Source organism: Coregonus clupeaformis, chromosome 28 (genome assembly GCF_020615455.1).
Source record: "Coregonus clupeaformis isolate EN_2021a chromosome 28, ASM2061545v1, whole genome shotgun sequence".
In the NCBI taxonomy this organism is placed as follows: domain Eukaryota; kingdom Metazoa; phylum Chordata; class Actinopteri; order Salmoniformes; family Salmonidae; genus Coregonus; species Coregonus clupeaformis.
The window spans coordinates 4,648,885-4,791,888 of record NC_059219.1 but is presented as its reverse complement, the minus strand read 5'-3'; the positions used below and the strand labels follow the sequence as shown (position 1 = coordinate 4,791,888).

At 44.5% G+C, this 143,004-nt stretch overlaps 4 protein-coding genes across 10 annotated transcripts in view; 3 read left to right on the top strand and 1 right to left on the bottom strand.

Moving 5' to 3' along the window:
• Positions 1–15,745, top strand: part of LOC121542539 (potassium voltage-gated channel subfamily D member 2-like) — a 155,598-nt gene extending 139,853 nt beyond the window's left edge. The window contains exons 3-7 of one of the 2 annotated variants that reach the window (XM_045208513.1): positions 10,513–10,675; positions 12,220–12,318; positions 13,538–13,633; positions 13,911–14,152; positions 15,400–15,745. In XM_045208513.1, the coding sequence (XP_045064448.1) occupies positions 10,513–10,675; positions 12,220–12,318; positions 13,538–13,633; positions 13,911–14,152; positions 15,400–15,577 (778 nt within the window). In that variant the 3' untranslated portion in view covers positions 15,578–15,745. The remainder of the gene's footprint in view (positions 1–10,512; positions 10,676–12,219; positions 12,319–13,537; positions 13,634–13,910; positions 14,153–15,399) is intronic. The other variant, XM_041851929.2, reaches the window with a different exon arrangement.
• Positions 15,746–27,538: 11,793 nt separating this feature from the next.
• On the bottom strand, positions 27,539–49,492 carry LOC121542540 (tetraspanin-12). Of its 4 annotated transcripts, XM_041851930.2 has the most exons (9): positions 49,389–49,492; positions 48,913–49,116; positions 48,684–48,824; positions 46,461–46,543; positions 45,640–45,775; positions 42,043–42,108; positions 31,661–31,768; positions 31,327–31,470; positions 27,539–28,690 (listed from the first exon to the last, which is right to left on the bottom strand). In XM_041851930.2, exons 3-9 carry the CDS (start codon positions 48,747–48,749, stop codon positions 28,358–28,360), a joined length of 936 nt encoding a protein of 311 aa, XP_041707864.2. In that variant the 5' UTR covers positions 48,750–48,824; positions 48,913–49,116; positions 49,389–49,492; the 3' UTR covers positions 27,539–28,357. The 4 variants fall into 4 exon arrangements, with proteins under 4 accessions (XP_041707864.2, XP_045064446.1, XP_041707865.2 ...); XM_045208511.1 differs by having other exon boundaries at positions 48,913–49,484; XM_041851931.2 differs by lacking the exon at positions 48,684–48,824 and having other exon boundaries at positions 48,913–49,483.
• Positions 49,493–53,398: 3,906 nt separating this feature from the next.
• LOC121542541 (inhibitor of growth protein 3) lies at positions 53,399–60,658 on the top strand. The gene is made up of 11 exons (XM_041851932.2): positions 53,399–53,509; positions 53,653–53,724; positions 54,677–54,777; positions 55,160–55,225; positions 55,884–55,980; positions 56,236–56,307; positions 58,066–58,349; positions 58,672–58,880; positions 59,216–59,408; positions 59,503–59,541; positions 59,677–60,658. Exons 1-11 carry the CDS (start codon positions 53,482–53,484, stop codon positions 59,791–59,793), a joined length of 1,278 nt encoding a protein of 425 aa, XP_041707866.2. The 5' UTR covers positions 53,399–53,481; the 3' UTR covers positions 59,794–60,658.
• A 2,301-nt stretch (positions 60,659–62,959) lies between these two features.
• LOC121542542 (cadherin-like and PC-esterase domain-containing protein 1) lies at positions 62,960–141,797 on the top strand. 3 transcript variants are annotated; one of them, XM_041851934.2, is made up of 21 exons: positions 62,962–64,191; positions 74,511–74,688; positions 87,004–87,101; positions 88,322–88,403; positions 90,280–90,364; positions 90,509–90,665; positions 99,390–99,520; positions 99,616–99,691; positions 101,558–101,722; positions 101,876–101,980; positions 103,766–103,920; positions 105,085–105,155; positions 108,220–108,406; positions 109,018–109,195; positions 131,804–131,921; positions 132,522–132,658; positions 136,489–136,709; positions 137,342–137,443; positions 137,585–137,672; positions 138,299–138,445; positions 140,121–141,797. In XM_041851934.2, exons 1-21 carry the CDS (start codon positions 63,895–63,897, stop codon positions 140,361–140,363), a joined length of 3,021 nt encoding a protein of 1,006 aa, XP_041707868.1. In that variant the 5' UTR covers positions 62,962–63,894; the 3' UTR covers positions 140,364–141,797. The 3 variants fall into 3 exon arrangements, with proteins under 3 accessions (XP_041707870.1, XP_041707868.1, XP_041707869.1); XM_041851935.2 differs by lacking the exon at positions 62,962–64,191 and adding an exon at positions 65,535–65,898; XM_041851936.2 differs by lacking the exon at positions 140,121–141,797 and having other exon boundaries at positions 62,960–64,191; positions 137,563–137,672; positions 138,299–138,441.
• The last annotated feature ends 1,207 nt before the right edge of the window (positions 141,798–143,004 follow it).

The following is a 143,004-nucleotide window of genomic DNA, read 5'->3' as shown; positions in this document are numbered from 1 at the left end:
TCTGCTGCATAGGTAATGTCTCTGTGTTACGACTCCCTCTGGCTTCCCAAACACAATGACTAGGCCTACTATCATCTCTGTATATTATGGAGACACAGTACTGTTATTATGTAGAGACACTGCAGTACTAGAGAGCATATCTGATAGAGCAGCAAATGAAGGGGAATGGACATTTGTGGTGTATGTGCATTTTAGCACCTCCTCGGCAGGGTGTGTGTGTGTGTGTGTGTGTGTGTGTGTGTGTGTGTGTGTGTGCCGTGTCACACGGAGCTGATTCTTTGTTCTTTCTAACTGAGCGGATAGTAACTGCCATTGTGCTGTCACTGTGAACTAAGACTAACATTCTACTCACTGACTTCTATTCTAGTGTTTATTGGCTTTGTAAGGCATTTGTCCTCCATAGAATTCTGTGGGGGATGCGGAGAGTTTTAATACATGGACTGATATGGTCGTCATTTACAGCCCTGTCTTTGGTTCAGAGAGAAAGGTTATGTTGACTTTTAGATCGGCAAGGACACTGAGGTTCCTTTCTGAATACATCTAAGGGAGATCTTAATGTTTGACCACACGCACGCGCACACACACACACACACACACACACTGTATTGACCGGCCAGGTCTCCAGAGACAGGTGTGCGTAAGTGTGTGTGTGCTCTGTCAGCGCAAACAGGAGAGTAGGGGCAGTGACAGGGGCAGTGACACTGACAGATACCGGTCAGCACTTTACCTCATAGCCCAGGGACCCACCATGTCTCCTTGTCTGTCCATAGGTTGTCTGTCTGTCTGTCTCTTTATCCTTCTGCTTTTCTTTTTACCCGTCACCATAGTTGGCCTACCTCCGTTTTACTCAGTGTTGGGGAGTAGTTGCACTGCATGTAATTCAACTAGTAATTTAACTACATTTTGCAGTAGCTTGGTTGCCCAATAAAACCTACCAGATTTTGTGCAAAAAGACGACCCCCCAATTTTTTTTTCTCTCCCTGACCACTGGGTTAAGCCGACGCACTCTCTCTGGCTGTCACAGATCTCACTACACTGTTAACATCTGACTCCCGGGTGAGTTGTTCTTGCAGTCATGTTTCTTAACTTTTCTCTCTCCTTTGTATTAAGTAAGCCCATCACCCACTTCCGTAAAAACAGCAAGAGAAAGCAGAGAGAGAAAGACTGAGAGGGAGAAAAAGAGAGAGACTGAGTGCCAGTGTATCTAAGTGTAATTATTTAAATGCAACGGTCATTTTTCTGGGCCTGAACTCTTTCTGACTGAGCATGCTTTGAATAGGGCTATCATCGTTAGGGCTCTCATCGTTAGGGCTATAATCGTTAGCGGGCTATCATCGTTAAGGCCATTCCATCTCTCCCTCTCTCTCTCTCTCTCTCTCAATACAGCTTCATCTTCAAACACTCCAACACCACTCCTATTACCTGACTGTAGACTCTTAACTGTACGACGATCAGTGGGAAAAGATGGAGCTGAAAACGTGTGGGTCAGCCAAGGTTCTGCACTGGTCAGACGTAAAATAAAAACAGCTATAAGAGATTCAAACAGCGTGCAGCTGCATTAAACAGTGGAAGGATTAGATTAGCCTTTCACACAAAATAGAGTAGAATAATCCTCCCACTGTTACATGCCCCCAAATCTCCTGCTATCGTTTTGTACAAAGTAGAGAGGGGAAAAGTAGAGGGAGGAGAGGAGTGACCATGAAACATACAAGTGGAGAGGAGAGGGGAAGAGAGTGATTGGGGAGATGAGAGGAGATGAAGAGAGAGGTTGGGGAGAGGAGAGGATGAGAGTTGTGGGTAGTGTTGTGGAGGCGTTGATGTGGTAGGTATTAGACTTGAGCTCTAGGATTAGTCCATGCAGGAAGTGTTTTTGTCTTCCTCTCTTGACTTCAGCTTTCGACTGTTCCCTCTCTCTCTTTCTCTCTCTCTCTCACTCCATACTTGTAGAGACAAGGAGCTAACCTTTGAGTCGCTATCTAGTCTTAGTTCAGAGAGCTCTTAGGGGCGTTATTGGGCATATTTTGATGATCTGTCTCCTCTCCTGATTGGTGGGTAATGGGGGTGCGGTCGTCAAGGTGACAGGCAAATTTAGTGTCAGTGAGCGATCTGCGTCGTCTCCGCCCTGAACCTTGAGCTGCACCCTCTACCCACCATTCAGGGAAATGGAATGAGATTACTCTTGACCTTGCCTCTGTGTATGTGTGTGTGTGTGTGTGTGTGTGTGTGTGTGTGTGTGTGTGTGTGTGTGTGTGTGTGTGTGTGTGTGTGTGTGCGTGCGTGTGCGTGCGTGCATAGGTGCTCATTAGTCCACCTCTTCTAATTCCATACACTTTACCTCTATCTTCTCTGAGTCATACTCAATGTGACAGTGGCCTTCACTAGAGTGTGGTCACCTTTCTCTGTTTTCCTGTGTGTTTCCCTCATTAAAGCACCACCACGTACACAGCCCATCCAGTCCCCTCCCCCTTGTCAACCCTTTTTCCTTTCCTCTAATCCTCTCTCCTCTGTCCTCTAAGTCAGTAAACAGCTTTTGTTGGTTGAAAACGGTAAAGGGCTAGAGCCTGTCCTCTCTGGCGCGGCGAGCAGAGCAGCGCTGATCCGTCGCCCCTGTGTTAGCGTGGCCGTCTGTCCGCCCATCTGCCTGTCCACTTGTCACCGCGCTGTCGTTAAAATCGCCGGGGTCACAGGGTTAATTGGCACACTGTCATATTGAATTGCGGCGGACACAGAGCAGAGAGAGACAGGGAACAGAGAGAGGGTAGAGATTAGAGCCAACACACTCACACACACAGCACTGATATATCGAACCTATCTGATTCATCCATTGAGCTTAGGAGCAGAGAAGCAGAGAAGCGGGGAGCGGGGCCTCATTGTAAGCAGCTAATCAAGCATTAGTCATTCATTATGTACAAAGCTATGTTCTCAAAGAGTGGGCGGCTGATACACATTCAGAATGGATACAAATCTAATTAGCCCATATTAGACCTTAGGCAGGGGCCTTTGTCTGGCTCTGATAATGACCATGTCCTCTGTTGTTTTTGTAGTGTTCTGGAGTGGTGGAGGTCTTTATAAAGAAGATGTTGTGGAGTGTTCTGGAGTGGTGGAGGTCTTTATAAAGAAGATGTTGTGGAGTGATCTGGAGTGGTGGAGGTCTTTATAAAGAACATGTTGTGGAGTGTTCTGGAGTGGTGGAGGTCTTTATAAAGAACATGTTTTGTAGTGTTCTGAAGTGGTTGAGGTCTCTCTAAAGAATACATTGTGTGGGTAAGGATAGGACAAATAGGACAAATCCTAAAGTGCTCCTTATAAAGGCATGGCAAGCTGCCAGAGAACAGGAGGGATGCTACCTTAGTACAGACACGGGAGGAAGAGAGATGGAGGGGTGAGAGAAGGAGGAGGGAAGGGAAGGACACTGCTACTGCAGTCTGTTCTGGTTGTCAAAGACAACTGTGGCACCTTGACAGGAGGGACATCTTCTGCCCTCCAGTCTCTCTCTCTCGCTCTTTCTCTCTCCCTCTCTCTCTATATATATATATACAGCTGTCAAGGCGACGTGTATGCGGTAGGCGAAGTCAAGAGCAGGACACCGAACTACTGGCAGAACTTTTACTAGATTCAGTGCAACAAAACAAAGTACACTGGCAACCTCAAACAGCGAGGGAAAATAACAAAACCCGCACACAAGGGCAACTGCCGCAAAGACCAAAACAATAACGCACAATATACAATGAGACACAGAGGGTATTAAAGGGAACACAATCAAACATAATGGGAACCAGGTGTACACAATAAAGACTAAACAAGACAAACACCGAAACATCGATCGGCAGCAGCTAGTACTCCGGGGACGACGAACGCCGAAGCCTGCCCGAGCAAGGAGGAGGAGCAGCCTCGGCTGAATCCATGACAACAGCACTGGAAAAAAGTAAGAGACCACTGCAAATGTATCAGTTTCTCTGGTTTTACTATTTATAGGTATGTGTTTGGGTAAAAATAACATTTTTGTTTTATTCTATAAACTACTGAGAACATTTCTCCCAAATAAACATATTTTCATTTAGAGCATTTATTTGCAGAAAATGACCACTGGTTAAAATAACAAAAAAGATGCAGTGTTGTCAGACCTCGAATAATGCAAAGAAAATAAGTTCATGTTCATTTTTAAACAAGACAATACTAATGTTTTAACTTAGGAAGAGTTCAGAAATCAATATTTGGTGGAATAACCCTGATTTTCAATCACTGCTTTCATGCGTCTTGGCATGCTCTCCACCAGTCTTTCACATTGATGTTGGGTGACTTTATGCCACTCCTGGCGCAAAAATTCAAGCAGCTCGGCTTTGTTTGATGGCTAGTGACCATCCACCTTACTCTTGATCACATTCCAGAAGTTTTCAATGGGGTTCAGGTCTGGAGATTGGGCTGGCCATGACAGGGTCTTGATCTGGTGGTCCTCCATCCAAACCTTGATTGACCTGGCTGTGTGGCATGGCGCATTGTCCTGCTGGAAAAACCAACCTTCGGAGTTGGGGAACAATGTCAGAGCAAAAGGAAGCAAGTCTTCTTCCAGGACAACCTTGTACGTGGCTTGATTCATGCGTCCTTCACAAAGACAAATCTGCCCGATTCCAGCCTTGCTGAAGCACCCCCAAATCATCACCGATCCTCCACCAAATTTCACAGTGGGTGCGGGACATTGTGGCTTGTAGGCCTCTCCAGGTCTACGTCTAACCATTAGATGACCTTACTCCAGTCCTCTACGGTCCAATCCTTATGGTCTTTTGCAAACCTCAGCCTGGCTCTTCTTTGCTTCTCATTGATGATGGGCTTTTTTCTAGCTTTGCACGACTTTAGCCCTGCCCCTAGGAGCCTGTTTCAAACCATCCTCGCCGTGCATTTCACTCCAGCTGCCGTTTGCCATTCTTTTTGTAGGTCACTTGATGTCATCCTACGGTTGTTGAGTGACATTTGAATGAGTTGGCGGTCATCCCGGTCAGTAAAGAGTCGTTTTCGCACTCTGCCGGTCTGTAGCTTTGTTGTCCCCAATGTCTGCTGCTTGACCTTGTTCTTATGAACCGCCGTCTTTGAAATTTTAAGGATGGAAGCAACCTGACACTCACTCTATCCCTCTGCCAGTAAAGCCAGAATTGAACCCTTCTTTTCCTCACGCAAAACTTTCCTTTTCAACTCTTTTGGCATGGTCAATAGTTATTTTTTGATTAATATTACTTTTGAGGTACTATTAGCACTGTTTTTGCCATCCAGCTGGTCTTACTGCAAGAGGATAGTGATGACCACAGCAGTGGTTTTTATACTTGTCCTCGTTAAATAAGATTTGGTTCAGGTGATCACCTAATCAGTACCTAATTCAGTAGAATGAGGTGTGCCTGTGTTGGAATTCAACATACACTGGAATGGAATGGCTGTCATACATGTAGAGATGCTGATTTAAGAAAGATTTGCAGTGATCTCTTAATTTTTTCCACAGCTGTATATATGTATATCCATCCCTCTCCCCTCTCTCTCTCAATCTCTCCCCTTCTCTTTCCATCCCTCTTCATCTCGCTCTCCCTCTCTAGCGTTGGGCCAGTAACCAAAAGGTTGCTGGTTCGAATCCCTGAGCCGGCAAGGTGGAAAATCAGCCCTAATGCCTTGAGCAAGGCAGTTAACCCCAAACAACAACTGCTCCCCGGGCGCCGATGACGTCGATTAAGGCAGCCCTCCGCACCTCTCTGATTCAGAGGGGTTGAGTTAAATGTGGAAGACACATTTCGGTTGAATGCATACAGTTGTGCAACTGACTAGGTATCCCCTTTCTCTCTCTCTTTCCATTCCTCTCTCTCTCTCTCTCTTCATGGTTAATTACAGTAATGTAATGGGAGAATTTGACTCCTTTGTGTGTGTATAATTATGGTACATTCTTTCATGTGCTGAGTAGATGAGCCCTGCAGCTCATCTTAGTAATTAAATTAGTCACAAGGAGATACATTGCCCCACTTGTACTAGAACTCATATCTAAAACTCATACCATATACCCAATTACACATACTCATATAAAAAACTAACTCATATCCATGCTCATATCTAAAATTCATAGCCATTCTCATATCAAAAACTCATACCCATACTCATTCTCTAACTCATATCTGAAACTCATAGCCAGACTCATACTCTAACTCAGATCTAAAACTCATACTCTAATTCAGATCTAAAATTCATACTCTAACTCAGATCTAAAGCTCATAGCCAGAATCATATCTAAAACTCATACCAGACTCATACCTAAAACTAATAGCCAGACTCATATCTAAAACTCATAGCCAGACTCATATCTAAAACTCATGGCCAGACACATATCTAAAACCTATAGCCAGACTCATATCTAAAACTCATAGCCAGACTCATATCTAAAACTCATAGCCAGACTCATATCTAAAACTCATAGCCAGATGCATTTTAATAAGGGAAATGAGGGAAATCAGAAAGATTTCTGGCTCCCAGGTGTCTGTTATACAGGTAACGAGCTGAGATTAGGAGCACACTCTTAAAGGGAGTGCTCCTAATCTCAGCTTGTTACCTGTATACAGTGGGGAAAAAAAGTATTTAGTCAAACACCAATTGTGCAAGTTCTCTCACTTAAAAAGATGAGAGAGGCCTGTAATTTTCATCATAGGTACACGTCAACTATAACAGACAAAATTAGAAGAAAAAATCCAGAAAATCACATTGTAGGATTTTTAATGAATTTATTTGCAAATTATGGTGGAAAATAAGTATTTGGTCAATAACAAAAGTTTCTCAATACTTTGTTATATACCCTTTGTTGGCAATGGCACAGGTCAAACGTTTTCTGTAAGTCTTCACAAGGTTTTCACACACTGTTGCTGGTATTTTGGCCCATTCCTCCATGCAGATCTCCTCTAGAGCAGGGATGTTTTGGGGCTGTCGCTGGGCAACACAGACTTTCAACTCCCTCCAAAGATTTTCTATGGGGTTGAGATCTGGAGACTGGCTAGGCCACTCCAGGACTTTGAAATGCTTCTTACGAAGCCACTCCTTCGTTGCCCGGGCGGTGTGTTTGGGATCATTGTCATGCTGAAAGACCCAGCCACGTTTAATCTTCAATGCCCTTGCTGATGGACGGAGGTTTTCACTCAAAATCTCACGATACATGGCCCCATTCATTCTTTCCTTTACACGGATCAGTCGTCCTGGTCCCTTTGCAGAGAAACAGCCCCAAAGCATGATGTTTTAACCCCCATGCTTCACAGTAGGTATGGTGTTCTTTGGATGCAACTCAGCATTCTTTGTCCTCCAAACACGACGAGTTGAGTTCTTACTATTTTGGTTTCATCTGACCATATGACATTCTCCCAATCCTCTTCTGGATCATCCAAATGCACTCTAGCAAACTTCAGATGGGCCTGGACATGTACTGGCTTAAGCAGGGGGACACACTGCAGGATTTGAGTCCCTGGCGGCGTAGTGTGTTACTGATGGTAGGCTTTGTTACTTTGGTCCCAGCTCTCTGCAGGTCATTCACTAGGTCCCCCCCGTGTGGTTCTGGGATTTTTGCTCACCGTTCTTGTGATCATTTTGACCCACGGGGTGAGATCTTGCGTGGAGCACCAGATCGAGGGAGATTATCAGTGGTCTTGTATGTCTTCTATTTCCTAATAATTGCTCCCACAGTTGATTTCTTCAAACCAAGCTGCTTACCTATTGCAGATTCAGTCTTCCCAGCCTGGTGCAGGTCTACAATTTTGTTTCTTGTGTCCTTTGACAGCTCTTTGGTCTTGGCCATAGTGGAGTTTGGAGTGTGACTGTTTGAGGTTGTGGACAGGTGTCTTTTATACTGATAACAACTTCAAACAGGTGCCATTAATACAGGTAACGAGTGGAGGACAGAGGAGCCTCTTAAAGAAGAAGTTACAGGTCTGTGAGAGCCAGAAATCTTGCTTATTTGTAGGTGACCAAATACTCATTTTCCACCATAATTTAGCAAATAAATTCATTAAAAAATCCTACAATGTGATTTTCTGGAATTTTTTTCTCAATTTGTCTGTCATAGTTGACGTGTACCTATGATGACAATTACAGGGGGAACTGGGGGAAAGTGTTGTGGTCAGATGAGACCAAAATCGAGCTCTTTGGCATCAACTCAACTCGCCGTGTTTGGAGGAGGAGGAATGCTGCCTATGACCCCAAGAACACCATCCCCACTGTCAAACATGGAGGTGGAAACATTATGCTTTGGGGGTGTTTTTCTGCTAAGGGGACAGGACAACTTCACCGCATCAAAGGGACGATGGACGGGGCCATGTACTGTCAAATCTTGGCTGAGAACCTCCTTCCCTCAGCCAGGGCATTGAAAATGGGTCGTGGATGGGTATTCCAGCATAACAATGACCCAAAACACACGGCCAAGACAACAAAGGAGTGGCTCAAGAAGAAGCACATTAAGGTCCTGGAGTGGCCTAGCCAGTCTCCAGACCTTAATCCCATAGAAAATCTGTGGAGGGAGCTGAAGGTTCGAGTTGCCAAACGTCAGCCTCGAAACCTTAATGACTTGGAGAAGATCTGCAAAGAGGAGTGGGACAAAATCCCTCCTGAGATGTGTGCAAACCTGGTGGCCAACTACAAGAAACGTCTGACCTCTGTGATTGCCAACAAGGGTTTTGCCACTAAGTACTAAGTAATTTTTGCAGAGGGGTCAAATACTTATTTCCCTCATTAAAATGCAAATCAATTTATAACATTTTTGACATGTGTTTTTCTGGATTTTTTTTGTTGTTATTCCCAGTGCGCAAACGTACAAAATCAGCAGGGGATCAAATACTTTTTTCTCTCACTGTATATCTAAAGTAAGGATATCATAAATTCCACCTTGTATCTACAGGGGGAGTAGGCCTACTATAAACTCGTTGTCATACCTAAAGGAGGTGGGACATTAACTCATTCTTAGTCATATCCAATGGAGGGCTCTAACCACACTGAGCTCATATACTGCTCATACAAACTCATATTCAAACTCATATCCAAAGCAGCTCGACACTGACCCTCAGGGTCGTGCAGTGATGACATCACTCATCAGACAGGAATCTCTCTGTGTGTTGTCATCATGTTGTCAATCTCTCCAGGCCCGTCTGTGAGGGTGTGTCCATGGTTTCAGGGGTTGCCGTGGTTGTAAATCGGCGGGCTGACTCACTGAGCAGAGGGCGGACAGACAGTGGTGGGATTTACTGAAACCCCTGAGACAACTGGAACCCCATTTACTGACAGAGAGGGCATCTGGAGGCCATGCAGGGTGTGTGTGTGTGTGTGTGTGTGTGTGTGTGTGTGTGTGTGTGTGTGTGTGTGTGTGTGTGTGTGTGTGTGTGTGTGTGTGTGTGTGTGTGTGTGTGTGTGTGTGTGTGTGTGTGTGTGTGCGTGTATGGGCGTGTGTGTCTGTATGTGCATGTTAGTTAGTTAGCATGTGTGAGTGCAGGCCAGAGTCCAAAACCACCCAAAACCACCCAAAACCCTGAATAAGCACATTCTAACAGCTCTGGGGTGAGAAAGAGTAAAACACTCTCAGTGCTACGATATAGCTTTATCCCTGCTAGTCTACAGATGGTTTAGAGGCTCTCTGTTGGTTTGTGACTGTGCTACTCTGTCATTAGGCTCGCTCTAAAGAACATTCTGGCACTTCCAAAAGAAACACTCAGGTACTTTGTGTTCCCCCTCGGGAGTCCCTGTGTCTAACGATGGGAATGTAGTGAATGGGAAAAATAGGGTGGATGAGTGAAGGGAAGGTAGAAGGGAAGGTAGAAGGGAAGGTAGAAGGGAAAGGCAGAACATGGAGGTGTCCAATAATGTTTTTAAAGAGGGGGGAAGACAGGTTTGTGCCTGGCATTTTCTGTCATTTTGGACTTTGAAATGAACTGGGTTCTTCCTTTTCAGAAGTTTTCCGCTTTGAAATTTCCTAAACGTATTTACCACGGGGTAATGCATTATAGCCCAGCACTACAGCAAACATAAAATAAGTCATAAATAAACCATAATCATAACATCTAATATCTACTGGATCTTCCATCATGGATAATGTGCAGGCCAGGGGTGGGTGCTCAATGGCTCTCTAGTGCCATCTAGTGGTTATATAGTGTACTGTATCTGGGTTTACCCATTGTAATCAATGACAAGACAATTGCCTCCTGAAAAATGGTTGAATGTTCTCTAAAATGACACATTCTAGGTTGAGGAAGTGTGTTGGTTTTCTGGTTGAAGATGGGTCCTATATGCTCACTGTTTTGCTGCCCGCGAAGACATTCCCTTATTTTCTATTAATTGAATAACTATTGTCCAGCTCCAATCATCACTTTGGATGTGCATAAAACCCCCACCCTTAAGTCCTAATATCTCTCTCTCCCTCTCTCTCTCTCTCTCTCGCTCTCTCTCTCTCTCTCTCTCTCTCTCTCTCTCTCTCTCTCTCTCTCTCTCTCTCTCTCTCTCTCTCTCTCTCTCTCTCTCCAGATATGGAGACATGGTTCCTAAGACCATTGTGGGGAAGATCGTTGGTTCTGTCTGTTCTCTGAGCGGTGTGTTGGTCATCGCCCTGCCTGTGCCCGTCATCGTGTCCAACTTCAGCCGCATTTACCACCAGAGCCAGCGGGCAGACAAGAGACGCGCCCAAAAGGTACCCAACAATGTCCCACCCACACTCACACCCCCGTGACACCATAGCCCTGGGCCATAAAGGTTATAAACCCTGACCTGGAAGGGTCCAACAGAGCTGAATGTGGTTGTGGCATGGTCCTAGGGAAGAAAATCACTCTCGCAGTAAGCCATGTCTGTGTGTGTCTGAGAATGGAATGGAACTCGCAAACATGCTGCTATGCACACATACATACTGTCCACTCACTCCAGCAGAGATGGAAACAGCAGAGAGTGAGTTGTTGGGGTACACACATAAAAGGTATTGGAGACCACATGGAAGATTACCAGGCTTCTGTGTTTGTGTGTGTATACAAACTCAGTGTGTATGTGGGATAGTGTGTGGTTGTGTGTCTGTGTGTGTGCTTCCGTATTGGGTCATACGGGACCACCCCAAACTTCCACATCAATAATTAGAGACGTCTCTATGTGCGAAGGAGTGGGCTACACACGTACACATATCATATTACATGATAATTCATGGTTACTCCCTCACTCTTAAAGACGTCCTCCAGTGATTTTATTACTTTTCCTGTTGAAAAATGATATCCCAAGCATGAATACAGTGAAAGTACACACACTAAAGGGTAAAAAAAAATGTGTTTTGAGCAAAATACTGTTTTCTAGACACAACTGCGTGTCATGACTTACCTGGACCACTTATTGAGATGTGCCTTTTGTTAAGTAAATCAGGTGTTAAATGAGGTGAAAAGGAGACTGGAGTAGGACTTTAAATTAGAACGCTAAATCCACACAGGAGGGAGGGAGAGAGAGAGAGAGAGAGAGAGAGAGAGAGAGAGAGAGAGAGAGAGAGAGAGAGAGAGAGAGAGAGAGAGAGAGAGAGAGAGAGAGAGAGAGAGAGAGAGAGAGACAGAGAGAGAGAGAGAGAAAGAGAAAGAGAAAGAGAAAGACGAGGAAAGGGGGGAAAGAAAAGGAGCGAGAGAGAATGGTGGGAGAGAGGGAAGGAAAGAATGAGAGAGAGAGAGGGGGGGAGAGGGAGAGAAGGAAGATAACTCTAGCCCCTGTTGAGCGTCCAGTAAGTAGCTCCCTCCCAAGAACAACAATCTGTTTTTTACATTTAGGAGGGATGATGACTGAGCTCTGGGGTTTGACTGGAAACATGGATGTTAGACAGAGATAGAGGGATAGCTTGTGTGTGTTACTGAACCTAGCTGTGTGTTCCTCTGGCTGTGCTGGTGCATGTATGTGCCTGTCTGTGCATAGTGGATACCAAGTTCTTTAATTCATCAACATTCACCATTAAAGAGAGTGGCCTTGGATGAATACAGCTGCAATACAAGGTTTACATCTAGCCACTGTCAGACAGGATTTACAGGCCTGGAATGTACATCTATAACTGGGGGACATCTTTATTTTCTTTCACTGCTGTTTCTAGAGGTGGGTAGAGGTGCTATGGTTTTATGTTTTTTACACTCACACTCTCACACATTCACATACACTCGCTCACACACACACACAGACATTCAGTGGCAGGCTAAATGCATGTGTGGTTTTGTTCACAAACAGAAAACCAAGCTTGCTAGAATTGCCGCGAGGAAGAGTGGAGGGACTAACACTTATTTGCTGTATAAACGCAACGAGCTGCTGAGTGACCTCATCGACGAGGTAACCGTGGATACTCCGGGTGGTGTTCTTTTGATTTAAACTTTTGTCACTTTTTAAAAATATTTTGGGGGGGTCTGTGAGATGCCGGGTTAGTGCATGCCGAAACCCAGATTGGGGGATGGGGAGATGGGGGCAAGGGGATACCCCCTTCCCCTCTCTCTCATTCAGAGCTGTTGCGGCTTCCATGGCGTCTCACCTCTAACGTCACTATTCACCCTCGACTCACTACCACCATCTCTCACCCCCACCAAGACTGCATTGGAGCTCTGGTGCCAACTACTGGACCTGGGGGTGGATGGTTGCGGCTCATACTAGCGCCCCTCACCGGTGTCAGTGCACCCAATCCATGAGGCTTGGCCCCAAGGTGGGGGTGAGGGGAAGAGAACGTCCTCCCACCACCCTCGACTGGTGAAACGGGTCTGTCTGCAACCACCCTCATCTCTACTTCTCTGCTCTTGATTTTCTTCTTCTTCATCTTCTTCTTCTACTATTTCATTTCCATGTGTTTATTTTGTTCTCACATGCATTTTGGATTGCCCACGGTTTGGCATGGCTATGGATATGACATCATCAGAACGCGTCATGGATCACCATCACATGGAAGAATTAGATGCATGTCATCAGCCAGCGACCGACGCCACATGCGGGTCGGAGTCAAAGTGACACAGTGAAGCTTACTGGAGGACGGTGTCCCACACAAGTTCCAAGTTCTGAGTTCCAAATTCCACATGTCCGAAGAATAGGATTTTATAGACATGATCCTTGGTCCATTCATCTGAGTCACATTGAATCCGGCCCGGTATGGAAAGGCTACGATGGCTCTCGTGGGTCAAATGAGGCCAACAGAAAACCAGAAAGACAGACACAAACATCAGGACACATAGGCCTACCAGTATACACATCAACTACAGACGTCTTGTGTTGAAATGCTTTTGTAGTTGTTGAAAGGCTGAGTTTGAACCATTGAGTGATTCATCACAAATCATTGGAGGATACTGAGCTTGGAGGGGGAGATCAATGGAGATGGACAGACCCTAACGTTATCATGATGTTCCTGTGCTATAGCAGAAGGTTGCAATAACGTTGTAAGAACATTAGCCCTGTCCCTCTCTGTCTCCTACTCTGGTTGGTTGGTCCCCTATCTACCCCGTGGAGGAACATGTTTTCTAGTCTGTTTAAAGTGTTAACATGCGTCCATCTTTGTTTTTGTGCTCAAAAGGCGTCAAAGGCAGCAGGCCAGGCGCTGGTGTGCAAGGCCAACCCCATGTTCGATACACACCACAATCACCTATTGCACTGCCTGGAGAAGACCACGGTAAGAACAATGCTTTAGAAATGACTGTGGTGGAGAATAGGAGACGTATCCACTGCTGTTATCTGTCTATGTTCATGAAGGAGCAGAAGCCATTAATTAAGAGTATAGTACGGTATCCATATTAGGAAGTCGTCAGATTTCAGGCAAAACTCCTAATATGTATGCCGTAGTCTGCACTTTTGTTTTGGCTCGATCCTTGTCCTCAAAAGTAACATGTGTGGGCTCTCTATCTCTCTCTCTCTCTCTCTTTCTCTCTCCATCCTCCCCTCTCTCTCAGAATCATGAGTTTGTGGATGAGCAAACGTTTGAGACCAGCCTGCTGGAGGTTTCCATGGGGAAGCACCCACCTTGCTCCCCCTCCCTCTCCTCTGGCTCCTCCTCCCAAGGCCTGTCGTGCTGCTCGCGACGCAACAAGAGGAAGAGCTTCAACGTGCCCAACTCCAACATGACTGGAGGGCATAGGAACAGCATCCAGGAGCTTAGCACCATCCACATCAGAGAGAGACCCATCACTAACAGGTACATACATACATGCAGTGTACACACACACAAACAGTGTCTTCTCTATTTTTACAAATGATTTCCCATTTGTTTTACAAGAAGCTAAAATGACTATGTAAGCTGATGATTGCACAAGCTACACATCAGCACCTACAGCGAGTGAGCTCACTGAGACTCTTAGCAATGTTTTACAGTCAGTATCAGAATGGGTAATTAACAATAAAGGGGTCTTAAATACATCTAAAACTCTTGGTTTCTTTTCCAATATATAACTCTTATTATTTATTTATTTAATTTATGTATTTATTTATTTGTATTTAATGTTCTTGTCTATAACTGTTCTGTACTTTGTCATGTATTTGTACGTTTTATGTGGACCCCAAGAAGAGTAGCTGCTGCATGTGCAGTAGCTAATGGGGATCCTAATCAACTAAACTAAACGGTATACAAACACATACACACATTAACGATTAGAAAGAAGGACCGATCGACAACAGGTACACACACACACAAACACACGCACACACACACATATTCATGGACCACATAATATACACACAAATATGCATTCATAGTGGTTTCTATGGCAGCGGGACTCATACACACACACACACACACTGTGCCAGTCTCTTCCCAGTCTCTTCCCATGGTGAATCAGTGTGTTGGTATGCTGGCTATGTCCAACTGTGGCATGGTGTCCGTGTATGTGTGGTCCGACTGGTCTGGTCTGGGAACCCTGGCCATGGAATGGACAGCTGTCTTCTCTCTCTGTGTTACTAAACACTGGACCACTTTTTCTCTGGCTGGCCGTCCTCTCTTTCTCTCTATGCCTGTCTTTTTCACCAATATACTTATTCTTCTTCGTCTTCTACTTCTTCTTCTTCTACTTCTTCTTCTTCTTCTACTTCTATATATCTGACTTATTTTCTCCATCTCTTTCTGTACTTCACTGCCTTCCTCTTTGTCATCCCCTATTTTCTCCATTTTCCACCTTTTCTCTCTCCCCTCTCTCTCTCTCCCCCCTCTCTCTCCCCCATCTCTCTCTCTCTCCCCTCTCTCTCCCCCCTCTCACTCCCCTCTCTCTCTCTCTCTCTCTCCCCTCTCTCTCTCCCCCCTCTCTCTCCCCCCTCTCTCCCCCCTCTCTCTCTATCTCCCCCCTCTCTCTCTCTCTCTCTCCCCCTCTCTCTCCCTCTCCCCCCCTCTCACTCCCCTCTCTCTCTCTCTCTCTTCCCCTCTCTCTCTCCCCCCTCTCTCTCTATCTCCAGTCGCTCCAGTCTGAATGCTAAGTTCGAAGAGACGGTGCCTCTGAACTGCAAGCAGCCCTACATCACGGCGGCCGTCATCACACTGCCCACGCCGCCCAACACCACGCCCGAGGACGACGGCTCCGCCTCCTCCCCAGACTACTCCCAGGCCAACATCGTCAGGGTGTCTGCTCTCTAGGCCCCTCGCCCCCACCACCACCACCACCATCACCATGGCAACCCTAAGACGGAGAGAGTGAGAGAGAGAGAGATAGAGAAGAGAGACCCTTCCCTGCTCCAATCAGAGAACGGTGTTTGCAGGGGGGGAAAGGGGTAAGGGGGAGGTGTAGTAGTTGGGGGTACAGTTTAGACAAACTAAGGCTGCAGGACCCTTTTTGTTTTCCTACACGTAGCTACTACAAGTCTGCTCTTGTGGTGAAATAACGTTGCAGTGTAAAGCTGCAACACAAAGCTCCGCCTTGGATTCTTTGGTGGGGGAGAGACTGCGATGCCGTGGCGACTGAGTTAGCGTCTAGCAACGGACACACCAATGGAGAGCTTTTAGCCAACTGGATAACTAACTAACTGCAGCTACTCCTTCAAAACACTCTTTAATGGAAAACTTACCATTACTATTTTTTCAATATTGTGTGTCTTTAAATGTGATGTCTTAAAACTGAAATGGGGGGTGAAATTTGTTTGGGTTTTTATTGTTTGTTAAGGCCGTGAGTTTGACTAGAGGAGATGTATAATTGCCAAGTTCTGAAATGTGTGATGTAGGAGAGAAAAGAAAAATACATTTCAAATATTTTGACAAAAAGGAGAGCAAGGGGGTGTGTGCACTGTGTGTGCATGTTTGTGTGTGTACATATTTTCCTACCTTATCAGGACCAGAATTTCCTGAAAAGTCACCAGAATGTCCTGACAAGGTAGGAAAACAAGAAAATGTTTGAAAAGTCAGGACTGAATTAGTTCAAATCCAATTTTAGGCTTATGGGTTAGGTTTATGGTTTGGGGTTAGGGTTAAGTTTAAGGTTAAGTTTAGGGTTAGGAGTTAAGGTTTACGGTTAGAAGTTTGGGGTTAAGTTTAGGGTTAAGGTCAGGTTAAGGGCAGAGTATGTGAGTGGAGCGGAGCTGGAGAGGAGCGAGGAGCAGAGAGTGCCCAATTTGACTAGAGCGCGGAGCTAGATTCCCAAAGGCTGGCGTCCTTCTCGCCCACTCCAATTTCGCTCCAGTAGCGCTTACTTCACGAGCTCAGGGCATGCCCGGCCCAGCATGCATGTTTAGTCTACTTGTGTGCTGCTATAGCCCCTTGCTTTAGCTACTGTCATGGAGTTCGCTAAATATTTTCATAAAGAAACTGATAAAACACACAGGTGCAAAATCAAGCTGACTTACAAAGATGACGACCAAGAGCAAGCGAGGGAGTGCGGTGATGTAGTGTCCACAACTAAGGAATCATTGTGGAATCTGAAAAGACACATATCCCGAAAGCATGATGGTGTACTTACTACCAGCACATGCTAAAAGGAAGGAACGAGGTGGGTAGATAACTAAGTGTGTCATTGTAGCAAAGTATTTATACACAAAAAAATCTGATCTCTTAAAAGTGTCCTTCATTTTTGTTCTATCATCTATACAATAGGCCATAATTGATTTTGTCCCAATAGGCCTGTCATATTCCAACTTTCAAGGAGCTTTCTGTTTTCATTGGGTTATTTAGCCAAAAAACCTTTAGCCCTACCTATAAAAAAAATAACTCTGCATCAGTGGTGTAAAGCACTTAAGTCGTTTTTTGGGGTATCTGCACTTTACTTTACTATTACATTTTTTGTCAACTTTTACTTTTACTTCACTACATTCCTAAAGAAAATAATGTACCTTTTACTCCATACATTTTCCCTGACACCCAAAAGTACTCGTTACATTTTGAATGCTTAGCAGGACAGAAAAATGGTCCAATTCACACACTTATCAAGAGAACATCCCTGGTCATCCCTACTGCCTCTGATCTGGAGGACTCACTAAACACAAATGCTTCGTTTGTAAATTATGTCTGAATGTTGGAGTGTGCCCCTGGCTATCCTTACATTTAAAAAACAAGAAAAGTATGCCATCTGGTTTACTTAATATAAGGAATTTTAAACGATTTATACTTTTACTTTTGATACTTAAGTATATTTTAGCAATTACATTAACTTTTGATACTTAAGTATATTTTAAACCAAATACTTTTAGACATTTACTCAAGTAGTATTTTACTGGGTGACTTTCATTTTTACTTCAGTCATTTTCTATGAAGGTATCTTTACTTTTACTTAAGTATGACAATTGGGTACTTTTCCCACCACTGCTCTGCATCCCTGCCCAGCCTGGCAAGACTGGCCAAACGGGTGTTTAGCATCCCCAGTTGCTCTGCAAGCACCGAGAGGATATTCTCCGCTTCTGGCCTGCTATCCAGGCACCATCGAATGAGCCTGATGCCACATATACTCTGGCTAAACTGGTGTTTCTAAAAAAAAAAAAAAAAATGAATTCAAAGGCACTAATAAGCCTAATAAGGCATGTTTCGTTTAATTTGTATTTATTTCTAAGTAAGTCACAGCCTATATGCGCAATTTATAGACTATAATGATTTAATACAATTAAATGTTGTTTAAATGCTGAGCGCTTAATGTCCCTGACTCCCTACCAGCCTAGTGTGTCGCACTCGCAAATGCTTCACAATGTATTTCTTTGTAGGCTATAGCCTTGAAATAATAGAAATAATATAGCCTGAGTAATTCATTTCCGTTCCTTCTTAGGCTCCCTGTCTGGCTTCTGACCTATTTAGAGTGTTTATATCAGTGTGACCGGCATCGAGACCAAATAATAAGTGTCTCGGTCTTGTCTTGGTGTCGGATACGTTTGTACTAGGGTCTTGACCAGCGGAGTAAAAATAAATCATAATTATCAGCTTCCATTCAGTCAGCGCATAAAACCGCTTCGCCGGGCCAAATTTATATAGCCTTTATATCTATTGTAGACATGTTTGCAGTGGCGAACCTATAGGCCTTCAGTATGTGACAGGTTCGTGATTCTGAAAGGACTGCAACCGTAATACCAGCGCACTCATGTAGGAGAGTGCACTTTTGTAAAACACAAAGGGCCGGTGGTGTAGTGGAGGCTATACGCAGGTATAAGCCATATACCGACTTTTCTTAATTGGGCATTGCGTATACTCACTTCTTAATACCTACTGATGCGTATCAAAGTAGTGTAGTGGAGGTATACGACTTATCAATTATGTAGTACAATAGAGAAATCATGCACAAAGTAGCCTACTCAATCGCAAAGCACTTGAAATATATTAAAATGCGCACAGAACACATAGCCTAGTTTCAGCGGAATATTATCTGCAGGCAAGTGTGCAGTTCTCAACTGGTTTTGGCATGGAGCGCTCACAGAATAATGACATCGGTAGCCGGTAGGGTAGGAAAGACATTTAAACCCTCAACCATTAAATGCTAACTAAGGCAACAATGGGTATGCAAATCAGGTATTGAAAATGTTAGTAAGCTATTTGTGATGCGCAATATTTGCAATCATTATTGTCATAATGTGCTGCTCACATCAGGGGCGTAGACATAGATGGGCCTGGATGGACAGAGGACCAACCACTGGGGAGCCAGGCCCTGACATTCCCACCCAATCAGATTGATGTGGTTTAAGCATTGTTGTGGACTTAGACCATCACATTTTTGTATTTTTTCTATTAAAAAAAGGTGTGATTTTGAGAGTGAAAATCTGAAAAATCTATAGAAAAACTCATTAAAAAAACATAGGATAACATAGGATTTTTCACACAGGGTGCCTTTCCTTCGCTGGGTGGGTCGTTTGGGAACTTTTAGGCAAAATTTGAGTATACCCACTTCTCCATGCACCCCTACACCACTTCATAGGGCCAATGGAAAGACAGCAGTCACACACAGCATGATGATAAAGGATAAGCAGTCCATAAACTCTGACATAATAAGCCAGTAGATCTCAATCATAAAAATACAAAAACACAACCATTAAGCATTTCCCAATCAAAATGTACAACTATTACTTCCCATTGCAAAAAACATTTCACGTTTAGCACACAAAGTAACCGGTGACCTAAAGTTTAACATGGAACTGACAGCGTTTTAACTACTTTTCAGATATGAAACAAACAGACAATCATAATATCAGTCAAAAATATCTATGCTACAAAAGCAACTTCATAAGAGGTTTTTAAAATAGTTTCTATTTGACTCAATGTTCCATGAGGTACACTAAGGCATTGTTGGCAGAATAGATGGATGCAGTTCAATGCATGATTAATAAAATTCACCAAAACATTTCTTGGTAATCTAAAAAATATTGCTATCAGGTTGTAAATCACAGTTGGCCTGGTAGATTGTTTGCTCCCTCAATTCGGGATGCACTGTTTCAGTTTCAAAGAAACAATAAACTGGACAAAAACGGATGAATGTAACTAAGTCTGGGAATGTCAATACAATCAATCTAGCAAGGGCAATGATCACAAGTCAGTCATAACGTGGCTAATAGGCTAGCGTATCTATTTATGTAGCAAGTTAAAAACACAGAGCCTAACGTTAGCTAGATAGCTAGCTAGCCAGCTAGCTAGGTGCTAGGAGGATGTCATGCCATTGGAGGAGTGGGTGAGTTACTTTTTCCCCTCATATCGTTTTTCGATGGCTATACACAGCTAGAGATGCAGGTGTCATTTGGTCAGCTAGCAAGAACTTGAACGACTGTTATCCAATTAGCATATCTCTTGCGTTCGCAAATTCACTCTGGCTATCTACTCCAAATTAAGAGCACTCTTTTCTGAGTGTGCTCGCTATTGCGCAGTGTCCTGTTGGCCTTCAAGAAGGCCGAAGTTTCCATAAGTTTTGGAAAAATGGTCCCACCCATTAAGTCAAAATGCGATTAGTTAATTCCACTGTCACTCCAAAATGTTGCCCTACTACAGTTGAATGGCAGATGCCTTTATCTAGCTTCTGATGGCCTAGCCAATGGCTGACTTAGCAAGCTAGATTTATCTCCCCAGAGACCAGCAAAGGAAATCCTGATTGGCTTGGGCCTCCCGAGTGGCGCAGCGGTCTAAGACAGAGGCATAACTACAGACCCGGGTTCGATTCCAGGCTGTCACAACCAGCCGTGATCGGGAGTCCCATAGGGCAGCGCACAATTGGCCCAGTGTCGTCCGGGTTAGGGGAGGGTTTGGCCAGGGGGCTTTACTTGGCTCATTGTGCTCTAGCGACTCCTTGTGGCGGGCTGGGCGCCTGCAGGCTGACCTCGGTCGTCAGTTGAATGGTGTTTCCTCCGACACATTGGTGCGGCTGGCTTCCGGTTTAAGCGGGCGGGTGTTAAGAAGCGCAGTTTGGCGGGTCATGTTTCGGAGGACGCATGACTCAACCTTCGCCGCCCGTTGCAGCGATGAGACATATTCGAAATTGGGGAGAAAAAGGAGTTAAAAATACTGATTGGATATTTTTTCTCTCTTCAGTGTTAACACTTTCCTTTCCAACAAAATCTAAAGAGATTAAATCAGAACATCATTGAAAATAATATATTATTACAATCATTATTTTATAAACCCTTAGCCCTTTTCTGAAGGTGTAGGAGGCCCATTGTTCCCCACTGTGTTTGGGTTAGTAATATTGGTAGAGTGGCTCTAATTTCGGTCAGCATGCATTTCTTCACTATTTTGAATGTCTAAAGAATCCATATGTTGTTCTGAAATATGAACACAGAAATACTGGACATTTTAAACTCTTGTTATTGTGGTGATTTGACAAAATTGCAATCATGGTCTTGAATTGGACTCTCATTTTTCTGGTCTCGGTCTTGACTAGATCTCGGACCCCTTGTCCCCATCCCGGTCTCGGTCTTGACTCGGTCTCACCCCCCTTCCAGTCTTGGTCTTGAATCGGTCTCGCTTTAGGTGGTCTCGAACACAACACTGGTTTATATGCTGTTTAATATGACATGTAGCCTATTTGAAATGATGAGCGCTTCTTACAATCACCTTTTCATGATTATTATACAACTTTTCATTCAAATCATACGGTTTGGTTTCAATACTTCAAAACCAAATGGTAGGTCCAGATAGTCACAAAAATGTATGAGTGTTGGTTAAATTGTTATTTTAATGAATGGAGCGAATTTGGAACAGCAGTTTTTCTTCCTGTGAGCGAGGAGCAGTTTTTAGGGGAGTGGTTGCGCACCGCTCCATGAGCAATGAGTGGGATTTCCGACTGCTCAACTCCGCTCACATACTCTGGTTAAGGGTTAGGTTTAGGGTTTTGGGGAAATAGAATTTTGAATTGCCATATATTTTTACTCCCCAAAAAGTCCTGGAAAGTGTGTGTGGGTGTGAGTGTACATGTTTTCCTACCTTATCAGGACCCCAATGTCCTAATAACTCACCAGAATGGCCTGACAAGGTAGGGAAACAATAACATTTTTGAAAAGTCAGGACTTATTTCATGTGCTGAATTTTCTAAAATGCTATTTTAGGCTTAAGGGTTAGGTTTAGGGTTAGGGTTACAATTAGGGTTAGGTTTAGGGTTCAGGTTAGGGTAAGTTTAAGAGGATTTATGTTTGTGCTGGTATCAAACCTTGGGTTGCATGGGCCTATTGCAACTTTCTGCTCTGTCTGTATATTGCAAGTCAGTGTTAAGGTTAGAGTTAAGGGTTAAGGGTTAGGGTTAGGTTCAGGGTTAGGGGTTAGGGAAAATAGGATTTTGAATGGGAATCAATTGTTTGGTCCCCACAAGCAGAGTAAGACAAATAGGGAGGGCTACTGTGTGTGTGTGTGTGTGTGTGTGTGTGTGTGTGTGTGTGTGTGTGTGTGTGTGTGTGTGTGTGTGTGTGTGTGTGTGTGTGTGTGTGTGTGTGTGTGTGTGTGTGTGTGTGTGTGTGTGTGTGCGTGCGTGCGTGCGTGTGCATCACTCCATTGCTCTCACCTGTATGTGTATGTGTGAAGTTAGCATTAAGGGTTGAGTCCTCAGTGTGTGTGCTGTATATATTGGTGATCTAGCATATCACACTCACCCTTCCTCTCAGAGCTGACTTACTTATGTACCTACTTGTATGAAAGAGATGATTATTCCTCTCTTGTTCAGAATCACACACACACACATCCTGTCCATCATGTCCTCTCTAACTGAATGGCCATTGTGAATACTGAATACCTTTGCTGCCATTTTGAAAGTCTCCTCCTCTCTCCACCAGAGTTGACTACTTGATTTGTCCTGGTTTATCGTTCAAAGCAGCACCCACATGATGCCTGACCTTGAAATGGTTTTATTGTTTCTTTTATTGAGGGTTTATTGAGTTTTTTATAGCTACATCAATGAGTTTATCCAAACTCCAATGTTGTGTTTTGTCTTGTTTTATGCAGCGTGGACATGCTAAAGCAGATTGACTGAGGGGAATAGAAGAGGTCTTATATGAACACACACAGATATTTGAGTCCATTCCATTTTGATACAAAGATGATTTTCTTCTGAATATGGGGATAAAACTGTGATTATACTTTTATTTTGAAGGTCTCTGTTCATTTGAAGTGCATGTTGGTTTGCTACAGACAGTATGAAGTTTGTTTTTATCCTGATTTGTACCACACAAGCCTCCATACTTTACCACCAAATGGGGGAAATTGAAATGTATGGAAAATGAAATTCAAAGTGTAAAGAAAGCTCCTGTACCAGTCTACCAAACATGATTGACTGAAAGTGTTTTTTGAGATGATGGGGTTTGATGCTCTATGATAATTATATCTTGTCTTGACTGATAGGGCTCAGCTATCATCGTAGCTAGAACACTCTCAGCACTTGGCGGGGACGGAATCCTGTAACCATTCCAAATCAGTACAACGAAATCAATGCAAATGCATTGAATGACACTTTAAAATCCAGCGAGCTGAATTAGCGATATCCTATTTCTCGGCTGTGAGATCTCGGGAGGTTTTATCGAGAACTTGTCGTTTCCGATGACAATGGATATTTTTATTTCCGCTTTTAAGTTTAAGATGACTGACGTCGGCGGACTGAACGTGGCTCTTGGGGCTGCTGAAGCGAATGCCACACCCCCTAATCCAACCCCCGCCCCTTTCCCACCGCCCCACCCCCAAACCTGTTCACTCCACCGTCATTGCTTGACTATGATGTGACATATGCAACAATTGTTTTGTTTGTTGGTAAAGATATGCTTTGTATCAGAGGGAGAGGGAATGGGAGGTGGGCAATAGAGAAACACAAATACATATTTTTTAAAATATCAAATGATGTTGATACAATTATGATAACTGTCTTTTTTTTGTTCATGTGAAAAGAAAAAAATAATTACAACTGTTGCTAGTGCAAATGTGCTGTAAATTGTTATTTGGTGTAGTAAAAATCATCACAGTTTAGTCGTTTAAAAAAAATAATTTCCTCAGAAGGTTCTAGTTTCTTATTTTAGTTAGCCTTCTGCTCCACCGCATTTTAAGAACCGGCTTAATATTTTTGTAAAGGGATTCCTTGAGAAAATGCATGCATTTGCTGGAGAACTTTGGGTTTAGTGTTGCACAAGGACAGGCGTCATCTCTGTCTACGTCCCAAATGGCACACTATTCCCTATATAGTCCACTACTTTTGACCAGGGCACATAAGGCTCTCGTCAAAACTAGTGCACCATATAGGGAGTAGGGTTCCATTTGGGACACAGCCTCTGTCTTTCCGTTTCCATGGCTAAGTGAAAAACTTTTAGGGGTGAAGGAGAGTACTTAGGTCTTGTACATGAGATTATGTAAATTGGGGAAATTAAAAGGATGATTATATGATGATTACTTTTGATCTGTTACAGCTTGTGTTGACAAAAATACTGTATATGAATTATTGAAAAGATATTAAAAAAATACAATTCCATTGTTTAGTCCGTTGCAGTGTCTATGAGCAAATAGAATAAATCATTGTCCTATTAAAATACTTCTATAAGACTGGTTGTATTCTTTTGACATTTAGATGTTTTCAAAGTCAATGTACAGTCTGTTTTGCAGCACCAATATAATGTACTGTATTGCTTCTTATACGCTATGTTGTATACCCTCATATACCCACTGTAAGTACTTCTGCACCAAAGAACACATGTTGCTGTTGATACACTATGTACAGTGCCCTCAGAAACTATTCACACCCCTTGACTTTTTCCACATTTTGTTGTGTTACAAGCTGAATTCAAAATGGACTAGTTGCCGGAGAGGAAGGAAACCGCTCAGCGATTTCACAATGAGGCCAATGGTGACTTTAAAACAGTTACAGAGTTTAATGGCTGCAGGAGAAAACTGAAGATGGATCAACAACATTGTAGTTACTCCACAATACTAACCTAATTGACAGAGTGAAAAGAAGGAAGCCTGTACAGAATAAAATAAAATATTCCTAAACATGCATCCTGTTTGCAACAAGGCACTAAAGTAATACTGCAAAAACTGTTGCAAAGTAATTAACTTTTTGTCCTGAATACAAAGTATTTTGTTTGGGGCAAATCCAATACAACACAATACAGAGTACTACTCTCCATATTTTCAAGCATAGTGGTGGCTGCATCAGGTTATGGGTATGCTTGTAATCGTTAAGGACTCGGGAGTTTTTCAAGATAAAAAAGAAACAAAATGGAGCTAAGCACAGGCAAAATCCTAGAGGAAAGCCTGGTTCAGTCTGCTTTCCACCAGACACTGGGAGATTAATGCACCTTTCAGCAGGACAATTACCTAAAACAAAAGGCCAAATCTACACTGGAGTTGCTTACCAAGAAGACAATGAATGTTCCTGAGTTGCCGAGTTACAATTTTGACTTAAATCTGTTTGAAAATCTGTGGCAAGACCTGAAAATGATTGTCTAGCAATGATCAACACCAATTTGACAGAGCTTGAATCATTTTGAAAAGAATAATGGCAAATGGCACAGTCCAATGTTGCACAATTGACATTACAGGGTATTTTCTGTAGATCGTTGACAAAATATAATCCATTTTAATCCCACTTTGTAACACAACAAAATGTGGAACAAGACAAGGGGTGTTAATACTTTCTGAAGGCACTGTATAATGATAGTCCTTTAGATGTGAGTGGGGACATGATGGGGTGAGGGGGTTCAGTCTTGTCCAATCTCAGCCATACAATATGGAGCAAGAGAGTCTATCTCCCAGGGTCATTTCTCGCTGCACTGTAAATGTATTAGCATATTTCTCATAAGGGAGTTGGCCTGTGTGTGTGTGTGTCTGTCTGTCTTCGCCTGTGTGTGTGTGTGTGTGTGTGTGTGTATGTGCACATCTGTGTGTGTGCGCGCACATTTGTCTATCTGTATTAGCATATTTCTCATCAGGGAGCTAGTAATTGAGACGTTTTAGGAGGATGTGTGGTCCCTCAGCTTCCCAGGGTGCATTGCAGATGACATGCATCAGGGGGAAACTGAAGCGGGACTTACCCAAGTAGCATGCCAGCACACAGACTATTTCTGCTCCCGCTATTTTTACACAGGGGTCAGAAGCTAATGGTTTTATTTCTGCCGCTGGCTCCTTTTACTGTACACCGAGAGAGAAAGGGAGGAGAGGGAGAGTATGTGTTTGTATCCCTCTGTCCCTGTGTCTACTGTGGATGTGTCCAAAAGCAGTGACCCGCTTGTCTCCAAAGAGACTTGTGGGATTGAGACAGTCCTTTCTCCATGACTTCTCTACTGTTATTCAAAACTAAATCCAGAGAGCAAAATATCATAGATCTGTTTCAATTAGACAGAGACTAAGAACAGAGGGAAAGGGATCTGGGCCTGATATCTATGTGCTAGACAAGAGGAATGAAGAGGCTTACTGTCTGTACACCACACTGTTTCTCTCTCACACACACACACACACACACAGACGTATCCCACTAGGATGAATAAGTGAACAGACGTAGGAGGCAGACAGGGCAGAGACAGCGACCAGCAAGAAAACAATATGTCTTTTGTAACCCACTGTGACAGAGGCGCTGCACGCCTTTTCCTCTTTCATAAATCATATCCTTCACATTGTCAAGCAGCGAACAGAGCGAGGGAAGGAGGGAGGAGAAGGAGGGAGGGAGAGAGAGAGACAGCAGGGTTTTAACTGTAGGCTCATCCATCCATCCTCCTCTTCTTCGAAATAGGCATTTTTTCCCCTCCATCAAAAATGTCTAAGTTAAAGTTGTTACTCAATATTGGGTCACACTTCCATAATCCTACGCTGGCCACCTTGCCTGTATCTATAACCTCTGAGACCTTGGTCCCATCCCATCCCAAACCAACCCATAACCACTTCCATACACACTTTCTGGTTCATCCTTACTGATCTGAAATGAATGAAACTGTCAGAATGCTGCCAACATGGAGGGCTAGGTGGAGCAGTGGCTATATTGCTGATACCTTTCTTCTCCTACCTACTGCTTTTAGTTCATCAGGTAGGAGTCAATGAGGGCCTAAAGTTAGGGACATAGGGGTTAGTTTGGGATCGGGCCTTTGCTTCTCCAATGAAGGTACATCTATGTCCCCGAGGAAGGTTGGGACCAAAGTTCCCTCCGTCTCTGTGTCCGTCCAGTAGCATTTACGTGTGACACCTCTGGAGTATCCTTGCTGAATGCCATGGATGACCAGTGTCCTTTGATGAGGGGCTTCAAGGGGACACACAGCAAGAGGACACACAGATAGAGGGCAAACACTAAATATACTCACCCGTGCCCCTAAAGGAGCTTATGGTTATTTTCTAACATTCATAAGGTGATGAAAGCTGCAGTTTACAGACTGCCCTTCTAGCTATAAATACAGTACTATGGATTCTCAATGGAAAGCAGGCACAGGGGGTTGGTGGCACCTTAATTGGGGAGGATGGGCTCATGGTAATGGCTGGAGCAGAATTTGTGGAATGGCATCAAACACATGGTTTCTATGTGTTTGATGCCATTCCATTTGCTCCATTCCAGCCATTATTATGAGCTGTCCTCCCCTCAGCAGCCTCCACTGAAAGCAGGGGATGTTATTTCAGAATGAAAGACCATACTCTCCCACATATCATTCTCATAGTTCTCCCAGAATTAATTATGTTCACTTCAAATGTATGATACCTGCTGTGTGGAGATTAAAGAACATTTTATTTTTTGTCCCTAAGTGTGTCATGCTGACAATGATATCTGTATCAAACACTTGGTTATGTTAATATTCCTTGGCAAACATGATCAAATGCAAAGATTATTCTTTGAGCTGAAATGCATTATTCTCACAGAGCCAGAGATAAATAGCCAACATCATGTTCCATTTATAGTAGACAACAATAATACACTCTGACTGGTGCACAAACGTTCATTAATATGGCTGAGTGGTTCTTGTGGATTTCAACAAGTCTGTGAAATTAAGACATATGATATTTCCAAATGTCCAGATAAACTAAATTTCCTTGGTTCGGTGTGTTTTGAGTGAGATGAAGAGTTGACATGTCCTTACAGCAGTCATTGGTGAACCGGTTTCATCCAGTCAGTGCTAGTGGTGATATTCCCAAACATTCTCAAAGAGGAGGAGGAATGTTGGGAAAACTAAAACGATTCCCTCCCATTCTCACTTTCGGATAGTGGTGACGCTACAGGAGCAAGCCTCGACATAGAGGTCTTTCGTTTCCGTGACAATTTCCAATCCCATCTGTGACAAAATAGTCCTAAAAAGTCCCACCGTCCAGTATCATTGTCATGTAGTCCTAAAGGAAAAGAGAGGGGGGGCATGAGGTGCATTCACTCTCCTGCACCTGTGCCCAATCTTTCTCATGTCTCTTACCCTCTTTTTCTCAACCCCCATCTCTCCCCCCATCCAGTCTCACACTTTTTCCTAATCCCCTGATTCTACTGTGAAGTAGGGGTGAGGGGTGGTGTGAAGGGTAGAGGGGTGGACAGTGTACCCCCCACTAGGACAGCCTCTCCATCTCAAACTGGGTGTGTCCATGTCCGTTAGACGTGGTCGCGGTATTGGACCAGGCCTCAGCCGGGCGAGTGATACCCGATTTACGAGCCTCCCCTGGGGGTCCGTGAGTGATGGTTAGAGGTCCAGGGTCGGTTCTTGGGTGGGGGTCGGGCAGGGTGGGCTCGGGGGGCTTGCGGTCATAGTAGAGGGCCCAGAGCAGGGTTAGGGTCAGGGTCATGGCCAGGATCTGGGCCACTCCTATAGACACACCCAGGAAACGCAGCACCTGTAGCTGCTTAGTCCCCCGGATGAAACTGTAGATCTTCGGCCCGCAGCCCTGTAGTACACACACACACACACACACACGCACACACACACGCACACACACACACAGGAGCACAATAAGGGCTTGTCATTTTGAGAACTTAAGCTTTTTCATGTTGAAACATGGCATACGTTTGATCCATGTTATATTAATGTTACATTCATGTAATATTAACGTTGTGTAAATGTTTCAGTCTGTCTGTCTCGCCAGGGGCAGACCAACCATACTGAGTCTGTGAGCTGTACATCTGCTGTAGGAACAAAATGAAAACACTCTCTCATCCTATCACATGGATATGTCACGTTCGTCGATAGATGAAGCGGACCAAGGCGCAGCGTGATAAGCGTACATTTTATTTGCCGTACTGCACACAAAACAAAACAACAAACCAAACGATACGTGAAGTCCTAGGTTACAACACAAACCTTTCGGAACAAGATCCCACAACGTAACATGCCAACAGGCTGCCTAAGTATGGTTCCCAATCAGAGACAACGAGCTACAGCTGTCTCTGATTGGGAACCACCCTGGCCAACATAGAAATACACGATCTAGAACGACAAACCTAGAAAACTAAACAAGGAAAAATCCACACCCTGGCTCAACATTTAAGAGTCCCCAGAGCCAGGGCGTGACAGGATAACATGTACATGGAGAGAAAGAAACAGAGGGAGAGAGAGAGCGAGAAAGAGAGGAAGACGGTTGAGAAGTGTGGAAAGAGAGGGAGTAGGAGTGGAGGTGTAGAAAGGCCAGTCTATTACTTCCTGACTGGGGGATATTCACTCTGTGGTGCTACATACCAGACTGAGCTACTCTACACCTTACTGTTGCCAGAGAGAGAGAGAGAGAGAGAGGGAGAGAGAGAGGGGTGGGAGAGAGAGTGAGAGAAATGTGGGAGGAAAGGAAAGTCCTGTGGAGAAAGGGAAGTAAACGTGGGGGAGAGAGTCTGGTATAAAGAAAGAGAGAGAAAACAGACAGGAGATTGAAAGGATCCTCCACTCCTTCACACATTCCCCTTGACTCCCTCCTCTGCTGACTGACTGACTAACTGACTCATCCTCACTACACACACACACACACACACACACACACACACACACACACACACACACACACACACACACACACACACACACACACACACCATCTCTTTGTCCCTCTGCCTGGTTCTACATAGTGAGGCGTAGCAGTAGCAGCACACACACCCCATTTATAAGAACCCCTCAGAGTTTACATTTAACACAATTAGTAGCCTCTCTCTCGCCCTCCCTCTCTCTCCCCCTTTTCCTGTATCGACTCTTTCTTTACCTCCTCCCCCCTTTCCCTTTCCCCCACCCCCATTTCCCTCTCTTTTCCCACTGTCACAACCTCCCCTCTCTCCAGGTGTGTTTGTCAGGCAGGAACAGCCTGCTCACCCAGCACCTCTCACCCAGGTGACAATGGCAGCCTGGCAGTCTGCACCAGGCACAGCGGGCCTGCTAGAACCCTGCTAGAGCCACACCACTTGGCCTGGACCATGGGGAGAGGAACTGTTGCTATGGCCAGGGGAACTGTTGCTAAGGCTAGGGGATTAGCAGTGTTGACTAAACACAGCAGACAGACATGCTGAAGTGGAGATGGTCAGACATGGGATAGGAGACGAGGTTGGTTTGGGGTTAGATCAAGACAGTGATTGAACTGTAGATGGAGAGATCAGGGTGTTTCCCTCTAGGGGATAGAAGACTGAGTGTGTGCGGCCCTACATACCTGTCTGCCTGCCTGCCTGCCTGCCTGCCGGCCTGCCTGCCTGCCTACCTACCTGCCTGCCTGTTTGCCTGCCTACCTACCTGTCTGCCTGCCTGCCTGCCTGTTTGCCTGCCTACCTACCTACCTACCTACCTGTCTGCCTGCCTGTTTGCCTGTCTGCCTACCTACCTACCTGCCTGCCTGCCTGCCTGCCTGCCTACCTGCCTGCCTACGTGTTTGTGTGTGAGAGAAAGGAGAGAAATTAAAATAGAGATAGATATAGAGAGAGACTCTAGTGTGAAAGTTTGCTTTGTATTTTCTTTGTATCCTACTGGCAGGCTAGTTGGCATTGCTTGGCATACCTCGCCCCCTACTAGACTTTGTGTGCGTGTTCCCCTCAGCCCCAGACAGCAGCATACCTTGTCCCCTGGTGGGCTTGATGAGGCGTAATAGCTGCACTCTGTCTCAACAATTTGGCAACCGCAGCAGCCAGAAGGCACACTATGCTATCAAGCCTGTGATTGGCTCTAATTGAGTTGTATGGATTTCTCTCCACAATTGAACACGGCAGGTCATTTCAGGCAGCAAATAGTCCTACCATTGGAAACAGGTTGTTGTGAATGTATTAAATGGAAAACTCCAACTCCAAGAAAATCATCTCCACTCCATTCAGAATGTCAGTAGCCTATTTCAAAAAGTTTATTGTTATTGTTTCTGTCTCTTCAGTAGGTGAATGGGAATCCGTAAGCCTGTGTGTCCCTTTCTGATGACGTCACAGGGGCTACAGAGAGCCGTAATGATCCTAACACTTTTCAGGGTAGGGTCAGAGGGTCAGTAGGTGAACAGGTCACCAGAGGTCAAGCCACCACCTAACACTTACTATGAGGTCGGAGTGTCACTGGGGCACTCCTGGGGGCACTCACCTCTTGGTGAAGGTCACTGAGGTCACGGTAGTGGGCGTGGCGAGCACATCCTGGATACTGATTGGCGCAGCAGGAGTCTGGTGGCCACTCCATCTCTGTCATCTCCAGCCAATCAGTGAAGTAGATGACCCCACAGCACTTAAACTGGGGAACACACAGTCAAAGAAAGTGTCCATACATTAATAACCCTTTATAACTAGCAGTCTTGCATATTCAACGCACTAAATCACACTCATAACCTCTCACATTTAAATGTTCCTCTTGGGTTATGATATAAAACCACTACATGTATTTGTGTAGGATGTGTGTGACCTCTGGGATGGTGACCTCTCACCTCAGTCTGGAAGGTGTTCCAGGTGTGTGTTAGCCACTGGTAATGCTGCAGGCCATAGTTGGGCATCCTGGACTTCAGACTGATCATATCTGACCTCTGAACTGAGGGCTTGGACAGAACACAACAGTGTAACTCCATTAGAGCTGTCCCCAACTAAATACAATCTTGGTCGACCGAGAGTCGTCTGTTCTTTCAACCAATCGATTGGTTGACATTTTAAAACGTGTATTTTTCCATATATAGACACATCCTATGTGTTTTCATCAAATCAACCATATGCAGTGAGCTTGTCTGATGCTTTAAGCACAATGTTTGATGAAATAATTAAGCCACACAAATGACTAGAGGGAGTCCAACCGCAAGTGATTGGATTGTGCCAGGCCAGACTCAGACTTGCTGCGCTGTGTTAAAAAAAAAAGACAGTGAGTGACTGTGACTAGCACCCGTTGACTCTCTCTCCTCCCTGCTTCAGCGACCACAACATAACATCAACAGTGTTTATCGCGCTGCCCGTGTTGCTGAAGCTGCAACATAATTACAGCCATTTCTGACTGAAAAGTTCTGTTATCGAAATCCCTAATGTGTTTAGGAAAAACATTCCCTATTCCCTCAACCCTTGCTCTCTTTATGTGACACATGTACAGTGAGGGAAAAAAGTATTTGATCCCCTGCTGATTTTGTACGTTTGGCCACTGACAAAGACATGATCAGTCTGTAATTGTAATGGTAGGTTTATTTGAACAGTGAGAGACAGAATGACATCAAAAAAATTCCAGAAAAAACGTATGTCGAAAATGTTATAAATTGATTTGCATTTTAATGAGGGAAATAAGTATTTGACCCCTCTGCAAAACATGACTTATTACTTGGTGGCAAAACCCTTGTTGGCAATCACAGAGGTCAGACGTTTCTTGTAGTTGGCCACCAGGTTTGCACACATCTCAGGAGGGATTTTGTTCCACTCCTCTTTGCAGATCTTCTCCAAGTCATTAAGGTTTCGAGGCTGACATTTGCCAACTCGAACCTTCAGCTCCCTCCACAGATTTTCTATGGAATTAAGTTCTGGAGACTTGCTAGGCCACTCCAGGACCTTAATGTGCTTCTTCTTGAGCCACTCCTTTGTTGCCTTGGCCGTGTGTTTTGGGTCATTGTCATGCTGGAATACCCATCCACGACCCATTTTCAATGCCCTGGCTGAGGGAAGGAGGTTCTCACCCAAGATTTGACAGTACATGGCCCCGTCCATCGTCCCTTTGATCCCTTAGCAGAAAAACACCCCCAAAATATAATGTTTCCACCTCCATGTTTGACGGTGGGGATGCTGTTCTTGGGGTCATAGGTAGCATTCCTCCTCCTCCAAACACAGCGAGTTGCATTGTTGCCAAAGAGCTCGATTTTGGTCTCATCTGACCACAACACTTTCACCCAGTTCTCCTCTGAATCATTCAGATGTTCATTGGCAAACTTCAGACGGCTCTGTATATGTGCTTTCTTGAGCAGGGGGACCTTGCGGGCCCTGCAGGATTTCAGTCCTTCATGGCGTAGTGTGTTACCAATTGTTTTCTTGGTGACTACGGTCCCAGCTGCCTTGAGATCATTGACAAGATCCTCCCGTACAGTTCTGGGCTGATTCCTCACCGTTTTCATGATCATTGCAACTCCACGAGGTGAGATCTTGCATGGAGCCCCAGGCCGAGGGAGATTGACAGTTCTTTTGTGTTTCTTCCATTTGCGAATAATCGCACCAACTGTTGTCACCTTCTCACCAAGCTGCTTGGCGATGGTCTTGTAGCCCATTCCAGCCTTGTGTAGGTCTACAATCTTGTCCCTGACATCCTTGGAGAGCTCTTTGGTCTTGGCCATGGTGGAGAGTTTGGAATCTGATTGATTGATTGCTTCTGTGGACAGGTGTCTTTTATACAGGTAACAAGCTGAGATTAGGAGCACTCCCTTTAAGAGTGTGCTCCTAATCTCAGCTCGTTACCTGTATAAAATACACCTGGGAGACAGAAATCTTTCTGATTGAGAGTATTAGGCTGGGGTGGGGGACTCAGGTGCAGAGACGGACACACGGACAAAGAGGGTGAATTATGATGTAGTTTATTCAGCGTGTTTTGGTAGAGAGAAGCAGTTCAGGGTGGAGTAGCTTCAGGCCGGGGTAGGAGCTGAGTAGGGTGGAGAGCCAGTAGTCCTGAGAGCTGGATGACGAGGATATCAGACAACAGAGCAGGTTGCGGCGTGGGAATGGCAGGCAGGCAGGCAGCAGGAACAGACGAGATCACAGGTAGTGTAGGAACGAACTGGCGCTGGAGAGGTGTCCAGCCCGGGTAGATAACTGCTGGTTGATTGGTGACAATGAGCTGCAGCTGGATGTAACTGATCTTGTGAGAGAATGGCCACGCCCCCTGACCTAGATCCTCTGACTGGGCTGCACAGCAGGGGAGACAGACACAAACAACACACACAGGGAAAAAGGGAAAGGAAAACCAGCAGGAACAGGACCAACAGTGCCGGACCGTAACAGTACCCCCTCAACGAGACGCCACCCGGCACCCACCCGGCTTGTCAGGGTGGTCCCTATGGAAGTCAGCCACCAGCTGCGGATCCAGTATAAATCGTCGGGGAATCCAGGACCTCTCCTCGGGACCGTATCCCTCCCAGTCCACCAGGTACTGAAGCCCTCTACCACGCCTTCGGACGTCCAGCAGTCTCCGCACCGTGTAGGCTGGATGGTCGTCAATCTCTGCGGTGGCGGAGGGGATCCACAGGCGGACACAAAGGGCTGGAGGAGACCAGCTTCAGCTGGGACACGTGAAATGTAGGGATGGACTCTCATGGCCTGGGGAAGCTTCAACCGAACAGCCGAAGGGTTGATGATGGAGTCGATCTCGAAAGGACCCAAATACCGGGGCGACAGCTTACGGGAGTCAGTGCGCAGGGGAATGTTGCTGGAGGAGAGCCAGACTCGCTGACCAGGCTGGAACTGGGGAGCGACTACCCTGTGCCTGTCCGCCACCCTCTTGTTATGCTCTGCTGTCCGTAGAAGGGCCTCACGGGTGTCCACCCACACCTTGCGGCAGCGGCAGAGGTTATCCTGAACTGACGGGACGGCTAACTCCCTTTCCTGAGACGGGAACAATGGCGGTTGGTACCCCAAAGCCGCCTCAAATGGTGAGAGGCCGGTGGCAGATGAGGTGAGGAATTGTGGGCATATTCGACCCACGGGAGATGTTTGGCCCAGGTGGACGGGTTCTGGGATGTCACACAGCGTAGAGCAGCCTCCAGGTCCTGATTGGTCCTCTCAGTCTGGCCATTGGACTGGGGATGGAAACCTGATGAGAGACTGACAGAGGCACCCAGAGCCGAACAAAACTCCTTCCATACCCGAGAAATGAACTGTGGGCCTCTATCGGACACTATGTCCACAGGTATTCCATGGGGACGGAATACATGTAGGACAAAGAGGTCGGCTGTCTCACTGGCAGATGGTAATTTTGGTAATGCAACAAAATGGGCAGATTTAGAGAATCTGTCCACGATGGTGAGTATGGTGTCATTACCCTCAGACATAGGAAGTCCAGTGACGGAAGTCCAAGCCCACGTGAGACCAAGGACGACTCGGGACTGGGAGAGGCCGCAGCAGGCCCGAAGGAGCCCTGTGGGAAGCCTTATTTTGGGCACAGATGGAACAGGCCGCCACGTACTCCCGGACGTCAGCCTCGGCGGATGGCCACCAAAAGTGCCTCTTCAGTAGCGACAGTGTACGGTTCATACCAGGGTGGCAGGAGAAGCGTGAGGTGTGGATCCAGTTGAGCACTTGCGGCCGCACGGCTGCGGGAACATAGAGAAGGTCGGGGGCCATCGGCCGGTCCAGGTTCCAACTCTTGTGCCGATCGGACGAGGGACTCGATTTCCCAGTGAACAGCCGCCACCAAACAGGAAGCGGGCAGAACAGATTCAGGATTGCTGGAGTCTTCATTGTCTGTAAACTGGCGAGAGAGAGCATCAGGCTTGACATTACGTGTGCCAGGACGATATGTTAAAATAAACTTGAACCTGCTGAAGAACAGAGCCCATCTGGCCTGACGGGAGTTCAGCCTCTTGGACGACTGGATGTAAGCCAGGTTCTTGTGGTCTGTCCAGACTATGAAGGGTTGCTCTGCTCCGTCTAGCCAGTGCCTCCACTCCTCCAACGCCAACTTGACAGCAAGCAACTCCCGGTTACCCACGTCGTAGTTCTTCTCAGCAGGGGTCAATCTCCTGGAGAAAAAGGCCACAGGATGGAGCTTCTGGTCCGTGGGGAACGTTGGGACAGATGCGGACATGGGAGACGTGTTCATCCTGTGACTTAGGGAGAATATTAGAATGTCATCCAAATAGACAAACACAAAACGGTGTAGAAAATCCCTCTCAACACATCGTTAACCATGGCCTGAAACACTGCTGGGGCGTTAGTGAGACCGAATGGCATGACTAGGTATTCAAAGTGTCCGAGAGGGGTATTGAACCCAGTTTTCCATTCGTCTCCCTGCCTGATCCTAACGAGGTGGTAAGCGTTACGTAGGTCGAGTTTGGTAAACACAGTGGCACCATGAAGGGGTTCAAATGCTGAGTTGATGAGAGGTCAGGGGGCGTAATGTTTTGTCCTTCTTCTCTACAAAAAAGAACCCAGCACCAACAGCGGAAGATGAGGGACGAATGATGCCAGAGGTTAGGGAGTCGCCTATGTAGGTTTCCATAGCTTCTCTCTCAGGACGGGACAGATTGAAAAGCCGACTGGACGGCAAAGGGCTCCAGGCAGTAACTCAATAGCGCAATCGTATGGCCTATGAGGTGGTAATGAAAGTGCCTTGGACTTACTGAATACCTCGGCCAGGTCCCGGTACTCCTCAGGGACTGAAGAGAGGTCTGGGGTTTTGACAGGGGAAGCAGGGGAGCCGACCGAGGGCGGAATAGCCGACCCAAGGCAAACAGAATGGCAGTGAGTGCTCCAACTGTGTATTTTGTGGTTTTGCCAGTCAATATAGGGGGTTGTGAAGGCTAAGCCAAGGGAAACCGAGGATAAGGGGGAGGCCGAGGAGGAGACTACTTTAAACTGGATGGTTTCTTTGTGATTGCCGGACAGCATGAGAGAAAGCGGGGACAGTTTGGTGGGTGATGTTGGCAAACTGATGGCCGTCAATAGCGGTTACTGTTATAGGCTTAGGCAGGGCTTAACAGGGATCTCAGCCTGAGTGACCAGGTTAACGTCAAGGAAACTATCCTCAGCACCAGAGTCGATGAGAGCAGCTAGTGGGAGAGATAGATTCCTGAACTGGACTGTAGCTGGGATAACTAGACGGGGTGCTGTGGGCATTGAGTCAGGTGTAGCACTCGCAAGTACGCCCACTTTTACCTGCGAGCTTGGTCTTTTGGGCGAACCGGACAGTTAACCAGGAAATGAGTGCGGTCCCCACAGTACATGCACTCACCAGCCCGCATGCGCCCGTTCCTTTTCGGCAGGGGACAGATGAGCACGGCCCAGCTGCATGGGCTCGTCTAGTTCCGTGGAGGGGATCCGCTGAGGTGTGTGGGCGGTGTCCAGTGGTGGTGTAGCTCGGGCTGCAGAAAGCGAGGGCCGCCTGCGGTGTGGACCCGACCGCCCCTCTCCTGTCTCCTCTCCCGTAGCCTGTTGTCTATTCGTGTAGCAAGGAAACGAGAACATGAAGGTTAGCAGGCTCATCACGAACAGCTAGTTCATTCTTAATCGTGTCACTTAGACCGTTAACAAACGCTCCCTGAAGAGCTTCGTCATTCCACTTGGAATCGGCTGCCAAGGTCCAAAATCAATGGCGTATTCAGCCACGCTACCCGTGCCCTGTCGTAGCTTCAATAGTCTCTTTGTGGCGGTCCCGGCATGGTCGGGTGATCAAACACAACTTTCAATTGAGAGGAAAAATCGTCAAACGACAGGCTGGCAATCTGCTGAGTAGAACAAGCCGCTTCTGCCCAAATCAAAGCTTTTGCCCCTCATTAACCCCAGTGCGTAATGTACCTTTGAGGGATTCCGTGGAGAAAGACAGGGGCTTCTGTTGGAACACCAAGCGGCACTGAAGCAGGAAACCACGGCATTTGTTCAGGTCCCCGGTGAAAGGTTCGGGTGAGGTTGTAGGGGGTTCCCGAAGGGGCAGGAGCGAAGCCGAGCCTGGAGCCACTGTAGGAGGAACAGGCGGAGGAGAAGCAGAGGAGGAAGGGTAGTGAGTGTTACCAGGTTAGCTACCTGAGAGGTGAGATGAGATACTTGATCCAACAACTGCTGGTTGTTATCCAATAGAGTCCGGATGAGTTGGTCGTGTTGTCCCAATAGCATTCCCTGTGAATGGAGGGCGCGTTATGCGCCATCACCCGTTGTTTCATGTGGCATCTCTGCTGAGTCCATGTTTGGCCAGTTCGTTCTATTAGGCTGGGGTGGGGACTCAGGTGCAGAGACGGACACACGGACAAAGAGGGTGAATTATGATGTAGTTTATTCAGCGTGTTTTGGTAGAGAGAAGCAGTTCAGGGTGGAGTAGCTTCAGGCCGGGGTAGGAGCTGAGTAGGGTGGAGAGCCAGTAGTCCTGAGAGCTGGATGACGAGGATATCAGACAACAGAGCAGGTTGCGGCGTGGGAATGGCAGGCAGGCAGGCAGCAGGAACAGACGAGATCACAGGTAGTGTAGGAACGAACTGGCGCTGGAGAGGTGTCCAGCCCGGGTAGATAACTGCTGGTTGATTGGTGACAATGAGCTGCAGCTGGATGTAACTGATCTTGTGAGAGAATGGCCACGCCCCCTGACCTAGATCCTCTGACTGGGCTGCACAGCAGGGGGAGACAGACACAAACAACACACACAGGGAAAAAGGGAAAGGAAAACCAGCAGGAACAGGACCAACAGTGCCGGACCGTAACAGAGAGGGCGTCAAATACTTATTTCCCTCATTAAAATGCATATCAATTTATAACATTTTTGACATGCGTTTTTCTGGATTTTTGTTGTTGTTATTCTGTCTCTTACTGTTCAAATAATCCTACCATTAAAATTATAGACTGATCATTTCTTTGTCAGTGGGCAAACGTACAAAATCAGCAGGGGATGAAATACTTTTTTCCCTCACTGTATGCATTGCATGACCTATAGCATATCATAATCACATCCAAAAATTGGTTATAACAAACTCAGAACCCCGTAACAGCAAAATGGATGCAGAGGACGTGACAAATAAACTCTAAGCAGGGGAATGTTTACTGGTTGCTCAGGAGGTAAAGGGGAAGTGAGATGTGTGGAATAAATTGGACTAGTTGTGGAAAATACTGCAGATCAAGAAAAATAAGGTAAGGAGCAAGCGCTGTGAGCATATTACGTGTGCCAAACAGGAGCTGTTAGATTACAATATAATTTCTCTGACCGTTTGGAACAATGTAAACAACACTAAATAAATGATAAGCATACCAGAGTCTGTTGTAATGTTTTTTGTTTTTGTTTTTGTTTTTGCATTTATTACAGCAAAGACTAAAACCAGTCACATTAATTTGTGAATCCAATTTCCAAAATGGAACAGTTTATTTATTGTTTACGCAAATTATTCAAGGGTCGCTTTGTTATTTGATTTTAAAATTAAAATGCTTGATTGCATTTCAAATCATGAATGTCTCGTATGCTGTGTGATGACATGAACGAATGAATGATTGATGTATACAGTACTATAGCTTTCAATACTTACTATAGTACTATAGTAAGTATTGAAATATAGGCCTAAGTAAGTTACGGTATTAAGACTAAACAGGATGCGCTCTTAGGCCTACAGCTCGATGGTGGTTATATAAGGTTCCTATACTAAGCCTACTAATGATAATGACATTACTTATTATTATAATAATGATCATAATAATACTAATAGTAATAATAACAATAAAAAGGAGATCGAGAAAAAGGAGGGTTATCATTATTATTATAAATAAATAAATAAAAATCGGACAATTTGAAACAGTGTAAACAACACTAAATAAATTATAAGTAATACCAGAGAGGCTGATCTAACGGAAAAATTTATAAAGCTTTTATTACATCATAGCAAAGATTAAAAACAGCCGAATTTGTGAAATTGTTTATCCGACATGTTGTGGTTGGTGCTCACGGAGGCTTGGTGCTCACAGAATTAGTAGGCTATTACACAAACACTCAAACAGGCAAGAGAAGCAGGATCTGTCTTATTTCTGTAGATATATTTGGATGATTTATAAAGCCTATTATAACGGCTATTGATTATAGACCTAATTAAGTTGGGGTTTCCTCTCTCCTCACTTTTCTTAGACAATTAAGGCAATGGCTGTTTTCTCATCTCCTAACTCCGCTGCTGCCTTCACAGCATTGTTCTCAACACCAATATGCTGGTTAACTTTGCTACTATGCATATAGCGACATGGTCTAGGATAAGGCACCAATTCAACAGCGCACTGATGTGTTTCAGAACCGGGAACAGCGACCGCTATCCAACACGGGAGAAAGCGCATCTGTTATAAAATAATATACGTTTTATTAGTGTTGCACCATTGTTCCTACGTAATATAACCATATACAATTTCAGTAGCACGTCTTAGAGTGATGGACTGTGCCATCCCCATGGCCTCCACAATGGATCAGTCCACTCAGACAGGCGCGAATCAGACAGGTGTCTTGTACACCATTATATTTTATTTTATTTTTGCTACTGCTCGTCTAAAGAAATCTCGGTCGACCAACAGCCTATTGACCAAACCATCGACCAGTCGACTAAATGGGGTCAGCCCTAAACTCCATTTCATTCAGTATAGCTACATTAACATTTCATGTACAGCTCATGTATTATTGTCACAAGGCACTCAACAGAAAGCCCTGAAACCATATTGGAGCAACAGTCACAGTGGTGTATATTTAGCTACCAGCTCTCTGTTTCAAGCCTAGTTATATAGTCCAATCGTCTGACCATGCCCCAAATATTTTCAAACACACAACTTCTGACTCTCTCCTCTAGTGTTTCCCAGGCCTCCAACACTCCGGTCTGTAGTTGCTGAGGTTGACAACGGCTTGTTGTCTAAACAATTACCCCTGTCTGGGCTCTGGGGAACCAGACCAGAGCTGTTCAGCAGACCCACAGTCTGACACACTTAGCATGCATAACTCATCCCCCTCTCCTCTCCTCTCCTCTCCTCTCCAATAAAACCTCCCCCTAACTCACCCCTGGGCCTCCCTCCCCTCCTCCTTCCTCTCTCCTTCACTCTTTATCCCTCTCTCCTCTGGTATTGTAATGAGATTGTGATAAGCATAATCCGACCCAGGTTACCCGGAATTTCCCTGGGGCCAGGTGCATCACCTTGGTGCTGCCTTAGCATGATTCTGATGAAGGACAAGGCACAAAGACTACAATACCCACAACCCCCTGCGGCAGGGCAGGTATGATTAGGAGGGAGGCGGGTGGCACTGTGGACTCAAAGGCCAGGTGCTAGTGCTACACACACACATCCTCAGGCTTGTAGTCAAGTACCAAACACACACACACACCTTTCTCAGTTTGCCATACACACTGCTCTAGCCAGTGAACAGGTGCTCCGCGCACACAAACACACACACCTGCGCGTTCAGAGCGAATCCCACCTGCTGTGAGGGGACATCAAAGCCACTGTGGGCTCTTTCATGGTGGAGAGAAAAGCCCCTGGCCCAGGGGAAGGAGGCCCTGTAGGGGAGAGCCCATTGTAATAGAGAGCCCGGCCCATTGTATTCAAACATCCACACCCCACGCAGAGGGAAGAGAGGATGCAGGAGGAGGAGGGGAATGGGGGAGGGAGGGGAATGGAGGACACAATTATACCCTATCTCAGGGGTATTCAACTCTTACCCTATGAGGTCTGGAGCCTGCTGGTTTTCTGTTCTACCTGATAATTAATTATACCCACCTGGTGTCCAAGGTCTAAATCATTCCCTGATTAGAGGGGAACAATGAAAAAATGCAGTGGAACTGGCTTTGAGGGCCATATATAGGTCTGTTTTATACCTGGTTTTACCCAAAGACACTTTAGGGACATTGTGGAATTTATGGAGACATTTCTTTCAGTTGGATTTTTTGATTGTTCATATATAGCACCAGTCCCATTTCCCTGTGCTCTTTGACCTGTGCCCTGCACTGGCCATGTTGTTTATTGGGTAGCCCCAGTAAGCAGAGAAAGAGGCGAGCTCTCTGAGTAGAGCCGGACATGACTGGCATTCATGTTTATTCATAGCACAGCACAAAATATAGACAGGCCTATAAGGACAGCCACCACACACAGAGCTGCTGCATAGAGCTAAAGCAGAGAAATATAGCATATAGAAAAGTAGTGCAGCACTCACCTCGTCATACGTCCACACCCCACTGGCCAACTCCACACAGAAGATCACCAACAGACTGCCAAAGTACTAGAGAGAGAGAGAGAGAGAGAGAGAGAGAGAGAGGCTAGTCAGAGATGTACTGTGTAGTGTCTTGTCTGAGTGATTGATCGTCATGGTGGATGGTGGGAGAAAGACACAATGAGTAGTGATGTCATGTTCTTCAATCTCCAGACGCCTGTTCCACTCATGTCACATACACGCACATACACACTGACACACATTACACACGCACACCTATTTCCACACACACACACACCTATTTCCACAATTTCACATAAAAACAACAAAAGACTTTCATGTAAACACACACAAACACACCCTCACACACACCAGACAAACACACACAAAGGTGTTATGAAGAGTAATGTGTGTGTCAGCCATTCTATTAGGGCCATGTCAGTGGTACAGGGTATGTCTGACAGCCTGTTTGTTTGGAGAGTGTAAATATTATTGGCAGACAGATGGCTCTGCCTCGCCTTTGTTAGTGCTACACTCCATTTAGAAAAGGCCAGTCCAAAACAACATAGACACACACACACACACACACACACACACATTCACACCTCTCACCCAGAAACTGATCTCACCATACAAAAACATCTCCCCTGTCTTCTTCTCTCATTGCAACTATCTATCAAGAAGGTAAGAGCGTGACCTTTTCACCCTTCGAACCCCCCTCTAACACACTCCTTCACACACATACCAAAACATACACAAACAGTACTTCAATACTTCACTGTTCTACAAGGACGAATTCCAGGTGTGAAGAGACTATGAACCTTCCCTTGACCCCTTCTAGCTTTAGTGTACAAAACATTAACATGCTCTTTCCATGACATAGACTGACCAGGTGAATCCAGGTGAAAGCTATGATCCCTTATTGATGTCACTTGTTAAATCCACTTCAATCAGTGTAGATGAAGGGGAGGAGATAGATTAAAGAAGGATTTTTAAGTTTGAGACAATTGAGACATGGATTGTGTATGTGTGCCATTCAGAGGGTGAATGGGCAAGACAAAATATTTAAGTGCCTTTGAACGGCGTATGGTAGTAGGTGCCAAGCGCACCGGTTTGAGTATGTCAAGAACTGCAACGCTGTTGGGTTTTTCACACTCAACAGTTTCCCGTGTGTATCAAGAATGGTCCACCACTCAAAGGACATCCAGCCAACTTGACACAACTGTGGGAAGCATTGGAGTCAACTTGGGCCAGGAGCCCTGTGGAAAGCTTTCGACACCTTGTAGAGTCCATGCCCCGACGAATTGAGGGCAAAGGGGGTGCAACTCAATATTCGGAATGTGTTCTTAATGTTTTGTGCACTCGGTGTATTACCTTTCTCACAGAGACATTTCGTTATGTTTCACACATTTCATTTCAGGGGGGAAGCTCTCTCTCTCACACACACACACACACACACACTGAGGTTAGAGGAGGGTTGCAGTTGTTTGAATGGAATGTCAAAGCTTCCAAGAATGGATTTCCTCCTGTGTGGAGAGACTTACAGCATGTTTCCCTTCCCTCACTGATACTCAATTAACACGTACACAAGGGCGAGAGAGGGAAGAGGGGGAAAGAGAGGGAAGGAAGGAAGACAGGTGGAGGAACGACAGAGTGAGAGGGCGAGAGGGGGAGAGGTATAAGTTTAGGCTAAGGGGGATTTAATTGGCGTCTTTAAGGAGGGCCTATTTTTAAGCGACCTTTCTAAGCGTCCAGTGGAACAGCATCTCAGAGCAACTTAAGACCCTGCAGTCGTCCCTAACATAACCCCACAACACACCACTGCATGCATGTAAACATCTACAAACATCCCAACAGCCCCTCAGAGACCCTAAATGGACACTTTGACGCTTCTCACTAGCTTAGTCCACAACAGAAACACATTACTATCTATTACATATAAAGGGCTTAACTGAGCTTAAAGCCAGGCACCATCAATTGCCCACCACAGCCATGATTGAAGGGGGGGGGTTATTCAGGTAAGTGGGCAGAGTTGGGGCGGTGGGGGGGCGTTCCTCTGAAAGGGATGCCCCCAGCTGGTGAATGGTTGCGTGGGTAACACAAGCGCCACTCACCCCTCTCAGCCACCTCTCCATAAGCGGGCGGAGACGGGTGGGATAGCATTACCCATTGTCCCTCTCAACCGAGATAATATTGTCTCCACAGTGCTCCAGCGAAACACAAGAATGCCAGGTTAGAGTTGCAAGGAGAGAGGGATGAATGAAGTCCCAATGGAGGGGTGGAGGAAGCGTGAGGGAGACCCAGAATACAGGCACTTTGGTTAGGGACAGACAGACAGAGGAACCCCCTCCCTCTCCGTCTCCCCACACAGCACACCTGGGAGATAGAGCCACAATACAGGCGCCACACCTTTCCTCTCCAATGTTCTGCCCTTCCACTCTATAGGAATATGAGTAGGTTAATCATGTACCCTGTCCTGTTATAGTTTTAGTATGCATGACACAATTGGTCAATGGAAATAGTGCATTGTGCTGCCACGATTGCTTCTGTACAGGAAAATACGTGTTATGTATGCAACACATGTATAGTAAAGTAATGCTCCGTAGCAAATGCTCTGTAAGCACAGAGATGATACATTGTTTAGTCATCTGCATGCATGGTTGAATGGAAATTGCTTTTTTGGGGCGCTGTCTCTCTCTCTCCCTTTTCTGTACCTCAGTCGGTTTCTAATGCTGTCTCCCTCTCCTTCACCTGCTCTGACTCAATCCGCCTCTTTGCCTATTCTTTTACATCCCTGTTTCTCTTTCATTCTCTCTTTTTGTTGTCCTGCACTGACAGTGGTGAGTGATTGAGATAATCACACCCTTATCTGTCCATCTCGCTCCCTCTTTCTCTCTCTCTCTCTCTCCCCCTCTTTCTCTCTGGCCATCCATCAGTGCCCAGGGTACCATTACTCTGGCAGGCTCAGACAGCAGCAGCGGTGAATAGTTATACAGTTGTACTTATCCACGGGAGCACCATTCCGCTACACACCAGCAACATCCCCGCACCAGGCGCTAGCTCACTCAGAACACAGTCCCGCGCGAGGGGGGCGTTCGCTAACACAAGACCACGATGGTCATTCATCATCCCATAAGCGTGTGGCGCTGCATCGGATGAGTAACGGCTGTAAAATCGAGGGGGGAATTCTCAGTGCATTTCCCTCCGGTGTATGAACGGTGGAACTACGCAACTGTGTGGCTGTTGGGTGAATTTACAGGCCTGTTCCAGGGTTTATGAGGGTACAATAATATGACTTTATTGAGATGCTGAGGACATCAGGCTGTTACAGATGATGGGGACAATAGCACATGGAGATAGATAGGGAGGGCTGACTGTGTGTGTGTGTGTGTGTGTGTGTGCATGCGTGCGTGCGTGCGTGCATGTATTTCAAGGTTGTATAAATGTGTAACTAACACCGATAGCTAAAGAAAACCAGACCGAGATCTACAGCAATTACAACCCGCTTCTCCAACTAAACCGAGCTCATCACAGTTTCCACACACACACAGACACACAAACACACACGCAAACACACGTTCATTTCATTCAGACACATACCCAGGACAGGAGTAGAAGGTTGCATTTCAGTGTGCCGCAGTAGCCCACCATGGCAACGATGATAAGAAAACAACACACTGCAATGATGACGGGATGGACAGCCGGGGAATACGTGAGAACTGCTGCTTCCTCCAGCCTACAGAGAGAGGGGGGGAGAGAGAGAGAGAGAGAGAGAGAGGGGGAGAGAGAGAGAGAGAGGGAGAGAGAGAGAGAGAGAGAGAGAGGGGTTGGGGGGAGAAGAGAGGTGGAGGGAGGGAGAGAGAGTGAGCGAGGAAAAGGGAGGAGAGTAACTTGGCAGACTTTTTGTTTATTTATCTATCCATCCTGCTATTGCTCTCCCCTCCCTCTCCCCTCCCCCCTCTCTCTCCCCCTCTCTCGCTCTCTCCCTCTCGCTCCCCCTCTCTCTCTCCCTGTATGGCCTGTTGCATTATTATTAATACAGCAGCCAGCAGTAAATAGTGATTACACTCTGTAGGAATGTGGATCTCCTCCACCGCAGCAGTTACTGTCAGGGGCCAGTGGGGGTGAGATGGTGATCTGTGGACAGGCCTAGGTGATAAGAAACTGTTGAATTAAAAAGTTATGAGGTTGATGATTTGCGGAAAGTTTGCCAGGTATGAGTAGGGGTGATTTATTGAGGAAGTGAGATATAAATCCAACAGCTTTCTTTATCAGTCTCCTTCTTCCTCTATTCTCCTTCTCTTGTTTATATACTAATTATCTTCCTCTCACGCTTTCTCCCTGTCATCTCCCTCCTGTCCCTCCCAGTACCTGCCCACTGCCCACTGAGAGGTGTCAACATTGAGATCCATATCACTCACCTGGTGTGGGCCGTCAAGGTGAGCACAGTGTTCAGGTAGTCCCTGAGCCAAGCAGCCACCCCTAGGACACATATCGACATGAGCTGAGGAAGCAGAACATACACACACACACACACACACATAGAGAGAGATAGAACACACAGACACACACATTACACACAGACACACACATAACATTACAGTTTTACCAAGTAGAGTAAACACTTCCACTCAAAATATGTTTTGTCTGAAAATGCTTATGGCAGTGAAATATCATCCAGGGACTTGGTATGGCAACAAAATGTGGCCTAAGGGGCACCAACCCTGGAGCACTTATCAAATTTAATGGGCTATAAATAGCATGCACTAGAATGTCAAACATGCAGTTTGTGCATACAGTGAGGGAAAAAAGTACTTGATCCCCTGCTGATATTATAAGTTTGCCCACTGACAAAGAAATGATCAGTCTATAATTTTAATGGTAGGTTTATTTGAACAGTGAGAGACAGAATAACAACAACAAAAATCCAGAAAAACGCATGTCAAAAATGTTATAAATTGATTTGCATTTTAATGAGGGAAATAAGTATTTGACCCCCTCTCAATCAGAAATATTTCTGGCTCCCAGGTGTCTTTTATACAGGTAACGAACTGAGATTAGGAGCACACTCTTAAAGGGAGTGCTACTAATCTCAGCTTGTTACCTGTATAAAAGACACCTGTCCACAGAAGCAATCAATCAATCAGATTCCAAACTCTCCACCATGGCCAAGACCAAAGAGCTCTCCAAGGATGTCAAGGACAAGATTGTAGACCTACACAAGGCTGGAATGGGCTACAAGACCATCGCCAAGCAGCTTGGTGAGAAGGTGACAACAGTTGGTGCAATTATTAGCAAATGGAAGAAACACAAAAGAACTGTCAATCTCCCTCGGCCTGGGGCGCCATGCAAGATCTCACCTCGTGGAGTTGCAATGATCATGAAAACGGTGAGGAATCAGCCCAGAACTATACGGGAGGATCTTGTCAATGATCTCAAGGCAGCTGGGACCATATTCACCAAGAAAACTATTGGTAACACACTACGCCGTGAAGGACTGAAATCCTGCAGCGCCCGCAAGGTCCCCCTGCTCAAGAAAGCACATATACAGGCCCGTTTGAAGTTTGCCAATGAACATCTGAATGATTCAGAGGAGAACTGGGTGAAAGTGTTGTGGTCAGATGAGACCAAAATCGAGCTCTTTGGCATCAACTCAACTCGCCGTGTTTGGAGGAGGAGGAATGCTGCCTATGACCCCAAGAACAGCATCCCACTGTCAAACATGGAGGTGGAAACATTATGCTTTGGGGGTGTTTTTCTGCTAAGGGGACAGGACAACTTCACCGCATCAAAGGGACAATGGACGGGGCCATGTACCGTCAAATCTTGGGTGAGAACCTCCTTCCCTCAGCCAGGGCTTTGAAAATGGGTCGTGGATGGGTATTCCAGCATGACAATGACCCAAAACACACGGCCAAGGCAACAAAGGAGTGGCTCAACAAGAAGCACATTAAGGTCCTGGAGTGGCCTAGCCAGTCTCCAGACCTTAATCCCATAGAAAATCTGTGGAGGGAGCTGAAGGTTCGAGTTGCCAAACGTCAGCCTCGAAACCTTAATGACTTGGAGAAGATCTGCAAAGAGGAGTGGGACAAAATCCCTCCTGAGATGTGTGCAAACCTGGTGGCCAACTACAAGAAACGTCTGACCTCTGTGATTGCCAACAAGGGTTTTGCCACCAAGTACTTAGTCATGTTTTGCAGAGGGGTCAAATACTTATTTCCCTCATTAAAATGCAAATCAATTTATAACATTTTTGACATGCATTTTTCTGGATTTTTTTGTTGTTATTCTGTCTCTCACTGTTCAAATAAATCTACCATTAAAATTATAGACTGACCTTGTCTTTGTCAGTGGGCAAACGTACAAAATCAGCAGGGGATCAAATACTTTTTTCCCTCACTGTACTTGGGATGCAATTTGCACATTTGTTTTTCTATAAGAAAATGTATGGTGCAGGCCTATTTATAAAGTAACCGCCATTATGATCAATATCAGTAACCCTGGCGCGGGCACTGTGGCTTGGAGGCACGCGTTGGGGTGGATGGATGGTAGGGGGGAAGGGGGGGGACTATAAAGTTGGCTGCATTGTGCGTGAGCGCGGGCCCTACCCGGCCACCTGCTCGGGGGTCTCTCGCTTCTCTTACCCAGAAGAGTAAATTGAGAGCGTAGAGCAGGCAGCGCAGGCACCTCACCGCGTCCTCGCGAGCCATTCTGAGCGCAACAGCAACTGGTGGCCAAGACAGGACTCCTCATCTTAACCCGCGCCACCATGGCAACATAATTAACTAAAAGGAATACAAATCCATTAAATTAGGACTATTAGCCTGTCCCATGAATACAAAACGAGTTCTCAGTGTTCCGCGTAAAACATACCGAGTTTACATGTCTCTGTGCGTTCTGCGCGCGCCTTTCCAATGTCTCGTTTTAGCAGCCGCGGTATATCCGTGGGAAGTTCCAGACAGCATTCACAACAGGTGGTTTCTTACTTTCCCCAGTCCAGGAATGATGGAGTGTGCGGATGAGCGCTCAGCGGTCCTGACATATCCAAATCAATCATCACTCACTTAGCAAGGTATACTGCGAAAACATATCCAGGACATTACAGCAAAACAACTTCTTATAAGGGCTTTTGCGCAAAATGAACATAATCCATTTGGTTAAAATATTAATGTTCAGCACTCCTTTTACTCCCCAGAGCAAACGTCAAACACAAAAATTCATACTATTGCACAGCAGCCTAAATCAAAACCCATAAAATAAAACTTCAGTTGCGCACGTAGACAGTGATTCCCAAAATCGATCTCTCCACAAAAACAATCCCCGGTGGCGGTATGATAGGCCTAGCCTACCTATCGTCCAATTCAGAGTGCCGAGTTGGTTCTGCGCTGTCAGTTCAACTTTTCCATGTTTGAGTGGCCAAAAATCAACTCGCAGTTTGTTCTGTGTCATCCAGAGAGGGTTGTCCGCGGGGTCCTAGCGCTTCGTCTAATTGCAAAGCAGCAGCAGCAGCAACAGCAGGGCTATGGGTCTTTACCGGGGGATGGAATGTGGACAGCTTTCCGCCTCCGAGAGATAGCATGCATAGGTCAAGAGGTCACATCTAGAGAGAGTATTATTGTCTGGGGTAAATGTGGGATGGGACTTCATCATGGGACTTCTTCACTGGAGAGAGCAATACTAATGCTGTAATAAGTGTCACCACTCTATCAAAGATGTGCATGGATATTCTATTCTATTCTGTTCTGTTCTATTCCCTGTGGGATGACGGTACATAGGTGTATCACATATTCTTCTTGATACATATTCTTGATGATTTGTTGTATCTATCCATCATCTACTGAACAATATCGGTGACATGTGGTCCATTAACTGTGAAGTGGGAGCATTCAGAAGATGAAGTCACAACAAAGGTGTCAGTCCTTCAGTTATGAAACACTGAGCATATCTCAGCCATATAAAGCTTCCATTAGATAATCAGATTATTGGTTTGTCTACCTCTATCCCTGTCGATTCTAAGCTCATTCTAAGAAAAAACATGAATTAAAAAGGGGAAGCAATGAGTTACCCCATCGGCTACATAATCAATCATTTAAAAGAGAAACAATAGGCTGGGGTCGGCAGGGATTGTTATGTTCATTTATTGTCTTTCGGTCTGTTTTTAATGTCCACAGTCTGGCTATGAACCAAATGGGGTTGGTCAGCTTTAAAAGGTTTATTGTTAGAGATGCACACAACAAAATAAACTCCCATTAATTAAATTGATAATATAGCTTGTGTTCCCTGATAACAATAATGTTGACTCAATAGATTAAAGGAAATTACATCACAGCATAGACTTGCCTGGGTGGTCTTCAGTGTGCCAATCCAATGGAGGCAATGAGATATGAGAGGATTGGTGGGAAGGAGGATGGGTTGAGATGGAAATGGTGAATGGGGGGGTTGGGAGAATTGAGAGAGGGGTGAGACAGTGTTTGGTGCATGGGATGGATGGGTTAGGGCTTGAGAGAGATCATGAGGAGAATAGCATAGAATAGAGTTTATTATTGAGAGGATACATCAAATGCGAGAGACTGGAGAAGGGGGTGAGACAGTGAATGAGAGTGAATGAAGGTGCACAAAAGAGTGGTGAATGACTAGCTTCTCGTGCCTCTATTCTTATGGGGACATAGTAACCTACAGATTATCATTGTTTTGGATTAATAGACAAAACAAAATGCACATGAATCCATCCTATAGACCTACAGTGCCTTCAGAAAGTATTCACACCTCTTGACCTTTTCCACATTTTGTTGTGTTACAGTCTGAATGAAAAAATGATTAAATTGAGATTTTTTGTCACTGGCCTACACACAATACCCCATATTGTCAAAGTGGAATTCTGTTTTTCAATATAAAAAAATTAAAAAATTCATACAAAATAAAAATATGAAATGGCTTGAGTCAATAAGTATTCAAACCCTTTGTTATTTAGGCAAACCTAAATAAGTTCAGGAGTAAAAATGTACTTAAAGTCATATAATAAATAGCACAGACTCACTATGTGTGCAATAATAGTGTTTAACATGATTTTTGAATGACTACATCATATTTGTACCCCACACATACAATTATCTGTAAGGTCCCTCAGTCAAGCAGTGAATTTCAAACACAGATTCAACCACAAAGACCAGGGAGGTTTTCCAATGCCTCGCAAAGAAGGACACCTATTGGTAGATGGGTATAAATAAATAAAAAGCAGACATTGAATATCCCTTTGAGCATGGTAAAATTATTAATTACACTTTGGGTGGTGTATTAATACATCCAGTCACTACAAAGATACACTAACCAGAAAGACTCACAGCTGTAATCGCTGCCAAAGGTGATTCTAATATGTACAGTGGCTTGCGAAAATATTCACCCCCCTTGGCATTTTTCCTATTTTGTTGCCTTACAACCTGGAATTAAAATTTATTTTGGGGGGGTTTGTATAATTTCATTTACACAACATGCCTACCACTTTGAAGATGCAAAATATTATTGTGAAATAAACAAGAAATAAGACCAAAAAAAACAAAAAAACTTGAGCGTGCATAATTATTCACCCTGTATTTAGAATTTCCCTGTATTTAGCGCCATCCATCATTCCTTCAATTCTGACCCGTTTCCCAGTCCCTGCCGATGAAAAACATCCCCACAGCATGATGCTGCCACCACCATGCTTCACTGTGGGGATGGTGTTCTCGGGGTGATGAGAGGTGTTGGGTTTGCGCCAGACATAGCATTTTCCTTGATGGCCAAAAAGATCAATTTTAGTCTCATCTGACCAGAGTACCTTATTCCATATGTTTGGGGAGTCGCCCACATGCCTTTTGGCAAAACACCAAACGTGTTTGCTTATTTTTTTCTTTAAGCAACTGATTTTTTCTGGCCACTCTTCCGTAAAGCCCAGCTCTGTGGAGTGTACGGCTTAAAGTGGTCCTATGGACAGATACTCCAATCTCCGCTGTGGAGCTTTGCAGCTCCTTCAGGGTTATCTTTGGTCTCTTTGTTGCATCTCTGATTAATGCCCTCCTTGCCTGGTCCATGTGTTTTGGTGGGCGGCCCTCTCTTGGCAGGTTTGTTGTGGTGCCATATTCTTTCAATTTTTTTATAATGGATTTAATGGTGCTCCGTGGGTTGTTCAAAGTTTTGGATATTTTTTTATAACCCAACACTGATCTGTACTTCTCCACAACTTTGTCTCTGACCTGTTTGGAGAGCTCCTTGGTCTTCATGGTGCCGCTTGCTTGGTGGTGCCCCTTGCTTAGTGGTGTTGTAGACTCTAGGGCCTTTCAGAACAGGTGTATATATACCGAGATCATGTGACAGATCATGTAACACTTAGATTGCACACAGGTGGACTTTAATTAACTAATTAGGTGACTTCTGAAGGTAATTGTTTGCACCAGATCTTATTTAGGGGCTTCATAGCAAAGGGGGTGAATACATATACACACACCACTTTTCTGTTAATTCTTTTTTAGAATTTTTTGAAACAAGTTATTTTTTTCATTCCACTTCACCAATTTGGACTATTTTGTGTATGTCCATTACATGAAATCCAAATAAATATCCATTGAAATTACAGGTTTTAATGCAACAAAATAGGAAAAACGCCAAGGAGGATGAATACTTTTGCAAGGCACTGTATTGACTTAGGGGGTTGAATACTTGTCTAATCAAGATACTGTATATTTGTGTTTTATTTTTCATATTTGTTTTCACAAATGTTAGATTTTTTCTTTCACTTTGACATTATTTAGTATTTTGTGTAGATCGTTGACAAAATAATGACAATTAACTCCATTTTAATCCCACTTTGTAACACAACAAAAAAGTCAATGGGTGTGAATACTTTCTGAAGGCACTGTATATTAGGCATATAATGAACTTAGATCCACAATCTGTTTGACTATTCAAATAGGGGATGTTTGTTTTTTCTCGGTGTGTTACTTATAGTTGAATGTGTTTGTTATAGTTAAATAATATCTCAATTCAATGTATGTGTAGGCCTACACAATATCAATTGTGCCAGATGAGCATTATTGTTGCTCACCTGCATTGAGGCTACAAATAAGATATTTCCCTTTGATCAAGTATTCATTTAAAATTAAAATAAATAGGGCATTTGCATTGAAGTTTGATGATTAAATAGTATTTTCCACGTTGGAAAAGTTAAATTATGTTACTTCAGTCAACGTTTGAAATTGATATGTCTATGAACTACAGGAACTAAGGGAATTTTGAAGTTTAGCGCACAACTCCATATCTGGCCAATCACATTCCACGTCGCTACAGACGTCACGTCCTCTGACCTCAGTTTGCCAGTGGTATTTTTTCTTGGGGACACAACGGCTTGCGGCGCCATATTGAAAGACACAAAGTATTTTCATAAACGCCTAAAATATCTAATTTGCCAAAATGCTGTATCTAGAGGATTACCTCGAGAGTGAGTATTAGGTTTATTTTACGCCTAGGTGGTAATATTTGTGTATTTACTGCCGTAAATGTGCATAATTTTATCCGGAGCGCGCCCGGACTGTTAGCCTAGCAATGCTAACTCCTATATTCGCTTTTTCTTCTCTCTGGCAGTGATCGAGCAGCTACCCATGGATCTCCGCGACAGGTTTACGGAAATGAGAGAGATGGACCTGCAAGTTCAGAGTATGCATTGCTACAGCGTGACAGTCTCTAAACACTTCACCGGCGAGCATTTTTCAAGTTGAAAAACAAATACTTCTCAGTTTCTCACTTTTTAGGCTCATGGTGCAGAATAAAGAATCGAACTCTTAACACTAGTTAACGTTAGTTACCGGCCAAATAAACATTTGTTAAATGCAGTATTTGTATTTGTATAACTAACACAGCTAGCTAACGTTAGCGAACTTGGCTAATATAACAATGCAACAACTTTCAGTAACCTGAGAAACAAGTTAGTGGGTTTGTATGATTCTAGCTAGGGTTATAGAAATTACAAAAGAACATCATGTGTATGTTATGATATTTGTTTTCCTTATAGATGTCCAACTAACGATTGCTAATCATGTGTGCATGCACAGAAGTTGAACAATGAATGTAAACAAAGCAGGGTACATGGATTCGGAGAGTGCACATCACATGTAGTATTAATGTTATACATGTAGCTAGTTAGCTGTTTTATCATGTAACTTTAACTAGCTACATACACACGAACTGTTTACTAGCTAGAACATGCACCAATATTAATTTAGTACAGTGGTTCCCAACCAGGGGTACTAGGACCCCTGGGGGTACTTGGCCGTTCCACAGGGGGTACTTGAGAAGACTCATGAGACCATAGGTCTTCTGGTAAAATGCATTTACTTCAGAGGTACTCCGGGCAAAGCAAAATTCATTTGGTGGTACAGTAATCGAAAAAGGTTGGGAACCACAGATTTATTAGAAGTGGTTCGGTTCACTGGTAGTTTTAATCACAAGTAGGCCGGTCCACGGACACCGCATGTAATATTAGCCCTTCTGGTCAGCATTGAAGTACACGTAAATATGAATTCATCCACATGCATGCAGAGTATAAACCCATATAATTAGTGTCTCAGACACACCTGTCCAGATTGCTCACTGCTCCCATTTGCTGTAGATGCCATGGACCAGTTGGAGCAGAGGGTGAATGAATTCTTTGTCAATGCAAAGAAGAACAAGCCAGAGTGGAGGGAAGAGCAGATGGGAGTCATCAAAAAGGTGCCAAATAAATCTAAGATTTATGTGTATTTCCCTTTTCAGAAATACAGTTTTGTTCTTTAAATCCCCTAAAAAAATAAAAAAAACGATAAGGCTGTACTACCGCACTTTTTGTGGTGAGTCTTTGTGCTTTGTCATTGACATTTTAGTCATTTAGCAGATGCTCTTATCCAGAGTGACTTTAGTGCAGTCATCTTTAAGATAGTTAGGTGGGACAACCACATATCACAGTCATAGTAAGTACATTTTTCCTCAATAAAGTAGCTATCAGCAAAGTTGAAGCTAGTAAGAAGAAAATAAAAAGTGTGAATTAGTTCAGGAAAGGCATTCTTTCTTTTTTGAGATGGTGTCAGCCTCTGACTGCTTTTTCTCTCTGTTTCAGGACTATTATAAGGCATTGGAGGATGCAGATGAGAAAGTACAGCTGGCCAATCAGATTTATGATCTGGTGAGTTGGAATTTGAATGCCAAGACGGAGCTATGTCTAACGATGTCTGGTTTGTCTAATGGGTCATGGGAAAAATGTAAATGCTGTAGGTTGGTGTCAGCACAAAAAATATGGGAATCACTTCTATAAAAAGGTGCTAAATGACTAAAATGTAAATGTAGGGATAAGGGGAGTTAGAGGAGAACCGTTGTCGCTGGTGGCCTTTTTCAAGATGTCACCACTAAAATATAAAATGTTCTGCTCAGAACTGTGCGTTCTCTGATGTGCCACTAGGTGGCAATCAAACACTGCAAATTATTTGGAAGTCACTAAAATGTCAGTCTTTTCAGATGTTTCTAATATTTATTTTGATATTGACGTTTCTATCTTTTGATGTTGATGTATTTCATAGTGAATACTCAATGTGTAAAATCTTGGGGGGTTTGTTTAACACCTATATTGTCGGGAATGAACAGTATCGCATATTGAAGTTGTACCTGTATATTATGACGTTATTTAAATTTTAGTAATTTAGCAGACGCTCTTATCCAGAGCGACTTACAGTTAGTGAGTGCATACATTTTCATACTGGCCCTCCGTGGGAAACGAACCCACAACCCTGGCGTTGCAAGCGCTATGTTCTACCAACTGAGCTACAGTTATGGTGTGTGTGTTCCAGGTGGACCGCCACCTGAGGAAGCTGGACCAGGAGCTGGCTAAGTTCAAGATGGAGCTAGAGGCTGACAACGCTGGCATCACCGAGATCCTGGAGAGACGTGAGTCACACCTGTCAATCACAACATGTCAGGAGACCCATCCCCTTAATCTTAACCCTCTTGGCCCTATCAGAATGTTGGGCTGTCAGGATACTTTTTGCTAGTCTTGTTTCTGTTGCAATTCCGCGATAGTGGGATATTATCAATCTGCCCATCGGGATATTTCAGCCCTGCTAGGGGGGCAAGTGTTGTTTCTTGTGTCTGTCAGTGTTGTCACTGAGAGCCAGCTCTGACATTGCCTCTCTCCTCTGTCAGGATCCCTAGAGATGGACAGCCCCTCTCAGCCCGTCAACAACCACCACGTCCACTCACACACCACCGTGGAGAGTAAGTACAGGTCTTGGCTGTTTGGCTGACTTTCTTTTGGAGTTGTTCCATGTCAGTAGAGAAATTTATATTGTTTAAGGAGCTTTGTTTGTATAGATGATTTGCTGCTTTCCTACAGTGAGGGAAAAAAGTATTTGATCCCCTGCTGATTTTGTACGTTTGCCCACTGACAAAGAAATGATCAGTCTATCATTTTAATGGTAGGTTTATTTGAACAGTGAGAGACAGAATAACAACAACAAAAATCCAGAAAACCCCTCACAATGTTATAAATTGATTTGCATTTTAATGAGGGAAATAAGTATTTGACCCCCTCTCAATCAGAAATATTTCTGGCTCCCAGGTGTCTTTTATACAGGTAACGAGCTGAGGTTAGGAGCACACAATTAAAGGGAGTGCTCCTAATCTCAGTATGTTACCTGTATAAAAGACACCTGTCCACAGAAGCAATCAATCAATCAGATTCCAAACGCTCCACCATGGCCAAGACCAAAGAGCTCTCCAAGGATGTCAGGGACAAGATTGTAGACCTACACAAGGCTGGAATGGGCTACAAGACCATCGCCAAGCAGCTTGGTGAGAAGGTGATAACTGTTGGTGCGATTATTCGCAAATGGAAGAAACACAAAATAACTGTCAATCTCCCTTGCTCCATGCAAGATCTCACCTCGTGGAGTTGCAATGATCATGAGAACGGTGAGGAATCAGCCCAGAACTACACAGGAGGATCTTGTCAATGATCTCAAGGCAGCTGGGACCATAGTCACCAAGAAAACAATTGGTAACACACTACGCCGTGAAGGACTGAAATCCTGCAGCACCCGCAAGGTCCCCCTGCTCAAGAAAGCACATATACACCCGTCTGAAGTTTGCCAATGAACATCTGAATGATTCAGAGGAGAACTGGGTGATGTGTTGTGGTCAGATGAGACCAAAATCGAGCTCTTTGGCATCAACTCAACTTGCCGTGTTTGGAGGAGGAGGAATGCTGCCTATGACCCCAAGAACACCATCCCCACTGTCAAACATGGAGGTGGAAACATTATGCTTTGGGGGTGTTTTTCTGCTAAGGGGACAGGACAACTTCAGCGCATCAAAGGGACGATGGACGGGGCCATGTACTGTCAAATCTTGGGTGAGAACCTCCTTCCCTCAGCCAGGGCATTGAAAATGGGTCGTGGATGGGTATTCCAGCATGACAATGACCCAAAATACACGGCCAAGGCAACAAAGTAGTGGCTCAAGAAGAAGCACATTAAGGTCCTGGAGTGGCCTAGCCAGTCTCCAGACCTTAATCCCATAGAAAATCTGTGGAGGGAGCTGAAGGTTCGAGTTGCCAAACGTCAGCCTCGAAACCTTAATGACTTGGAGAAGATCTGCAAAGAGGAGTGGGACAAAATCCCTCCTGAGATGTGTGCAAACCTGGTGGCCAACTACAAGAAACGTCTGACCTCTGTGATTGCCAACAAGTGTTTTGCCACCAAGTACTAAGTCATGTTTTGCAGAGGGGTCAAATACTTATTTCCCTCATTAAAATGCAAATCAATTTATAACATTTTTGACATGCGTTTTTCTGGATTTTTTTTGTTGTTATTCTGTCTCTCACTGTTCAAATAAACCTACCATTAAAATTATAGACTGATCATTTCTTTGTCAGTGGGCAAACGTACAAAATCAGCAGGGGATCAAATACGTTTTTTCCCTCACTGTATGTGAGGTCATGAAGGTAGTAAATAATGTAATGTTTGTGTGTGACAGAGAGGAAGTATACCACGCAACCAAGCCACCACACTACAGAGCACGTCCCAGAGAAGAAGTTCAAATCAGAAGCCCTGCTTTCCACACTCACGTCAGATGCCTCCAAGGAGAACACACCGGGCTGTCGGACCAACAGCACAACGTCAGTCTCTAACAACGTGTACAGTGTGAACTCATCCCAGCCCCTGGCCTCCTACAACCTCAGCTCTCTGACTGCTTTGCCCGGGGCTGGGGCAGGGGCCATCACCATGGCTGCAGCGCAGGCTGTACAGGCCACTGCACAGGTATAAACACACACATTCTCTCTCCCTCTTTCTCACACTCTTATCTGTCTCACAAACTCTTTCACACACCCTCAACTCCATGGCCTTCTGATTTATTCATATGAGTGCTGCACTGATGCGGATCTGTATCAGTGTCTTGAACCAGTCTGTCTGTTCTGAGAATTATCTTATCTGATCGGGACAAATGTCCTTGAATGTGTAACTGATGTTTGTCGATGTTTGACTGTAACTAACCCTGTTCATGGCTATGTGTGTCTCTCTCTCTGCCTTTCCCTCTCTGTGCCCTCCTTCTCTCTCCCCCTCCCCTCCCCCTCGATGTCAGATGAAGGAGGGCAGGAGGACTAGCAGTCTGAAGGCCAGCTACGAGGCCATCAAGAACAATGACTTCCAGCTGGGGAGGGAGTTCTCCCTGACCTCCCGGGATGCCACGGGGGCCTACTCCACCTCTGCCCTGGCCAACACCCTCACCCAGACCCTCACCCCCGCCGGCTCAGCCGTCGCCTCCGACTCCCGCGGCGGACGCAAGACCAAGTACGACACAGCTTATATGCACACACACACACAGCCTCCCGTACGCTCAGACAAGCATGACAAGCCCTAGCTAGTGGTCTTCTCCAGTGATATCACATCATTTCATGCCTTACTGAACCGTATCAATCCACCCTGCATCACCCCACATCAGAAGAACAGACGTCAGGCCAAATCACGCTACATCATTTCAGTGTCCAGTCCCATGATGTCACGCCACATTATGCCAGCCATGCTTTTCAACTCTGCCCCCACAGCATGAATAAATGAAGATGTGAAGATGAAAAATTGAGAGCTTGTCTAAACTGCTCAGTCTTCTCTCCCCTGCCCCTCCACAGAGGCAACACCAAGTCTTCCAACCACCAGTCGTCATCCTCCTCGTCGTCTTCGTCCCTGTCGTCGTGCTCCTCTTCCTCAGCCCTGGCTCAGGAGCTGTCCCAGCAGGCCTCGGCCCTCCCAGAGTCTGAGACCAACAACCAGGTGGACTGGACCTACGACCCCAACGAACCCCGCTACTGCATCTGCAACCAGGTACACACATCCAGAGACCCACTCTCTCTCACACTCTGGACAGCACACACCTACTGCTGACAGGTTAACTAAAATGGTTTCTCTTTTGTTAAAGGTGTCTTATGGAGAAATGGTGGGCTGTGATAACCAAGACGTAAGTACCCATTTCCATTTGGGAGTGCTTTTCTCATATTCTACAACTGTTACCTCATTACTTTCACATAGGACTTTGTCAAATGAGAGATGATGCATGAGAGCTAACCTGAGTGCCCCGTGTGTGTTTGTGCAGTGCCCCATCGAGTGGTTCCACTACGGCTGCGTGGGCCTAACAGAAGCCCCCAAGGGGAAGTGGTACTGCCCTCAGTGTACTGCCGCCATGAAGAGGAGAGGCAGCAGGCACAAATAGACACCCCACCTCTACTACCCCTCTCCTCATCCAGGACCACCCCCATCCCATTCCACATCCCTACCCCGCAAAACCAACTGTCAATGCTATATCAACTGTAGTTCCTCCCAAACAAGTGTGTGTACCTGTTGTGGCCACACACACAGTATTCTTATCCACCTGTCTGTCTGTGTGACCTCAGGGGTCAAAACAGTGGGGTCAAAGGTTGTTATTGCAGAGTCAATCCTGTGTGAGTATTTGGATGAGACACCTGACTGGAAAATCAAAACAAGGAGCCAAGACTCCATGAATCCTCACCCCCTGGTTGGGTGTCCATTGCCCCCCCTCCTCCCTCCTGAATTTTGAGCCTTGGCGCACCCCTTCTCTCCCACATTCATCAGACATTCCTCGCCTTTCCCCTTGTGACAGGAAGGGCCATACACCCCTCCTGCTTCCACACCGGCTGCAACAAGAAGTGCTCATTACAGTAAAATGCCCACAGGGGAAATGACACAGACTGGGAAATGTAGTCCAGGGGTGTTTATTGGACTACAAAACCCAACCCCCTCTACAAGTTTTGATTTTAATTCTTAAAACGAATTGATGAAACGCAACTATGACTTTGAAAAGATGAGGATGTTGATTGGGACGGTGGTCATTTCAGGTAACGTATGGTTGAATATGACTGACCCTCCACGATTGAGTCCTGTAAAGCTGAAGAGGTCAGAATGTACAGTGTAAGAACAGTCATAACTGAAGCGTGTCTGAGTGTAAGTGTTTCTGTATGTGCGTGTGTATGTCACTAGTCATTCTGTACTGAGATGGTGTGTAAAAGTTTCCAGAGATGTAAAAAAAATACAATAAAATGGATCAAGTTCTTTTGGTATTTCATGTTTCCTGACTTCGTCTGTCAAGGATGGCCTCTCTTCTTGATCAAACTATAGCACTTCATAGCTCTAGGTATATATTGTATTCGACTACACAATCAAAATGTAGAGTGCTGATGAATCACCAATGTTTTTATTCACAGCAGGCTTACAATGTGGACTGATTGTTGAAACAGGTCACCATTAAAACACAACACAATGTTAATGATATACACTGCTCAAAAAAATAAAGGGAACACTTAAGCAACACAATGTAACTCCAAGTCAATCACACTTCTGTGAAATCAAACTGTCCACTTAGGAAGCAACACTGATTGACAATACATTTCACATGCTGTTGTGCAAATGGAATAGACAACAGGTGGAAATTATAGGCAATTAGCAAGACACCCCCAATAAAGAAGTGGTTCTGCAGGTGGTGACCACAGACCACTTCTCAGTTCCTATGCTTCCTGGCTGATGTTTTGGTCACTTTTGAATGCTGGCGGTGCTTTCACTCTAGTGGTAGCATGAGACGGAGTCTACAACCCACACAAGTGGCTCAGGTAGTGCAGCTCATCCAGGATGGCACATCAATGCGAGCTGTGGCAAGAAGGTTTGCTGTGTCTGTCAGCGTAGTGTCCAGAGCATGGAGGCGCTACCAGGAGACAGGCCAGTACATCAGGAGACGTGGAGGAGGGCAACAACCCAGCAGCAGGACCGCTACCTCCGCCTTTGTGCAAGGAGGAGCAGGAGGAGCACTGCAAAATGACCTCCAGCAGGCCACAAATGTGCATGTGTCTGCTCAAACGGTCAGAAACAGACTCCATGAGGGTGGTATGAGGGCCCGACGTCCACAGGTGGGGGTTGTGCTTACAGCCCAACACCGTGCAGGACTTTTGGCATTTGGCAGAGAACACCAAGATTGGCAAATTCGCCACTGGCGCCCTGTGCTCTTCACAGATGAAAGCAGGTTCACACTGAGCACATGTGACAGAGTCTGGAGACGGCGTGGAGAACGTTCTGCTGCCTGCAACATCCTCCAGCATGACCGGTTTGGCGGTGGGTCAGTCATGGTGTGGGGTGGCATTTCTTTGGGGGGCCGCACAGCCCTCCATGTGCTCGCCAGAGGTAGCCTGACTGCCATTAGGTACCGAGATGAGATCCTCAGACCCCTTGTGAGACCATATGCTGGTGCAGTTGGCCCTGAATTCCTCCTAATGCAAGACAATGCTAGACCTCATGTGGCTGGAGTGTGTCAGCAGTTCCTGCAAGAGGAAGGCATTGATGCTATGGACTGGCCCGCCCGTTCCCCAGACCTGAATCCAATTGAGCACATCTGGGACATCATGTCTCGCTCCATCCACCAATGCCACGTTGCACCACAGACTGTCCAGGAGTTGGCGGATGCTTTAGTCCAGGTCTGGGAGGAGATCCCTCAGGAGACCATCCGCCACCTCATCAGGAGCATGCCCAGGCGTTGTAGGGAGGTCATACAGGCACGTGGAGGCCACACACACTACTGAGCCTCATTTTGACTTGTTTTAAGGACATTACATCAAAGTTGGATCAGCCTGTAGTGTGGTTTTCCACTTTAATTTTGAGGTTGACTCCAAATCCAGACCTCCATGGGTTGATAAATTTGATTTCCATTGATAATTGTTGTGTGATTTTGTTGTCAGCACATTCAACTATGTAAAGAAAAAAGTATTTAACAAGATTATTTCATTCATTCAGATCTAGGATGTGTTGTTTAAGTGTTCCCTTTATTTTTTTGAGCAGTGTATTTGAGCTCTCAACCAATGCAGTACTAACAGGGCTATTCAATCATGTCCATCAAGTCTGATGTACTGCTGTTTTTCTTAATTGATTAATGAATGCCACTGCTTTGCCATGAGTCAGCTCACCAGGTCTAAATCATTCCCTGATTAGAGGAGGGTAATGAAAACCAGCGGTGTTATAGCCCTCACACACAGGGGGATTTGGGTAGCCAGTAACTCATTCTACTGATGGCAGACACTTTTTTTGTTCTGTACAAAACTGCCATAATACCTATATTTTTAGAAGGAACCTAGGGTTTCTTGGAGAAATTACAACCTCACCAAAAAAAGAAGAATGTTTTTGGCCCTTGATCCAAAATGGCACCTTTTCAATAGCTGCTCTCTCACCACATCTGACTGAAACAAAGCAGGGCTCCAACTCCATTCTCTAAATAATGAGCCAAGGGAGGACTGGTGTGTGCCACAAATAGCAAAGAGTGAGCCCTGTGTTTTACCACAACTTGGAATGAGGGGTAGCATACCTCGACCCCCGACCGAGGAGGCATGTGTGCGCATTTAGATCGCTCCGTGTACCTCGTGGAATTTCAAAACAGTTACTTTACGAGAACGCTCCTAAACTATACAGTTGAAAAGGATCTATGGTATAAACTCCACTTATTTTTTACTTTATACGAGGGAGTTTTAATTTTGGGAACCAGTAGCCCTGTGTGTGAGACTGTAATCCAGCCGTCCGCACCGAAAGGAAGTTAGGCGACTGTTGACTTTTTTTCTCAGAGTAGCCTAACCCAAACCAGGTGAAGTCGCCCCCCTGCGCGCAGTCAGCGCTCGGATATAGTGGAAACCCTCTTTGTAGCCTAGTTCAGGGAGTGAAGTCTTGGTGAAGTTCTTCATTTTTCTAACTTCAGTTTGGCTCTGTGTCTGAAGGGATGTTTTCATGCATCCTGCCTTTGGTTGTGGATGGGAATGGCAGTTTTCTGACAGCGCGCAGTAGCATCGTCTGATCTAGTCACTGTCATGAGGTTCCGCTATTCGATATTGTTTTTAATCATCTGAGGGGCACTCTTCCCCAAATAAAGAGAGAGGGAAAACTTTTCCCTGCTCCCTCGGAGCTCCATAGTGTTCGAGGATGTGAAAGTTGGACTGTGGCTCACTTTGATCTAACTTCATTATCACGAATAACGGAATAACAACGTTTGGGAAAAGGTTTTGTTTGTTTGTGCCAGCTCACAAATCAACACAAGTTTGCCATAGCGACGGCTCTTGAACACCGTGTACCCCCCTCTGAAATACCAACCAGGACATCTTTGAAAGATAAATTGCGGCAACAATGTTTCAGGTCGCGGTGTATTCCTGAAGTGCGTGTTTCTGCAGATACCTCAGCTGCTCTGTGTTCCTTCTAACGGCCGGGAGAGCGGCCAGAGTTGTGTGAGGTCTGAGTGGGACGCGGAGAAGAAGTAGGCTAAACATCTTCCCTCATGGTATTCCTTTATTCTTCTGCCAGCAAAGTTGGGAGTGAAGCGGGAATGTTCCTTCGGCGGCTCTGGACGCTCCGACGCAGGTATTGCTCCGGACCGTTATTGCTCCTAGGGGTCGCGGTGTGTCTTTTCTACCAGACCCTGATGGTGGCACGGAGTCGGTTCAAAGGCGGCCCACCTGCGGCTGATGAACGCAACAAGTCAACGATGACTGGAGCGTTGGGGGTATTTGATGAACTTCTGCAGGACCCTGCGAGGCTTATTTCTACCCTGGAGGCTTTGGAGAGGGAAATATATGTAAGTGGGCTAATGATAGAAGTGCACTTAAATGCTGTCTATTGTCTCATTTTTGTCCTGTGCTTTAGGTAGCCTACATGCACTTTTGGTTAACTTTGAATAATGGAGATTCAAGGATAAGCTTTGCTCCATCCCACAATGGGAAAAGCTTTTATCCAAGTCCATCTCACAATGACTATAAGCCAATTTCATCATCAACACATATGGGTATAGGCTTTCTTTATACAGTGCTGTGTTAGTTGCATGGCTCTCTATGCAGCCTGTGTTTTGTCTTTGGGCTCAAAACACTGTCTGAGTTTCATTAACTTTAATGAGCAACAACTACCTGAGTTAGCTTCAAGCCTCACAACAACATTCGTAGATGTTGACTCCTTGGCATAGCCTATATAACTAACTGGTTGAAACTATTTTAATTTTGTTCCCAACTGTTTAAAAATAGCGAACCGTTTTTTTCTTCTTCTATGGCTGTTAGTGTTGCGGTATTTAGATGAGCGAGCTAGGCGCTCGAGGCTCAATGCTTATTGGTCAGCTGGACATGTGCTCGAGAGGTACCCGGGTATGGATTCAGTTAATTCGGGCTCTTCTCTCCACACAGATGATTGACACCTGTATGGACCTTTTCAAAACAAGGTTGCATATCAATTTCCCGGGTATTTTAATTAATTTAATCTCTGGTTACCATCTATCTCTAACAACTGATTCTAGATCAGCTCTACTTACCCACTTCTAACCTTTATCATTATGGGTTAAATTTGGAATGTGTTCCTGGAACAGTTGTTTTATTAGGCCATACTTTTCCTTCTCTCAGAGGTTGTCTTGGCCCCATGGAGAGGAAGGGAGAGAATAAATCAACAAGGAGGGGGGAGGGGGGGAGAAGGCGGGATAGTGTTGCGAGAGATCTAGAGGGAGACAGAGCGGGAGAGGCAGTCTGTTGGCCTTGTTGACTATGTGGTTGACAGGGAGAAAGCGAGCTGTCACAGCTCATTTATTATCCACCACCAACACGCTGCCTCAGTTTAGCTGTTGAGTGCAACTCTGAGTTCTAGAAACCCAACCCTAAAAGTTCTGAATGTTGGACTTATTGTGAATCAGAAGGTTGAAGTCTGAGCCATTACATTGCTCTTATTTCTCTCCTCTCATGATCCTCGAAGGAGTCTGTCATAGTTGACATTGAGTGTGATTGGGTGGGTTTGCTTGTTGGCATGTCTAGAGCCATCGTTACAAAAGCCCTGCCACTGTAGTATTTGTGCCTGTTACCCTCTGTGGCATGTAATAATGACTAGCTTCACACTGTCTGTATGGGTGTTCAGTATTTGTATCTGTCTGGGGCGGGATGGTGATTGGAATTGCTGGAGAGTTGTTAGGGATGGGGCATTTTGGCAAGGGTGTGTGTGTGTGTGTTATAGGTTTGCAATGCGTGTGTGAGAGTGTGTGTCCATGTGCGTGTGTATGCAGTTAGCACCTGTGGATGGCTTTCCCGGGGTGAGTGCTCCAGCAGTAGGTCAGTAGGAAGTATTAGATCAGAGTTACGTAATGTGATCCTCCAGCTCTTTATCCCCTTTGAGTCTCTTCCAGACCCTGACAGCCCCATTCAGTCCCAGGGCAGGAGGCAGGAGGCAGGAGGCTGGACCAGGGATCAGAAAGCCATGGAACACAGTCTCTCTCACACACATGCACACATGTACATGCTGTGATTCCATAGAACAGGTACTCCATCAGAGCGGCGTCCAAACTCGCTGCATGTGTGTGGAGCGTGTTTGGTGGTCTTCAGAGTGGAACCCCTGCCAGAAAGATCTGGAAGCTTGTTTGCTGCTTTGACACTAATTGGCTGAACGTGTGTATGGGAGGCAGTTCCAGCATTTGACCACTAGCACTAACTAGACTTTCTAAGCTCTGAGAAGGTCTCGGATAGGGTCAGGGAGTCAGTTAGGGCGCTGGGATGGTAGGGTCAGGGAGTCCGTAAGGGCGCTGGGATAGTAGGGTCAGGGAGTCAGTTAGGGTCCTGGGATGGATGTCTGCCCATGTGTGTACTCCAGTGGCAGTCAGTGCTGTTTAAGATAAGGGAGTACAATTTTGTATTTTCATGAGCATGGCCTTATTTCTATTACAGCATATTGGATGACTGTCATTCATATTCCATTCACCCAGTTCAATGTAACAGCAATAGGTTTAGGCTACTACATGATACTAACATTTTCCCTATACCCCTCATGAGGTTGCTACAACCTAGCCTATGAATGAACGTTTACAAAGTAGGTGCACACAGGTCAAGAGAACATTTTGATGTGACACATGGCCAGACAGTGACACATTCAATACTGCCTTGCACACTCTTGCCTGCATCTAGCTGATATAGGATGTAATCATTAGTCCAACAGTTGCAAACAAGAGTTTCTATTGGACAAATTCAGGTATGTTTATCCCCGTTTTGTTTCATTTGCTTCCGTTTAAGAAACATTTTTCAACAGAATCGGTGGAATGAATACACCCCTGATCACGCATAAACACAGTTCACGTTCATAGCAGCCACGTTGTATTCCTTACTCGACTCTATGCACTCTCCTCCTCTCACCTTGTCCCTTTGCTTGTGGACTTCAATGCACAACACATCAGCTGTATGTGACCAGGCAAAAAAACCTTTCCAAGCCAAACCATATCATAAAATAGCCACGTTAACATAAATTATGTAGCTTAAGAAACAAGGTTCATGAAATCAATAATTTGCTAGTACAAATGACATTTGTATTCTGACAATCTTTCAAACTCACTTAGATAATACCTTTGATGATATAGTGATAGCAATACATGGTTATAACATCTACAGAAAATACTGAAATACCAAAGGTGGAGGTGTTGCCGTTTTATATTCAGAACTACATTCCTGTAAAGCTTAGAGAGGATCTCATGTTAAATACTGTTGAAGTAATATGGCTTCAGATTAATCTGCCTCAGCTAAAGCCCATTCTGGTGGGAAGTTGCTATAGACCACAAAGTGCTAACAGTCAGTATCTGGATAACGTGTGAAATGCTTGATAATGTATGTGATATCAACAGAGAGGTATATTTACTGGGTGATTTTAAATATTGACTGGCTTTCATCAGGCTGCCCACTCAAGAGAAAGCTTCAAACCGTAACTATTGCCTGCAACCTGGTTCAGGTTATCAGTCAACCTACCAGGGTAGTTACAAACAGCACATTAATGAAATCATCAACATGTATTGATCACATCTTTACTAATGCTATGAAATAAAGATAAATTACATAAAGAATGATAGTAAAAACTTTGGAGCACCTTAAATGACATTTTGGGGCAAAAAGGCAAACTCAGCACCATCATTCATTGAACCAGATGGCTCATTCATCACAAAACCCACTGATATTGCCAACTACTGGCTTGTCATTGTTGTCTATCAACAATGACAAGCCACCAGGGTCTGACAACTTCGATGGAAAATTACTGAGGATAATAGCAGACGACTCATATTTGCCATATTTGGCACAAATGACTGATGACTGGCTGAGAGAAATTGATGATAAAACGTTTGTGGGGGCTGTTTTGTTGACTTCAGTGCGGCTTTTGACATTATCGATCATAGTCTGCTACTGAATAACGTATGTGTTATGGCTTTACACCCCCTGCTATATTGTGGATAAAGAGTTACCTGTCTAATGAACACAGAGGGTGTTCTTTAATGGAAGCCTCTCCAAAATAATCCAGGTAGAATTAGGAATTCCCCAGGGCAGCTGTCTAGGCCCCTAACTTTTTCCAATCTTTACTAACGACATGCCACTGGCTTTGAGTAAAGCCAGTGTGTCTATGTATGCAGATGACTCAACACTATACACGTCAGCTACTACAGCAACTGAAATGACTGCAAAACTTAACACAGAGTTGCAGTTAGTTTCAGAATGGGTGGGAAGGAATACATTTGTCCTAAATATTTCAAAAACTAAAACGATTGTATTTGGGACAAATTTGTCACTAAACCCTAAACCTCAACTAAATCTTGTAATGAATAATGTGGAAATTGAGCAAGTTGAGGTGACTAAACTGCTTGGAGTAACCCTGGATTGTAAACTGTCATGGTCAAAACAAATTGATACAACACTAGCGAAAATGAGAAGTCTGTCCATAATAAAGCGCTTCTTTGCCTTCTTAACAGCACTATCCACAAGGCAGGTCCTACAGGCCCTAGTTTTGTCGCACCTGGACTACTGTTCAGTCGTGTGGTCAGGTGGCACAAAGACGGACTTAGGAAAATTGCAATTGGCTCAGAACAGGGCAGCACGGCTGGCCCTTGGATGTACACAGAGAGCTAACATTAATAATATGCATGCCAATCTCTCCTGGCTCAAAGTGGAGGAGAGATTGACTTAATCACTACTTGTATTTGTGAGCGGTATTGACATGTTGAATGCACCAAGCTGTCTGTTTGAACTACTGGCACACAGCTCGGACACCCATGCATACCCCACAAGACATGCCACCAGAGGTCTCTTCACAATCCCCATGTCCAGAACAGACTATGGGAGGCACACAGTTCTACATCAAGTAACTCATTTAAAAAACAGATAAAAATACATCTTATGGAACAGCGGGGACTGTGAGACGTATGTGGTAGTAGAGTAGTGGCCTGAGGGCACACACTTGATGTGTTGTGAAATCAGTTGTGAATGTATTGTGATGTTTTTAAAATGGTATAACTGCCTTAATTTTGCTGGACCCCAGGAAGAGTAGCTGCTGCCTTGTACAAATACAATTAACCGCTACACACAGCCTACATTGTTGTCACCATATTAGCTAAAGTAACATCATAGTCAACATGGCTAATAGAACTAACGCGTTAGTAAACCCGCTACAATCATGCAGTACTGTTACAATGTACAGTCAGTAAGCAGTTTAGCACTTACACCAGCAGGCCCCGGTGGCAATAAATTAGTAAAACCAAAAGCGTTGGATAGTCATAGCCAGCAAGCTAACATAGCATCCCTCTGTTTGAGCAGGGTGTTTGAGTAGGCTAAACTAGCTAGCTGCATGTACTAGGTAAGTAAGGGAAACTGAAAAATGACAATCTCTCTCTATTTCTCTCTTGCTTCTCCTTCATTTTGGAAGAAATTAATTTGTTACAAACTGTTCAACTATTGTCTTTCTCTCTCTCTTTGAGTCAACTACTCACCACATTTTATGCACTGCAGTGCTAGCTAGCTGTAGCTTATGCTTTCAGTACTAGATTCATTCTCTTATCCTTTGATTGGGTGGACAACATGTCAATTCATGCTGCAAGAGCTCTGATAGGATGTAGGGCATCCTCCGGAAGTTGTCATAATTACTGTGTAAGTCTATGGAAGGGAGTGAGAACCATGAGCCTCCTAGGTTTTGTATTGAAGTCAATGTACCCAGAGGAGCACAGAAGCTAGCTGTCCTCTGGCTACACCATGGTGCTACCCTACAGAGTGCTGTTGAGGCTACTGTAGACCTTCATTGCAAAATAGTATGTTTTAATAAATTATTTGGTGACACGTGATTATATTTATTATAGTTTTATCTAAAAAGGATAACTTTTTTAATGTTTTACAATTTTCTCTTTATGAAATTCACTGAGGAGGATGGTCCTCCCCTGAGGAGCATCCACTGGTGTACTCTAATGGCTGGGTCCCAATACTGTTAATAAGTCCTCTACTGGGTACCTTTTCTTATTTTTTTTCGTAATTTTACCCCCCTTTTTCTCCCCAATTTCGTGATATGACGATTTTGTCTCATCGCTGCAACTCCCCAACGGGCTCAGGAGAGGCGAAGGTCAAGTCATGGGTCCTCCAAAGCATGACCCGCCAAACCGCGCTTCTTAACACCCGCCCGCTTAACCCGGAAGCTAGCCGCACCAATGTGTCGGAGGAAACACTGTTCATCTGAAGGCTGAAGTCAGCCTGCAGGCGCCAAGTAAAGCCCCCTCGGCCAAACCCTCCACTAACCCGGACGACGCTGGGCCAATTGTGCGCCACCCTATGGGACTCCCGGGCATGGCCGGTTGTGACACAGTCTGGGATTGAACCCCAGGCTGTAGTGACGCCGCAACAATGCGATGTAGTGCCTTAAACCACTGTGCCACTCGGGAGGCCCGGTACCTTTTCTAAATGATCACTTATCTAAATTGAATGGACTGCTAGCAGCAATAGAAGTGGTAGCATATGAAGGGAACTCTTCAGTTGATGATACTGATAGAAGGCTAGGAGACACCTGCACCATATTACTGTACTGCGGAAGGATGGAATCACCTGCACCATATTACTGTACTGAGGAAGAATGGAGACAAATGCTGGAAGTCTGGAGATTATTTTAGACAGAGCCCCCGGACAGATGGTAGCTCGCCCCGCCTGACTGATGTGTGTGTGTTACTTTACAGTATGGGAGGGCAGTTTTAAGAGCATGTACAGTATGTTCCCAATGTGTACCCATAGTTCTTGTCTGAGGTCTGTATTGTAAATGTCTGATCCCTGCATGCTTCACTACTCTATGGAGTGGATGTTTAGGAGCCGGCTAATGTGTAGGTCTATGTTTATATTTGATATGGGTTAATGCCTTGTCGGGTAGGTATTTAAATTGTGAGTATAGCATAGGAGGTATTGTTTGTAAGGTTATGCGGTTATAAAGAAGTATGCTCAAGTTGCCTCTGGATACATATTTCAAATATGTAAATTGATTCATTATGCATGAGGCTTTCTGTTATATTTAAAAATAACTACATATTTGCCTATGTAAAATGCGCGTTTGTTGTGTTTGAATGATGACTTTCTGATTTTGTTTTGACTGCTCTCAACTTAAAATAAGATGTCTTACTCAATGTACTGAATGTGACTTCTATGGGATAGGGGGATATGCATTTCGCAGGTGTTTGGCCTAGGATGGGACTGGGTGATATGAGTCATGGAAGGGGTGTGTGTATATATATTGCCAGTGGGCTGTATATCTGTTTCTCTGTCTGTCTCTGTGTGCATGGCTGAGATGGAAGTATTTATAATGCTGGGCCTCTCAGACATACTGAACTCTACCCATGGAGCCAGTGGTAAGACTAAGCCACATCCTGTCACTGAGAGAGAAGGTTAGGGATGGAAGGAGAGAGTGGGAAAGAGAGCCAGAAAGACGGGGCGATGAAGGGCTCAGATGGATATTTTGATAGAGGGTCAGAGGGAGTGGAGGAAGAAGAGAGTGAGGGATGAGAAATGGAGGCAGGGAGAGAATGACTGAGAATAAAAGAGAGCAGTAGAGAACAGAAGAAAAGCCTCCTTGGCAGATCCTTCACCAGTAACCATGCAGAGAAGCAGCATGGTAGTGCATGATCAAACAGGCCCTCCAGTCCCAGATGAATACTAACGCAGAGACTGGGCCAGAATGAGGGCTTATAGAGCCAGCCTCTGCCTCTCCAGACTCCCCTGCAGTCTCACACAAACAGGCCTTTCTCCTTTTGGCTCGCCCTCCTGTCCCCTGATTTCCCCTCTCTTCCTCTCTCTCTCCCTCTCTCGCCTCCCTCTCCCCAGACAGCTAAACTTTCACACATTCATTTTCCTTCTAAACGAGTGCAAGGCCCATTAACCCTCTGCATTCCTCCGTCTCTCCACGGATGGAGGGAAACATGGCCATTATAGCGCACGGTTAACAGACCCACCTTAGAGGGCTGACTGACACACTGGATGTGGTATGTGAAGTGAACCCAGGGGAGATTTATGTGGGTTGACTTTTCACAGTTGTATGGAAACGCTTTGATTTGTATGGGCTGCTGAGCTCATGTGAGTCACTCATAAATATTGTAGTACTCTGTCTATTGAAAGCTGTCTTTCCTCATAATTTACTAACAGTGTCAGTGTAGTTACTTTTGTAGTGGAAGGTTGGGGTTAAAATGATACATCTGTGTCTTGTTTTGCTTGAAAATGTGGTGTTGTAGAAACTGCAGAGAACTGGGTCTGGAAACCAACCCAGAGCAGAGCACCACACAGTTCACATGTGACCTTCCAAAAACACTGCTGTGACATCACAACACTCTAATGTTGCGTTCATATTTCAGCAGTGGTGACAGAGAATGTGGGGCATAACCTGGCTGTACATCATATTCAAGCCAATAAACTGTACTGAGTAATGAATTTGGGGGAGGATGTGGATGATGTTGAAGTCTTGTGGTTTGTGGTCAAGTGTAGTGTCACAATTGATTAGGTAGTGTGTTCACATACGATATGTATGTGTATGATCTGGACAGGAGCAAGGGTTTAGGTTGAAGATGTTCACCATAACCATATGTCTGCTAGCATCAGAGCGGTTTCCAGGGGCATAGCAGCGGGGGCCAACATGTTTGATTCCGATATTTCAGGGGGTGCTACAGCGGCTAAGGCCAGGGGGTTGCCATGGGGTGGCAGGTCCAGAGAGCGTGACCTGTTGGGAAGGATCATAGGTCAGTTCCAGTCAGCCAGGACTGTTAAAGATAGCAGGTCTATTAATATATGACTCAATGTGGGATACTGGGATTCAATATCAGCAGAACACATACCAGCTACTGTACACTCAATCCTACTGCCCCTCTGACAGCTAGAGGGGCTCAACTGTCCGTCACAGGGTCGTCATGGGGATGAGGGGCGGGGTCAGTTTTTCTTCTCCTTGGTGATGTCAGCACTGGCAGATGGAGAACTCTTAATTTTAAGGGCTGCTTGTAAACTCATTATAACCCATTAGTAAATAGTTTGTTAACCATTGTTAAACTAAACTGTTAATACAACATAATTTCAGTACGTGCAAAGAGGCATTATGCAGTATTGATACAAACTTCTTTGCTCTTCAAATCAGTTATCAAATGAAAAAGTGGAAGCAATTTCCTAGGTAAACCTGAGCTCACGGCTGTGTGCTGTGTATACCAAAACAGTATAATCAATACAAACATCATTTCCCCAGCAGTGGTTCTCCCTCACTCTGCCAAATAAACTGTTTATGAGCGTGTTTTAATATGTTTCCCTCTCGGCTGCAGATTATATTGAAGGTGCACTGCTCAGAGTATTGCCTCTGTTGTATAAACACCTTGATTCGATTCCCTGCTTATTAAAGTCATCTTATTCTAATATTTCACTCTGTGTTATGGGGCCAACTGTAAACTCTCTCCTTCCTTGCTGGAGGAAGAAGAGAGGAGGAGGAAGGGGTGATGGAGTGTATTTGTTATTACTCAGGGAGAAAGGGAGCGAGGGAGAGAAAGGAAAAATTAAAGAGGGAAAAAAAAGAGGCCTAGGCCAAGGCTCCCAATTTGGGCAATCTCCTAATGAAATAATAATGTTTGTGTCTGAACTGGGCCATAGCGGATTGGCAGGCAGGATGAGCACTGTGGAGTAATTGCATGTTTGAGATTAGTATCTAGGGGAAGAGAGGATGGAGGGGGGAGCTTGTGTATTGGAGGGGGGAGAGAGGAGGGGGCTGTGGGTGTATTGGGGAAGGAAAGGATTCTGTGGAGCTGGTTGGAGGGGGATGGGAGGGGAGAGAGAGAGAGAGAGAGAGAGAGAGAGAGAGACTGGTTGTAGTTATGGGGGTCTTGTGACGTTCCCTCTGATGTGGCCTGCAGCTCCCAGATGGAAATGTTTACAGGCCACGCAGAGAGAGAGAGAGAGAGAGAGAGAGAGAGAGAGAGAGAGAGAGAGAGAGAGAGAGAGAGAGAGAGAGAGGAGAGAGAGAGAGAGAGAGAGAGAGAGAGGAGAGAGGGAGAGAGAGAGAGAGAGAGAGAGAGAGAGAGAGAGCCAACAGTTCTGAAAGAAAAGTTCCTCTACTTTATATAGAAATTATATAGTGAAAACTGCCCTCCCTCTCCTTACCAAAGGAGATGCACTTTTTCTCCCTTCCCCTCCCAACCTTAACCCCTGCCCCAGCCATGACAGTTTGATCCTGCTGCTATCCTTATCCAGCTAGAGTTGTGTAAACAGAGCGAGCTGAGCAGCTACAGAGCTTTCATGTGTCTCTGTCAGCCCAACCTATCACAACTGGTTTCTCTCTCTCTCTCGCTTGCTCGCTAAGGGTTTGAGCTCTACTCCCTAGTGCTCTAGGGCTGTTCTGTTCACTGTTTTGATGCCCTTTTCAATCATTTATGGGGGCATTGTTTAAGTGCCGGTAATTCAAATAGGATTGAAATTAGAAAAAGTTCCATATGAACTGCCAGGAAATGATCACTCTTGGCATCATGGACTCGCTGTATGGTCTTTGTTTGTATTGGATATAAATATACAGCAATGCTGTTGGTGGTTGGAGTGACCTCTCTATGTGTGGATATTGAACATCCATCTCTTCCCCCCTCTTCCTCAGGTCAAGGGGTCCAATCAGAACAGGGCTGGGCGGGTCACGCGGGCTGTGGTGTTGACGGGTCAGCACGTAGCCGCGGATACGGAGGTCCAGCTGTTCCAGCGGATCTTGGAGCAGCGAGGCTACGAGGTCAGCCTGTCCCGATACGCCGAGACCAACACCGCCCTGAGACACGACAACGGTGAGATGGAGGGAGGGGGAGGAAGGGATGGAGTGAAGGATAGAGAGATGGAGTGTGAAGGGAAAGGTTTTTCAACAGCATCGGCTAGCACTGAGAAAAGACAGCAGTGAGCGAGAGTGCAGGGAGGGAAGGTGGAAGAAAGGAGGGAGGGGAGGGAGGAAAGTGAGGGAGAAGGATAAAGAGAGATGGAGGATGGAGAGATTAGGGTAAGATAAAGAGAGGTGAGCAGGTTCTACAGTTAAGACGGAAGGAGTGGGGAAGGCAGGAAGGGTGGAGAGAAGCAGAGCGGGAGGGAGGGATCGTGGAGAGGGAGGAGGCAAGGAATGGCTGGAAAGGGTCCCAGAGAGGTAGAAGCTGATAGATAAATAGATAAATAACATAAGTATACTATACGGTACAGTCTTTACCTGCACACATACACAAACAATCCATTATTCACTTATTCCATGTACATTTGCTTCCGCTCGTAAAGTAAGGAGAAAGGAAGTATACACACAATGGCTTCATTCACTAGCTATTTGTCCCCAGGCAAGTGACTTGCGCGCACACACACACATACACACACACGTGGCCGTATTCCGGTCACTGATGACGTGCAGACACAGGCATTAGAGCAGGGTTAACAGAGGTGTGTGTGTGTGTGTGTGTGTGTGTGAGAGAGGCCTGCTGCTCTGGCCAGGCCAGTGGGTGGGAAGGGGTTAAAGGGTTAACAGCTATAGAGCCTGGTCTGTAGGGCCTGGTCTGCACCCCCTGCTGGGTTTACTGTCCTGGAGGGTGGAGTTGTTTTCAGGGCTCACTATACCCCCCTTCTCCCCACACCGCCTTCGACTTAACTGTACACACCATCATGACTTTTTCTGTAATCTCTCCCTCTGTCTGGCCGGGATGTACAGTGGGGGAAAAAAGTATTTAGTCAGCCACCAATTGTGCAAGTTCTCCCACTTAAAAAGGTGAGAGAGGCCTGTAATTTTCATCATAGGTACACGTCAACTATGACAGACAAAATGAGAAAAAAATTTCCAGAAAATCACATTGTAGGATTTTTTATGAATTTATTTGCAAATTATGGTGGAAAATAAGTATTTGGTCAATAACAAAAGTTTCTCAATACTTTGTTATATACCCTTTGTTGGCAATGACACAGGTCAAACGTTTTCTGTAAGTCTTCACAAGGTTTTCACACACTGTTGCTGGTATTTTGGCCCATTCCTCCATGCAGATCTCCTCTAGAGCAGTGATGTTTTGTGGCTGTCGCTGGGCAACACAGACTTTCAACTCCCTCCAAAGATTTTCTATGGGGTTGAGATCTGGAGACTGGCTAGGCCACTCCAGGACCTTGAAATGCTTCTTACGAAGCCACTCCTTCGTTGCCCGGGCAGTGTGTTTGGGATCATTGTCATGCTGAAAGACCCAGCCACGTTTCATCTTCAATGCCCTTGCTGATGGAAGGAGGTTTTCACTCAAAATCTCACGATACATGGCCCCATTCATTCTTTCCTTTACACGGATCAGTCGTCCTGGTCCCTTTGCAGAAAAACAGCCCCAAAGCATGATGTTTCCGCCCCCATGCTTCACAGTAGGTATGGTGTTCTTTGGATGCAACTCAGCATTCTTTGTCCTCCAAACACGACGAGTTGAGTTTTTACCAAAAAAGTTATATTTTGGTTTCATCTGACCATATGACATTCTCCCAATCCTCTTCTGGATCATCCAAATGCACTCTAGCAAACTTCAGACGGGCCTGGACATGTACTGGCTTAAGCAGGGGGGACACGTCTTGCACTGCAGGATTTGAGTCCCTGGCGGCGTAGTGTGTTACTGATGGTAGGCTTTGTTACTTTGGTCACAGCTCTCTGCAGGTCATTCACTAGGTCCCCCCGTGTGGTTCTGGGATTTTTGCTCACCGTTCTTGTGATCATTTTGACCCCACGGGGTGAGATCTTGCGTGGAGCCCCAGATCGAGGGAGATTATCAGTGGTCTTGTATGTCTTCCATTTCCTAATAATTGCTCCCACAGTTGATTTATTCAAACCAAGCTGCTTACCTATTGCAGATTCAGTCTTCCCAGCCTGGTGCAGGTCTACAATTTTGTTTCTTGTGTCCTTTGACAGCTCTTTGGTCTTGGCCATAGTGGAGTTTGGAGTGTGACTGTTTGAGGTTGTGGACAGGTGTCTTTTATACTGATAACAACTTCAAACAGGTGCCATTAATACAGGTAACAAGTGGAGGACAGAGGAGCCTCTTAAAGAAGAAGTTACAGGTCTGTGAGAGCCAGAAATCTTGCTTATTTGTAGGTGACCAAATACTTATTTTCCACCATAATTAGCAAATAAATTCATTAAAAATCCTACAATGTGATTTTCTGGATTTTTTTTTCTCAATTTGTCTGTCATAGTTGACATGTACCTATGATGACAATTACAGGCCTCTCCCATCTTTTTAAGTGGGAGAACTTGCACAATTGGTGGCTGACTAAATACTTTTTTTCCCCACTGTATGTGTGTGTAGGAGTAGGAAAAACTAGGAAAAGGAGAATGGTATTCCAGTGACCCAGTGAAGGACGCTACTGGAAAATCCTTGGAGCTCAGCACAGAAGTCTCATGTGGATAGTTAGCTGGAAGGCAGAGGGGGAGAGAGAGATAGAGAGGGACACTTATAGGAGACCAGATGTTTGAACTACCCTTGTCATTCAGGGTCATAAATCACTGCTCTACTAGTAAGGCTCATCCCAATGATTATTTGTGTGTGTGTGCAGACAGGTGTGTGTGCATGTACCTCTAAGTATGTGTGTTGTGTCCCTGTGTGTGCGTGTTTGTGTGTGTCTACTGTGATTTACTATCAAGAGGAGAGTAGAGGCAGATCCCAGGGGTCAGGCTCTGTGAGTCAGAACGCTCAGCTGTCACTCACCCAATCAGTGTGATGATTGACAGGTCAGCCTGTAGACCACATTGGGACCCTGGTCACTCTGATCAAAGAACCCAGCAGGTCGTTAGGTAAACAGCAACACCCTTAATGACTTTACCAGCCCAGAGACTGAATAGCATGGGCCTGGTAAATGTCTTTAGGACTGTGTCCTAAAAGTGTCCTATAAAAGCATAATATTCAGTCCTTGCACCTGTGCGTATTTATGATGGAAAGAGGAGACAAGGAATGGGGCAATTTAACAGTATTGGGACACTGCCTGTGTCATTGCCAAGGTAGCCTAAGTGTGTGAGAGAAAATTCGAGCCCAGTCTCCCTTTATAATGGATTTGTCTGATCTACATCAGGGCCTAAAAACTGGAGCGTACTGGAATGAAACGGTAGGGTTCCTGGAAGAAAGAGTCCAGATCTTTAATTTGATGAGCCCTAATTGTGTTAGTCTCTTATTGGTTCGAATGCATCAGATTAGAGGGAGACAATCATTTCCTGTTTACTCAAACCAACCCAAACAGAGAGACAAAGATTGGCTTTCACTGTTACTATTGTTGTTGTTTTCCTGAGGGCCTTTTCAGTCTCCTAGCAGACTGTGCGTGCTTGTGCGTCAGGGCTCGAATTCCCCGACGGCATCGGCGGCCATGGCTGTCGATCCCCTCTTGTGTGGCAGTAATGCCCTCTATGAAAATGTATCCCTTGCGGCCAAAGTGGCCGTTGGGCATATATATACAGCTCTGCTGTGGTCATCACTATCCTCTTGCAATAGGACCAGAATGGATGGCAAAAGTAATATTAATCAAAAAATAACTATTGACCATGCCAAAAGAGTTGAAAAGGAAAGTTTTGAGTGACGAAAAGAAGGGTTCAATTCTGGCTTTACTGGCAGAGGGATACAGTGAGCGTCAGGTTGCTTCCATCCTTAACATTTCAAAGACGGCAGTTCATAACATTTACATTTACATTTACGTCATTTAGCAGACTTATAAATAGGTGCATTCACCTTATAGCCAGTGGGATAACCACTTTACAATGTTTTGGGGGTTGGAGTAAAGGGGGGGTAGAAGGATTACTTTATCCTATCCCAGGTATTTCTTAAAGAGGTGGGGTTTCAAATGTCTCCGGAAGGTGGTGAGTGACTCCGCTGTCCTGGCGTCGTGAGGGAGCTTGTTCCACCATTGGGGTGCCAGAGCAGCGAACAGTTTTGACTGGGCAGAGCGGGAACTATGCTTCCGCAGAGGTAGGGGAGCCAGCAGGCCAGAGGTGGATGAACGCAATGCCCTCGTTTGGGTGTAGGGACTGACCAGAGCCTGAAGGTACGGAGGTGCCGTTCCCCTCACAGCTCCGTAGGCAAGCACCATGGTCTTGTAGCAGATGCGAGCTTCAACTGGAAGCCAGTGGAGTGTGCGGAGGAGCGGGGTGACGTGAGAGAACTTGGGAAGGTTGAACACCAGACGGGCTGCGGCATTCTGGATGAGTTGTAGGGGTTTAATGGCACAGGCAGGAGCCCAGCCAACAGCGAGTTGCAGTAATCCAGACGGGAGATGACAAGTGCCTGGATTAGGACTTGTGCCGCTTCCTGTGTAAGGCAGGGTCGTACTCTCCGAATGTTGTAGAGCATGAACCTACAGGATCGGGTCACCGCCTTGATGTTAGCGGAGAACGACAGGGTGTTGTCCAGGGTCACGCCAAGGCTCTTCGCACTCTGGGAGGAGGACACAACGGAGTTGTCAACCGTGATGGCGAGATCATGGAACGGGCAGTCCTTCCCCAGGAGGAAGAGCAGCTCCGTCTTGCCGAGGTTCAGCTTGAGGTGGTGATCCGTCATCCATACTGATATGTCTGCCAGACATGCAGAGATGCGATTCGCCACCTGGTTATCAGAAGGGGGAAAGGAGAAGATTAGTTGTGTGTCGTCAGCGTAGCAATGATAGGAGAGGCCATGTGAGGATATGACAGAGCCAAGTGGATAAGAACAAGGTCAAGCAGCAGACATTGGGGACAACAAAGCTACAGACCGGCAGAGGGCAAAAACGAGACTCTACTGACCAGGATGACCGCCAACTCATTCGAATGTCACTCAACAACCATAGGATGACATCAAGTAACCTACAAAAAGAATGGCAAACGGCAGCTGGGGTGAAGTGCACAGTGAGGACGGTTCGAAACAGGCTCCTAGGGGCAGGGCTGAAGTTGTGCAAAGCTAGAAAAAAGCCCATCATCAATGAGAAGCAAAGAAGAGCAAGGCTGAGGTTTGCAAAATACCATAAGGATTGTACCGTAGAGGACTGGAGTAAGGTCATCTTCTCTGATGAGTCCAATTTTCAGCTTTGCCCAACACCTGGTAAGCTAATGGTTAGACGGAGACCTGGAGCAGCCTACAAGCCACAGTGTCTCGCACCCACTGTGACATTTTGTGGAGGATCGGTGATGATCTGGGGGTGCTTCAGCAAGGCTGGAATCGGGCAGATTTGTCTTTGTGAAGGACGCATGAATCAAGCCACGTACAAGGTTGTCCTGGAAGAAAACTTGCTTCCTTTTGCTCTGACATTGTTCCCCAACTCTGAGGATCGGTTTTTCCAGCAGGACAATGCACCATGCCACACAGCCAGGTCAATCAAGGTGTGGATGGAGGACCACCAGATCAAGACCCTGTAATGGCCAGCCCAATCTCCAGACCTGAACCCCATTGAAAACTTCTGGAATGTGACCAAGAGGAAGATGGATGGTCACAAGCAATCAAACAAAGCCGAGCTGCTTGAATTTTTGCTCCAGGAGTGGCATAAAGTCACCCAACATCAATGTGAAAGACTGGTGGAGAGCATGCCAAGACGCATGAAAGCTGTGATTTAAGAATATTGATTTCTGAACTCTTCCTAACTTAAAACAGTATTATTGTGTTGTTTAAAAATGAACATTAACTTATTTTCTTTGCAATATTCGAGGTCTGACAACACTGCATCTTTTTTGTTATTTTGACCAGTTGTCATTTTCTGCAAATAAATGCTCTAAATGACAATATTTTTTTGGGAATTTGGGAGAAATGTTGTCAGTAGTTCATGGAATAAAACAAAAATATAATTTCACCCAAACACATACCTATAAATAGTAAAACCATTGAAACTTATATTTTTGCAGTGGTCTCTTAATTTTTTCCAGAGCTGTGTATGTATGTGTATATATATATATATATATATATATATATATATATATATATATATATATACACAGTGGGGGAAAAAAGTATTTGGTCAGCCACCAATTGTGCAAATTCTCCCACTTAATAAGATGAGAGAGGCCTGTAATTTTCATCATAGAAACACGTCAACTGACAGACAAATTGAGAAAAAAAAATCCAGAAAATCACATTGTAGGATTTTTTATGAATTTATTTGCAAATTATGGTGGAAAATAAGTATTTGGTCACCTACAAACAAGCAAGATTTCTGGCTCTCACAGACCTGTAACTTCTTCTTTAAGAGGCTCCTCTGTCCTCCACTCGTTACCTATATTAATGGCACCTGTTTGAACTTGTTATCAGTATAAAAGACACCTGTCCACAACCTCAAACAGTCACACTCCAAACTCCACTATGGCCAAGACCAAAGAGCTGTCAAAGGACACCAGAAACAAAATTGTAGACCTGCACCAGGCTGGGAAGACTGAATCTGCAATAGGTAAGCAGCTTGGTTTGAAGAAATCAACTGTGGGAGCAATTATTAGGAAATGGAAGACATACAAGACCACTGATAATCTCCCTCGATCTGGGGCTCCATGCAAGATCTCACCCTGTGGGGTCAAAATGATCACAAGAACGGTGAGCAAAAATCCCAGAACCACACGGGGGGACCTAGTGAATGACCTGCAGAGAGCTGGGACCAAAGTAACAAAGCCTACCATCAGTAACACACTACGCCGCCAGGGACTCAAATCCTGCAGTGCCAGACGTGTCCCCCTGCTTAAGCCAGTACATGTCCAGGCGCGTCTGAAGTTTGCTAGAGTGCATTTGGATGATCCAGAAGAGGATTGGGAGAGTGTCATATGGTCAGATTAAACCAAAATAGAACTTTTGGTAAAAACTCAACTCGTCGTGTTTGGAGGACAAAGAATGCTGAGTTGCATCCAAAGAACACCATACCTACTGTGAAGCATGGGGGTGGAAACATCATGCTTTGGGGCTGTTTTTCTGCAAAGGGACCAGGACGACTGATCCGTGTAAAGGAAAGAATGAATGGGGCCATGTATCGTGAGATTTTGAGTGAAAACCTCCTTCCATCAGCAAGGGCATTGAAGATGAAACGTGGCTGGGTCTTTCAGCATGACAATGATCCCAAACGGAGTGGCTTCGTAAGAAGCATTTCAAGGTCCTGGAGTGGCCTAGCCAGTCTCCAGATCTCAACCCCATAGAAAATCTTTGGAGGGAGTTGAAAGTCTGTGTTGCCCAGCGACAGCCCCAAAACATCACTGCTCTAGAGGAGATCTGCATGGAGGAATGGGCCAAAATACCAGCAACAGTGTATGAAAACCTTGTGAAGACTTACAGAAAACGTTTGACCTGTGTCATTGCCAACAAAGGGTATATAACAAAGTATTGAGAAACTTTTGTTATTGACCAAATACTTATTTTCCACCATAATTTGCAAATAAATTCATAAAAAATCCTACAATGTGATTTTCTGGAGAAAAAAAATCTCATTTTGTCTGTCATAGTTGACGTGTACCTATGATGAAAATTACAGTCCTCTCTCATCTTTTTAAGTGGGAGAACTTGCACAATTGGTGGCTGACTAAATACTTTTTTTCCCCACTGTATGTTGAAGTCGGAAGATTACATACACCTTAGCCAAATACATTTCAACTCAGTTTTTCACAATTCCTGACATTTAATCCTAGTAAAAATTCCCTGTCTTAGGTCAGTTAGGATCACCACTTTATTTTAAGAATGTGAAATGTCAGAATAATAGTAGAGAAAATGATTTATTTCAGCTTTTATTCATTTCATCACATTCCCAGTGGGTCAGAAGTTTACATACACTCAATTAGTATTTGGTAGCATTGACTTTAAATTGTTTATCTTGGGTCAAACGTTTCGGGTAGCCTTCCACAAGCTTCCCACAATAAGTTGGGTGAATTTTGGCCCATTCCTCCTGACAGAGCTGGTGTAACTGAGTCAGGTTTGTAGGCCTCCTTGCTCGCACACGCTTTTTCAGTTCTGCCCCACACATTTTCTATAGGATTGAGATCAGGGCTTTGTGATGGCCACTCTAATGCCTTGACTTTGTTGTCCTTAAGCCATTTTGCCACATCTTTGGAAGTATGCTTGAGGTCATTGTCCATTTGGAAGACCCATTTGCGACCAAGTTTTAACTTCCTGACTGATGTCTTGAGATGTTGCTTCAATATATCAACATCATTTTCCTTGCTCATGATGCCATCTATTTTGTGAAGTGCGCCAGTCCCTCCTGCAGCAAAGCACCCCCACAGCATGATGCTGCCACCCCTGTGCTTCACGGTTGGGATGGGGTTCTTCGGCTTGCAAGCCTTACCCTTTTTCCTCCAAACATAACAATGGCAGCTTTGCACTCCTGAGTGGCGCAGTGGTCTAAGGCACTGCATCGCAGTGCTAACTGTGCCACTAGAGATCCTGGTTCGAATCCAGGCTCTGTCGCAGCCGGCCGTGACCGGGAGACTCATGGGCGGCGCACAATTGGCCCAGCGTCGTCCAGGGTAGGGGAGGGAATGGCCGGCAGGGATGTAGCTCAGTTGATAGAGCATGGCGTTTACAACGCCAGGGTTGTGGGTTCGTTTCCCACGTGGGGCCAGCATAAAAAAAAACAAAAATAAAACATGTATTCACTAACTGTAAGTCGCTCTGGATAAGAGCGTCTGCTAAATAATGTAAATGTAAATGTAAATGTCATTATGGCTAAACAGTTCTATTTTTGTTTCATCAGACCAGAGGACATTTCTCCAAAAGGTACGATCTTTGTCCCCATGTGCAGTTGCAAACCGTAGTCTGGCTTTTTCATGGCGGTTTTGGAGCAGTGGCTTCTTCCTTGCTGAGCGGCCTTTCAGATTATGTCGATATAGAACTCGTTTTACTGTGGATATAGATACTTTTGTACCTGTTTCCTCCAGCATCTTCACAAGGTCCTTTGCTGTTGTTCTGGGATTGATTTGCACTTTTCGCACCAAAGTACGTTAATCTCTAGAAGACAGAACGCGTCTCCTTCCTGAGCGGTACGACGGCTGCGTGGCCCATGGTGTCTATACTTGCGTACTATTGTTTGTACAGATGAACGTGGTACCTTCAGGCGTTTATAAATTGCTCCCAAGGATGAACCAGACTTGTGGAGGTCTACAATTCTTTTTCTGAGTTCTTGGCTGATTTCTTTTGATTTTCCTATGATGTCAAGCAAAGAGGCACTGAGTTTGAAGGTAGGGCTTGAAATACATCCACAGGTACACCTCCAATTGACTCAAATGATGTCAATTAGCCTATCAGAAGCTTCTAAAGCTATGACATCATTTTCTGGAATCTTCCAAGGTGTTTAAAGGCACAGTCAACTTAGTTTATGTAAACTTCTGACCCACTGGAATTGTGATACAGTGAATTATAAGTTAAATAATCTGTCTGTAAACAATTGTTTGAAAAATTACTTGTGTCATGCACAAAGTAGATGTCCTAACCGACTTGCCAAAACTATAGTTTGTTAACAAGAAATGTGTGGAGTGGTTGAAAAACTAGTTTTAATGACTCCAACCTAAGTGTATGTAAACTTCCGACTTCAATTGTATATGTATATACTACCAGTCAAAAGTTTGGACACACCTACTAATTCAAGGGTTTTTCTTTATTTCTACTATTTTCTACATTGTAAAATAATAGTGAAGACATCAAAACTATGAAATAACACATATGGAATCATGTAGTAACCAAAAAAGTGTTAAACAAATCAAAATATATTGAACATTTTAAATTCTTAAAATATCCACCCTTTGCCTTGATCACAGCTTTGCGCACTCTTGGCATTCACTCAACCAGCTTCATGAGGTAGTCACCTGGAATGCATTTCAATTAACAGGTGTGCCTTCTTAAAAGTTAATTTGTGGAATTTATTTCCTTCTTAATACGTTTGAGCCAATCAGTTGTGTTGTGACAAAGTAGGGGGGGTATACAGAAGATAGCCGTATTTGGTAAAGACCAAGTCCATATTATGGCAAGAACAGCTCAAATAAGCAAAGAGAAACGACAGCCATCATTACTTTAAGACATGAAGGTCAGGCAATCTGAAACATTTCTAGCACTTTTAACATTTCTTCAAGTGCAGTCGCAAAAACCATCAAGCGCTATGATGAAACTGGCTCTCATGAGGACCACCACAGGAATGGAAGACCCAGAGTTACCTCTGCTGCAGAGGTTAAGTTCATTAGAGCTACCAGCCTCAGAAATTGCAGCACAAATAAATGCTTCACAGTGTTCAAGTAACAGACACATCTCAACATCAACTGTTCAGAGGGGACTGTGTGAATCAGGCCTTCATAGTTGAATTCCTGCAAAGAAACCACTACTAAAGGACACCAATAAGAAGAAGAGACTTGCTTGGGCCAGGAAACACGGGCAATGGACATTAGACCGGTGGAAATTTGTCCTTTGGTCTGGAGTCCAAATTGCAGATTTTTGGTTCCAACCGCCATGTCTTTGTGAGACGCGGTGTGGGTGAACGGATGTGTATTTCCCACCATAAAGCATGGAGGAGGAGGTGTTATGGTGTTGGGGTGCTTTTCTGGTGACACTATCTGTGATTTATTTTGAATTCAAGGCACACTTAACCAGCATGGCTACCACAGCATTCTACAGCGATACGCCATCCCATCTGGTTTGGGCTTTTTCAACAGGACAATGACCCAACATACCTCCAGGCTGTGTAAGGGCTATTTGATCAAGAAGGAGAGTGATGGAGTGCTGAATCAGATGACCTGGCCTCCACAATCCCCTGACCTCAACCCAATTGAGATGGTTTGGGATGAGTCGGACCGCAGAGGGAAGGAAAAGCAGCCATTAAGTGCTCAGCATATGTGGGAACTCCTTCAAGACTGTTGGAAAAGCATTCCAGGTGAAGCTGGTTGAGAGAATGCCAAGAGTGTGCAAAGCTGTCATCAAGGCAAAGGGTGGCTATTTGAAGAATCTGAAATATAAAATATATTTTGATTTGTTTTAACACTTTTTTGGTTACTACATGATTCCATATGTGTTATTTCATAGTTTTGATGTCTTCACTATTATTCTACAATGTAGAAAATAGTTAAAGTAAAACCCTTGAATGAGTAGGTGTGTCCAAACTTTGACTGGTACTGTATATATAATTAAAAGTCTCATTAAAGTTTAGTTACATTTTCAGGCGCCTCCCTCATGTCAGCATAGGTCAGGACATGACCGGCTGTAGCCAAAGGCTATCACCTACACTTCGACATGTAGGCTAATTATTTATGTACATATACTTGTGTTTTTCTTAACAGAATAGCTACAGTTTTTCGGTTTTCAAATTAATTTAATTGGCTATTTTGGTTAATGGCCATTTTGGTTAATGGCCTTGGTGACCTAGCAGATGTCCTTGGTGCCCTGGCAGACTGGGCACCTCTTGAACGCCAAATGGCCTTGCCCCTAAAATCACGAAATTCCAGGCCGTGTGTGTGTGTGTGCTGTTCTGATGGTCTGGGGCTCTGGGCTGTATCAGGGTCAACTCAGACAGATGGCAGGCTGATATGGGAGCTGTGGCAGGACCTGAAAGCAATGATTATAATTAGGTTACAAAGAACACTACACACACTTAATCTATCTCTGTATCCAGACACAGAGGGAGGAGTGTACATATACACACACACACACACACACACACACACACACACACACACACACACACACACACACACACACACACACACACACACACACACACACACACACACACTCAGAAACACAGACACACACACAAAGGTAAAGTTCTTGCTATCCATTCATCTCTAGGCTGCCATAATAGCTGTTAAGTCACTTCCTCCTATTCTCAATGCTTCAGAACACTGAGACCAAAACACCACCACGTTTCCTCTCCTCTCCAAATACTGGCTGTGCAATCGCTACCAGATGTTTCTCTCTCTCTCTCGCTCGCTGCCTCTCTCTCTCTCTGCCTCTCAATTTATGTTATTTCTGTTTCTCTCTTCCTCTCTGTCTATTTCTCTCTCTCTCTCTCTCTCTCTCTCTCTCTCTCTCTCTCTCTCTCTCTCTCTCTCTACCGCACACAGTTGGAGCACCGTATTTGGTATGGTTTCAAAGCTTCATTTATTTGTACAAGATGCTTACTGATCTCTTATCCGTTCCCTCTCCTTCCCCCCTCTCTCCCAGGTGGCAGTGTGGAGTGGAGTATGTTGGTGTGTCTGAGCGGTTCAGAGAAGAGTTGTCTGAGGAGAGTGTCCTTCTCCCATCTGCAGCCCGATCAGAGGGTGAGACCAGCTACACACACAGCTCCTCTTCAGGTCCTTTTGACCGCCCCCACCCCTCTTCCTTAGACCAGGAGCCAGGTCTCTGCCCACCCTTTGTTTGTGAACATAATTTATCTTACAAACGGCACAACCAACAATCACTGCCATGTTCCAGGGACAGGAGGAGAGGAGGGGCAGGGGGGTCCGTTTCCTGCTTTGGGCCTAATTCAGGGTTTTGTGTGGTTTCAGGGAATACAGTGTTGTGTGGTTTGGTTTCCTCTGTCTTTCAGATTTAGTCTAGCTCCATTAGAACTTGGAAATATTGAACGATAGATTGTGATTCAGATATCATATGTGAGGGATGTGGATTACCAGTAGAACTGATTTGAAATTGAGTGCTTTGTCCATCCTTCTCTGGCCAGTGATTTGAGTCCGGGGGATGGGAGAAGAGCTGGGATAATGCCCAGGACTGATAGTGATTTGGGCCTTAGAACAAACACACACACTGTATGGGAATGTTCAACTGGAATGTCGTCTCATACGGGAACGTTGGTGACCTATGTGGGAATGTTACCCCATGTCGGAATGTTGACCGACATGGGTGTGATGGGTGTGTAGTTTTAATGTGGGTTTCATATTGGTGTAACCCGGTCTCCTCAAACCCCAGCAGTGAAGCTTGATCCCCTAACGACCCCCAGTTTTTTTTCTAACATCCATGTGAAATCAGATCCACCCAGAGATTCTTCTAGAAAATATTTTTAGAAGCCAGGCCTAAGTTGGCATCCGAGAGAATTCAGTGAAAACATCTCTATCCTGAGATGATGGATATCAGATCAAACACGATGGGAAAACACACAGTAAACTCCTCCAACAACAAACATCACATTCCCTTCTCCCTCTCTCCTTTACACACCCTCCTATAACACTAACATCCCATAACATCAGACTGCATAGGACCATCCAACCACTGCCAGAAGAGAGTCATCCTTAGCCTGGTCCCAGATCCGTTTGTTGCATATTACTATGGTCCATAGGAGTGGGCAAGACGGCACAAACAGATCTGGGACCTGGCTAAGTCCTCTTGCCACAACTTCAAACAAGTCCACTAACTTTCATTCGTTGCCTTTGGATCCACTGCTTAGAATCTAGATCATCTGTGTTTTGAATTGGAGCATCATATCATGTTGATAGATTACTTATTGATCTTGAGCTCTGTGGGGTCCCATCTGTCATCTACTCAGGTCAACATGATACCGGGGCTGGTGGGGGCCTTCTCTGATGTGGACGGGCTTTGTCGCTTCCAGACAGACAGCCGGCTAGCAGGTGAGTCCACAGGTGGAGCGCTGATTGATACATGAGATCTGGGCCATGTTCATTATGTACCAAACTGAAGAAAACTGACTCAAATGGGGAGACTTGTCCAATAAGAAACGTTGAAAACATTTTCTGTTGTGTGTCCTAATGAACACGACCTAGGTGAGTTATCACCTGTTTCCAGACAACCTTTAGTTTTCAGGTGAGCTCTTTGAGTTCCTAAAAGTAGAGATTTGGGCCGATGCTAGCAGACATTTAAATACAGATGCGTTTTCATGGAAATGACCTGTACGTAATTAGACTTGTATAACTTCTATAAATTGTATAAGCTAGTATACATTGAGGTACTTATAGTACTATTATAGTTGTTTCCGTGGAAACCGTAGATGATGAGCTGAAGATTCATTTTGGAGAAGATGCGTGGCTTGTTTTGGTTCAAAAGTTTACAGGGCTTTCATACCTGCTCTCTCTCTTTAATTTGGCTTTCAGAGAAGACCTAAATAAAGACATCACTTTTATAGTCACAGTAGCGATCGGTTCGGAGAAGTCATTTATAATTACCCAATGCATCTCTGCTTATATTCGTCCTCCATTCGAACCGCATGAAAAGAAAGATGATGGATTGAGTGAGAGAGGGGCTTTGATGGAGATGCGGCAAAAATATATATTTTTGGTTGCCGTCACTTATCGTCATTATATCTCAGAAGGAAGGTAAAGACGACCAACAGGCTTGACTTAGATAGTAACTGATTGTCCTCTGTGTGTTCTCCTCTACCTCTTTTTTCTTTAGTTTAGAGTTCTCTTCCCTGTACAGAACACACATTGTCTCCCACTTCTAGAACAATATTGTCCTTCCTTTTTTGTCTCCCACACAAATGTTGACATAGGTGCAGTCCCGGTTAAAGGCTAGTGTCTCCTCCTCAATTGCCCCCTTTCACCTTGAAGTCCTGCAGACCCCCTCACAGCCCCTCTTCAGGTCCTTTTGACCGCTTCCTTAGACCAGGAGCCAGGTCTCTGCCCACCCTTTGTTTGAGAACATAATTTATCTTACAAACGGCACAACCAACAATCACTGCCATGTTCCAGGGACAGGAGGAGAGGAGGGGCAGGGGGGTCCGTTTCCTGGTTTGGGTCTAATTCAGGGTTTTGTGTGGTTTCAGAGAATACAGTGTTGTGTGGTTTGGTTTCCTCTGTCTTTCAGATTTAGTCTAGCTCCATTAGAACTTGGAAATATTGAACGATAGATTGTGATTCAGATATCATATGTGAGGGATGTGGATTACCAGTAGAACTGATTTGAATTTGAGTGCTTTGTCCATCCTTCTCTGGCCAGTGATTTGAGTCCGGGGGATGGGAGAAGAGCTGGGATAATGCCCAGGACTGATAGGGATTTGGGCCTTAGAACACACACACACACACACCCTCTCTCTACTGGCGCCACGTTTCCAACAGTGGGGAATTTCATTAGCAGTATAGTGCCAGAGAATGAAAACACGCTCTCAGTCCCTCCCACTGGGCACCCACTGGTTGAATCAACGTTGTTTCCATGTCATTTCAAAGAAATTAGGTTGAACCAACATGGAAAAGATGTTGAATTGATGTCTATTCCCAGTGGGCTGTTGATATGCAAAGCAAAGCATGTATAGGGGTTGACACTTCTTATGCAAGGACACACATACAGCTGCTCTGCTATTTCATAACTCATAACCAGCACAAGGGAAACAAACTCAGCAAAAATAAACTGCTCTATAATAGCCCTGAGATCAACCCCTTGTGACAGTCTAGGATAGATGCTAAATCCAACTGTCTGTCATCACTAGAGTAGTTACAGATTAATGTCTCTTATCACTTGTGTGTGTTTCTCTGTCACTGTGTTTTGTTTCAGGGCTGGCATTACGCATAAATCCATCTGCCTGTGGATCGCCCCGCACCCAGCTGGGAGATGTTCGTGATGTGGCACAGGGTGATTGGTCAGTCAACTCTGCCAGTAACAACACATGTTTACCTTAGTCGGAACGTACAGCTCAATCATGTTCAAGGGTCTCTATTCTCTTGTTGAAACAAATGGGTTTGATTTTCTAATGTTATCGTTGTTGTTGTTTTTCCTTCCTTAGGAACCCAGCTGTTCCCACACTTAACTTGGTGAGCCCTGGCCTCGTTGCCACGGTGACAGTTTATGTCCTGGTCACCTCGGTTACGCCGCTCACAGCCTTCCTCCATCACACCGGCCTGGTCAGGGCAAACGAGGACACGGACAGCCACACCACACAGGTACTGAGGACGCTATTCAATCTAATCTGCTCACCTTGTGTCTGGGGTTATAGATTAATTATATTCAATGTGAGCTCTGAGAATGCACCGTTGGATGCATGTCGTCATGTCATGCTTTGTGTGTGCAGTGCAAAAATGATGTAATTTATTTTTACCTAGAAATATGATAATAATATACAGTGTTTGCACATGCTCCAATATTTTAGCATGTTTATGACTAAAGAAGCACAAAAACAACACTAGGCCCCAAAGTAACTTTAAGAAATAACTGGAGAAAATAAATAGCAAAAACATGATGTGCCATCATAGCTATATATCAAATATATCCATTATACTGCATGTGTAGTTATACAGCCCTAAGCTAATTTAGGAGCAATATGCTAGCAGCGCACTTAGCCAGCTACCACACAACCGTCCACTACACAGCTGTAACAGCCTAATCAACATCACATGGAGAAAATACGCAGCGCAAACATTCTGGAGAGGAGGAAGGAAGAAACAAGAGTTTCCTAAGAGGCATAGCACAGTGTACAGCTCAAGGTCTCTACTATGTTTACTGTAGGTCCAGCTTTATCAATGCTCAGGGCTACATTAAATCAAATCAGTTATATATACAGTGAGGGAAAAAAGTATTTGATCCCCTGCTGATTTTGTACGTTTGCCCACTGACAAAGAAATGATCAGTCTATAATTTTAATGGTAGGTTTATTTGAACAGTGAGAGACAGAATAACAACAACAAAATCCAGAAAACCCCTCACAATGTTATAAATTGATTTGCATTTTAATGAGGGAAATAAGTATTTGACCCCCTCTCAATCAGAAAGATTTCTGGCTCCCAGGTGTCTTTTATACAGGTAACGAGCTGAGATTAGGAGCACACTCTAATCTCAGTTTGTTACCTGTATAAAAGACACCTGTCCACAGAAGCAATCAATCAATCAGATTCCTCATTACTTTTAATTTTTTTCGACTTTGTGACTTAGAGGTTAAGAGCGTAGTGCCAGTAACCGAAAGGTCGCTGGTTCTAATCCCCGAGCCGACTAGGTGAAAAATCTGTTGATGTGCCCTTGAGCAAGGCACTTAACCCTAATTGCTCCTGTAAGTCGCTCTGGATAAGAGCGTCTGCTAAATGACGTAAATGTAAATTCCAAACTCTCCACCATGGCCAAGACCAAAGAGCTCTCCAAGGATGTCAGGGACAATATTGTAGACCTACACAAGGCTGGAATGGGCTACAAGACCATCGACAAGCAGCTTGGTGAGAAGGTGACAACAGTTGGTGCGATTATTCGCAAATGGAAGAAACACAAAAGAACTGTAAATCTCCCTCGGCCTGGGGCTCCATGCAAGATCTCACCTCGTGGAGTTGCAATGATCATGAGAACGGTGAGGAATCAGCCCAGAACTACACGGGAGGATCTTGTCAATGATCTCAAGGCAGCTGGGACCATAGTCACCAAGAAAACAATTGGTAACACACTACGCCGTGAAGGACTGAAATCCTGCAGGCGCCCGCAAGGTCCCCCCTGCTCAAGAAAGCACATATACAGGCCAGTCTGAAGTTTGCCAATGAACATCTGAATGATTCAGAGGAGAACTGGATGAAAGTGTTGTGGTCAGATGAGACCAAAATCGAGCTCTTTGGCATCAACTCAACTCGCCGTGTTTGGAGGAGGAGGAATGCTGCCTATGACCCCAAGAACACCATCCCCACCGTCAAATATGGAGGTGGAAACATTATGCTTTGGGGGTGTTTTTCTGCTAAGGGGACAGGACAACTTCACCGCATCAAAGGGACGATGGACAGGGCCATGTACCGTCAAATCTTGGGTGAGAACGTCCTTCCCTCAGCCAGGGCATTGAAAATGGGTCGTGGATGAGTATTCCAGCTTGACAATGACCCAAAACATTATAGACTGATCATGTCTTTGTCAGTGGGCAAATGTACAAAATCAGCAGGGGATCAAATACTTTTTTCCCTCACTGTATGATCTATACCCTACCGTTCAAAAGTTTGGAGTCACATAGAAATGTCCTTGTTTTCGAAAGAAAAGCAATTTTTTTGTCCATTAAAATAACATCAAATAGATCAGAAATACAATGTAGACATTGTTAATGTTGTAAATGGCTATTGTAGCTGGAAACAGCTGATTTTTAATAGAATATCTACATAGGCATACAGAGGCCCATTATCAGCAACCATCAGTCCTGTGTTCTAATGGCACGTTGTGTTTGCTGTTATTAACATTACCAACATTATTATCATCACCATCATCTCAAAGACAAACATTATCACATATTGAGAACAGGGGAGGGAGGGAGTGGTGGGGCGAAGGGAAGGAGCAAGAAAAGGGAAGAACAGACGGAGGACAGGAAAAGGAAAGAAGGCAAGACTTATGCAGAGTGAAAAGATGGGATGGAGGAAACGAGCAGGGCAGGGAGAGGGAGAGGGAGAGAGGGAGAGAGGGAGAGAGAGAGAGGGAGAGAGAGAGAGAGAGAGAGAGAGAGAGAGAGAGAGAGAGAGAGAGAGAGAGAGAGAGAGAGAGAGAGAGAGAGAGAGAGAGAATTTAATAGCCGATGCAGTATATACAGCGCCTTCGGAAAGCATTCTGACCCCTTGACTTTTTCCACATTTTGTTACATTACAGCCTTATTCTAAAATGGATTAAATAAATACAAATCTTCCGTAATCTACACACAATACACCATAACAAAAAAGTGAAAACTGGTTTTTAGAAATGTTTGCACATTTATATATTTTTTTTAACAGAAATACCTTATTTACATAAGTATTCAGACCCTTTGCTGTGAGACATGATATTGAGCTCAGGTGCATCCTGTTCCCATTGATCATCCTTGAGATGTTTCTACAACTTGATTGGAGGCCACCTGTGGTAAATGCAATTGATTGGACATGATTTAGAAAGGCACACACCTGTCTATTTAAGGTCCCATAGTTGACTTTGTATGTCAGAGCAAAAACCAAGCCATGAGGTCGAAGGAATTGTCCGTAGAGCTCCAAGACAGGATTGTGTCGAGGCACAGATCTGGGGAAGGGTACCAAAACATTTCTGCAGCATTGAAGGTCCGCAAGAACACAGTGGCCTCCATCATTCTTAAATGGAAGAAGTTTTGAACCATCAAGACTCTTCCTAGAGCTGGCCGCCTGGCCAAACTGAGCAATCGGGGGAGAAGGGCCTTGGTCAGGGAGGTGACCAAGAACCTGATGGTCACTCTGACAGAGCTCCAGAGTTCCTCTTAATCTTTTTATTTTTATTAGCCAGTCTGAGATATGGCTTTTTCTTTGCAACTCTGCCTGGAAGGTCAGCATCCCGGAGTCGTCTCTTCACTGTTGACGTTGAGACTGGTGTTTTGCGGGTACTATTTAATGAAGCTGCCAGTTGAGGACCTTTTGAGGCGTCTGTTACTCAAACTAGGTACTCTAATGCATTTGTCCTCTTGCTCAGTTGTGCACCGGGGCCTCCCACTCTTCTTTCTATTCTGGTTAGAGCCAGTTTGCACTGTTCTGTGAAGGGAGTAGTACACGACGTTGTTCGAGATCTTCAGTTTCTTGGCAATTTCTCACATGGAATTGCCTTAATTTCTCAGAACAAGAAAAGATTGAGGAGTTTCAGAATAAAGTTATTTGTTTCTGGCCATTTTGAGCCTGTTATCTAACCCACAATTGCTGATGCTCCAGATACTCAACTAGTCTCAAGAAGGCCAGTTTTATTGATTATTTAATCAGCACAACAGTTTTCAGCTGTGCTAACATAATTGCAAAAGGGGTTTCTAATGATCAATTAGCCTTTTTAAAATGATAAACTTGGATTAGCAAACACAACGTGCTATTGGAACACAGGACTGATAATGGGCCTCTGTACGCCTATGTAGATATTCCATTAAAAATCAGCCGTTCCCAGCTACAATAGCCATTTACAACATTGTTAATGTCTACACTGTATTTCTGATCAATTTGATGTTATTTTAATGGACAAAAATAATAATTTTCTTTAGAAAACAAGGACATTTCTAATTGACCCCAAACTTTTGAACGGTAGTGTGTATATATACAGTACCAGTCAAAAGTTTGGACAAATCAAAATATATATTATATTTGATATTCTTCAAAGTAGCCACTCTTTGCCTTGATGACAGCTTTGCACAGTCTTGGCATTTTCTTCACCAGCTTCATGAGGTAGTCACCTGGAATGCATTTCAATTAACAGGTGTGCCTTGTTTAAAGTTAATTTGTGCAATTTCTTTCCTTCTTAATGCATTTGAGCCAATCAGTTGTGTTGTGACAAGGTAGGGGGGGGGTATACAGAAGATAGCCCTATTTGGTAAAATACCAAGTCCATATTATGGCAAGATCAGCTCAAATAAAAAAAAGAGAAACGACAATCCATCATTACTTCAAGACATGAAGGTCAGTCAATCCAGAATTTTTCAAGAACTTTGAACGTTTCTTCAAGTGCAGTCGCAAAAACCATAAAGCGCTATGATGAAACTGTCTCGCATGAGGACCGCCACAAGAAAGGAAGACCCAGAGTTACCTCTGCTGCAGAGGATAAGTTCATTAGTGTTAACTGCACCTCAGATTGCAGCCCAAATAAATGTTTCACAGAGTTCAAGTAACAGACACATCTCAACATCAACTGAATCAGGCCTTCATGGTCGAATTGCTGCAAAGAAACCACTACTAAAGGACACCAATAAGAAGAAGAGACTTGCTTGGGCCAAGAAACACGAGCAATGGACATTAGACCGGTGGAAATTTGTCCTTTTGGTTCCAACCGCCGTGTCTTTGTGAGACGCAGAGTAGGTGAACGGATGATCTCCGCATGTGTGGTTCCCACCGTGAAGCATGGAGGAGGAGGTGTGATGGTGTGGAGGTGCTTTGCTGGTGACACTGTCAGTGATTTATTTAGAATTCAAGGCACACTTAACCAGCATGGCTACCACAGCATTCTGGGACTATCATTTGTTTTTCAACAGGACAATGACCCAACACACCTCCAGGCTGTGTAAGGGCTATTTGACCAAGAAGGAGAGTGATGGAGTGCTGCATCAGATGACCTGGCCTCCACAATCACCCGACCTCAACCGAATTGAGATGGTTTGGGATGAGTTGGACCGCAGAGTGAAGGAAAAGAGGCCAACAAGTGCTCAGAATATGTGGGAACTCCTTCAAGACTGTTGGAAAAGCATTCCAGGTGAAGCTGGTTGAGAGAATGCCAAGAGTGTGCAAAGCTGTCATCAAGGCAAAGGGTGGCTACTTTGAAGAATGTCAAATATAAAATATATTTTGATTAGTTTAACACTTTTTGTTTACTACATGATTCCATATGTGTTATTTCATAGTTTTGATGCCTTCACTATTATTCTACAGTGTAGAAAATATTCAAAAATAAAGAAAAACCCTTGAATGAGTCCAAACTTTGACTGGTACTGTTTATATACAGTCATGGTCAAAAGTTTTGAGAATGACACAAATATTAATTTTCACAAAGTCTGCTGCCTCAATTTTTATGATGGCAATTTGCATATACTCCAGAATTTTATGAAGAGTGATCAGATGAATTGCAATTAATTGCAAAGTCCCTTTTTGCCATGAAAATGAACTTAATCACAAAAAAACATTTCCACTGCATTTCAGCCCTGCCACAAAAGGACCAGCTGACATCATGTCAGTGATTCTCTCGTTAACACAGGTGAGAGTGTTGACAAGGACAAGGCTGTAGATCACTTTGTCATTTACATTTTAGTCATTTAGCAGACGCTCTTATCCAGAGCGACTTACAGTTAGTGAGTGCATACATTATATTTATTTTATTTTTTCATGCTGGCCCCCCGTGGGAATCGAACCCACAACCCTGGCGTTGCAAACGCCATGCTCTACCAACTGAGCTACATCCCTGCCAGCCATTCCCTCCCCTACCCTGGACGACGCTGGGCCAATTGTGCGCCGCCCCATGGGTCTCCCAGTCGCGGCCGGCTACGACAGAGCCTGGATTCGAACCAGGCTCTCTAGTGGCACAGCCTTAGACCACTGCACCACTTGGGAGGTTATGTCATGCTGATTGAGTTAGAATAACAGACTGGAAGCTTTAAAAGGAGGGTGGTGCTTGAAATCATTGTTCTTCCTCTGTTAACCATGGTTACCTTTAAGGAAACATGTACCGTCATCATTGCTTTTCACAAAAAGGGCTTCACAGGCAAGGATATTGCTGCTAGTAAGATTGCACCTAAATCAACCATTTATCGGATCATCAAGAACTTCAAGGAGAGAGGTTCAATTGTTGTGAAGAAGGCTTCAGGGCACCCAAGAAAGTCCAGCATGCGCCAGGACCGTCTCCTAATGTTGATTCAGCTGCGGGATCGGGGCACCACCAGTGCAGAGCTTGCTCAGGAATGGCAGCAGGCAGGTGTGAGTGCATCTGCACGCACAGTGAGGCGAATACTTTTGGAGGATGGCCTGGTGTCAAGAAGGGCAGCAAGGAAGCCACTTCTTTCCAGGAAAAACATCAGGGACAGACTGATATTCTGCAAAAGGTACAGGGATTGGACTGCTGAGGACTGGGGTAAAGTCATTTTCTCTGATGAATCTTTTGTTTGGGGCATCCGGAAAAAAGCTTGTCCGGAGAAGACAAGGTGAGCGCTACCATCAGTCAGACAGTCATGTCAACAGTAAAGCATCCTGAGACCATTCATGTGTGGGGTTGCTTCTCAGCCAAGGGAGTGGGCTCACTCACAATTTTGCCTAAGAACACATCCATGAATAAAGAATGGTACCAACACATCCTCCGAGAGCAACTTCTCCCAACCATCCAAGAACAGTTTGGTGACAAACAATGCCTTTTCCAGCATGATGGAGCACCTTGCCATAAGGCAAAAGTGATAAATAAGTGGCCCGGGGAACGAAACATCGATATTTTGGGTCCATGGCCAGAAAACTCCCCAGACCTTAATCCCATTGAGAACTTGTGGTCAATCCTCAAGAGGCGGATGGAAAAACAAAAACCCACAAATTCTGACAAACTCCAAGCATTGATTATGCAAGAATGGGCTGCCATCTGTCAGGATGTGTCCCAGAAGTTAATTGACAGCATGCCAGGGCGGATTGCAGAGGTCTTGAAAAAGAAGGGTCAACACTGCAAATATTGACTCTTTGCATAAAGTTAATGTAATTGTCAATAAAAGCCTTTGACACTTATGGAATGCTTGTAATTATACTTCAGTATACCATAGTAACATCTGACAAAACCATCTAAAAACACTTAAGCAGCAAACTTTGTGAAGACCAATACTTGTGTCATTCTCAAAACCTTTGACCACAACTGTATATATATATCATATATTTAACTGATTTGATTGACTGTAGCCCTGAGTCTTTGATAAAGCTGGACCTACAGTAAACATAGTAGAGACCTTGAGCTGTACACTGTGCTATGCCTCTTAGGAAACTCTTGTTTCTTCCTTCCTCCTCTCCAGAATGTTTGCGCTGCGTATTTTCTCCATGTGATGTTGATTAGGCTGTTACAGCTGTGTAGTGGAGGGTTGTGTGGTAGCTGGCTAAGTGCGCTGCTAGCATATTGCTCCTAAATTAGCTTAGGGCTTTCAATTCACACTGTGCTGCAAACAGGCCAAGTGGATACACTCTGACTACACATGCAGTATAATGGATAGATTTGATATATAGCTATGATGGCACATCATGTTTTTGCTAATTATTTTCTCCAGTTATTTCTTAAAGTTACCTTCGGGCCTAGTGTTGTTTTTGTGCTTCTTCAGTCGTAAACATGCTAAAATATTGGAGCATGTGCAAACACATACACGCACACACACACAAAACTACTGCCAGAACTGTCTCTCTGCGGCAGAAACACAGTAAACCATAGTGTTCCTTTCCAATAACCCAACTTTCCACTCTGTTATACCAATCAAATATCTCTTCTGACTAGTTAACCTCTCGTTGACATCTCCAACGTGTCTATAAAACTCAAACTATCTGAGTCACCAGATGACCAAAACCATTCCAAATATCTGGAGCTCTGAACGTCCTGATCCTACTGCCATTATGATGTTGTTGTCTCCAAAGACTCCCAGTCGTTTTAAAAGGCCCTATTAATAGTGTTCAGTGTGTGTGTTTGTTCGTGCGGGCATGTGGGCGCGTGCATGTGTTGCTGTGGACGAGCCAACCACGCCACATGCTTCGGATATGAGCACCGTAATGCCTGATTCCCAACCCTGTCCAAACGTCACTCGCTGGCCCCTTATTGGGATTATCTCAAATTAAATCTGTCTGAGAGAGAGTGGTTGTAGTTTTTCTGTCATATCAATGCTGGGGTTGTGGATTAATGAATGTGGACCTTTACCGCCACCTGTTGGAACAGAGTATAAAGTGTTTATTTTGCCACAGCAGTGCGTCGCAAGTGATCAATTCCTTTTAAATATTACATTTACATGGAATCTCTCCATTCGAGCGCATATCAATTATTGCCTTGACTGATATTGAGGTGTAATAATTCAGTTGGAATCTATCCAACTCTGCTGGGTACAGACTTGAACTTCTTCAGACTTTTTTAATACTGACAAAAGTTTTATCTCCTCTTTATCCCCCCTCTCTTTCTCTATCCCTTTCTCTCTCTCTCTCTCTTTCACCCTCTCTCTCTCTTTCTGTCTTTCTGTCTTTCTCCTTCTCTTCATCGCTCTCTCTCAGCTCAATACCTTTTTTCTGCAGCAGCTGGGTCCTGATGCGTCCAATGAGGCCTTGGGCCATGTGAAGGAGGTCATAGGTCAGGTGTTGATGGCGGCAGCGTTGACCAATGAGGAGCCTAGCTCTCGGCACAGGTTAGCCACCCTCAAATCAACCTCACAGCTGTTCAAGTATTCATCTCTGTGCGTCGTTCTGATTTGTCACTATTCTATGACTGTTTCTCCTGTAGGTGGTGTCTCCTGTGTTTCCAGCTGATGACGTTCACTCTTCAGTTCAGTGGTTCCCTTCTGCCTGTCATAGTGAAGGTAAGAGGGGATTATTGCTGGGTCGGCACATTACTACTGTAGCCGGTCTCTACTGATGGTGTTTTAGAGTAGTCGCTAGGTGCGCCATAAGACTGTGAGACTAGCAACATTCAAAGATGGCAATATACACTATATATACAAAGGTATGTGGACACCCCTTCAAATTAGTGGATTCAGCTATTTCAGCCACACCTGTTGCTGACAGGTGTATAAAATCGAGCACACAGCCATGCAATCTCCATAGACAAACATTGGCAGTAGAATGGCCTTACTGAAGAGCTCAGTGACTTTCAACGTGGCACCGTCATAGGATGCCACCTTTCCAACAAGTCTGTTCGTCAAATTTCTGCCCTGCTAGAGCTGCCCCGGTCAACTGTAAGTGCTGTTATTGTGAAGTGGAAACTTCTAGGTGTGGTAGGCCACACAAGCTCACAGATCGGGACCTTCGATTGCTGAAGCACGTAACGCGTAAAAATCGTCTGTCCTCGTTTGCAATACTCACTACTGAGTTCCAAACTGCCTCTGGAAGCAACGTCAGCACAGTAACTGTTCGTTGGGAGCTTCATGAAATGGGTTTCCATGGCCGAGCAGCAGCACACAAGCCTAAGTCCACCATGCGGAATGCCAAGCGTCGGCTAGAGTGGTGTAAAGCTCGCCGCCGTTGGACTCTGAAGCAGTAGAAACGCCTTCTCTAGAGTGATAAATCACGCTTCACCATCTGGCAGTCCGACGGATGAATCTGGCTTTGGCGGATGCCAGGAGAAACCTACATGCCCCAATGCATAGTGCCAACTATAAAGTTGGCTGTTTTTCATGGTTCGGGCTCCTTAATTCCAGTGAAGGGAAATCTTAATGCTACAGCATACAATGACATTCGAGACGATTCTGTGCTTCTAACTTTGTGGGAACAGTTTGGGGAAGGCCCTTTCCTGTTTCACCATGACAATGCCTCCGTGCACAAAGCGAGGTCCATACATAAATGGTTTGTTGAGATCGGTGTGGAAGAACATGACTGGCCTTTACAGAGCCCTGACCTCAACCCCATCAAACACCTTTGGGATGAATTGGAACGCCGACTGCGAGCCCGGCCTAATCGCCCAACATCAGTGCCTGACCTCACTAATGCTCTCGTGGCTGAATGGAAGCAAGTCCCCTCAGCAATGTTCCAACATCTAGTTGAAAGCCTTCCCAGACCAACTCCATATTAATGCCCATGATTTTGGAATGAGATGTTCGCTGAGTAGGTGTCCACATACTTTTGGTCGTGTAGGGTAACTTCCGAGTTGAGCAGAGAAGTGAGAGACAGTATTTTAGCTGTTGTGCTGCATACATGTCGGTTGCATACAAACACACGTGCACTCACACACGCACATACCCATGCATGCACGCTGCTGAGTGATACAACTAGTCACAGTTATAAAAGCCATTACACTTAAAGGGTCTCCCTTGAAGTATTTTAATTGGTTTGACCCAGAGACGCCTTCCCCTTTTTCCAGATTCCAAACATGGTGTCCATTGGTTCCACTCCTTTAACCCGAGCCACCAATAAACATGATGATGTTTCCTTCTGTAGGCTTTATAGCCTGTTCCATGTACTCATCTTAGAAAACCAACATATCTCTAAGGTTCAGTCTGACAAATTCCTTCCTTGAATTCCCCTCATTGCTTACACCTCTCCAATACCTTCAGACCTCTAAGTGTGAGTCAGGGTAGAAGGAAGGGAGCAGGCCATTGTGTTGGCACACATTCATTCGTTTCCTACAGTATTAAGATAACTCATATATCCACTAGGCGGCAGAACATGCTTACTCTCAGTACCTTACTAAAAGCCATTGCTAAAAATTTCCCTTAATCTCTGTCTGTCAGGCTGAGATTGACCTGCACTTTGATGGGCTGAGGGACCCAGGGTTTGACGGACAGATCACAAAAGAGTTCATCCTGGAAGACGCTCTTCTCTTCCTACTCCCAGCACACAGTGGACAGGCCAGTCTGAAGAGCCCTTCGCACACTGAGACAGACGATGGACAGAGGGTACTAAACAACTGTGTTTAACTTAATAAAGCACTCAATACTGTGAGGGCAATAACGATGGACTCTTTTTAACAGTACAATTTCAGAGAGAAATTTTAATAGATATCATAATTCCATGGACCCTCACAATTAGTTTTGTGTGTTTCTGGTCAGTATGGTGGCTGTGGAGGGACATACAGTCTCTGTCTACCAGAACACCAGACTCTCCTCCTCCTCCAGTTCCTCCGTCAGCTGAGGACACCAGGGCCATTTGAACTGGTAATCATCTATTCCACATTACTCTCTGTTACAGTGCATTCAGAAAGTATTCAGACCCCTTCACTTTTTCTACATTTTCTTAAGTTACAGCCTTATTCGAAAATTGATTAAATGGTTTTTTCGCCTCATCAATCTACACACAATACCGCATAATGACAAAGCACACAGATTTTTAGAGATTTTTGCAGATGTATAAAAAAAAAAAACTGAAATCACATTTACATAAGTATTCAGACCCTTTACTCAGTACTTTGTTGAAGCACCTTTGGCAGCGAATACAGCCTAAAGTATTCTTGGGTATGACGCTACAAGCTTGGCACACCTGTATTTGGGGAGTTTCTCCAATTCTTCTCTGCCGATCCTCTCAAGCGCTGTCAGTTTGGGTGGGGAGCGTTGCTGCACAGCTATTTTCAGGTCTCTCCAGAGATGTCCGATCGGGTTCAAGTCCGGGCCACTCAAGGACATTCAGAGACTTGTCCCAAAGCCACTCCTTCGTTGTCTTGTCTGTGTGCTTAGGGTCGTTGTACTGTTGGAAGGTGAACCTTCGCCCCAGTCTGAGGTCCTGAGCGCTCTGGAGCAGGTTTTCATCAAGGATATCTCTGTACTTTGCTCCGTTCATCTTTCCCTCGATCCTGACTAGTCTCCCAGTCCCTGCCGCTGAAAAACATCCCCACAGCATAATGCTGCCACCACCATGCTTCACCGTAGGGATGGTATTGGCCAGGTGATGAGCGGTGGCAGGCTTCCTCCAGATGTAACGCTTGGCATTCAGGCCAAAGAGTTAAATCTTGGTTTCATCAGACCATAGAATCTTGTTTCTCATGGTCTAAGAGTCCTTTAGGTGCCTTTTGGCAAACCACAAGCGGGCTGTCATGTGCCTTTTACTGAGGAGTGGCTTCCGCCTGGCCACTCTACCATAAAGGCCTGATTGGTGGAGTGCTGCAAAGATGGTTGTCCTTCTGGAAGGTTCTCCCATCTCCACTGAGGAACTCTGGAGCTCTGCCAGAGTGACCATCGGGTTCTTGGTCACCTCCCTGACCAGGGTCCTTCTCCCCTGATTGCTCAGTTTGGCCGGGTGGCAAGCTCTAGGAAGAGTCTTGGTGGTTCCAAACTTCTTCCATTTAAGAATGATGGGGGCCACTGTGTTCTTGGGGACCTTCAATGCTGCATACATTTTTTGGTACCCTTCCCCAGAGCTGTGCCTCGACACAATCCTGTCTCGGAGCTCTACGGACAATTCCTTCGACCTCGTGGCTTGGTTTTTACTCTGACATGCACTGTCAACTGTGGGACCTAATATAGACAGGTGTGTGCCTTTCCAAATCATGTCCAATCAATTGAATTTACCACAGGTGGACTCCAATCAAGTTGTAGAAACATCTCAAGGATGATCAATGGAAACAGGATGCACCTGAGCTCAATTTCGAGTCTCATAGCAAAGGGTCTGATTACTTATGTAAATAAGGTATTTCTGTTTTTTATTTGTAATACATTTGCAAACATTTCTAAAAACTTGTTTTCGCTTTGTCATTATGAGGTATTGTGTGTAGATTGATGAGGGAAAACAATTATTTAATCCATTTTGGAATAAGGCTGTAACGTAACAAAATGTGGAAAAGGGGAAGGGGTCTGAATACTTAACGAATGCACTGTATAGAGTATAACCAGATTCATTCTGAAGCATAATGTAGTCATTGATACAGAACACTTGCAGTGATTCCAGATTGTAATCATGTTATTTAGAGTGTATGTATTCCCAGTAACTGAAAACCTGTCTATATCCAGCTTTATCCCGCAGCTTCTCCGGAGCGTTCTCCTATCCAAGGCTTTCTGTTTCGATCGTTCCCTAGAGCAGAGGAGTCTGGGAGTGGGCTGCATTTCTCAGCATTGTTGGACAGAGTCTGTTCTCATTATACAGAGCAGAGGAACCAGACTTACAGGTGAGCACAAGTGTGCACACACACACACACACACACACACACACACACGTCAATCAGTTCACATGAGGTTCTGTTACCTTGCTCTATCCCCTTGGTGTTGTCTTACTCTCCATATATTTGGAAAGGATCGACCAAACAATTTAACAGAAAAATGACTGGGCTGGGGGTCATAAAGCTTGGCTGAATTAAGGATGGTTTTCGTTCCCCAACCTCCCCTAAGCATCCCTTCATTAAGCCCCAGGCACATGTACGTTAGTCTGGCTGTAGCAGGAGAGAGGAGCTTCAGGCCCAATCCACTCAGACTGGAACAGAACTAGGTTAAATCCCTGCTTGGCTGGGTGCTGGCTCCACTGGCGGACCCCATCTGGCTTCCCATCCTTCTCAGGCCTGTGGCACGGAGCTGGGCTGCTGCCACTCAGAACACAGCCTCCCTCTGCCTTTGAGCTGGGTGGACTTCTGGGGCTGAGCACGGAGCTAGGAGCTAGGAGCATGTAGCACGCTCACAGGCAGGGAACCAGGCGGAATGATGAGGATGATGGGAGGAAAGAGAGGGAGGTAGTGGAGGAATGGGTATGGTAAGGGGTAGAGGGGTTGGTGATGGAAGGGTTTGGAAGAGGAATGGAAGGGGAACAGGGTGCTGGATGTGGGAAGTGGAGGAAACGGGGGTGGAAGAGAAGAAAAGGGAGAGGGTATCAGGCTAGAGAAAGAAGGAGGGAGGATACGTGTCTGGAGAACAGCCAGTATAGTTTACTGTGATTGGATGACGGTTATAACAAGTGTTGATAATCTCCTCTGGACCTCATATAGGCCAGAAGGGAACCAATTGGAATGTTGACGCTGGCCAGGAAAGTGTGTGTGTGTGTGTGTGTGTGTGTGTGTGTTTGTGTGTGTGTGTGTGTCTTTGATCACCATATGTGCAATTTTCCTATCCATATTTCTGAATTTGTGCAGTTGGTTTGTGTGAGACTTATAAGTCTATCAAGAATGTGCTTGATAGACTTATAAAAATGTCATTTTATTAGAGGGATAAAGTTTGTCATCGCTCTTTTGTTGTTTTTATTGCAGGGAAAGTCCTCAGAATGATTGAGGGGGTGTTCCCATTATTCCCTGTTCCAATGGGACATTTATTTTCTAAATAATGACAGTCTTCCATGTTTCCCATAGGACCGATGAGGCAGAGACACAGACTGGGTGGGACCAACACTCAAGCTCCCAGGACATCCCTGGAGACAGAGGTGAGGCGCTGCTCAGGTGTCTGCTAATTGGCTGGCTCTGGAGCACCTCCCAACAGGATGTTTAGAAATGGATTGGAATTAGAATGCTGTATATCTCAATGGTTTGAAGTGTGGCGCACCAGAGCTCCACACGGGGAGGTTTACATGTATTTTTGTAGAGCAAAACTACACCGTGCACAGACCCTCTCGCGCACCCAATGTCTTCGATATACAGTACCAGTCAAAAGTTTAATGAAAAGAGTGTGCAAAGCTGTCATCAAGGCAAAGGGTGGCTGTTTGAAGAATCTCAAATATAAAATATATTTTGATTTGTTTAACACTTTTTTGGTTACTACATGATTCCATATGTGTTATTTCATAGTTTTGATGTCTTCACTATTATTCTACAATGTAAAAAATAGTAAAAATAAAGAAAAACCCTTGAATGAGTAGGTGTTTCCAAACTTTTGACTGGTACTGTATATCGAAGACATTGGGTGCGCGAGAGGGTCTGTGCACGGTGTAGTTTTGCTCTACAAAAAGACACGTAAACCTCCCTGTGTGGAGTTCTGGTGAACTCAGAGCGCCACACTTCAAACCATTAAGATATACAGCATTCTAATTCCAATCCATTCCTAAACATCCTGTTGGTGAGGCGCTCCCGAGCCAGCCAATTAGCTGAGAAAATAGTAAAAATAAAGAGAAACCCTTGAAGAGGACTGGCCACCCCTCATAGCCTGGTTCCTCTCTAGGTTTCTTCCTAGGCTTTCGCCTTTCTAGGGAGTTTTTCCTAGCCACTGTGCTTCTACACCTGCATTACTAGCTGTTTGGGGTTTTAGGCTGGGTTTCTGTACAGCACTTCGAGATATTATCTGATGTAAGAAGGGCTATATAAAATAAAATTGATTGATTGATTGATAGGTGTGTCCAAACTTTTGACTGGTAGTGTATGTCGAGTTTCCTTGTAGGCCTATTTGGCAGGGAAACTGTGAAGCCAGCATTATAGCCTATGTCTGTTTGAGTCTTTTATTAAAGAATGTGAAACAATGTTGTTTCTGTTTGATCCTTGTCAGTACATCATGCATAGCTTTTCTTTATATGGCCTAAAATAAATGTGTTCATATGGGCAGAATATTATTTATAGGGTATAGCATACCGAATTTTGATCAGTTATGAAAATAAAACATTGAATGCAGAAAAAATGTATCTGATAAAAGGCAGACATTTCAATTAAAAAAGACTGGATGGATGGCTTTGATAGTCCAGCAGTCGAATTGCAAGTCGTTCATATGCTAAAATCAAATTATTCTGCATAAAAGGATCTTGCACTGCTATCCTCAGGATTCATTATTCTCAGAGGAGTAGAACAAGCAATGGAACCCGAATTTATCCTCTGTGTGTGGAGAAAATTTCCTGGCGCATGAAGGCTACACCTACAGACTGTAACGACAGACCGCCAATAAGTCCTTCTGGGAGTGCACCGAATATGATGTTTTCGAATGCCGAGGTTGCATAACCCTCACTGACGGGGTTATCTCCGAGTTAACCAACCAATTTTCATATATAGGACGCGACAATTGATAACCTTTCAGACAATTTTGTTGTGCAGCATCAGAAGCATCTGTACCTTTTCAGGCAGTAGAATTCTGCTCCGGCATAGAATGTTCGGTATTGTTTCCCTGACAACAATAAACAATGCTGATTAATGTGCTGTTTTGTTGTTTTTCTGCTGTTTTTTTTTATGGTAGGGTAGATGTGTTTTCTTTCTACTAAAAGTCATTGAATTTACCGAACTTCGAAGTACTTTTTAGGAGTGAGTTGTCTGCGCGCAGGCAGCAGACAGGCAGGCTGCTTGCAGACAGCTCGAGATCATTTCATTGACCGTTTTGGTTGCCTAGTGATGGACTTTAGCCATGCTTCAGAAGCGGCATTTCGTTACCGGCAAGTTAAATGCCCATTCAGTGGCGCTTCGAAACTATCTCCAGAGAAGGTTTCGTGGCGGCATTTAAAAAGCCATAGTGTACCCTTTCAGACAAACAAATGCTGGCTGGAGCTGAGGCGCTTTCAAGGCGCCACACTTTATATACCCATATTAACGAATTTATATAGGCCTAGGCTACAATATTCAGCCCATATGAACAACATTTATTTTAGGCCATAACAAAATTTGTAGCCATACACGATTTAATGAAAAGCAGTAAACATACACCTTTAATAAGATTCATGAACACAATCATGCAATAGTTAACATACACAACATTGTTTCACTTTCTTTAATAACAGACTCATAAACACAATCATGCAATAGGCTACAGCTGACTTCACAGCTTCACCCGCGCTTCACAGCTTCCCTGGGAAACTCGATGTATTGTAGCCTCACAAGGACGAAAGAGCAGAGAAGGAGTTCCCTTCTGCTGCAGTGTTCACGGTAAAATATGTCGCCTTGTGGCGGTGCTTCAGGCTGGGAGGTTTGGTAGGTGGACCTGCTGTGCCCCCTGCATCTGCAGACTGCTTGAGGTTGGCACACACCAGAGTAAATTGCCTCCACAGAAAGAGAGCATTCTCTGGGCTTGTGCTCAACACTTGTGGACCTCAGGGTATCATTATTAACATTGCTCTATGTGTGTGTTAACATTTTTCCTCCCATTACATAAGTGTGTGTGTGTGTTGATGTGAATGTCTTTAACTTTAATCCATTTGAATGGGGAAAATAAGCGCGTACACACACACACACACATACACCAAGCAGGCATGCTTTAGATAACTATATTTGTTCTTTGATGCTCTGTCTGATGGATAAATGTGTAACAGCATTCTGAATATCTTTGGGCTCAGACACACCAATAACTTTTGCTGGCTGAGAGTATTTAACACCTCTGAATGTAATTTGTGAAGGGAGTGCGCACTGATTTTACGTGTACAATCGCATGAAAAATACAGCGGGTTGTCGTTAAAACACAGTGTGCTGAGCGATCGGCAGATGAACGATAGATCCACATACGGTGTGACGTGTGCAAGCCTTTTTATCTGTATATAATCCATTCTCTCTCTCTCTCTCTCTCTTTCTCCCTGTGGTGTGTATCAGAGCGTTGTGTGGACCCCCACCTCAGACAGCTGTACACAGACCCCCCTCTGACTCTTAGCCCCCCCTTCAGTCCCTGGGTGAAGGACTACCGTGCTGAGGTCCCCTTTGATGTGGTGACCCTACGCCTCCGCCCCGAGCCCATCAGCCCAGTCTGTCATATACACCTGGACGAGCACAGAGGACCTAGGTGAGACCCTCCCAGCCATGACCTTTCACCCTGTGAGTCACAAGCTGGGCTTTCAAATGTATCCTGGGTCACGTTCAGTGAGATGGTAGGTGTTAGCAGTAATATAGTTAGATCTCCAACTAGCCCTTTTGATCTTGTCCCATATTGCTTACACCTGCCCAGTCTTCAGGTCTAAAATATAGACGTAAGTTAGTTATGGCATCTGAATTCTGGAAATGTGTGTTTTCAGTCCAGTGTTTTGATCACTCTGTGTGATTGTCGAACTCTGTTTCTTATGTCCGCAGCTTTGATTTCAGCAGCCAATCCCTGATTAGCATCCATTAGACTCAGTAGCACTGGGGTCAGAGGATTGACCTCTGACAGACACAGACACACACATATAGCGCTAAATGTGACATTTAGGAATTATTCTAAACTCTCCCTCAGCCCCCTACCCTATCTCTCACCATCCTGTGTGTGTGTGTTTTCATCTCTCTGTTCTGTGTGTGTGTGTGTGTGTGTGTGTGTGTGTGTGTGTGTGTGTGTGTGTGTGTGTGTGTGTGCTTGTGCTTATGTGTGTTTCATCTCCCTGGACCTTGTTTCTGAGATGCTCTGCTTCTGTTTTTCCACAGAACGGCAAACTACCCGGTCGGCCTGGGCAACAGCATAATCAACATTCTAGTGACGGACGAGTCGGCCGCCACAGAGCCCGAGCCTGTCGTCATGACAATATACACTCTGCACATGTACCGCGAGAGCCGGCCCAGCCTGCCCATGTTTGGAGAGCATGTGATGTGTGGCTTCATGCAGGTACGTGGTGTGGGCAGGGCATTTCTACACGCTTGTAACTCACTACCAAACACTCACAGATGGACAAGCACTGTCAGAGACCTGGGCCTGTATTCACAAAGTCTCAGAGTAGGAGTGCTGATAGAGGATCAGTGTTTAGTTTTAGATTATAATGAATAACTGTATATGGATAGGGGGGACCTGATCCTAGATTAGCATTCTAAAATGTGTTGTTTTCTCCATTATGAGTAAAACAAGGTAAATATGTAAGGTTAGTGGGAGTTCATGTTCCCCATCAAGTTAACCAAGAGTGACTTCCTGTCTGGGGTTCACTGACTTTACCTGGAGGACCACATCAGAGGAACACAAAATACTATTTCCCTATTCCCCTTACCATATTCAAATGACACGCACTATTTACTTTTACAGAGCCATGGTTTCAATTCCCAGAGCATGGGAAGTGTTTCCTTTTATGAGCAATGTTGGTCTGGCACCCAACACAAGTTTCATAGCATGTAAACAAAGGAAAATCAATTCATTCGGTTGAGAAGGAACGGTGCGGTTCCTTCGTTTTTACAGCGTTTATCATGTCGGTGGTTGGGTTTCGCAGAGGGAGCCTTCGCGGCTGGTTCCTGTAAAGTTTAGTGTCGGTTACGGCCGCGAATGGTGTCGAGAGGCGGTGGAGCAGCAGCCGTTTCGAGATACGGTTGGTTAATATTTCGGAGCCAGGATTTTCCAGATTACAGTTGGAATGTGGAGGGGCGGGGGTGGTAAAGGGATTGAGAGGGTCTGATGTTCCCATGAGATCCTGTGTCAAGGGCTATATTTGAGCTTTCACACCCTAGTAAGAGTTTGGTTTGGGACGTGGTCCGGGACGCTCTGTCTCCCCCTCACCTGACCCCCCTCACTCCTCTCCAAACCTCCCTCCCTATCTCCTGATGCATCTTGGGTATGAGGGTGGCGATGGGGCGGTGTCCTGGGGTGGGGCAGGGTTGATGGAGCGGACCCTTAGCTGACCAATCAGTGCAGGGATATGAGCCATTAAGAGGAGGAGCATTTCTGGAGATTTCAGATTTTAGTACATTACAGGGATAGGGACAGTGGGGTAAATTGAGGTCATTTTTTACATTCAGGATCACTCCATCAAGGGAAATATAGTATTCTTTCTAACAAAGGTATTTACATAGATTTCAGGATGTTGTGTATCCCTGGAAATAATCAGAATTTATGTAAACATTACAGTTTTGAAAACAGTTTGTCCCCAAAAAGTGGTCTCTTGGCACAACTTATCGGGTAAATTAAGCTGCGGGAAATGGTAAATTAAGCCGCCTGCAAATGTCTGTACTGAATCAAATATTACCACTACCTTTTTAAAAACATGTCTATCTTTATTTCCCAAACGCAATTCAATTCAACACAATCACAACCGCTTTGTCTTTTAATCATTTGAATCATCTTTTAACACACCTAACAAACACTTTGTACTTACACCTTTGACATAGGCCAGGCCCTGGTGTTACCTCATATCCCAGTGATAATGCCTTCCATTACGCCTGGGAAGAAAATTATTCAATTTGCTCAGCTTGCCATTGGCTCAACCATTGGCTCAACTTACCCAAAGGCAAACATTTTGACTATATTAGCCCACACTGCTACAAGGATGCACTTTCATGCTATGTTTAGGACTTCATATTGAAGCATATAGAGACCCCAACGGATGTATAGAGCAATCATTAAATGATCTACTTTGGTTTAAATACAAGCGTCATGGAACTTCTAACACAATAAATCCATTTGACTTGGTGAAAATCTGTTTTTTGTACCTAACTTGCTTACCTCTTTTTCCATGTGTTTTTTTTCCTTCAGACTAAATATTTGGTCAAATTATTAATTTTGTGTATGTTTTCCTAGAAACAAGGGTGGCTCAACTTACCCCACTCTTGCCTATGATGCGTCAAACATGCATACATACTTATACACACGGGCAAACACTTTTGAGCCACATATGGACACACACATACTATATAAATACACACACACAGCTCATACACATACTCAGTTTTCCCCTGCTGGTAGTGTGAGGGCTGTGGTTATTATGGTCCATTGGGAAGAGCTGACTGTCTCCCAAATGGTTATTGTGGTCACCGAGTGGTCCTCACATCCCAGCAGGCATAAACTATTCTCTCCCAAAGAACATGTGGTCCTGTTTTTGGTCAGAAATGAAGGAGAGAAAAGAGGAAAAACAGACTAAATCCTTGACAAATTGTTCACACAGCACAGCCACCAATGATTTCCTGGTTCTATTTGCTGTAGGCCTGTGAGATTAATGATAATTATATGTCAAACAGTCACTAATTCCTCATGAGTGTTGGTAAACATCTGACACCCTCTCTGTTTCCTAGTTTATCTCTTTCTTTCTTTCTTTCTTTCTTTCTTTCTTTCTTTCTTTCTTTCTTTCTTTCTTTCTTTCTTTCTTTCTTTCTTTCTTTCTTTCTTTCTTTCTTTCTTTCTTTCTTTCTTTCTTTCTTTCTTTCTTTCTTTCTTTCTTTCTTTCTTTCTTTCTTTCTTTCTTTCTTTCTTTCTTTCTTTCTTTCTTTCTTTCTTTCTTTCTTTCTTTCTTTCTTTCTTTCTTTCTTTCTCGTATATTTGAGTTTAACCATATAATTTGTTCTAGCTTTTCTGGAGGATAAAACTTAAATTGTAACCAGCTTTGTATGGCTTGTTTAAGAAAGGGCGATACTTGAAACAAAATTTCATTTTCAATTAGTTGGAAATTAGAAGTTGTAATCTGTATGAAGGCAAAAAGTCAATTTCTGGACAAAGGATGAGCTTTTCTTAATAATCTACTGGAGAACCATTTTGGGTTTAAGTATAATTTATGTATGAGTGAAGCTTTTAGTGAGAGGTTTAAAGCTTTAATATTTAACAATTTTAGCCCCCCAAACTCATATTCATTATATAAATAGGGACATTTAATTTTGTCTGGCTTAGCATTCCAAATAAAATGAAATATTTTTTGCTCATATGATTTAAAAAACGAGTTGTCTGGAGTAGGCAGCGCCATTAGTAAGTAAGTAAACTGTGATAAGACCAAAGAGTTAATCAATGTGATTTTTCCAGAAATAGACAAGTATTTACCTCTCCATGGTTGCAGAATTGTATCTATTTTTGCAAACTTTCCAATTGAAATTGATTGTGGTAAATTCATTTATATTTTTTTAGATATGAAGACCAAGTATGTCTACTTCACCATCCGCCCATTTTATGGGTAAACTACAAGGTAGTGTAAACACTGTCTTTTAACGATCCAATACGTAATATGGTACACTTGTCATAATTAGGTTTTAGTCCAGAGAGGCTAGAAAAGTGATCAAGATCTTCAATGAGACTGTGCAGGGATCCAGATTGCGGACTTAAGAATAAACTTGAGTCATCGGCATACATTGACACTTTTGTTTTTATCCCCTGGATTTCTAAACCCTTGATGTTCTTGTTGAATCTAATTTTAATAGCTAGCATTTCAATGGCCATAATAAATAGATATGGAGACAACGGACAGCCTTGTTTTACTCCTCTTAAAAGCTCAATACTTTCTGAGAAGTAACCATTATTTACTATTTTACATCTGAGGTTGCTGTACATAACTTTAACCCATTGTATAAGAGATTTACCAAAATTAAAGTAATCCAGGCATTTATATATAAATTCTATTCGTACTTTATCAAACGCCTTTTCAAAATCTGCTATGAAGACCAGGCCTGGTATCTTTGCGGTTTCATAATGTTAAATTGTTTCAAGTAATTGTCGTATATTATCTCCAATATATCGTCCATGTAAAAAACCTGTCTGATCAGGATGAACAATATTTGGTAAAACCTTTTTTAATTCTATGTGCTATGCATTTCGCCAGGATTTTTGCATCACAACATTGAAGTGTAAGAGGCGTCCAGTTTTTTTTTTAAATGGACTGGATCTTTATACTTACCACATGGGTCCTGTTTTAGTAGTAATGAAATCAGACCTTCTTGTAGAGTACCTGAAAGTCTAACATTTTTATAGGAGTAATTCAAACATGCTAATAATGGATCTTTGAGTACATCAATATATACCTCTACTGGTATACCATCAAGCCCTGGTGTTTTTCCAGACTGAAAAGATTTAATTGCCTCAAAAAGTTCCTCTTCTATAAGTTGGCCTTCACACAGGTCTTTCTGTAAATGTGTTAATTTTACATTATAATTATTATTATAATAATAATTATTATTATTATTAGGAAATACATCCTTACAGTTAACATCATTCAGTGGAAATGGAAGAGACTGAAAAGAAAAGATATGCTTAAAATATTTTGCTTCCTCTTTCAAAATATAATTTGGTAAATCATGCATGACTCCATCATTTGTAACGAGTTTCTGTAAATTATTTTTGGTAGCATTTCTATGTTGAAGATTCAAGAAAATTTGCATTTTTCACAATTTTCCATCCAATTCGCTTTATTTTTGTTTGATCGTTCTTGAATAAGTACCTCCAATTCTTTTTGTTTTTCCTCTAACCTATTTTGTGCTTCTATAGTACAGTTTCCATTACCATCTACCTGCACTGTTATTTCCTCTATTTCCTTTATTAGTCTAATCTCTTTTGACCTAAACTGCTTTTGTTTTAATGATGAGTATTGTATTGAATGGCTTCTAAAAGTACATGTAAAAGTGTCCCATACAATAAGGGGATCTGCTGTACCTATGTTGTGCAGAAAAAAGTCAATTATGAATTATTTTGTCTTAGTTAAGAACAAATTGTCATCCAAAATTGCCGTCCACGTGGAAATTCTGTAAGAATTATATGGAGGCCAATTAGATGGTGGGCCGATCGCATTCGGTCTCCTATTATTTAAATGTTTTACTTTTGATGCCAGCACAAGGAGTTGCTACAGCGTGATGAGCCAAGTAAAGCCCCCCCCGTCCAAACCCTCCCCTAACCCGGACAACGCTGGGCCAATTGTGCGCCACCCTATGGGACTCCCGATCACGGCCGGTTGTGATACAGCCCGGGATCGAACCCGGGTCTGTAGTGACGCCTCTAGCACTGCGATGTAGTGCCTTAGACCGCTGCGCCACTTGGGAGGCCTGTATTATTTATTTTACAGTCTTTTTTTGCTAATCTATATCAAGAGTGCCAATAATTTTGGAGGTGACTGTAATGCACATTAGATATATAAATCATCATCATTGTAATTAATGTAGTCTGTTTTGACTCAGAGCCTAAAGGGATTCACAAACCCCATCCTATTAGTCCATTTCATCCACCAGCCACCAGTCAGGAGTGGTTACTCTCAGACGTGCTAGAGGCTGAGTTGGGACAGGGTGTATGGACGATTGGAATGCTGCTGACACACATCACACATCCAACCCTGTGACCCCAACCCATCATACTCCTACACACAGCAGTATCACCTTGCACTGGGATGAAAGGAGGACGAAGGGTGTACGTGTGTGCCATTTTTTTTTCAAGCATACAATATAGCTCAGTATTTGTATGACTTATTTTATACAGTCTTTTTTACTAATCTTTATCAAGGGTGCCAATAATTTAGGAGGTGACTGTATATGAGTGGAAGGTGAACTACAGTAAGCTCCCGCTCTCTGTCCTATAGGACATCCCATTTGGATGGAGTTTCAGAGGCTCTTAGAACCCCTTCCTCCCTGTATCCCCTCTCTTCCTCTTTCATCCCTCCATTCCTCTCATCCTTCATGTGATGGAGTCTTCTCAGCATCCTGCCTGTGCAGATAGACCATTTGATCTGTCTGTGTGACTTAAGACCTCTGTCTATCTGTGTTATGATGATTTGATTGGATTAATACATGTCTCACTATATCAACAAAGACAGGGCTAGTACCTCAGCGCTCTCTCTCGCTCTCTCTCTCACTCTCTCTCTCACTCTCTCTCTCACTCTCACACTCACACTCACACTCACACAACTCAACTTACTCCTGCTCTTGGCTCCCTGTACTATAAGGCTGCTACAAGCTCATGCTATGCCAGAGGGACTTTGGCAAGTGATAGCATCTCTCCCTTGATGTACAGTTTGAAATGATTATATTTCCACAGCATTTGATTGGCATTTTTGTGCATGAATGTGACATGCAGACATAACCAAATTGCAGTGCCTGTCTAGCACAGCAAATTGTTTTTTAAAGTTTGATCTGAAACACAACTTTTCTTTGTTCCTCCTGATCCGCTTGGCTTAGCGAGAATTAATTAATTTGCCGTTTAGAAGTGAAATAATCTAATTGTCACATGCGCGCACACACACACACACACACACACACACACACACACACACACACACACACACACACACACACACACACACACACACACACGCTCTGAGCGATTGTGGCAGAGTATATAAGGAAGACTTGAGCCAGTCCGGGTGGTCTGGGGGATAACAACGTTAGAGGCTTAATGCTTTCCTTCTGTTCTGAAGTCAGTGTGAGAAACACCCAGAGACTGGAGTCTCTACAAACCACAAGTGTGCTCTCACAACTCTGTGCTTCACCACACACACATACTCAGATGTGCACACACACACTGACACACACACATTCATGCTCAGACATACATTTACAAATCAGGCAAACAGTTTCACGCCACCACCACCCCCTCCTGTGAGCCATACTGTGGAAACCATTAAGGGATCAGAGGAGAGAGTGGCAAGGTGGCAGAGGAGAGGAATTATTTTGATGCCAGAGCTCATTCCCATTTCCTCCATTCTCTCCCTGTCCCCACTCTCTCTAACATCACCATCCAGCCCCTCTCTTCATTTCTTTTTAAACACAGGTTAGGGACTTTCCATATCAATGTGACCTGAATGCATCAACCTGTCAACTACACCAACTGAGGCACAGCAGTGAGAAAAGGGCTTTCAAGGTTCTGCAATATGTCCGCCATATTGAGGAGGTTTTTGGCTCTTGCTTGATGTTGCTCTTATAAAATGGATGATTTAAAGAGGGGATGTCATGCGGACGGTGACGGAATGTATTTAGTGTCAAACATACAAAACCTTGATTTAAATTGCATTGGACAAAGCCTTATGTCGTGTTTTGGGAATAACGAGTGCTAACGAGGGCTAATTGGTGAGAGCGTCTGGTGTAGTCGTTAGCAGTGTGACCCCAGGGCAAACCCAGTATAAACTCCCTCTCCATACCACAAGTCCCCACATTTATGTGTTCCATCCATAGGAAAGGAAATCCATAGTATTATGTTCTTACTGAGGGATATTTCAGATGTGGTTGCTCAGAGTTGCACAACACATGCGCTGTGCAAAACAGTGTTTCAACTGAGGATTTGTCGACGTGTGTAGAGCTCTGAAAGTCCAATATGTGGTTCTCTGCTTTGTGCAGTGTTGTATTTTGTCTTCTCCTGTTGTGTGCTGTTCTGATGTGCCTTTGTATTTGACATTTTATCTGAGGTGATGGTGTTTTCGTTGACCTCCGACACAGGTCTCTCTGCTCTGCAACCTGCCCTGAACATCTGTCAGCCATGCATGTCACTGACAACCACGCTAACAATTACTATCTCATCTGCTCCCCTCTTCCGCTAAAATTATAGTCGCTCACGCTCTTCCTCCGTGGGTCAGAGAGAAAGCGAGAACAAGAGAGAGAGATAGTGTCACTCATCCTATGTGGAGGGGCAGGAGAATAGGACCTCCATTGATACAGCTTGTGGGGCTTTTGAAGTGCTATCATGTGAAGGCTCAGGGCTTCAGTGTTCATATCAGCAGGCTGTCTGGCTGTCTGTCTGATGCTGCCTGGTTATCTAGCTATGTTGATAGCTACAGGTGGGAATGGGAAACTCGCTGAGGGTTGATCTCAATAGTCTAAAGTAGATTCATTTTGTTGTATCCTATCTTCAATCTGTATTGACTTTACATAGCTGGTGTGCAATTCCCAGCCATGCCTCACTTATGAGGATGTGGAAAAACTCACCCGTGAGAAAGTCCAACCAGGAGCACTTGCTGTTACTATAGAAGGAGGACTGCCCTCCCACACATGGTTTATATCTTTATATGTCCACTGTTATGGCTGGACACATGTTCAGTTTATTCAATTTCCGTCTCATTCAACCTTCCCTACTTCTCCTCCACTTCCCATCCATCCACACAGGCGAGATCGCAGCTCTGTCCCAGTTTCTCAACTCTGGTCCCCACACCTATCCGTATCCCATCTCATAGAGGGAAACTAAGCATTGATTTCCTAGTGTTGTTGTCATGGGGGGCTTGGTGGGAGTCTGGCTCTTTGATGTACTGCAGCTGTGAATTCCACCGAGGACCAGTCCCAGAGCTGAGCCACAGAAGCTGGCTCTGTTACCCCCCATCCCCCCCACCCCTCTCCTCCCTCGCTCAGCCCAGGAGTGTGCCACTTCACTCAGACAATGGCTGACTTCATGCGCCCCGCCGTGTTATCATACGGGAGCGGAGGGAGGGAGGGAGGAGACGGAGGGAAGAGGGGGAGACGGGTCTTCTCATTAAAACTCCTGTTGGTCCCCCTCAGTCCAATAAAAATAATCGCTGCTGCTGCGTTTGATCTGGTTTGATCAGTCAGAGAGGATGACAGGCGATAGACATTCTAAGAAACATTCATTAAATGATTTGATCCTTTTATCTTTTAGGGGGGAAATAACTTTGTTGGGTTAGAGGACACCCCCTCCCCCCCCTTGCCCCCTGTTGCCCTGTGTATGTTGAAACCCTCCGCTCGGTCTCTACCACTTGTCTTTCTAGCTTCTCTCTCTCTCTGTGTGTGTGTGTGTGTGTGTGTGTGTGTGTGTGTGTGTGTGTGTGTGTGTGTTCAGGGCTGTGTCTCCTAGCCATTGACAGGGCCAGTCTGGGTGGGATGATTGAGGGGTCTGTGATTCAGGGTCATCCCCTCATAGTCCCCTACAGCTGCTCTAATCTATCAGTCTGCACAGAGAGGAGAAGAAACAGAGAGAGATTTGAAGCAACTAGAGGTACCTACTACCTCACATATGCACACACACACACACACACACACACACACACACACACACACACACACACACACCCAGGCAGGCAGTAGGTTGTCTGGTCCGGTCCATGAAGATCATAGTGGAAATGGCCATAGTGGTGACCAGGGGCACATGGAGGTCCAAAGAGCAAGATTTATGTAATCTTGGCAACGCCCACATTCCAACTGTCCTGACTCAATTTAACCGCTCCTCCAACTCTCCCAGCACCTGTCTGAGGGAATATCGCTCACCTGGCAACCATAAAACAGAGACGCTCAGATTTAGGATTCCCGAGACCGGAACTTTCCTAACGTCATCCTCCAGGAACGAACAGAACCCTCTGTCTTCCCTCTTCTCTCACCCCTCTGTCTCTCTCTCTCTCTCTCTCTCTCTCTCTCTCTCTCTCTCTCTCTCTCTCTCTCTCTCTCTCTCTCTCTCTCTCTCTCTCCCCCATCACTCTCACTATTTCTCTTCCCCCTGTTTCCTCTTTGGATCAATGCATGGGCTTCCTTGCTGTTACACGGTTAAATGCTGTTTTTTTATTTTATGAGGATGGTTGTCAAGGTTGTCATGAGGGCATGACAGATCTCCGGTAATGAATGAGCAGTTAGGCTTAACGGTGTCCCTCCTGGAGCGCTGTTATTCCCAGCGGTGTTCCTGGCTCAGGGAAATGGAAATGTCGTCTGAAGAGAAGCGAGGACAGCTCACAGTGGAGGGAAACCATAATGTTAAGATGTGTGGATTGTGTTGGCAGGGAGAGTGATTTGTACAGTTTAACGCACATTATCACATAAGAAAACACACTTGAGTTTTAAGGCACATTAACAAGCATATAAACACACATGCATGTGGGCACACACACACACACACACACACACACAGAGAGTAGGCTATCGCAGGATTGGTTTTCCAGTTGTGCTATGTGTTTGTTGATGTTTGATTATACAGTAGTTCTAGAGGTCACTTGCACATTAGCTGACATAATGCTCACAGACTCTCAATCTTCACTTCATACCCTCTTCCCTTAGCGTCTAGCCTCTTGTTCAGCATCCATCTCTCTCTCTCTTTCTGCTAACCCCCTTTCTCTCCATCTGACTCCCCCTTGTTTCTCTCGGATTCTGTATGCCTCTCTCTCTCATTCACACTGAGCACACACACCTCTGCATATGTTCCTGTATGTCTCTTTTTCCTCATTAGGCATTGTGTCTGGGTGGTATTGTAAACTGGTAATGAGTTGTGTATAATTGTTCTGATCAGAGGGCGGATGTGTGGGCGTTCCGCTGCCAGAACCCACTGTTCTCCTCCTTGTTCTCCCCTGCCGTTCCCCCTTTTCACCCCTCGGAGCCGAGTCCAGCCGGCGCGGGGTTCTGCGGTTCCTCCAAAGGCCCTATAAATCATGTTATAAATCGGTTATTGTTTTGTTTGTGTGTGTTCTATCCAACCCAAATGTAAATGGAGCCCATGACAACCTAATTTAACCAGTTAATAACTTATGTATGAATTATCTCACTTTTACTAGCCAAAACCTGTAGCTCTCGTTACTATGAACATACACAAGCTCCAATATCTATATCATGTACACAAATTAATAAAAATTGCAAAATAAATGTTTTATCACAAAAAATAACAGTAGACATTTCAGAGCTTTTGGTTATAATGGAATATCTGAGGTCTTAGACAGAGATGGAATGTTCAGGCCAGCGCTTACCAAGAAAGGCCTCCCTCTTACCAAAGTGTAAACGTCGCTCTTTTGCTTTTAAACGTCGCTATGGTAATGCCAAGTATGTCCAATGTGGCGGTGTGGACTGTGGAATACTGTTCAGCAGCAGGTCCTGGCAATCACACCGAGGATCCCTCCAATCCTCCACAAGTCTCTGTTTCCACCTTTAATCACCACTAAATCAGTGTAGTAAGTCAACCTTATGGGAAATAATCATCACTCAATCAGTGTAGTAACTCCACCTTATGGGAAATATTTCCCATATACACTCAGGTAGACGACTCTGAGTCTTACGATACATTTAGTGCAGATCTGGAAACATTGATTTGGAACGGTAAATACATATACAGTGAGGGGGAAAAAAGTATTTGATCCCCTGCTGATTTTGTACATTTGCCCACTGACAAAGACATGATCAGTCTATAATTTTAATGGTAGGTTTATTTGAACAGTGAGAGACAGAATAACAACAAAGAAATCCAGAAAAACGCATGTCAAAAATGTTATAAATTGATTTGCATTTTAATGAGGGAAATAAGTATTTGACCCCTCTGCAAAACATGACTTAGTACTTGGTTGCAAAACCCTTGTTGGCAATCACAGAGGTCAGACGTTTCTTGTAGTTGGCCACCAGGTTTGCACACATCTCAGGAGGGATTTTGTCCCACTCCTCTTTGCAGATCTTCTCCAAGTCATTAAGGTTTCGAGGCTGACGTTTGGCAACTCGAACCTTCAGCTCCCAGATTTTCTATGGGATTAAGGTCTGGAGACTGGCTAGGCCACTCCAGGACCTTAATGTGCTTCTTCTTGAGCCACTCCTTTGTTGCCTTGGCCGTGTGTTTTGGGTCATTGTCATGCTGGAATACCCATCCATGACCTATTTTCAATGCCCTGGCTGAGGGAAGGAGGTTTTCACCCAAGATTTGACGGTCCAAAGCATAATGTTTCCACCTCCATGTTTGACGGTGGGGATGGTGTTCTTGGGGTCATAGGCAGCATTCCTCCTCCTCCAAACACGGCGAGTTGAGTTGATGCCAAAGAGCTCGATTTTGGTCTCATCTGACCACAACACTTTCACCCAGTTCTCCTCTGAATCATTCAGATGTTCATTGGCAAACTTCAGATAGGCCTGTATATGTGCTTTCTTGAGCAGGGGGACCTTTCGGGCGCTGCAGGATTTCAGTCCTTCACGGTGTAGTGTTTTACCAATTGTTTTCTTGGTGACTATGGTCCCAGCTGCCTTGATCATTGACAAGATCCTCCCGTGTAGTTCTGGGCTGATTCCTCACCGTTCTCATGATCATTGCAACTCCACGAGGTGAGATCTTGCATGGAGCCCCAGACCAAGGGAGATTGACAGTTATTTTGTGTTTCTTCCATTTGCGAATAATCGCACCAACTGTTGTCACCTTCTCACCAAGCTGCTTGGTGATGGTCTTGTAGCCCATTCCAGCCTTGTGTAGGTCTACAATCTTGTCCCTGACATCCTTGGAGAGCTCTTTGGTCTTGGCCATGGTGGAGAGTTTGGAATCTGATTGATTGATTGCTTTTGTGGACAGGTGTCTTTTATACAGGCTAAGAGTGTGCTCCTAATCTCAGCTCGTTACTTGTATAAAAGACACCTGGGAGCCAGAAATCTTTCTGATTGAGAGGGGGTCAAAAACTTATTTCCCTCATTAAAATGCAAATAAATTTATAACATTTTTGACATGCATTTTTCTGGATTTTTTTGTTGTTATTCTGTCTCTCACTGTTCAAATAAACCTACCATTAAAATTATAGACTGATCTTTTCTTTGTCAGTGGGCAAACTTACAAAATCAGCAGGGGATCAAATACTTTTTTCCCTCACTGTAATCCTACTGCTATTAAACCTTTAGAGATGTGGTTGGGACTTTTTCCGGCTGTTGGCATGAATAACGGGCTCTGTTAAAGAGAAAAGGGGGTGTATGATCTAGTAAATTCAGCTCTACGCTCACTCCCAATCAGGGGTTTAATTTAAGTGATTCCTGCCCCTGCGTCTCTCGTTTGCGGTCGCGGCAGCCCAATTATGGGTGCATGTCGCATTAACTGTACCATTATCCACCGAATATTCCACCAGTCACTGTTCATTTGGCTCTCCAGCCATGGCGACGCACCGATTTTAATGTCATTCTCTGAGTTTGGGCTGTCTACTACTGACTGACTGGCTCACTAAGACTCTGGGCTTACCAAGACTTCTCTCTCACTTTAGTCCTCTTTCTCTCTGTCTTTGTTCCTGTGACTTTGTTCCTGTTTCTCCATCTTGATGTCTGTCTCTCTGTTCCTGTCTTTGTCTCTCTGTGTCTTTCTCTGCACGCTCCTAACAACAACAAAGCTTGCAATGGCCTGCCCATAAGAACTGGACTGCGTAACCTTCCATTGGCCAGATCTGAGTCCCAAAGAATCACTACAATACCAGATGCAGTTTAATACTTGACACAAACAAACCCTTGTTGAACCTCTGGGGTTGGGTTGGGATGACTCAGTCCTGGCCTGGACTCTTGTTATAGGTTTCTCAGGTTCTCCAGTTTTGGTCCACACTACAGTGGAAGTATAGCTCTACCAATACTCCATTTCACTTAGTACGGGCTAGTGCTTGTGGCAAACGCTCATGTTAGCTTTAGCTACTCATCCTCTGATGAGCTTTACACAGTCATAGGGAACGGTTATCTCAGCCTGCGGTCTCCAGAGGTCACTCTGTTGGCAGGTTACATCATGGTGGTTGTTGTTGTGAATGTAGAGGAAGGACTGTATGGTTAAAATTTCTTTAAATGACCACACAGACATTATTAGAACATGTGATTGGTAGTGAAGTCACTGAAGACTCCATGTCTCCTAATGGCCATATAGTGGCTCTGATGGTTCAAAGTTCCTCTATGAACAGAGAGCTTTCAGGCTGAGAGTTGGGAATGGATGTAGATGCAAACAAGCCGGAATAACCTAGTTGAGGAAGTCATTGTTTTCCCATAGAAACAGAAGGCATGGAATTTAAACTGTTTGGAATTGAGACAGTTTTTTATCCCACTTGAAATTTCTTGCAAATTGTGATTGTACTTCTAAGAATCTGCTTACATATCTTACACTGGCTGCGCTGAGAGGCTGAGAAAAGTCCTTGTGAGCTGCAAGGGATTGAACATTTGGCAGTGTCGATATCGCTGTGTGGTAGACACATTCCAGATTGGCTGACCATTGTTTCCTCTGGGATCTGGCTGTGTTTCTTTCCTCTTTTGACTTGGCACTCTGTCTCATGTACTTCATAGTGCCATCATGGCACTTTATACCAAAAGGTCTTTGTGTCTTATAAAGATTTTGTTGTATACGTTTGTTCATACATTCCAGTGTGATGCTGGCCCCGTGCTGGCCCCATGTAGCTCAGTTGGTAGAGCATGGCGATTGCAACGCCAGGGTTGTGGGTTCGTTTCCCACGGGGGGCCAGTATGAAAATGTATGCACTCACTAACTGTAAGTCGCTCTGGATAAGAGCGTCTGCTAAATGACTAAAATGTAAATGTAAATGATGCATTGTACAGGTTTTACTCTGACCCTTGGTGAGAGGAGGAGAGCAGGAGAAGTGTGTGTGTGTGTGTGCGCACGTGTGTATGTATGTGGGTTAGATGGTCACTGATTGATAAGGATGTGTGTGTGGTAATAAATGTGTGTGTGTGTGTACCTTGTTGCGGCGGCTCCTCTGTGGTTCTGGGTTAGAAGTCTGAGGGTTAGAGCTGTCAGTTTAGACCTCATTTCCTGTGTGTTTAATAAGGAACTCTAATCTGATGGCTGACCACATCTATTCTCAAAGCCTATTATACTGCAGTGTCACTGTGTTTTGTGTGTGTGTGTGTGTGATGATCTCCTAATCCTATAGCCCTATTCATGCAATATCCCATATCTCCTTTGGGATATTGTTAGACATTTCTATAAGCTTTGATGTTTAGAGTGGCTGGAGACTGGTGTACACACAACAAACTTCTCAGAAGTCCAGATTTTTCTCTAGCATGTCCCGCAGCTAATTTCCCTGTCATTACAATCACATGATATGACAAACTTGTTTATATTCATCCCATAATTCTTTGATAGTCGTCTTCCGTGCGTGACTGGCGGTAGGATTCCTCTCTTCCTCTTGGACCACTGGGAGTACGATCAGAAGACATCTGGGAAGCTCAGAGGGAGGTAGACATGAACACCCAGGGCCCTGGAGGGAACCTAGTGCAACCTGCATCCTCTCATGTTCTGTCGTATGGTTCTTGGTCACTGTATCTGTCAGCACTAATGACTTAGTGATGTAATAACAGAAGGAGAACCCATTCCCTGGTTTATGGTCTACTCCTATGGTCTAATCAATGTCACTCTAACAAGGGTTGTTGATGTCTTCAAGACCAAGTCCGTGTTCAACAGTTACATATTGACCTGTGATTCATTTTGATTGGACAGCCAATGGTTTGAGAGGGCTACGGTGCATCAGAGAGGCTGGTTGGATCAGATGCAAGCTTTGTTCATTGGTAGGGAAGTACAATGCTCCCATAAGTCAAAGAGGGCGTGTGTGTGTGTGTGTGTGTCATTCTCTGTGTTGAATATTCCACTCTTTCACTCGCCCTCCCATCTCCCTCCTCCCATTCATTCCCACACCGGAGAGTCAAATGTAATTTTCCCACAATAACTAAAATAACATTTCCTCAGATCGTAGGCAGCATTCTTGTTAACATGTCAACATTTATGAAATGAATGGCTTACCTACTTCAACTAGGGTAGAAGTGAAAACAGTATTCTAGCCAGAAAATACTCAACGCTTTCGTTCTTTTCCCCTCTCTCACAAAAAAAATAATAACCAAAATCAATACAATGCACAAGAATTGACGAAAATTGAAGTTGTGCAGTTTTTAGGGCAAGACAACAACTAGTCTGCCAGAGAATACTTGTCTAAGTGTACGTGACCTTTTAGCGTTTTCCTTCTGTTGTTGGGATATGGTGGGGAGACCAGAAAGACCTATGGAATATAGGGGGTTTAGCCCCAAGCGTGACGGGATATAGGATTACAACCTAATAGCATTTGATAAAATCCTATTGGTGACAGATTATATGGAATGCTCTTTAACCCTTTACCCTCATGGGAATTAGCCTATATGGTTAGGGCTAAATTGAAATGTTTCTTACAGGAGAAATATGAAAAGCATATGCATAACCTTGGTAGCATTTGAAAGGGAACAGTTTTGAGATTATGGGAAAATTATTAGACCAAAATTGAGGACACAACAGTTCACAAAGACTGAATCCAAACATTACACTGTTGATTGTATGTGTATTTTACATTTACTGTACTTTTGGCCACATTCGTTGATAACGAAATCTGAAAATACTCTGGATACATTCAGTAACGTGATAGGAATATTCCTGGAAAATGTGGGGTAAGTGCAACATAAGACAGAAAAATGAGAAGGGTTTGAGTGAGAGGACTAACTGGTGTCTCCAAGTGGCCACACACCTCTTCGAAGTGTGCACAATTCCTAAGTAATTTCAATACACTTTTATCTCAAAGAAGAGTCTTCAACTATAAGGTGCTTTTTTGAGCTCTCCTAGCCGTGCCATTGAGGAACTAGAGCAAGAACACTTGTAGTTGTTTTGTTTGGAACACTGCCCTGCATCCCCACCATCACACAATTACTGTTGTTGTTTACGCAATCTAAAAACGGCCCATTTATAAATCTCAATCTGGGTCAGATGGGCATCATTTGAAAGCTTGTTCTATTGCCAGTATGACTAGCTAAGTTATAAAATATGAGGCTTTCACAGGGCAATTCAGAGAAACAGATCGTAATTTTGGTGCCTATAGAAAGGAGTCATGCGTGCAAATTTTCTTCACAATAGACATAGGCTCATTCTGTTCGGAGCAACCCAGGGTATGACGTCATGTCATATTGTAACTGTACATCAACGTAGTGATCATAAACATTGACATGAGTTATGTGAAGTGCACATTTGGACTCACTGGCGTTTGGCTTGCTTGTATGATATCAAATCAGTATTTATTATAAACCTCAACGTCTCATTTTACATTTTAATCATTTAGCAGACGCTCTTATCCAGAGCGACTTACAGTTAGTGAATACATATTTATTTTTTATTTTAATTTATTTTTTATACTGGCCCCCCGTGGGAATCGAACCCATAACCCTGGCGTTGCAAATGCCATGCTCTATCAACTGAGCTACATCCCTGCCGGCCATTCCCTCCCCTAACCTGGACGACGCTGGGACAATTGTGCGCTGCCCATGAGTCTCCCGGTCGCGGCCGGCTGCGACAGAGCATGGATTCGAACCAGGATCTCTAGTGGCACAGTTAGCACTGCGATGCGGCGCCTTAGACCACTGCGCCACTCAGGAGTCTCGTCTTTCAAAATACATTGAGTCCTCTTCATTTATAGCATTTCCATCACTCAGACAACAACATTATTGCAAAAGTTGCCCAATTAGCGAGAGGGATGGGGGCAACTTCTTGTCGCGTGCGGTGCTCAAGTTCAGAATGACTGTCAGTCAAAACCCATACAACGCTGTGAAGCACAGAGCCTGAGCTCTGAAGTCATTTATAGCATATTACTGTACAGCCACTGCGTTCCAATTTAGGCGCTTATCAGTGCTCGAATCTGCCAAATTCAACCCATATAAGGGTACGAGTATAAAGGGCTACATATGGAATCTGCATTAGGGGGAGACAGGGTCACTGGCCGCCTCACCACCGTTGTCACTGTTTTTGTTGTCGTGCTGAGGAGAAGCATATTGTGCTCTTCTATTGTGTGTGCAATGATGTCAGAGGGGCAAAAACAGTGTTGGTGGTTTGCAGTAACTTATTTTGTTGTTGTAATATCACAAACGGACGTGGCAGTATCACTATTAAGGATTCCAGCTTTGAGGTGGCTGTTAAAGCTGTCACAACATAGGTTGTGTCAACCACCTAAAAACGGATGATGAAAGCAGATCTTAATAACGTTGCAGATTATAAATGAACTGTTACCTCAGATGTCTCTCTCATTATTATATATACTGTATTGCATTTACTTATCACGACTCAGGATATGACCCAGATGCAGACACAGGAGTCGGATAGTTCGATTCTCACAATATTTATTATAACAAAGGGCAGGCAAAGGGCAGGCAGAGGTTCATAATCCAAGACAGAGTCAATCAGGGACAGAACGGCAGGCAGGCTCAGGGTCAGGGTCAGGCAGAAAGGTCAGAACCGGGAAGACTAGAAAACAAAAACTTGAGAGTAGGAGAAACGAGAAACACGCTGGTAAGACCTGACAAAACAAGATGAACTGGCAACAGATGAACAGAAAACGCAGGTATAAATACACAGGGGATAATGGAAAAATAGAAGACACCTGGTGGGGGGTGTAAACAAGCACAAGACAGGTGAAGCAGATCAGGGTGTGACATTACTCTGAAGATCTTTACTGATCAATCAAACCCATAAAGCCTAAGAGTTATTTTGCTCAAGTTCTCTTGCTAAGTAGGGTCTGGTATTTTTATTGCATTTCGACGACGATATTTACAACACTTTTTACAGGTTTGCTATTTTTGAAAGTTCAGTTATTTTATTTCCACTGGGTTCTTTGGGAGTCAGCGGCTCTCCTATAACCATGAAATTGACTTTCTGAGGAGAAAAATCCAGCGCTTTACAGTATAACTGTCCTGTAGGAACTCTAGAACTCTGTTGCCTTGTAGTCACAACGTACCTTGTATTTCAGCAGTCTTTCTAGGGATTGGCCTGTCGTCTCAACAGCAGCCAACAACCACTTGGAGACCCGGCATGAGGAACGAGGTGAAAGAGATCTCCCCTAGCTTTATTGTTTTACACAGTTTTATAGTTTTATTCAGGATGCCAATAGATCAGGATTAGACTGAGCCTATCTTCAGAGGAGTGATTTTCGGTGTATGTGTGTATGTACGCTCCTCTGCCTGGGTGTGTTTCCCTTGTGCTGCTACTTCTCAAGCCGAGCGCCGTTATCTGAGCTCCCTCCCTGCTCGCCAGATTCAGCTGGCATTCCCGCCCCTACTTCGGGATAAAACTGTTGACACGTTGACAGGAAAAGCTTGATACCCTTTTGAGACAAAGAATTCCTCAAATCGTATATTTATTATTTTGTGTGTTATTCCTTTTTCCCCCAATTAACTTTTTGTTCAGATCTCAACCCCTACTTGAGGTGAACGGAGGCTCCTTGTCTCCCTACTAAGCTGGCTTCTCTAATGAGTAGGGTCCTTTTGGTCCTGGAGGATTGAAGTCTGATCGGTAGATTGACCAGGCTTTGTGTCTCCTCCAACAAAATCAGGTAGTGGTGTCTTAACAAGGCCACTGGGTACAGGGACATGCAGCTATGATCTAATGGAGATCATGGTCGGATTAGCTGTGTGTGTGTGTGTGTGTGTGTGTGTGTGTGTGTGTGTGTGTGTGTGTGTGTGTGTGTGTGTGTGTGTGTGTGTGTGTGTGTGTCGGGGATTAGCATTCCCTTGTATCGAGGTTGGTTAGCATAGCTCTTTGATCAATGCAGATTACTGTAGTGTTGGACTCAGAACCTTATAACCAAGTCACCCCACATACGCACACACACACTCAAGACACACACTCTACATTCTCCTCTGAAGTACTGCTCTCTAATCCCTCGGTGGCCACAAACCATCTCTTGGTTTTCAACACTTTATTAACCGACTGTGAAGTTAGGAGAGTCCTATCGAGGAGCCTGGCTGAGAATCTATGGTCCATAAATCAGGTGCTTTCACTGAGGGCTGTTGTCAGTGGTGATGCTAGTAAAGCTCCCAGTTGGAGAATGAATTTTACAGACAGGGAAAGACAACTTGACATCAGATAAAACGCTGCTCTATATCCGTACGCGCCACTGTAAAAGAAAGAGGGAGGTTGAGAGAAAGAGAAGGAAAAAGATGAAGAAAGGGCAGTGTGATTGAGCTCTATATATACAGTACCAGTCAAAAGCTTGGACACACCTACTCATTCAAGGGTTTTTCTTTATTTTTACTATTTTCTACATTGTAGAATAATAGTGAAGACATCAAAACTATGAAATAACACATATGGAATCATGTAGTAACCATAAGTGTTAAACAAATCAAATATATTTCATATTTGAGATTCTTCAAGTAGCCACCCTTTGCAGCTTTGCACACGCTTGGCATTCTCTCAACCAGCTTCATGAGGTAGTCACCTGGAATGCATTTCAATTAACAGGTGTGCCTTGTTAAAAGTTAATTTATTTCCTTTTTAATGCGTTTGAGCCAATCAGTTGTGTTGTGACAAGGTAAGGGTGGTATACAGAAGATAGCCCTATTTGGTAAAAGACCAAGTCCATATTATGGAAAGAACAGCTCAAATAAGCAAAGAGAAATGACAGTCCATCATTACTTTAAGACATGAAGGTCAGTCAATTCGGAAAATTTCAAGAACTTTGAAAGTTTCTTCAAGTGCAGTCGCAAAAACCATCAAGCACTATGATGAAACTGGCTCTCATGAGGAATGCCACAGGAAAGGAAGACCCAGAGTTACCTCTGATGCAGAGGATAAGTTAATTAGCGTTTACTGCCTCAGAAATTGCAGCCCAAATAAATGCTTCACGGAGTTCAAGTATCAGACACATCTCAACATCAACTATTCAGAGGAGACTGCGTGAATCAGGCCTTCATGGTCAAATTCCTGCAAAGAAACCACTACTAAGAAGAAGAGACTTGCTTGGGCCAAGAAACACGAGCAATGGACACCGGTGGAAATCCAAATTGGAGGAAGTCCAAATTTGAGATTTTTGGTTCCAACCGGCGTGTCGTTGTGAGACGCAGAGTAGGTGAAGCATGGAGGAGGTGTGATGGTGTGGGGGTGCTTTGCTGGTGACACTGTCTGTGATTTATTTAGAATTCAAGGCACATTTAACTAGCATGGCTACCACAGCATTCTGCAGCGATACGCCATCCCATCTGGTTTGCGCTTAGTGGGACTATCATTTGTTTTTCAACAGGACAATGACCCAACACACCTCCAGGCTGTGTAAGGGCTATTTGACCAAGAAGGAGAGTGATGGACTGCTGCATCAGATGACCTGGCCTCCACAATCCCCCGACCTCAACCCTATTGAGATGGTTTGGGATGAGTTGGACCGCAGAGTGAAGGAGAAGCAGCCGACAAGTGCTCAGCATATGTGGGAACTCCTTCAAGACTGTTGGAAAAGCATTCCAGGTGAAGCTGGTTTTCGAGAATGCCAAGAGTGTGCAAAGCTGTCATCAAGGCAAAGGGTGGCTACTTTGAAGAATATCAAATATAAAATATATTTTGATTTGTTTAATACTTTTTTGATACTACATGATTCCATATGTGTTAATTCATAGTTTTGATGTCTTCACTATTATTCTACAATGTAGAAAATAGTAAAAATAAAGAAAAACCCTTGAATGAGTAGGTGTGTCCAAACTTTTGACTGGTACTGTATATACAGGTCTTTTTTACGTGGCATCGAGACTCTCCGGTCCGTTTTAAGAAGAAAGGGAGTGGGGAGACTGAAGGAGTGATGGAGGGAAAGATGAAAGGCGACCGTGGTGCGTTTCCTCCATAGCGGCGGTTGGGCTGTGGCCACAGGCGGCTCCCTCAGACCCCATGGCCTCTGTGTTTGTGGTGTGTACACTGTGCACAGGTACGAACAAGAAAATCCCTGTTAAGTTGTCTTGTGGCACTTTGTTGAGAGCTGCGCCGGAGCCGTGGGGAATGTAGTGTGGACGTGCGAACTGAAGACCCTCAGAGTGAGGGAGGGAGGGAGGCTGCGTGTGTGATGTTCAGTTTCTTCATGGCCCGTTTGAAAGGGAAGGTGTATGTGTATCTAGGTGTGTGTGTGTGTGTGTGTGTGGGAGAGCATCTACGTTTGTGTGTGTGAGGTTCAGTCGCGCCGCAAGCCTGGCGGTGTCTCTGTACTCAGGGCCAGACGGTCGGGCGGCTCCCACGGGGTCCCTGGGATACGGAGCCTCCCGGCCGCTGTCATTCATCTGGTTAGGTTTGTCTGACCTCTGAACCCTCACCTTCAACCGTTTGACCCCCCACCACCACCAACCTCAAGGAGAGGGACAAAGCGCCCACCGCCAAGCTCTTTGACACCGAAGAGAAGAGACAAAGAAGGGAGAGAGGGAGATGGAGTGAAAGGAGCTGAGTAAAGAAGGGCAAGATGGTGAGGGAAGAGAGTGCCCAAACGAAATGATCAAATAGATGGAAAGGGAAAGAAATAGGGAAAGGATAGTGATGAGAGAGAGAGATGGAAACACAGTGAGCGAGGGAATGGCAGAATGGTCATTGAGACATAGGGATGACTGTGGTCAGTGACTGTGAGGTTTTACAGTAACTGCCTCCCATGACTCAAACAGAGAGGGGAAAACAATAGCACTCCTATCAGTACACAACTACAGCTATGAAAGCCTTTGACAATTGAGATTTCCATCATCTATATGGTTGTATAAATGGTCAGATGAGTTGAATTGTTGAATCAATATGGTCATAAATCTACCCCAACCTGCCATTTGTATTACTGTGTTTCATCCTGACAACATGGATACTAGAACAATAGCACTGAGTGGATACTAGAACAATAGCAATGAATGGATACTAGAAGAATAGCACTGAATGGATACTAGAACAATAACACTGGATGGATACTAGAAGAATAGTACTGAATGGATACTAGAACAATAGCACTGAGTGGATACTAGAACAATAGCACTGAATGGATACTAGATTACAACATCAACTCAACATGATGGAGTTCCCTCAGCCTCCCAGGACGATGGACCATCCTTCCATAATCTAATCTATCCCTCTCTCCCTGTGTCTATGCAGGACTGTGGCCTGGTGGTGCAACCAGATCAGCCCTGTGGTTTAGAGCCCCTCCCTGGGCCATTCTCTCCAGGCGAGCCCCAGGCCCGAACTCGGCCCTGCACCTCTGGGGATGTACCAGGTCTGTCCCCCCCCAAAGATATCACTTCACATTGTTTTCATAGATAACGTTTCATACATAGCTGAAAGGATTTATGAATTACTGTCAGAAAAATTATTTCACTAAAAGGATCCTCAGAAATCTTCTACTTAGAAATAATTATCATCGCTCTGAAATGTTATGCATACGTGCCCAGATGTCCATATGAAACATTGGTGTGTGTGTATCTGTACAAGGCAAGGCTGATTTTAAGCGGCCAATACACTCTGCCCTTTGATTTAAGTGCAAAAGGTCAGAGGTTAAACTCAGCTATTAAAACCCAATATCCTACCCTGCAGGGCAGAGAATAAATGTCAGCAGAGAGAGCAATGTGATGTGTGTGTGGAGAATGATTACTCTCACAATGTGAAGCTTTGCTGTTGAAAAATCTGTGGAGATTTTGTTAATGGAAATATCTATATTCATTAATAACTATGTTTTTTGGAGCAGGAACAATTATCCACTTTATTCACTTCTGGTTATCTGATTGCCTGCCCTCATTTTCTCTCTCCCTTTCTTTCTTTCCCTCCCTCTCTTCTTCTCTCTCCCTTTCTTTCCCTCCCTCTCTTTTTCTCTCCCCAGGTCGTTGGGTGGTTCCTTGCCTCAGCTGTGCCGACAACCGGACCTGTGACTGGAGAGAGGTTGCCTGGCAACCCGAGGGCTGTTACCACCCCTTGCTGGACCGCCCCCAGCTGCAGGACTGCATGATGTACAGGAAGGTAAGCCCTAAGGCAGGGGTAGGCAACTATATTCATCAGTGGGACGATTTTTGTCGAAGTGGATGCAAATTGACCACAACTAAGCCCAAAAAGAGATTGTATTTGAAAAGAACAATCATGTCATACCTTGTTGACATTGAGACACGATCACATACACTACATGGTCAAATGTATGTGGACACACCTTCAAATTAGTGGATTCGGCTATTTCAGCCACACCCGTTGCTGACAGATGTATAAAATCGAGGACACAGCCATGCAATCTCCATAGACAAACATTGACAGTAGAATAGCCCATACTGAAGAGCTCAGTGATTTTCAACGTGGCACCGTCATAGGATACCACCTTTCCAACAAGTCAGTTTGACAAATTTCTGCCCTGCTAGAGCTGACCGGTCAACTGTAAGTGCTGTTATTGTGAAGTGGAAAGGAGCAACAATGGCTCAGCCGCGAAGTGGTAGACCACACAAGCTCACAGAACTGGACCGTCGAGTGCTGAAGCGCGTAGCCTGTAAAAATCGTCTGTCCTCGGTTGCAACACTCACTACCGAGTTCCAAACTGCCTCTGGAAGCAAAGTCAGTACAAGAACTGTTCGTCGGGAGCTTCATGAAATGGGTTTCCATGGCCAAGCAGCCGCACACAAGCCTAAGATCATTATGCACAATGCCAAGCATTGTTGGTAGAGCATGGCGTTTGCAACGCCAGGGTTGTGGGTTCGTTTCCCACGGGGGGCCAGTATGAAAATGTATGCACTCACTAACTGTAAGTCGCTCTGGATAAGAGCGTTTGCTAAATGACTAAAATGTCAATGTTAAATGTGTGAAGCTTGGACTCTAGAGCAGTGGAATCTTGTTCTCTGGAGTGATAAATCACACTTCAACATCTGGCAGTTCGACGGACGAATCTGGGTTTGGCAGATGCCCAGAGAACGCTACCTGCCAACTGTAAAGTTTGGTGGAGGAAGAATAATGGTCTGGGGCTTTTTCATGGTTCGGGCTGGGCCCCTTAGTTCCAGTGAAGGGAAATCTTAACGCTACAGCATGCAATGACATTCTAGACGATTCTGTGCTTCCAACTTTTTGGCAACAGTTTGGGGAAGGCCCTTTCCTGTTTCAGCATGACAATACCCCCGTGCACAAAACAAGGTCCATACAGAGTAGTTTGTCCAGATCAGTGTGGAAGAACTTGACTGGCCTGCACAGAGCCGTGACCTCAACCCCATCGAACACCTTTGGAATTAATTGGACCGCCTACTGCGAGCCAGGCCTAATCGCCCAACATCATTCCTCAACCTCACTGATGCTCTCGTGGCTGAATGGAAGCAAGTCCCCGCAGCAATGTTCCAACATCTAGTGGAAAGCCTTCCCAGCAGAGGCTGTTATAGCAGTAAACGGGGGACCAAATCCATATTAATGCCCGTGATTTTGGAATGAGATGATGTTCGACGAGCAGTGTATGTCCATAGCCCATGACCTGAGTTCAGGCACTGCTCTCATGTTCCTAGCTAGCTCTCTTCTCAGGTTACTGTCCCACAACCTACTAACAGTACAGATTAGCTATTAGCTTGTTCCCCAAAAGCAGGAGGTAGTTAGGATAGGTTAGCAGCGGGCGCTAACTTGGCGCTAACAAGGCACTCCAGATGAGTCATAAAAGATTACCCATGGATCCAGACAGCAGCGCCGACAGATTCAGTGAGAGTGCTAATATTTTCCACATAAGACACACACACACACTACTGTATGTCTATGTGTGTGAGAGATATTGCACAGGGGATAACGGAATGATATGGAAGCCAGATGTATTGGTCAGGCTCTCTAGCGTGTGTGAAAAAGGTGTGGGCAGATACAGCATGTGTTAAGACTACGCTAACCAGCATGCATCTGGTCTAAAGATGGGCCAGAGATGATCATGTAAGGATAACAAGACAGGCAGTGTCTAGCACATTTCCCTTGTGAGTTAATGTGAGGGCTGAGCCATCCCTCAAACATCTCTCTTTTCTTTTTCTTTCTCGCTCCCCCCCCTCTCTCCGTCTTATTGAATCCAGGTGGTGAGGGTAGATGAGGTAGGCTATGGTATGATGCCTCTGAGGTGTGAGACTAGGGTTTATGTGACGCTGTATGAATAGGTTTATAAACCCAGCAGGGGGTGGCAGAGCTGAGGACAGGAGGAGTGGTGGAGGGACAGAAGCAGTATACTGTATGAACTAAAGTCTCAGCCTTTTGCTCAAATACTGCAGTAATGCTAATGGGATGGCATGCAGTTCGCTGCACTGGTGTCACTGTATGGAGCGGCCCTCAGGAATGTAAAGCCGTTAAATCACCCCAGGAAATATATAAGGCATAGTAGGTATACATCTTAGAGCAGTGGTATTCAAACTTTTTCAGATGGGACCCCATTTTGTCCTCTAGAATTTCTGGGGAACCCATTTTGTCCACTAGAATTTCTGGGGAACCAATTTTTTCCCAATAATTTCTTGCGATCCCACCCCAAATCTAATGACACAACCTTAAAATCTGTAAATTTAGATTTTTACATATAACCTTCAATTCATTGCATTTTCATATTTTATCAAAATGAAAATAAACCAATAAATGCATTTACTCAAAAGAATTTTATCTTTCAAATTATCTTTCTCAAAAATGTTTGTATACTGCCCCATACAATAATCTGTACTCTTAATTTTTGTTCCTAAAAAAACAAACATTTTGGCGACCCCACTGCAGCTTGCAACCCCGACTTTGAGCCATATTAGGCATTTACAGTCTTAGGGCTTCCTATAGGCTTAATCAAATATATCTAGTGAATGTGGGTAGTGGCTTAGTGAAAGCTGTCTCTAGTGAATGTGAGTAGGGGTTTGTGAAAGAGTTGCCAGTTACTTCCAGGACAGAGGTCCGTGTGAACGTGTGATTAAAGTGGGACTTTAGCCACTTTAGCTCACATTGCAGCTAATGCTAATAGAGCCTCTCAACTTCCTATCCTCACATACCCTACCCGTCTACCCCTCTCGCCGTGGTCCCTGATGTCAAATGTAGTCACAAACACAGCCGTGCGCGAACACACTTTCTCTTTTCATTTTTCATCCCTTGACCGTTTCTGACAGGAGACTTTAATATGTATCTGTATCAATAGTGATTTGACACATGAGTTATGAGTTAGGTCAATTTGCTCCAGCTGTCGTGTTTTATGACGTTTCTCTGGACTTCCCCATTTTCTCCTCAACAGATTTGGACAATCAGAAGCTTTCACAGAGATGAGATGTTTGCTACCTCTCACTCTAAACTACAGTCCATCTGTTTTGGCTCTGTTCTGTGTTTGAAAATGTTATTTCACACACTCTGATTGGCTTAGCTGGAAACTGATTTGGACACTGACTGGACACTGTCATATCTCTTTTCATATGTCATATTGTGTTATGTTGATTGGTCGTAATAGAAGCATCCCACTGGGCACAGACGTCTATTCCACATTGGTTCAACATAATTTCATTGAAATTATGTGGAAACAACGTTGATTCAACCAGTGTATGCCTAGTGGGCTTTGCCTCTCATGTGTAAACATTTAGGCAATGATGCAGTCAGCCATAAAGGTCAGCAGTTATAGATTTAAATACATGCCAGTCAACTACAGTGAAATCATTTTGGAGTGCAAATTCAATGTAAACTGGGCCATATTCATTAGGTAGCAAACAGAAGAAAAAGGGCTGAAACAGGGAGGGACTACCTGAACTTGTCCAATAATAAATGCTTGGTATGTTTTGCTACGGTGTGCCCTAATGAATAGAATGTGTTCTTGATCCTGTCAAGTCAAAACCATTATTCTTGCCACTCAGGTAATGTTCATAGGTGACTCCACTAACCGGGGGATGATGTACTTCCTGATGGAGCGGGTCAACTCTAGTCTGGAGGACTGGGGCAAGGCCCACGACAGCCTGGTCTATCGCAACGTCAACCAGGGACACACACACGTCTCCTACTCCTACTACCCCCAGTTCTGGCTGGAGCAGAGCCACAAACCCACCTTCCAGAGGACCCTAGAGCAGCTCATACTGAGGTGAAGGAGAGGGGGAGTCTGGGTGGGTGGATGGGTGAGGGCACCCCTGCTGCACTACAGTATGTCCTGTAATCACTGCAATCTACTCATCAGCTGTTAGATGGGCATCAAGAAGCCATATCTATGCGGAAGCCATTTTGGCTCCTAGCTCCCATAGACACTCGAAGCTCTGTCCCCCCATATGGAGAGGAAGCCTTAATCAGTTTCTGTGATCAAAGGGCCGGGGGCTGTGTTTAAGAGTCATGTGTTAGGAGTCGTGTCACAGTGTAATTTAACACAGCAGGTCTCCCAACCACGGCTCTCTCTCTGGGACCGCACTTTGCTTTGGATGTGGCTACTGAAGTATATGCTGAGCAGGTGCTGTGTGTGTGTGTGTGTGTGTGTGTGTGTGTGTGTGTGTGTGTGTGTGTGTGTGTGTGTGTGTGTGTGTGTGTGTGTGTGTGTGTGTGTGTGTGTGTGTGTGTGTGTGTGTGTGTGTGTGTGTGTGTGTGTGTGTGTGTGTGTGTGTGTGTGTGTGTGTGTGTCCACAGTAGCGCGTTAGAACAATTGTCAGCATGTGTGCCTATGCCTGTTCAATAGATATAGTCCTACTGCCGAGCTGATGTCTTTTTGACCTTTGATCCCCTCCGAAGGTCGCAACCCTTGGAGAACTCCCGTCAGACTGTGCTGGTGGCAGGAGGTGTCCAGTGGCTCAACACCAACCATCTGAGGATCATGAGAGAGGTGCTGGAGAGGTAAACCCACTGATGCATACACTCTGTGGCAAACGCCCTTCCTGACGTTGTTCAGGAATTAGCAACTGCTTAATTAAATCTATTCACTGGCCAATAATAGATCTAATTTAGAGATGCAGCTTACCCACCTCTCTCCTCCAGGGAAGGGCTACAGAATATCATGGTGGTGGTGAAGTCTCTGGGCATGGGCTTCCATCTCCCTGTGGACGGCATCCGCTCTCTCTCACTGGTAGGTCCATCCTCCTGTTTGTGTGCAATCAGTTTTACTCTTTTCATGGTGTCTCCTCCTCAACTCTTTTCTCTGTTTGACTGCTCTGTTTCTCTCTCTGAATCTCTCTCTCTCGATCACTTTCTCTCACTCTGTCTCTCTCTTTTCTTTTCTCTCACTCTCTCGCTCACTCTCTCTCTCTTTTTTCTGTCTTCCTCGTTCTTCCTCTCTCTCTCTTCCTCTCTCTCTCTCTCTTTTCCCCCCCAGCTTCTCTCTTCACTCTAATAATTTTTCCATGCTGTTCATTTGACTGTTTATCTGTTAAAGTTTTTAAAAGCCAGTGCTTAGGCACCTGGTGGATAGCCCTCTGACCGTGCCGTGTGTATTTATCTAAAACATTATTGGCTAATAGTCCATGGCGTCCAACATGCTGACTGATCCAACATCAGCAATGGCACCCATTCAACAGCAATATAACTAATTCAATTCAACGGTCAGTTATACTTCAGACGTGTTGCAATAGGGGCATCAGAGAACTGTACAAATGTTATGGCTACGATATGGCTCCCACTGTGAATGTTTTAAGATAGTTTTTCCTTATGTTGAGTAGTGATTACGTCTTTGTTGTCTTACTTTAACTTGCCCAGAGAGGAGTACAGGAGCTGTACAGAGAGAACAGCAACATCCTCACCGCCGCAAAGCACTATGGGTATGAGGTCATAGACACATTCAGCATCACCATGGGCCGCTACAAAGAGTTCCTGCAGGGACGGTGCGCCTGCCATTTTCATGAGGTAAACCCCCCCACCCGCCTTCACCCTCGTCTAGAAAACGACAGTAGCCCATGTTCTCGCCCCACCCTTATTGAAACAGTGTGTATCACCTTGAACATCCTAATTCAGCATGTTCGTTTTGTTCATCATAGTTTATATTCATTCTCAGTATTTGGTTAACCTCCCAGTCAGTTATCCAAATCACAGCACAATGTTATCAACACTATAACACAGGTATTGCATGTCTCTCTCTGGATACAGTAATTGATACCAATTGTAACTAATGGTTTGTCTAAATCTCAGTGGCCAGGGAACATAGCTAGATCCACAGCAAGCTCTTTCCCCAAGGACTCCCTCTCTCTCTCCGACTGTAATTTCTGAAATAACTTAATTATGGATACTTGCTATTTCTGTTCGCACACACTCCGACTTACCATGAGGGAATCTTTGGGCTTAAATAATCCTTGGCTTTAAACCTACGGAGGATCCAAATACCGAGCAGCCATTTTCTGGGCCTAGAGGAAATCGGTTCTTATGCCCTCTTGATTGAACAATCCCCCTCCATGTCAGGGAGCTTTCTAGAAGGAAATCCTGCTGTACCATACAGACGCACACACAGTGGTGTAAAGTACTTAAGTAAAAATACTTTTAGGTACTACTTAAGTAGTTTTTTGGGGTATCTGTACTTTACTTTACTATTTATCTTTTTTTACAACTTTTACTTTTACTCCACTACATTCCTAAAGAAAATAATGTACTTTTTACTCCATACATTTTTCCTGACGCCTAAAAGTACTCGTTACATTTAGAATGCCCAAGCAGGACAGAATTATGGCACATATCTATATAACGCTTTGTCATTCCTACTGCCTCTGATCTGGCGGACTCACGAAACAAATACTGTGTTTGTAAATTATGTCTGAGTGTTGGAGTGTGCCCCTGTCTGTCCGTAATTAAAAATAATATGAAAATAGTGCCATCTGGTTTGCTTAATATAAGGAATTTGATGTATAGCTTTTACTTTTACTTTGTACTTTTACTCAAGTATGACAATTGAGTACTTTTTCTACCACTGCACACACACACACACACACACACACACTCCCCTTCTCCCCCTTCTCCAGCTCCCTGTAAAAAGAACAGTCACTTGTTTTAATTGAGCTATAAAATTGGCCCATGGATCGGTTAATCAGTAATTAGCAGTTAGGCCGGGTTTTATTGGGCCGTAAAGCCCCACGTTGATAGCAGCTGGGCCCCAGCACGTGTGTGAAGTGGTTTTCAGCATACGTACGAGGACATGTGCACCGCCTCCGTATCCCCGCCCTCCCCTCCCAGTTCATATTGGTCTTAAGTGACAACAGGATTTCCCATAGGGAAGCCAGAAGGATGTTTGGGACCCATGAATTAAGTAATGTCTAACCCAAGCCCCTGAGGGGATGGAAAGGGTTTCTATTATGTCAGGATTTAGGTCAGGCTTGGATTGTCCCAGCGTGGTTTATAATAGAGTTAGAGGAACCCCAGACTGTGACCATGGATTTCCACTCTGTTCTGTGAAACCCCAGGCAACATTAGCTAGCCTCCGGTATTAGAAGCTCTGGCCATGGTCTAGTTAGTTAGTTACAGTATAATATAAGTATGTAGATGTTGTGTTAGAGGTGAGGTGTTGATGTGGTTCTCCTCGCTGTGTTCCTTGAAGGTGGAGAAGCTGTCGTTCTCCAAGGCTCCCCTGCACAGGAAGATGAAGCTCCTTCGACACGGCGAGGAACCTGGAACCGGAACCAGTGGAACTGGAACTGGGTTCAGTGATCAGCCCACCCTGCAGCACCAGGACCAGTGGGCGGGGTCTAACTCCTCCACCTATCACGTGAGAGGAGCAGTGAACCAGGTGTACTCGCAGATCCTGCTGAGTAGACTGTGTGTGAGAGACACGGGAAACTAGACCCACCCCTCGCCACCACTGACTGTGTGCGTGCTTGTGTCCTTGCTTACTAACGTGCGTGCGTGCGTGCATGCGTGTGTGTGTGTGTGTGTGTGTGTGTGTGTGTGTGTGTGTCCATACAAGCGTCTTTCTAAAGAATGAGAGGTCATTCCGTCCAGGAAGTGCTGGAGTAACAGGAGAGTCCTGACTGGTCAGCCGTGAGACAGACATCACCACTGTCTGTCACACTGACCTCCTCTGATTGGCCCACACACTGGGCCCCCCGTCATGTGACTTCTACCTCTGCTAGGTAGAGGTTTCCAGATGGCCGAAAGAGGGGGATCGCTGGCCTACTGCCGAAAGACGAGGGAAGCAGCTGGATAAAGAAAAAAGAGGAGAGCAAGAGTGACTGTCGAAGGAGTGTGTCGTGTGCACCTCCCAAATGTAAGCCCTGCTCTCCCACCAACCGACAATGCTCCCTCAACGCTCCAGCACAAACCCTTACAATTTTATAGTTTTATAGTTGTGGAAACGTTGTTGAAATGTTGTACAGCAGTGGTTCTCAAACCTCTCCTCAGGGACCCCCGGCAATTCCATGTATTTGATGTATTCCAGAGCTAGCACAACTGATTCAGATTCAACTTGTCAACCAATCAGGTGAGCTAGTTCAGGGCTACAACATTGTGAAACGTCTGGGGGTCCCCGAGGAGAGGTTTGAGAACCACTGTTGTACAACTTTTGATGTGTGCCTCTGATGCCTTTATGCATCAGGAAAGCCTATCTCTTGCCATTAGAGGGACTTTTGGATGTCCAGCTATTCCTCCTCATATACCTCATTCTTCCGCGTGTTCTGTGGATACCACAACGTATTCTATTCTATGCCAAAGATATGACGAAAGCTGAGCTATTCTTCAAGCGAATGTCTTATGTATGATTTTCTTATATTTCTATATATTTTTCTACAGATGTTTATTCGTGCCTATATTATTGATAATCAGTGTATAATGTTTTACATGCAGCATATTGTTTACATGCTAATGAAGGCTATGTATTTATACATATTGTCTGATCTGTCCTCCGATCATTTGTATGGAGGGAACTGAGCTGGTGAAGATGAAGGTAATTGTAACAGATAGCCACAAACACATGCATACACACACACACACATACACACAAGAGTGGAGACCACCTGCATAGCTCTGTTTAGTAGTCCTATGGAACATTGATATCAAACCTAATCATTTGATTCAGTGATTTTGAAGGAAAACTGAAGGAAAAAGAACAGAAAGACATTATATTTGCTTTATGCAAAATATTATCAACACTATTAATTTATTATTAAAGAACATGTATCTTCAAATGGCACTAACTTCAGCTTTGTGTTTCCAGATGGTACATATAAGAGTTATTCCATTGCAATATTCTCACATTAAAATATATATTTTCTTAACTTAACTTTGTGTCCATAAACTGTTCTGAAAGCATGAAACTGTATTTTGAAAGTTCCACAAAGCCCTAGCTTTTAAACAATTAGGATGTTGGCCTCGCAGATTTCCCCTTTAAGTTGTGCACCACATGAGGATAAGCCTGTGCATGCTGTTTGCGCACAGAATTCGACAAATCCTTTAACAGTCATCATCACAATTCAACCATGCAGAGGTATGAAGACGTGTGATTCTCTGAAGAAGTTGGGCAGAGGCGCGCTCTTTTGTTTTCCTTCGTTTTGTAATTTCCTTCGTGCCACCAAGACAGCGTTTGATCATATTTCTTGTCGCGCATAGGCCTATACATCTCTGTCACCTGGTTTAGGAGGACCTAATTAGGGAAACAAATGTTCAATTAGGCTACAACTGTGCTATAATAAAATGGATATCGGTATAATGCGGTTTTACTCCGTCTCGCGCGTAATGTGCCCTGTCTGACTCCGCTTTGCAGTCATGTCCCGGTAATCCGACACATCCAATCACCCTACCCACCGTGTGATCTGGGCAGAGATCGAGCAACACGATCGAAAGTAAAACGAATGTATATTTAAATGTAGGCGTAAGTCGTATTTAAGGTCAATGTAATGTTAGGGCCTTATACCAGAAAGTTATGTCAATTTTATTCAGGCCTACTTACAATTAAAATTGTGTGTTCAAATTATGTAGCTAAGGCGTATCTAAAAAACTTTATAAACACGGTTATATGACCGCAATGAAATGTAATACAATGTAGCGATATATTGAACATATATCCATATTTGTTTAAAACGTTGGTTTTACAGTTTGTAGATCAAATAAAGGGAACGCATACAAAGTGAAGTGCGTGCATAAAGTGTTTCAAATTGAATGGTCTTGTGCGGCATGTGGCTAATTAACAGCATTGAGTGGGTGAGGGATAGAATAAGGTAAGACGCAACAGTCTCGATCAAAAGGTAGGTTAATGTAAAAGGTTATAGACAAAGGCTTGACTTTTGGGCACATGTAACTGCCCTGAAGACGGTGGGCCTGCCGCCTGGTTTGTTGTCGCGCCAAGGACCTCTGATATCAAATTTCAGCCAGACCTTTCACTCTGCACTGTTTTACTCGGGGAATTTGAAAGGCTTGGGGGGTTGTGACATTTCTGGGGGCTGAGGAGACCTCTCCTCGTCTGCAAAATACCACCCTATAGCCCAGTCCAC

Excerpts from the sequence above, each read along its gene's own strand:
- LOC121542541 (XM_041851932.2), top strand. The coding sequence starts at position 53,482 with ATGCTGTATCTAGAGGATTACCTCGAGA. Across the intron at positions 53,725-54,676 it reads GATGGACCTGCAAGTTCAGA|ATGCCATGGACCAGTTGGAG; the intron begins GTATGCATTGCT and ends CATTTGCTGTAG. Across the intron at positions 55,226-55,883 it reads CCAATCAGATTTATGATCTG|GTGGACCGCCACCTGAGGAA; the intron begins GTGAGTTGGAAT and ends TGTGTGTTCCAG.
- LOC121542542 (XM_041851934.2), top strand. The coding sequence starts at position 63,895 with ATGGTATTCCTTTATTCTTCTGCCAGCAAAGTTGGGAGTGAAGCGGGA. Across the intron at positions 90,666-99,389 it reads CGGACAGCCACACCACACAG|CTCAATACCTTTTTTCTGCA; the intron begins GTACTGAGGACG and ends GCTCTCTCTCAG. Across the intron at positions 101,981-103,765 it reads CACCAGGGCCATTTGAACTG|CTTTATCCCGCAGCTTCTCC; the intron begins GTAATCATCTAT and ends GTCTATATCCAG.
- LOC121542540 (XM_041851930.2), bottom strand. The coding sequence starts at position 48,749 with ATGGCTCGCGAGGACGCGGTGAGGTGCCTGCGCTGCCTGCTCTACGCT. Across the intron at positions 45,776-46,460 it reads ACCTTGACGGCCCACACCAG|GCTGGAGGAAGCAGCAGTTC; the intron begins GTGAGTGATATG and ends CTCTCTCTGTAG. Across the intron at positions 31,769-42,042 it reads GGGTGTGGACGTATGACGAG|CCCTCAGTTCAGAGGTCAGA; the intron begins GTGAGTGCTGCA and ends GTTCTGTCCAAG.